This window comes from Blennius ocellaris (assembly GCF_963422515.1).
Source record: "Blennius ocellaris genome assembly, chromosome: 20".
NCBI lineage: Eukaryota > Metazoa > Chordata > Actinopteri > Blenniiformes > Blenniidae > Blennius > Blennius ocellaris.
This window is the reverse complement of record NC_137669.1, coordinates 14362742-14504368: the sequence shown is the minus strand read 5'-3', so window position 1 is coordinate 14504368 and position 141627 is coordinate 14362742. Positions and strand designations below refer to the sequence as shown.

At 45.9% G+C, this 141627-nt stretch overlaps 9 protein-coding genes across 15 annotated transcripts in view; 1 reads left to right on the top strand and 8 right to left on the bottom strand.

Annotated features, from left to right (window-relative positions):
* The window catches only part of yrk (Yes-related kinase), an 18665-nt gene extending 12056 nt beyond the window's left edge, over positions 1 to 6609 (bottom strand). The window contains exon 1 of the mRNA XM_080516227.1: positions 6509 to 6609. The gene's annotated coding sequence lies outside the window, so the exon portion shown is untranslated. The remainder of the gene's footprint in view (positions 1 to 6508) is intronic.
* Positions 6610 to 8138: 1529 nt separating this feature from the next.
* On the bottom strand, positions 8139 to 17008 carry sesn2 (sestrin 2). Of its 4 annotated transcripts, none has more exons than XM_080516355.1 (12): positions 16137 to 17008; positions 15235 to 15300; positions 15093 to 15143; positions 14290 to 14478; positions 12737 to 12919; positions 11680 to 11898; positions 11430 to 11568; positions 11227 to 11342; positions 11026 to 11109; positions 9181 to 9287; positions 8808 to 8952; positions 8139 to 8532 (listed from the first exon to the last, which is right to left on the bottom strand). In XM_080516355.1, exons 1-12 carry the CDS (start codon positions 16449 to 16451, stop codon positions 8446 to 8448), a joined length of 1701 nt encoding a protein of 566 aa, XP_080372481.1. In that variant the 5' UTR covers positions 16452 to 17008; the 3' UTR covers positions 8139 to 8445. The 4 variants fall into 4 exon arrangements, with proteins under 4 accessions (XP_080372481.1, XP_080372483.1, XP_080372482.1 ...); XM_080516357.1 differs by having other exon boundaries at positions 15769 to 16255; XM_080516356.1 differs by lacking the exon at positions 15093 to 15143.
* A 961-nt stretch (positions 17009 to 17969) lies between these two features.
* matn1 (matrilin 1) lies at positions 17970 to 23447 on the bottom strand. 3 transcript variants are annotated; one of them, XR_013937070.1, is made up of 11 exons: positions 23213 to 23446; positions 21654 to 21838; positions 21396 to 21560; positions 21084 to 21306; positions 20089 to 20211; positions 19813 to 19985; positions 19492 to 19723; positions 19249 to 19401; positions 19079 to 19159; positions 18867 to 18969; positions 17970 to 18563 (listed from the first exon to the last, which is right to left on the bottom strand). XR_013937070.1 is itself a non-coding variant. In XM_080516189.1 (10 exons), the coding sequence occupies exons 1-10, from the start codon at positions 23298 to 23300 to the stop codon at positions 18920 to 18922; spliced, it is 1473 nt and encodes a 490-aa protein (XP_080372315.1). In that variant the 5' UTR covers positions 23301 to 23446; the 3' UTR covers positions 17970 to 18919. The 3 variants fall into 3 exon arrangements, 2 of the variants coding, with proteins under 2 accessions (XP_080372315.1, XP_080372316.1); XM_080516189.1 differs by having other exon boundaries at positions 17970 to 18969; XM_080516190.1 differs by lacking the exon at positions 20089 to 20211 and having other exon boundaries at positions 17970 to 18969; positions 23213 to 23447.
* Positions 23448 to 43244: 19797 nt separating this feature from the next.
* sdc3 (syndecan 3) lies at positions 43245 to 87447 on the bottom strand. The gene is made up of 5 exons (XM_080516138.1): positions 86862 to 87447; positions 53632 to 53725; positions 50341 to 51188; positions 48178 to 48367; positions 43245 to 46352 (listed from the first exon to the last, which is right to left on the bottom strand). Exons 1-5 carry the CDS (start codon positions 86913 to 86915, stop codon positions 46186 to 46188), a joined length of 1353 nt encoding a protein of 450 aa, XP_080372264.1. The 5' UTR covers positions 86916 to 87447; the 3' UTR covers positions 43245 to 46185.
* A 2569-nt stretch (positions 87448 to 90016) lies between these two features.
* Positions 90017 to 116524, bottom strand: pum1 (pumilio RNA-binding family member 1). The gene is made up of 24 exons (XM_080515814.1): positions 116485 to 116524; positions 113967 to 114032; positions 112443 to 112615; positions 107993 to 108115; positions 107455 to 107523; positions 106362 to 106467; positions 104461 to 104654; positions 104160 to 104332; positions 103781 to 104045; positions 103595 to 103688; positions 102707 to 102805; positions 102440 to 102582; positions 101992 to 102130; positions 101682 to 101816; positions 100975 to 101274; positions 100611 to 100853; positions 99265 to 99535; positions 96957 to 97086; positions 96690 to 96824; positions 94629 to 94766; positions 93796 to 93921; positions 93459 to 93580; positions 92701 to 92893; positions 90017 to 91812 (listed from the first exon to the last, which is right to left on the bottom strand). The coding sequence occupies exons 2-24, from the start codon at positions 114010 to 114012 to the stop codon at positions 91681 to 91683; spliced, it is 3549 nt and encodes a 1182-aa protein (XP_080371940.1). The 5' UTR covers positions 114013 to 114032; positions 116485 to 116524; the 3' UTR covers positions 90017 to 91680.
* A 2464-nt stretch (positions 116525 to 118988) lies between these two features.
* nkain1 (sodium/potassium transporting ATPase interacting 1) lies at positions 118989 to 124080 on the bottom strand (the record flags this gene model as incomplete). Of its 2 annotated transcripts, XM_080515470.1 has the most annotated exons (8): positions 124035 to 124080; positions 123401 to 123781; positions 122361 to 122498; positions 122182 to 122262; positions 121672 to 121869; positions 121496 to 121556; positions 120250 to 120331; positions 118989 to 119501 (listed from the first exon to the last, which is right to left on the bottom strand). In XM_080515470.1, the coding sequence occupies exons 2-8, from the start codon at positions 123452 to 123454 to the stop codon at positions 119492 to 119494; spliced, it is 624 nt and encodes a 207-aa protein (XP_080371596.1). In that variant the 5' UTR covers positions 123455 to 123781; positions 124035 to 124080. The 2 variants fall into 2 exon arrangements, with proteins under 2 accessions (XP_080371596.1, XP_080371597.1); XM_080515471.1 differs by lacking the exon at positions 118989 to 119501 and having other exon boundaries at positions 120246 to 120331.
* A 2508-nt stretch (positions 124081 to 126588) lies between these two features.
* snrnp40 (small nuclear ribonucleoprotein 40 (U5)) lies at positions 126589 to 131477 on the bottom strand. Its single transcript, XM_080515582.1, has 10 exons — positions 131274 to 131477; positions 130751 to 130880; positions 130518 to 130611; positions 130090 to 130255; positions 129828 to 129950; positions 128896 to 129016; positions 128718 to 128800; positions 128212 to 128273; positions 127090 to 127193; positions 126589 to 126884 (listed from the first exon to the last, which is right to left on the bottom strand). Exons 1-10 carry the CDS (start codon positions 131382 to 131384, stop codon positions 126835 to 126837), a joined length of 1044 nt encoding a protein of 347 aa, XP_080371708.1. The 5' UTR covers positions 131385 to 131477; the 3' UTR covers positions 126589 to 126834.
* A 62-nt stretch (positions 131478 to 131539) lies between these two features.
* On the top strand, positions 131540 to 136655 carry zcchc17 (zinc finger, CCHC domain containing 17). Its single transcript, XM_080516332.1, has 7 exons — positions 131540 to 131625; positions 132850 to 133028; positions 134051 to 134151; positions 134288 to 134379; positions 134477 to 134577; positions 134701 to 134888; positions 135111 to 136655. Exons 2-7 carry the CDS (start codon positions 132890 to 132892, stop codon positions 135267 to 135269), a joined length of 780 nt encoding a protein of 259 aa, XP_080372458.1. The 5' UTR covers positions 131540 to 131625; positions 132850 to 132889; the 3' UTR covers positions 135270 to 136655.
* Positions 136656 to 137394: 739 nt separating this feature from the next.
* fabp3 (fatty acid binding protein 3, muscle and heart) lies at positions 137395 to 141330 on the bottom strand. The gene is made up of 4 exons (XM_080516263.1): positions 141111 to 141330; positions 139163 to 139335; positions 137744 to 137845; positions 137395 to 137653 (listed from the first exon to the last, which is right to left on the bottom strand). The coding sequence occupies exons 1-4, from the start codon at positions 141181 to 141183 to the stop codon at positions 137603 to 137605; spliced, it is 399 nt and encodes a 132-aa protein (XP_080372389.1). The 5' UTR covers positions 141184 to 141330; the 3' UTR covers positions 137395 to 137602.
* Between the last annotated feature and the right edge of the window lie 297 nt (positions 141331 to 141627).

Sequence of the window (141627 nt, the reverse complement as noted above, 5' to 3'; positions counted from 1 at the left end):
AATTCTCTTTTAAATGAGCCCATGTATGATACAGTCGTCTCCTAAGAAAAAAAATAAAAAATAAAAATTTCAATGATATTCTCCGGAGTCGTATTTGAAGCAGACGTGCCTCGTATTTGTTGCATTGTGGGGGTGTATGCCAGAGGGACTGCTGCAACAACAACTTTTTAGATGGCTGCAAGATGTTTCTTCGTTTTGGTTGTTTACTAAGTATTTTCTTCAAGATAAAGTTTGGAGATATCCGTGAGTTTTTTTTTTTATTATTATTTATAAATGCTTTGGAAACTATTAGTTGTTGTTGAAGCTTCAAAATAAAATGAAATCTTGTTGGAGTTCTTTTTTTTCCCCATTCAATATAAACTATCGAAGAAGATTGTGTGTGTGTGTGTGTGTGTGTTCTGCTGGGCGTTTGCATGTTTTCTCTGAATGTGTGTGGGTCCAAAACATCCATAACGGGTGAATCGGTGACCCTAAATTACCGTTAATGGATGGATAGATGGATGGATGGATGAACCATCCACTTTCTATACCAGCAGGTTATGGTTGTTCTGTGTGTGTAAAACAAACTCACACAGAACAATGATGTCACTGTAAATAACTTTTCAACCAGATAAATAAAGAAAACACTGTCAATATTTTGTCACTTTGTGCAAATCCTGTTAGTTTTCAGTATTTGAAGATGGCCCAAGCAGATTTTCCTGATTCACACATTTACAAGGGAGGAAAAAAAAAAAAAAAGTAGTTAATCGGCTATATGAAAAAAGATGTTTTAACTTTTTCTCTCTTCGAAGTCACCCTGCAAGAAATCCTACTCTCATCATCAGGTTGGACAGATTCCACAAAGTCTCTCTTTCAACACTACCAATTCTGCCAACTTCAGAATGCTGGTAATTTGACCTCAGGCTCAATGCCTTGCGAGCGTCTCCTGTACCTTGTCGTACTATATTGATACTAACGTGTGCAAACTTGGTCCGAATCAGGCATTGACAATATCCTATAATACAGCAGAACACAGAGGGACGACTTTAATCCATTGACAAGGTGGATAAAGCACATTATAACTACACTGGATGGAAAAACAGCCGCAACGACGGTGGGTTTCAAACTGGCAACCTTTCAACCCAGAGCCACTTCACCTCCTGAGGAATGTGGAGGAAGTCACACAGAGGAAGAACAATATAAGTTATGGCGGCGTGGGACAAAGAAACCCCAAATAAGTCACTTCTACTAAAAAAGAAAAGAAAAAAAAACCAGTGGCGCGCCAACAGTTTACCTGAAAACTACTTAAGACCCCATTTAATCCTAAAAGAATCAAAGCTGTGGGCTGGACAGGACTGTCACACTCTTTCACACACGCACGCACGCACGCACGCACGCACGCACGCACGCACACACACACACACACTATCGGTCCAGCCATCATGAGAGCTGCAGGAAGCCAGCAATGTTAGGGTTTCCTGTCCACCCTTCTGATGGCTCCCCCCTTTTTCCTGGAAACTGAGGATGGCGTTTTCACACACACCAACACCAACACCCACACACACACACACACACACACACACACACACACACACACACACACACACACACACACACACACACACACACACACACACACACACACACACACACACACACCAGCTGCAGTGCCACAAAAAGCTCCACCGCACACATGTGTTCTCCGACAAACAGTTTTTCAGCTTTTGATTTTTTTTTCTTTCTTTCTGATAAAACCACAGAAAGAAGAAGTGACAGAGGGCGACACAAACGAGGCCTCCTCTCTTTCATCCTTATCACTCCACTGCCCTTTTCTCTCTCATCTCGTCTTCTTCTAGAATTGGCAGATGACCACGAACAGGACTGATACAATAACGGATAGAGACACACACACACACACACACACACACACACACACACACACACACACACACACACACACACACACACACACACACACACACACACACACACACACACACACACACACACACACACACACACACACACACACACACACACACACACACACACACACACACACACACAGGAGCATTTACAGGGCAGCCATGCAGCTCATTGTTCTCCGTGTGGTTCCTGTTGACCAGATATTGCTGCTCTCGTCCATCTTCCTCTCGGCACACAGGAGCTGTGATCAGTCATAGGTGTCAACCAACAATTCAGTTGACCTCGTGATATTTTTTTTTTTTTTTTTTTTTACATGAAAACAATTAACACACTCCAACCCTTAAAAAAAATTAAAATCAGCAAGCATGGCGTCACAAGGACACACAGACTGAACTCCTACAATCTGGTGCTGTGATCAAAATGTCACAGAGAAGAAGTTATCTCTAATGAACACCATTGTGTTTCCTCACCCCCCCCCCCCCCCCGCCTGAAGCTGTGGCAATATTTTTTTGTTTGTGTCACAATCTGCCGCAAACATTCGACATGTCGAAGTGTGAGTGTGTAAATGAATGTGTATGTGTGTGGGCGTGCGGTGGTATCAGAGACGAGTGTTAAAAGTTGGGGGTTGCACAGTCAAACGGAGACAATGCATCGCTGCTGGTTTTTAAAAAAAAAATCTAAAAGGCAATAAGTACTCATCACAATAAGCTGAATAGGTTCGGGGCTCCGGCTGCGAGATGAAAGCAAAAAAACAGTTACACATTTCCCTGTGATGTAACTGCTCTTCAACTGCGTCGCGCTCGTCCGCAATGTTTCCCCAAAAGTTCTCATGCCGCCGTGTCAAAACTAAAACTGAACTTCAACTGGCTGCTGAAAGTCACGGCAGGTTTTTTTTGTTTTTTTTTAAGCAGCTGGCAAATACAGACAAGAAATAATTAGACTGCTGTGAAACAGAAGCTGCTTCCTCTGGTGGGGAGAAGTGTAGCGTTGGTTTGTTAACCACGGTTGATAAGTCAGCCTTTCAAAACACCCCCCCCCCCCCTTTTAACGGCACAAACTAATAATGCAAATGTGTTCTTTTTCCAAGATGGCGTGTCGATGGTTGACATTTTTCTATGAGTTGTCAAAACTGTTTGAAGATGTACAGCTTCGTAAATTCACAGCTTTCGCTGAATAGGCGAAGAAATGGGGAAATGTTTTATTTAAGTGTTTTTTTCTGCATCTCATGTTAATGTTTTTTAAATCAAAAAAAAAAAAAAAAGCCCCAATCAAACTATACTTGACATGTCGTGTTGAAAAAGAGAAAATGTGCATTTAAAAATTGAATTCAAGAACAATTGCCGCCCGTTACTGGAGTTTGTGAAGGACACTTTGGCAGTGATTACAGCGCCGCGTCTTCTTGAGGAGAGTGTCTACTTTACCGATTTGAGCGGCTTTGTTCCAGGCCGACCCTCTCGAGCGCCGCCGCCGTGTTCGACGGGACTCGTCACGGAGCCGATGCCGCGTGAGCTTTTCAATTTGATCCCCGAACGAAACCGGGCCAGGCAGAGTCTGGCTTGGCCCGGTACTGACCAGTCGCTCTGAGGCTGAGCGGCAGCCCCATTTCGGCATGATGTTGCCGCCACCGTGTTTTAAACGTCACAACCATATCCGCACTTCCGTGGTTTTTCCACACCAGATGAGCCACTTCCACCCCCCATAAGCTTTGAAGATCCATTGTGCGTACCCATACATTTTTTTGTTTGTTTTTTGTTTTAAATCTCCATTAAAATAAATTCTGAAACTCAATGTGTGGCAGAAGTGAAACGGTGACTCACTGGAGATGAAGAAGGAAAAAAAAATAAATACTATTGTTGCATTACATGAAGCTGAGCGGAAAAGTGAAGATGACGTAACCTCTGATCGACTCCAGGGTCAAATCTGGCCGACTGTGACGTTTCACACACCGATTGCTCGGTTGGTAGAGCGGGTCGCCTCCCAATTGGAAGGTTTCAGGTTCAATTCCCATCTCTGCCTGCCTACATTGCCAAAGTGTCCTTGCTGAAGACAGGGGGGGGGGCGCAAACTTGTTTTCATTGTGATGTGAAAGTGTTAAGTGCTCCCCGCCATGACGCCCTAAAGGAGACTGCAGTTTTTCAAGAGAAGCAACTGCCATTGCTAAATTGTGGCCCAAAGTGGGTTTTTTTTTTTTTTTTGCAAGACTTACAGACCCAGAACTGAACGGCCGGTTGCAGCAAGACGCTGTTGAGAAAGCTCGCCTCTTCTTTCGCTACTGAAAACACATCAGAATGGACGCCGCACTGCGAGTGGTGGGGAGGGCGGGGGACAACATGCTCAAAATTGCCTGACCCGAGAGGCGACGAGGTCAGATTTAATTTTAACTTAAGTGTTGATTCATTCAAAGTTGGGATTTTTTTTGTTATTGTTGTTATTCGAAAAAGTTAATTTAATAAACATTTTCAAAAGTACTACTTAATGTCACTAAAATGACAAGGAAGGGTGGGGGGGGGGGGGTGTCAGGAGCCTTGCTCCGGGACCGCAGTGGTGACCTGGCAGTTGTAGATTCAAACCGACAACCCATTACCGCCCCAAATATATAACATGCGCATTGTAATTCTCACTACTAAGATTATAGTAAATTCGCTATCATGTCCTTTCCAGTGGCAAAAACACTCTATGATGTAGGTTTACTTAAGTAATTGATATGTCGTGAGTCAATTCAGTGTTCTTTAACTGTAAACTGTGAAAATGACCCAACGTGAACCAATTTTTCCAAAGAAAGTCCTTCAGGACAAAAAAAACTCGCCTCCTTGAACAGCTGCGGAACGACCGAACCGCCGCATATTTGTTCCCAACCGAACAATATAAGGAAGCAAATAAATCTGGAGCTCCAAGCCGACCAGCACGCACTCCGTGCATTCCTATAAAATCACAATAACATCACCCCTCCGTCGCCGCCGTCACACCCGCAAACATCCAAATCCAACGGACACACCCTTTTCCTGCTCAAGCGGCCTGCAGATAAGCTGCTCCCAGCGGGGGGGTAGGCGGGGGGGGGGGGGGGGTTCACTGCAAGCAAACGTGCACACACAAACACGCTTGTTTAGACGCGTTTGCGTTTCGGCGCGGCGATACGAAGGCCTCGCGCCGCCTTCCATCTTCACCTTTTTCCTTTAAACTTCTGCTTCGCTCTTTCACTCGGACTCTCTCCTCCATGAGCAGGAAGCTCCACAGGATGCAGAGAGCGAGTGGGGCAGGAATGATAGGACAATGGGAAGCAAAGCTGTCACTGAACCCTCACACACACACACACACTCATAGAGTATGTGTACACGTACACACATACACACACGTAGTGTAAGAGAAAGGAGACGAGGCCAGCGCTGGGAGGGGGCGGTGGAAAAGTAAGGTGTCTTGGTCCTCAGGATGTCCTGTTTCCAACGTGATGTCATCACATCCTCCAGATAGAGAGCGGCCGTTCAGGCGCCAAGCCACAAGATGTCGACGGTTGCATCTCGTCTCTTCAACCAGCTGAAGGTCAAGCCCAGAAAGTGAAACCACCACCCCAGGGCCGCTGGACATCCAAGCCTGCAGGTGACTCACCTGCCTCGGGCCCACGGCGACTTCTCGGGAAAAGCTTCGCAGCGCATTTGTAACAACACCACCACCACCACCGCCACCACCACCAGCGACTAAAACAACAGATCTACGCCCCCTTCCTTCCTGCTTTGCCCCAAGGCCAGAGGCAGGAACTGACCTCGTAAAAGAAACAGGAAGTGATGAAGTTCAGCCTTGGACGAAACCTCACAAGCCAACAAGTCGACTAAGAAAAGAGTTTCAGCATCGAACAAATACATGCGTTGAGTTTTAATGGTGGACGGCGGCGTGGCGGAGCGGGCCTGCTTTAAAACCGCCCACGGTTTTAAAGCAGGTGAACACCTGCATCGATCAGAAACGACCTCCGATAGGTGGGCACGTTGAGGAAGCAGGCGGCGGGGCCTTTTCCTCCCGCCGGTTTCCTGTACGCCATTTGGCAAATAAATCACAGCCTTCTACTGAGTGAATATCTGGAAAAACTTCTAGACACAAATGTAATAGACATGATTGCGGGACACAAAATAAAATCCTTTCATTATGTAAATATTGACGTGTGCTCTGATCAGATCAGTCTTGTGACTGATCTTCAGGAAATAAGGATCTCCACTTCCTTTGGAAATTCCACTCTTTCAAAACTGCAATATTGACCCTTTTGGTTTCCAAATATTACTTTCTGTGGTGTCTGTTCTGCACACAGTGCGAGGATGGGCGCGTTTCTCACGCGCGACTTCCTTTTATTCAACAGACGCTTCAAAGTTACTCAACTTAAAGAGAAGTATCTATTAAGCCCATCAAGTATCGATATGATCGAGTTGAGGCGCTTTTCAGGGTTTCCTTCAATAACTTTGTTAGAATTCAACTTTCAAAATGTGTTCGAAATACACGTTTCTAAAGAAAATAACTTTTAACGCTTTTATCCTCAGTTTGCGCACTTTATGGTATTTTTATTTTTGGAAAACAGGTCTCTTTTTCTTTTCCTAAAGTAAGAGCGCGTGCGGACACGTACCTGACACAGAAGCGCGCTCTCTGTCCCGGTGCTTCTCCTGGACTCCTGGTTCGAGCCCTCGGGGGGACGGAGAGGAGAGGAGCGGCAGCGCTGTCCGGACGCTCGCGGGGGACTCACTCGCTCACGGAGGTTGGACAAGGGAAAGAAAAAAAAAAAAAAAAGCAGAAAAAAAAAGCACCTCTCCGCTGCTGCGCCGGGCGAGTCACCGCTTCACGCGCACAGCCGTGAAGTCCAACCCAGAAGAGGGCGCGTGCACGTCACGTCATCGCCAAGGGGAAAGAGACAACTTTTCTTTTTTTTCATCTTCGAGATGAAATGGTGGGAAATCCGGGCTTATCTTTTATCCTGCGATAGAAAATAAATACATAAAGCCACACTACCACTATGGTGAAGTCGATTCTTCATGATTGGACATTTAAATCTCTCGTAAAGTGCGCAAAAGGCGCACCGAAAGTGGGGGAATGTTTTAACGCAGTGAGACGAGACTGGACGGGAGGATTGAGAAGCAGAGCATCGATGCAGTCTGCGACACTCAGGCTGAATGAGAAGTGCAATGGAGCAGGGAAATGCAACAAGAGGAGCTTTAGACGTCCAGCATGGGCTGAGACTTCTTTCTTTTCTTTTAAGATTGGTTTTATTCCATCTTTCATTATTTAACACATTTCCTTAAGACTTTATCCGTCATCTTGTGCATTTCATGTCATTTCTTCCCAACTAATCACAATCGATTAAATAGTTTTCAAACATTGAGATACATGCTGCGTTGATGTTCAGCCTCTTTGTGGTTAATAAAAAAAAAATTGCTTCCTCCCATCACCGCACTGCACATCACTAATGAATGCATTTACCGGTATTGGGGGGGGGGGGGGGGGGGTGTCTTTCCAAACAGACGCTTTTGGGAAGTCGTCTTTAGGGTTATTTTCGTAAATGATACATTACATATTAAAAACAGTGCTACTCAACTGTGTGCAGACCATTTCCAAACAGAAAATCAATGGAACTATGCAGCTACAGGATGGAAATGGGAAATGTGTCATTCTGGTCGGTTTAATGCTTTTAATTAAATTAAGTCAATCACAATGGGATTGAAATATTGCCAATGTTTTTTGATAAGTGTCCCTTTTCACTCAAGCATGCATTTCAAATCTGGATTTTAGTCGTTTTGACAATCCCTTCAATAAGTTGTCGGTCTCATCTGTAAAGCGCAGACTTGTATGAAAGGAGCTATGAAAATGAAGGTTGATGGACTGATATGAGGAGTAACAGCAGGAGTCAGAGCACACTGCTCTCCTTCTCTGAAGGGCCGAGGAGAGTCTTGTTCACATCTCAAAGTCTCTGTCGCCATCTGGTGGTCAACTCGTGTAATTCAATTCTCCAGGCACAGACGCACAGCCGTTTGAGCTTAATAGCAAAGTAACCTTTTATTGTTTTAAAAAAAATACACATTTCGTCATGTTTGATCTCAGCCTCCGTGTGCCGCCGACACTGGACCACGGAGGCCTGAGCTGTAGTGGTACATGACCGGTATTCGTCAATGAGCAACAAAAACAATCAGCAATAGTCATGATGATGATAATGATTCAGCTACATCGGATCTCAGTCAGTAGCTGGCGTGTGAATATGTCTGAGATGCTGGATGATGTGCAAGATAATCAGAACAACACTCGAGGCGCAAGTGAAGGCAAAAAAAAAAAATGATACACTTCAGTGCAAAAGAGGTACATTTAAATATACAATATCCCAGTCATGAAGCAGCATCAAAACATTAACACTGAAAGATATGAGCTGCATATACAAACATTCACTGTTGTGTGTGCGTGTGTGTGTGTGTGTGTGTGTGTGTGTGTGTGTGTGTGTGTGTGTGTGTGTGATATTGGACTGTGGTGTATTACAGCTGGCTCAGCATTTGCAAAAAACAAAGAGGCGATACAAGCGCGTCATCTCATGTAATGTGTGATGGCTCGCAGGGTGTAAAGAAGGGCAGCCTGTAGCCGGGCTTCCATCACTATTATGTTTGCATGAACCTGCGAGAGGGGGAGGGGGAGAGAAAAGAAGAAGAAGAAAAAAAAAAGTCTGTTATTACCTTCAGGTCACTGGGTGACACACTTTCAAGTTCTGTCTATAACACTTCCTTCTGTGATGACATTTTAAAAGGAAGCGAGAGAAAAAGGACACGGCGAAATGCCAAGCGCGTCGCACGTCGCGGAGGAAGGCACCGGAGAGGGACGGCGTGTTGAAATGTCAAATGATTTGTGGCTGGAGAGGCCGGGGCGGGGCGCCCATTTGAACCCTTTCATACCTTTTCAGAGTGCCTGAAGTGTCTCCAGAAGGTGTGGTAGATGCGAGCCGTGGTCTGCTCGGGGTGACAGGCCATGGTTTTAACGAAGACCTTGAGAGAGCGCTCCAGCAGCACGTTCACGCTGCCGTAGTCGTAATCATCATAGCTGTCGAGGCAGAGCGGAGAGATGCGTTTATAGCAACACGGGGCAGTTTTTGATGTTTTTTTTTTTTTAAGCATTTTAAAAAAAAAAACATCAAAAAGATTGCTTTCATCTCTATTTCAGAGTGTTTTCTGTAATCTGCTGCTGACAGATGTGAATGACCACAAACGTTTTGTAATATTTCACACACGCATGCAGCAGGTTATGGGTGTGTAACCGTCGAGTACTGACCGGATGCCGTAGAGGCAGTGGATGTAGTTCCACAGAGCTTTTCTCAGCGTGAGAGTGTCCACACCTTCGTGCATGGCCATCCGGTGGTACGTCAAGTTGCTCACGACCTGCAATGACCATTTACATCAAGTTCTTTTTTTTTTTTTTTACCCCCCCTCCATCGACACACGGCAACAGCAACAGCAACAGACGCCAAAGAAGAAATTCATCTTGTTTTGAGGACTTCAAAACCTGTTTGTTGTCTCCATTAGAAGCACAGCGGTGCCTTTGTTGTGCTGTGTAGGTTACAGACGACTATTCATCTTGTACGACAGTCCTCGTGACCTCCAAACACAAAACCAAGCCTGCTTTGTGTCCTCTGTGGCACGATGAATGTTTATGAGGCGAGCAATTCAAACAGACGCACATTTGTTCCCTTACACGCCTTCATTAGAATAATTTTTTAAAGAGAGACCAATAAAAAAAAAAGCCGTGGCAGAAAGAAGAGAGAAAAACTGTTGTTCTACTTTGAACATTGAGCCGCCGCCTATTTGTTTACCGCAGCCCCATCACCTGTATGAGAAATGCGGGTCGACTACATTCCTCTTGAAACTAATTCAGGATTCACACATGACAGGTCTGAATTGATGGAGAACAAACAAACAAACTAACTGGTGTGATTGGTATTTGCGGCCTCGTGAGGATCCTGCAATCTGAACCTTGGCGTGCAGACATGAACTCAGAGTGCATGAGATCATTCTGAGAATACATCAGAAACATTAAAGTGTCTTTGAGTAGCTTAAAAAAAAAAACAACATAAAAACTGTAATCTAATATTAAGAACATTAAAGGTCCATCAGAAGTGGATGGCAGCAAAGTGCTACTGCAAAGGAGGAATGTTTATTAACCAAATAGGTTAATGTAGCAACAGACCAGTTAAATGAATTAAAGTCTTTTAATGTGAGTCTCAGAAATATAAAAAAAAATATATTGACAATCCGTAAAAACAGAAACATTGAATATGATTATTTCCCTGCCATGTGCTCCATTGTGAAAAGAAATCCTACAGATGGACAAATGGAGAAAAAGGTCTATTGTAGCCTTTGAACTAAAGAGATGAAAAAAAAAAAAAAAAGAGAGAGAGAGGGAGAGATGATGGACTATTTGGCCTGGTATCACTGCACACTTCCTCTGATGTGGCAGCATTAGTGAAAATGGCGCGGGGCAGCTGGCGGGGCCTGGGCCGGTCAGAGCAGACCGGAGATAATGCATCCTGATTAGATATTTGCTCGTCTGCTGGAGCCGCAGAGACCGTCGCTCCCGCAAAGAAAGGTCACGATGCACCTGGCTGCCGAGTCGGTGGCGTTGTTCTCCTTCGAAAGGCGAAAGCTGAAAACCAGCTGGAGCCGTTAGAACGTCGCTTTTCAGGGACGGCCCTCGACGACCCTCGTCTTTCAAAAAACACGACCCGGAGCAATTTTATTTATTTTTTTTTTTTACTTGAAGTATCAGATATGTTTTCTATGTTCAACTGTGTTTATTTACATTTTAAACATCTCGTCATTTTAAGACCTTTTGAGTTAGTTTTTTTCTTTCTTGTGCGTCGGCTGCAGTCTTTCCTACGCGAGAAGCTCTGAGCTTTTCGCAGCAGAACACCAGGAGAGCACTTGGTGTGAACGCTGTGAGGGGAAGTTCAGCTCCAGTGTAAACACAGCCACAGTTTCGGCTGTTCCAGTGAGTATCACTCGCTCAGACTCACTGAAGCGGACGGGCTTGTTACTCACACGAGCCGCTTTTTTTTTTTTTTTCTTTCTTTCTTTTTTTTTTCAAAGCAACGTTCTGGTAACGGAGGAGACGTGGGAGTACCTGGAACTTCTCATCCAGGAGTTGGCCCATGTCTGGCAGCAGCCTGTTGACCAGAGAGAAGCCGTGGTCCTCCCATGAGTAGTCCTGAGAGCAAACGACAAAAAGTGACATCGCTGCATTACGAGTCTGGGCGAATGAAAGAAATGGATAAATAATTGGCAGCGCATGTTGTAATCCAAAACACAAGAGGCTTCACACTACCTGTGCTCTCATGGTGGGCGGGGCCTGCTCTCCCCTGGGGGCGAAGTCTTCGTATCTGAACTCCGGTTCCTCCACGAGGCAGAGCACCAGGTCGGGCGGAGCGCCGCGCACCACCGCTGAGCGAACGCCACCGAGGAGAGAACGCAGAGTCAACACCAGCCGAGGCGGGGGGGGGGGTTTAAACGAGTGGGCGACTCTCCTACCCGTGGGGATGCTCTCGCTCCTCTCCCGCTCAAAGCGAGTAACCATTTCCTCCTGCGTGCACTCTTCCTCCTCCTGCTGCTGCTGCAGCTCCACCATCCTCTTCATCAGCACCTCCACCTCCATCGCTCCGTCAGCCAGCTGCAGGGGAGAAAGTCTGCATTACAGAGCGCTCCGCTGTGAAACCGGGGGCGAGCAGCTGCTGCTGCTGAACCGGTAATGACAAAGCGGCGTTTCCGACGACGAGCTCACCTCCTGCCGGCCGTCCTCGCGAGCGGGGCTGTGCGGGCTGGCGGGGACGTGGCCGGGCGAGGGCGGCTGGAAGGTGTGGCCCCCGACGTGGTCGGGCTCCGGGTTCAAACCGCAGCCCCACACGAAGGAGCACAGCGAGTGGGCGTGCGCCATCAGGACCACGGCGTGTATGAGCTCGGCGAGCGACCAGCGAGGCTCCGCTCCGGGACACACCAGCTCCTGCAGGGCGGCAAGCAAATACGTAAAACACTTGAGCTTGTTGGTCTCCTTTAATAGATTACCGACTTTTATCCACGACCTTTTAATATTTGGATTTTTAACGTCAAGTTCACATTTATTGCCATATGCAATTCCGTACAGTGGCAACAGAACATGATGCAACTAAATTTGACCCTAAACAGGATAATTAAAAGTAAAAAAAAAACTCCTTATGCTCTTTTAATTTGTCATTTTCATATTAGATCTTGAAATTGAACTGGACAAACTGCTGTTGCTGGGGAGTGTCAAGAAACAAAGAGTGTCCTGGCGTTCTCCTCGGCTAACATCTCCAAAGGTTTATTCCTGACCTGCAGCAACAAATCCTAATGAGTCGATTAAAGCCTAATGACTTAAAGAACTTCTCACACAAACATGTGCAAACCCGGGCACATGCGCCAACGGTATTTTTAAATAAAGACCAGCGTGCGAATTCGAAAAACAATGTGGTCGTTACAAAGGGATGTTCAGGTTGTTGTCTCCAATAGCATCTCTAATTGTTAAAAACAAAAATACTGGGTTTTCTTACTTTCATGATCCAACATGAGGTTCATTCATGATCTCGTGTAATACATTTCAAACTACGTCAACCAGAAATGGTGTAAAAATTATGTCAGGATCATCGATTTGCCGGTTAAACCACTAAAAGTCTACTACGCAGGGAGCAGCGACTGAGTCAGCAAGTGATTATTATTATTTTTTTTTTTGGATGCAAGTCAGAAATTTTAATTAGTTCGCCGTGATGCGACATGACACGAGACGAGCGAAAGGTGGTCGGGAGCGAGTGGGTGTGGAGTCTGACCTGGATGTGCTCCTGGGTGATCAGCCAGGGTCTGTGCGCCAGCAGCTTGTTGAGCGTTTGCAGGCTGCGGAGTTTGGTGGGCGCGCGCTCCAGGCCGCTCAGCCAGCTCTCCTCGCCGCCGGCCTCCAGGAAGCCGGCGCTGTGCTGCTGCACCAGGTAGGAGCAGTGGTGTCGGGCTGCAGCCTGCCAAAAAAAAGGCACCGGAGAGAAAAGTCGGTGGTGAGCGCGCCTCCTATTCACACGCAAAGCTTTAAAAAATCTCCGATCTGCGAGTGGTGGATAAATTACTGCCTCACCTCATAAATATCAAGCGCACAGAGGTTAAGACGGCATAAGATGAACTGGCGCGGGCCCGTTCTGATGAAAGCATATTTAAAGTGACAGGGGACCGCTAATGCGATGAGAGCCATTAAATGTTTATGTGCCAAGCCACTAATAGACTTTTGGCAGATCTGGAAGAGGTTTGCTATGATACAGTGGACAACTATTTCCATGTTTTTTTTCTCTCCTTTAAATCAACAAAATAGATTTTTTTCAAATTATGTAAATGTCACAAAAGACCGAGTATTAGCAGAATTACCTTAGTACCATGTTTCACTTGGTCTTTTCAGTTATTGGGCAGGTTTAGCAAGAGACAATGCAATCCATTCAATTTATAAAAAGATTAAAATATCAGAGTACAATGCTATATTATACTAAAAAAACAATAGCAGCCTTTAGTTTTAGGGGGAATGTATATCTTAAAGCATCATGCTTGCCATTCAAAAGGTACGGATCAGAATAAATGTAATAAAAAGCAAAGCATGCTCACATCTGGCAGAAGATTATTGGGTAAAATGCCTTTTCACAAAGCTTGCACACAGTAAGTAACAACTTTCACATTTATTTGATTGATAACTAAAATGAAGAGCTGTGAAATATTTTGGTAGATGAGCAGTGTCACATTAATAAAACCTTCCACGCAGTCAAACGCTTCCATAGACCAGGACTGTAAAAAAGCTCAAAACTGCAGTGGAAATCTAAACTATACAGCAATAACAAATGTAAAAGTACAATACTGGCTTATTGAAAGACCCGCTTATTAATAAATGTGTCAACATGAAACAAGAGAAATAACAGCAGAACGGTCATCAGCTGTTGTTGTATGCCATTTGAAAATAAACTAAAAGAGTCAAATTAAGCAGAAGTGTCAAAGGCTACAGCACTTTGAGCCAGGCAGTAAAGGACCAAAGCAACCGCCGTCTCATTTGTTCATACTAAAGGATTACCGAACATTAATTTTATTCATTTGTACTCATCCAGTCCAATAATGATGGACTGTCTGTGTATGGATCAACAGAAAACAGAGACGAAAGCAATAAACCTTCCAGTGCAATACATCAATCATTGTAATAGTATCAAGTGTCAGCTCCACATTAGGTATTGTTATTCATTTAATTTATTAACTCGGCTCATAGGAACGAAAAAAAACAAAACAATTAACTTGTACAAAACAGGGACGCGAGACGCCTCCGGTGCTTTGTGTCAACAGTGAACACGCGGATATTTCCTACCATGACAGCAATGTAATGTCTCCAGTGACGAGGCAGGGGCCCGTCCAGCTCCAGCAAAGCATGCTGGGTCCTCAGGAAGCAGCTGAGGTAGGCGGGATGCAGTGCCATCACCATGGTGATATGATCCACCCGGCCCAGGGAGAGAAAAGACTCGATGAGGATGTCCTGATTCGGCCCGTCTTTCAACACCTCGAGTGGAAGAAGAAGCACAGAAATACAAGTTAATGTTTGATTCGGGTCCGTCATCAAAACTACATTTGTTTAAGAAAACACTTTGTCTTTAAAGTTGTTAGTAAGGAGCCACATGCAGCTGGAGATTCCCACAGCTGAGAAAACACTTAACTTTCTCCTGTGGAAAATTTAGCACGGGTCAAATATAAAACAAGCATCAATCATCGGGTCTGGCCACATCATTCTGGTATTGCAGCTCCTGAATGCTGAAGCAATATGACGCAGTGTTACAGCAGACTCGCTGCTCGTAAGTGTGGCCATGTAAGGTCTGAGGAATGTTCAATGAGCGGTCGAAAAAAAGGCAGATTTCAACGTGTCGAGAAATATAAATAAGATGGACGAGACTGACTGAAAGAAAACATGCAAAACGTCCATTCGAGCTGTGAGTTATGTTTGCATTTTTTTTTTATACGCTTCTTCCAATTGCATTTCTAGGAACCTGTTTCATAAGCAAGAGGTGACATAATCATGCATCCAAAGATGCATCTGTCTATATGAAAAAGGACCTGCAACAAATCATGCAATAGCTATGATTAGAAAGGACCGCTGCATATCAACCTATGACACTGTACCTCTAATGTGGGGGGACTTTTGATGGAAAGGGGTGAAACATGTTGCACCTCCTTTTGAAGGAAAAAGAGAAAAAACACCCTCTTTCCAGTTAATAATTTGTTGATTTATACAAACACATCAATTAATACTGGACTTGTTTACCTCTTTAGCGGGGATAAAGGCACTGGGGCCAGTGGCCAAGGCCCGGGGTACTTCAACTCCTTGTTCCTAGAGGGAAGGAAGAAGGAGATTAAAAACATGGAAAGGAAATCAATCAACAATTAACTACTGTGAGATCATTAGTCTTATATCTATACATTTAATGCTGACAAATAAGACGATAAAATTAGCAGGGATGAGATGAACAAGGTGGACAATAATAAGCAGCCAAAGTCTCTAAATTTAAAAAAAACAACAACCGAGAAGGTTGTAAATGAATGGGGCAATCTTTAACTAAACGATAGTGTGAACGATTAGGAAAGTTATGACAGCCACGTTATCGCGATATATTCCCAGATAAAATAAATAATCTGCAGGCAGCCCGAATCCCCTTGAACTTTCCTAGACCTACTTTGACTACAAGCAGTTGAGTGTAACCGGAGAGATCAGTTTCATAACTCGCAGCTCACGAAATGACAAAAGCGCTGTTGTTTGTTTGTTTGTCTTCCTTTAAGCCGATCGATACGTGAAACTCACCGACATCGGAGGAGCCGCAAGCCGCAGCATGTATTACCTGAGAAATTAAATAAAATAGGAGCGAAGCACCGGGGTGCAGCTTTATGTGAGCCCGTTGCGTGGGGGTGGGGGGTGTCTGCTGTGTGATCAGGGCTCCGGGAGGGGGCGTGTCCGGGCCGGCCTGCCTGCCTGTTTGTGCACACAGCCGCTCAGTCTTGCATCACCTTCAGTTACAGTCTGACGAAATCTCCAGCAGCGAGGGGGCAATAACAACAATAAACACCCGCTGATAACCAGCCACAATCAGCCGGGAGGCTCGTAATAATCCCAACACTGCAAATAAACGGCTGCGAGTGAATAAACATTTAAACGTCAAGTCCCGTCCTCACCTGTGCGGTCAGGAGCAGCTTGGCAGCCCTCTCCCGGACCTCCAGCAGCGGACACGACCTGGACAGTCGCAGCAGGTGGAGCAGAGTCTGTCTGCTCATCCGGGCCGGACCGGGTCGGTCCGGGTTCAAGCAAGCCTCGACCCCGAGGCTGAGCTCCTCCAGAGCGGCGGTCCGCTCCTCCTCGTCCCTGCTGCACAGCCGGGAGAAGTTCTTCGCCGTCGCGCCGGCGTCGGACTCACACTCGGACTCGTGCCGACCCGAGCGTCCAGAACCGGAGCCCTGTCCCGGGACGACCGGTGCGGGATTACTGGCCATGCCTGCAGCCGCCGGTGTTACGTGTCGTTTGGTTGCTGAGCTAGCTGAAGTGGTGACCTGACGCTAACCGCTAGCCTGACGCAAACATCGGAGGGGGGGGGGGGGGGTTTCTCGCAGCTAAAAAAAAAAAAAACTCTTCAGGCGTCTCTTAATGCCCAATCATCCGTCCCAATAATCATTAACACCCACGGACCACCTTCCACCACTAGCAGGCACTGCGCCGTCTCATGGCCCGGCCACCGGCACTGGAGAGACCGCCTGTCGCCGGGTGGCTCTGTCGGCTAGTTTAGCCGCTGCTAGCAGATGCTGCAAAAGTGTTTTTTCCGCGGCGGCTCTCCCCGGCAACCGCTGACAGGAGGTGGGTGAGGAGCGGACTGAACGCAGCGGTCACGGAGCAGCCTGATATGAACTTAAAATCAACCAACGGGAACCAACGAGAAGAGTTTATGCAGATTTCAGTCGCTGCTCCGCTTCACGTCGCTTCCTGCCTCCCGTGACGTCACAGTTACGCGCAGCAAATTTCCACTGATTGAGCTCGGGGCAGTCTCGTCGCATCATTTTATACACTTTCAGTTCATCTTTGAATATTGCCACTTTAACCAGTGTCCTTGCTTTGCTTAATGTTATCATCCGGTGGAAACAAACATTAAAACAAGAGAGCTCGAGGAAATGTCAGCGTCAGCTTTCTTTGGGTTTTTTTTTGCTTGTTTGTTTGTTTTGCACGAGGAATTCATACGTTGTGATCTGGTCTGCATGGAAGTCGTTGGCATAGAAAAACCGTGTGTTTACCTTACACTTTAACACACAGTTTACATCTTCACAAAATACAGACATTAAACGTGTATTGTGTTGTAACATATAAAGGAACACTCGTGTGCAATTTCCATAAAACAGCAAAAGTATTGAAATAAGAACTGAGTTTAAAAAACAATCTCTCAAGAGACATTGGTGAACTATATCTCACATGGATTTCCAGCAGCAATGGCAGCGTTTTATAGATTTTCTGAATGAATGTATGTTTCTAAATTGTTTAAGTAATTTCAGGTCAAGCACATCTTGTGAGTCAATGCAGATCAGATCACGTTACTTTTTCTTTTTTTTAAAGTAAAGTCAATGCATTTTGACATGGCAGGAACATATAGCACACCTGCAGTTTGGGGAAACACTAAAATGTTTGAGAATAATTTACAAATGATCAATTATCTGAGTTATGATTGCTATATTTGCTGATGTGGAGTCACTCTGGCTCCAGGTCACCACTTTAGAAGCTACAGTAAACAGGAATCCCTCCACCACTCGGTCCATACATTGCAGGGTTATAATTAGTTTCTTAAAAAAAGCTAATAATTGTGTACACTAGTGGCTTAAACCACATAATGCTCCTAAGTGGAACTAATTAACTCCTGCATTTTAAGATAGACTGTGCAGTTATGATCAAACCTGTGATAAAAAAAAAAAACCTGTGGATTTAAAAGGACTGTGTTAAACTTAGCTCAAACCAAAAACAATCCATCAACATATGTTAGTACAAATAGTGCCAGGTTTAATTTTGTACCTGAAATCATCAGTACATATATAATAACTTTTTACATAGTATTTTCATTTGTAAGAGAATAGTCAAACCAACTAGCCCCTTTGGTCCTCGGAGTCCATGTTTGGGAGCTTTGATAATAGGACCATATTGCTCCAATATATCAAAATAAAGGAAACTGGATGTCTCTCTGATTCTTTGCTTGTGTGTACATTCGTGCACTTAATCTTCATATATTATATAAGAGTTTCACATTCTTATGTTTACTTCCTGAAACACCTTTATTTAGGAAAATAAAACACATCAACGGTGAATTCTTCTTATCAGACATACATCTTATATTAATTTACCTGCACATATGCAGATCATATATAATGATTGATAACTTTTTGTGAGCGTAGGAGAAGAAGGTCACAGTTGGCAAGAGAAAGAAGATGACAGTGACACAGAAACAGACAAACAAGTGAATGTGATGTGCTGCTCCATCTGTCACGACGAGACACGGACCCTCTGGAGTTTCAGAAACTTCAGTATTGCCATAGCAACAAAGAAAACCCCTTCAATGTACCGTCACCGTTTCCCTATGAGGGAAGACTTTTATTAACACACAGGCTGGCTTTGGAGGATGACCTTTGGAGCACATACACAGATGTACACAAACACACACACACACACACGCACACACAGACACACACAAAGGCATGGTCCTCATGGCGACCTGCACTTCGTGTCTCAGAGGAGGTTCGGCCGAGAGAGGAGGAGGAGACAGCAGGTGGTTTGGGAGTGCTCAGGGTGCAAGCAGAGGTCCGGGTTCACACACACACAGGGGGCACCTCTTCAATATCTTACCAGGAGTAAACAAAAGTGTGTGTGGGGTCGTTTACGTGTGTTGGTGGGTGGGTGCGAAGATGTTCAGTGGAGGGTGGGATGCGACACCTCAGACGATTTTGTTCTCCAGCAAGGCAATCCTCTTCGACATGCTCTCTAGTAAGCTTTTGTTAAGGACAGAAACGCTCTAAACATAAAATAAGACAAACAACAAGAAACCCCTCCCTGTACTGTATTGCGAAATGGCTTCAGCCACCGTAAAGGATATATTTTTTCGTTAGCGCCTGTAGGGCATCTTCTACTTTCTTTTGGAACTTTACAAGGGAGTCACATTCGCAGGGGTCCTCCTCTGTGGGATCAGAGAGCACAAGTTAAAAAAAAAAAAAACAACAATAATGCTGGTTTCCATGATATGCATCTTAACCAGAAATCTCTGACCTTGGCAGATGTTAATCTGCAGTTTCTTGGCGATCTGGGTCATAGCCTTGAAGTCAGCGGTGTAGAAGTAATGCTCTCCAGTCGGCTCAGAGGCAATCTCCTTCAGTTCATCCTCAACTGCGTTTCCCACTCCGACGGCATACATCTTGAAGCCTTGAATGGACCGGTGTCATGTGACTGGAATAAACAATTGGCTCTCGCCGCACTCATGATAGCATGATGTCACCTTTTCTCTTGCCTTACCATTTTCCTTGGCCTTCTTGGCTGCATCCCCGATGTAGTCCTGACTGCGTCCGTCAGTGAACACGATACCCACCTTCGTGACTCCAGGCCTGGCGCCCTGAGCAACGCTGAAGCTGTTGTCCGAGAGGTAACGGAGTGCCTGTCCTGTCATGGTTCCCCTCTCCATGTAGGCCATCTTTTTCACAGCATCTTTCAGGTCTTTCTTGTTGTTGTAGCGGCCCAGGGGAAACTCCTGCAGAGACAAAAGCATAAGCACATGAAGGCAGGGAAAAAAAAAAAAAAAGTAATGTATTCTACTGTTGCCATGAATAAGAATCATACTTGTTTGACTGAGCTGGAGTACTGAACCAGTCCGACATGAGCCTTGATGTCAGACACATCCAGTTTGTCAATGATCTGATTTATCCACTTCTTAACCAGCTCAAAGTTCTCAGGGCGCACGCTCTTGGAGCCATCGATCAGGAACACCACATCCGTCGCAGAGTTGCTGCAGGCTGATCGCATCACACACAGAGACACGCAGCCGTTGAACCGTGGGAATGTGGCGGCACTGTAACCGTGCTGCTTGGACGAATACCTTCAGACACACACACTCACCACTGCAACTGCGACCATCATCCATGAGGGTAAAGCCATCTTTGCAGGCACACTTGTATGATCCTGGGGAGCTGATGCATACCTGCGCACAGTCGTGATCCCCAGTGGCACACAGGTCCGACACTGTGTGTGTGCGTGTATGCCGAGCACACACACGTACACACAGTGCACGCAGAGGGTGGATGGAGTTAGGAGGAGAAATGAAACTATGTCAGTTTGAAAAAAGATTTGCATTGATTTCTTTAATGATCCACTGTGATCTTGCATTTTGAAGCGTGTGTGGATGAAGCATGAACCCCAGTGGATCCTTAAAATGAACGAGCGGAAAAGGTTGGAGTGGCCTCAATTCAACAATATCTGATTAGTTCTTGGTTAGCCTTCTCGTTCGGAGGCTCGTCCAAGAACAATCCAACACTGTGACCATGCAGCTTTGCCCTCCGATGAAACGTCTGCAGTGAGATTAATAATAATAATAATGCAGTGAGACTGGCTGCTGCAAAGCAGGACAGCAGTCGCAACTGCCGCAGACTGAGACTGCAAACGCTGAAGGGCATTTCTAATTAGGGGTTTAATGATTGTCACTAATGGATCGGTAATTACAGACAGATCAGTCTCGCCCTTCGGTTATGTGAGAGCTGAGTGAGGAATAGGAGCAACTCTCGTTCCAAGATGTTGTTTCAACCCCAATATCCTCATGCACAGGAAATTGTATACAAAGTCTGGGCGACTGAACGGATGCACAGATTGAGGATGAGGACAAAAGGGAGGGAACAGTGTATTGGAATGAAAGGTATGACAGTCCTGACACCTTACCCTCAGTATAGGGTTGCCAGCAGATAGCACTCTCCAAAGGGATGAAGGCCACCATGACCTTTTGTTTTTTTTATTTGTTTTTTTTCAAACACCCCATAATAATCCCATATCCTCCTGCTGCCTAAAGCAGAGGCGATATTCCGAAGCTGTCCCGCCGACCCCCACCTCCTGTCCCCTCTTACCACAGAAGGCCTCCTGGAACTTCTTGGTGAGCTTCTCGATCACGCTGTAGCTCTCCACGTAGTCCACGTGGTCGTCCAGTGGGTCACTGGCCATCTGCTTCAGAGTGCTCATGTCCACGCGTCCAACGCCGATGGCAAAGATCTCAATGCCGGCATCTCGTGCACGCTGAGCCACATCTTTCACGCTGTCCTGGGGACGCCCGTCTGTCACGATAATGGCGACCTGCGACGGCGGGCAGTACAATAGAGAGTGATAATGAGGATTATGGGAAGAGAGGAACCGCGTGTGTGGACAGTAAATGTGCACCGGACCTTGCTGATGTCGGGAGATTTGACACGAGCGCCCTCGGCATCACTGAAGGCGACGTTCAGGGCGAACTGGATGGCCAGGCCGGTCATTGTTCCGGTGGACAGGGGCTCGATCTTTGTCACAGCCTTCACCAACCCAGCTTTGGTGCGATGAGTCTTCAGAGAAACCTGCACAGGAAAGCGCAGTTGGGCAAGAATTTGTGTTAGAAGTCGTTTTTGAAAATATCTCAAAGCCCTGGCAGTTTGAAGTGGCGCGCGTACCTCGTTTTTGACGCGGCTGGCGTAGTTAACGACTCCCACCCGGGTGGCATTGGGTCCGACGTCCAGCCCCTCGATGACTTTTGCGAGGAAGACCTTTACTTGCTCAAACTCTGAGGGGCGAACGCTGCGGCTGCTGTCGACGATGAACACGAGGTCTGTGGGACGGGTTTTGCACAAACCTGCAGCTGCACATGAAGAAAAAAGTTAGCCCAGAACATTTTCTTAAATAGTTCATAAACACTTAATCCTCTTTTCCTGAAGCGTCGAATGGAGTTGAACACTGACTGAGAATATTAATGGGAGGAGCGTGAAGGGACAGTGGAGGTACTGAGAGGAGAGAGGGAGGGCAGAGGTGAAGTGATGGAGGCTGGGGAGATGTATATGAGAGGAAGTGGGCGGGAGCAGAAAAACAGGATGCAAAGAGGCAACAGGGGAGGAGAGGGGGAGAGAGGCGGAGGCTGAGATGCAGAGCGGCTCAGCCAGAAAAACATAGGTGGAGGACAAAAAGGATCCGATAACCTGCTTTAAAAATATTTAAATAACGCCCAGCATAAATATATTGATGAAGTGTCATTAGATCACCAACGGGGCAATTACATTGCACTCAGGTCGACCATGAGATCAGAATTTCTTTCAAGATATGAAAAGGGCAGACTATTAGATATTGTAAGATTAAAATGATACTGAATTTTTGGATGATTTTACACTATAAACAATGAGCTGAAAATCTGTAGAAGCGATTCTGCGAGAAGATGATTTAAAAAAAAAAAAATCTGATATAATTTTTGCAACATTGATCATTCAAGCGATACACAGAAATCTTACGAGCTTCAACATTTCTGGTTGACTAACCAAAGCAATAACACTTTGTGGGCCTGATCATAAAACTGATCTCCCTTCTCCCCCTTCACCTCTCTCCCTCCATCCAGTTTTGTTTTAATCTTACTTCTAAATCTCCCAAACATCTTCAACCAACAACCTGACGACACACACACACACACACACGCACCTATCATACATACATATACACACACACGCCACATGCAACTGTCCTGAAAGTAGCTTTTTAAGCTTTGTACATTCATTAAACCAGAAGGACGATTGGCAGTGACGATGATGACGGCTTACACATTTTCAAAGACCAGAGTTCAGAAAACCATACAAATTAAATATAAACTCATACTCTCTTGTTAAACAAATTATCTAAAGTTAATCTGTTCCAGTATCACAGCAACTATATGAGCATTTATGCATTTTTGGTTGGTTATTTTTGTTCTCATAATGGGAGTTCACCAACATGAGCAAAAAAGAAAGAAAAAAAAAATTCCTACTTAAGAAATCATAACTAATGTTTAGGACTTTGCTGACTAAGCAAATGGACCTTCAGAAAACTGCTGCTCTGAGATGAAACGTGACATTATATATTTTTTTTACCAATACGCCGTCTAAGCGTTAAGAGGATCCGTATGAGATGCACCACGCCATCAGCGTTCGTCAAAAATCAGCGTTCGTCAAAAAAAAAAAAAAAAAAAACGGAGGTTAAAGGTCATCATCCTCACCCATTGCTGCGGCCGTGCGGACGTCTATCGTGGCTTGAGCTCCAAGGAAGCCAAGCAGGAGGAGAAAAAACGTCGAGGTAAGCGTCATGGTGGCAGCGGGACGGGGGGGGGGGATCTGAGCGCGGCCACAGACGGTCCGAGACTGAGAGGCAGAAGGGAAAGCAGAGCAGGGCGAAGGGAGTTCCAGGCGATGGGGACGGCCACAAAGTGAGACCGGGTGACTTTGAGCTGCAGGTTATCAATGCAGGAGCTCCACACACTCAGCCCACAGACAGCCCCTCACCCCTCCACCCCCCCCCTCCCACCCCCTGATGTAGTGCATGTGTGTGTCTGTGGGAAAGAGAGGGAAATACCTGCTCTGGGAGGACCTAAAATTGTGGGCAGGGAAAGACAAACACACCTTGATATGGCTGGGATGGACAGGTAGGTGTGTGTGTGTGCGTGTGCACTCGAGTCCCCCCCCGCGGGAGTACAGTACGAGTGTGTGTCTGGCTGGGGGTACAGGAGCGGCTGGGGTTTTTTGGTGCGGCGTGCGCCCAGGTTGGATTTGGCCGCCGCTCAAATAAACACCAACATGAATTCCTCTTTTCTCCCCGTGTTCCCTCGTATAGCAAACACACATTTATGGTGCGGAAGTGAAGGAGAGCCGCCGTACACAGCCCACAGTGTTCCTGCCACTCCACACGTTGGGTTGTGTGCGTGTGTGTGTGTGTGTGTGTGTGTGTGTGTGTGTGTGTGTGTGTGTGTGTGTGTGTGTGTGTGTGTGTGTGTGTGTGTGTGTGTGTGTGTGTGTGTGTGTGTGTCAGCATTTTGGTATAAATTGAAGTATACAAGCCACTTCCTGGCTGTTCAAGTTCAGCTCAGTCCAACTGAATCATGTGTAACATTTCATATTTTTCTTTCGGTGTCTTGGACATTCTCTTTCTTACAATGATCATTTCTTAGGCCGCCACTCATTTTCAGAGCAATTTTGACCAAAAGAACTGAAGTCATAAATTGGAGGTTAGGATGTCAGAGCACAAATATAATTACATTTCCTCTTTTCATTCCTTTCCCCCGTGCGCTTCCTCATTACTCTCCACTGTCAGGTCGGGCCCCGGGGCCCCACTGGAATAAACACAGTAGGAAAACACACTTTCATCAATAAGCTCACATAGACGTCTTTAATCTCCCCATATAGTCCACATACACACCAAACAGAGACCCCTCTTTTTCCTTCAACAGCCCGCTCCACCCAACCTGCTCAACTCCACATTCCTCCGTAAACCCCCCCCCCAGCACCACCACCTACACACACACACACACACACACACACACACTGAACAAGCCGCAATTGAGGGGGTATGTCTGTGAGGGGGAGAGGGGGAGCTGCTGCTCAGGCTGTTACAGTAACTCCAGAGACAGATTTATTACTGAAAAGGCGGCAAAACCAACTGAACACATGTGTGTGTGTGTGTGTGTGTGCATGTGTGTGTGTGTGTGGTGGCAGTGATGGAGGATGAAAAGAGAGGAGATGTTATTCCTGGGTATCATGTCATGTTAGGGGACAGTCTGTTTGGCTCACAGGAGAAGACGCAATAGACTCACAATGCAGATATTTACACATAGTATGGAGAGCGCGCGCGCGCACACACACACACACACACACACACACACACACACACACACACACACACACACACACACACACACACACACACACACACACACACACACACACACACACACACACACACACACTCAGGTTATGTAACTTTGTCTGCTTGGCACACCGGACAAACAAACCTAAGCAGGAGGAACTTTACCTCCATCCATCCAACCAATATGTAGGATTTCACAACACATGCGGTCCCTCTCATATGGCCCGGTCTTCACGTATGACTGGAATCAAATGGAAATGAAAAAAAAAAAAATGGTGTGTGCATGGGTATGAAGAGAATATGTCCTCTTCTCAGGGGTCTAAAGTCGAGCACATTTCAGTCGCCTCTCTCTGAGGACACATGTATCTGATTCTATGAAGAGTCTCGTCATCAAACTGGAGCTACAGCCTGAGACCGATTCAAGATGTATTCTTCCATACGACTTCCGCAACACATAGCTGTATGCTGCTTTAAGTGAAACACAATGCCTGTCAGATCTTTGTGGTGTTTTTTTTTTTAAAGAGCTAGGAACCCACCAACAGCCTATGAAGTGTGTGAAAGAGTGAAATCAGGGGCAGGAATTCCACCCATTATGCACATCAATCATGATAAACTGCAGGACATCTAAAGCCTGTCTCACCTGCATTCAAACTTCAATCACACAGAATCTGGTTTCATGTGTGCCAGAGTGATCTGGCTGCACTCAGACTTCCACAGATGAATAAATTGTGCACAAATGTAAATGTGACTGCGTGTCATTGTCTTTTTCTCGATACTGGATCTGTGATAGGACTAGAAACCAGACCAGGGTGAAACTGGATTTTCCACATAGTCGGCTGGCATCCAGATCGTACCAGTAGGGTTAAAAAGAAAAATGATTAAAAGGTTTAAAAAAAAAAAAAAACAGACTAACCTGTATTTTGTCGATTTTGAACAATAAATCCATGATTCAAATCTACTTTGGAAAACGTATAGCAACACCTTTAAATAGACTTTTACTGGCCACATTGAAGTTATTAATTGTTGATGACATTGGAACAATTTTTGGTTTTTGTCGCCTTAAGATTTAGTTTTAGCTGGAGAAAAACTATTGGAGGCAAGTTGAAGATAAAAAAAACAAAACAACCTTGGCTGCAAGAAAAGCGCATTTTCCAAAAACACTACAAAGTGTAAATACATAATATTCAGTCATAAGTGAGCTAATCTGCAGATTTTGATCCAGTAATTATCACCATGATCATATAATAAGTCTTTTCTTTAATTATCTACCAATTTAATCCACAGGGGAGCAAATTTACTTCGCTCATAATCTGCCTAGTCATTTTGTTTTTACCTTTTTTTTCCTCACTCGTACATTTATTGGCTAAACAGAAACCTGGTGTGAAGATATGGCATATTTGGTTTTGAACTGAAATGGGAAATGTTCCTGTAAATCCCTTCTCTCTGCCAATGGTCAGACCATTAAGAAGCCCGGTTTAGAAAATATTCACAATAGTACTGCCAGACCCATTCAGTAAAACTGTAACACAAACACATTCCCTGGCCTCACTGCACCCCCATTAAGACATTTTAAACCAATAGTGCCGGTATGAGTGTAAATATTCACAATCAACAGAGTGGGATATTTTATCTGTGTTAAATCTGGACCTTCCACTGTTTGTCTTCGTTTTTATACATGTGAATATGAAGCTTTATTTGTTCTACCCAGTAACCCGTTTCCCTGAGTCACTGACGGTCCCTCTTCCAAGAAACTCAACAAAGGGTGTTAGTCACGTCTTTCATAAACAAACTGACGATCAACAACTGGAGCGTCTTGTACATCGGTTTCGGTTTTTGTTCTGCCACCAAAGATCAGTCTCAAGCTGTTATATCAAGAACCCTTATCTACTAACGTCAACAAACCTTCCCCACTAACAAATAAACTTTATCCACCAATATCAATAAAACCTCATTACTCAACTTGCGCATGCAGAGTTGAGGTGTTCTGTTGCTTTTCCCCCCGGCGCTCCGTGTGTGTGTGCGTGCATACTGTCGGGAGCGTTTGGAAAGACTGCGAGGATTTCATGTTTGACCACATCCATAAATATTGAAACAAGTTGCCTTTCTTCAAATCTCAGAATACTGAGTCAATATTGACGCGGCGAGATCAGGGTGGGGAGAAGCATCCCATACCTGTGCTCCTTCTCTCTCCCTCACACACGCACACGCACACACACACACACACACACACACACACACACACACACACACACACACACACACACACACACACACACACACACACTTAAAGCCAGACACACACTTTCTTCGCCGATGCTGTACTCAGAGCTCTCTCTGTTCACACTCACTAGTCCTGGAAAAATTAATTGCAAAGTTAAACCTACATGAAGCTCCCTTCAGTAACACGTGAGAGAGAGAGAGAGAGAGAAGAGAAGAGAAGAGAGACATGAATACTGAAGGACTCTCAAAAGATGCAATAACAATTAATAGCATGTTTATTATAATAAAAGAAAATAGTCCATCATAGTCCCCACCTATGAAAACTAAAATGGACAAAAAGACTCTGAATAGCACTCTCTTCATTTCTGAAATGTGTGACGAAGTGTGTGCGCCTTTGTCCAAGAGTTTGGGACATTTCTGCACTGCAAATGAAGTTTTTTATGCAAGTGTGTGTGTTTATGCAGCTCCTCTCCTGCCAACACCAACAGCCCAGTAGCCAGTAAGCAGGAAGAGAGAGGTTCATTAAAAATCCAAATACAGCACTTACATAACCGACAGTTCTGTTCGTCCCAGAGCCCCTCTGTGCCACAAACACACTCCTCCTTCATCCCCATCTTCTCCTCCCTCCCACGCCTGCTGGCAGAGCCCACCCATCATCCTCTTCTCCTCCTCCCTTAGCAACGGCTCGTCTCGGCTCTCCTCCCTTGTTCCCAAACCAACACGACGCCTCCCTCCTCCTCCTCCTCCTCCACCCCTCCTTTATCTGCTCCCTTGGCTCCTGCCACCTCCTCCACATGCTCATCAAATAGTTCCCTCACTTACTCCCACATCATCCGAGCTTCACTTCAAACTTTACATTTCATTCAGCAGGACGACGAACCAGGAATACTAACACGACTTAAAACGGGGGAACTTTTGTGTCACTTGCACTACTGAGAGCAAAAAAGAAACGACACACGACTCCCAAATGTGTTTTTTTTTTGGGGGGGGCGGGGTGTTTCAGGAAAATGCCTTCAGCTCTTTCAGAGGCGGTGTTTCATACAGGGATTTGCTTTTCACAAAGCTCTTGTCACTGACTGACATGCATATTAAGGATAAACACAGCGAGAGGACAGTGCAGTAAGTACGTGAACACAGCAGATGGCAACACAGATTAAGGATTTGGGCTGTATCACTGACTGTCTGGGATCCCCGCCACCCCGACCGTCCTTATTCTCCTCCATCCGATTAGCCTGTCACATAACCCTCCTGCTGGAGGAGAGGAATATAAAAAAAAAACTCAAAACGTCAACTTTAACAGTAGAGATCCCAGCAAGCAGCTGTCTTGACACGCAAGCGCTGTGGAGTTCACACTGTGACTCAGCAAAAAGCTGTTCAATCAAAAAGTAAATATTTCTTCCCGAATCTGAGGCAACTGGAACCATTTGACCAGAGATTGTCTTCCAAGTTCAATATGAGGCGTCTTGTCATTTTTCCCAACATTAAGTAAGAAATGGAATCTAGTGAAAGGCTACAGATTGAAGTCCATCAACTAAAAGCAAACATCAGGGACAGTTCAACACGTTCATGAACAACTTCTTCGTTGACGTTTGGATTTTCTGCATCATCCGAAAACAATTGGCCGACATTCACCAGCGCTCCATGTATGGTGAATGTTGTCAATGCCCGTTTACAGCTAGAACAAACATGCATTGTGTGGCTTTTAACGATTTCAGGGTGGGTTTTTTTTTGTTTTTGTAGTCTGTATCTTACATTTCTCTCTCTCTCGTAGTCTCAAAAATATTTTTTTTTTAACAAGAGCAAGACATTTGATTCATATAAATCTGTCAGTATTTGTCCCCTCGGTGAAATCAACACCAAGTTCAGTTTCAATACATGTATGCTTGTTTACTTTTTTTTTTTTTAAACAGTTTTTCCAGGTATGTTTGGGTTTGTACTTGTAATGTTGTAAAGAAGGATCACTTTAAAAATGGTCACGTCTCCACTGGTCCAAAGGTTATTTATGTATTTAAAGATCATCGCTTCTTGGTACGTCACCATCATTTGTTTTGGGAAAGTATGTCAACACTTCTCCAGTGTTGTGTTGAAGGCCACAACAAAACAGACCACATGAAGTAAAAAGTAGTTTTAGTTTTGTTTATTTGAGTTTCTCTTAAGCTGTCCTTTTCTCTCTGTTTTCTTTTCATTTACAAACTCGGTGCTGCCAAAGTGTCTTGTTTTTTTTTTTTTGAGAAGAGGGCTGAACAAAAACATGCACAATCTGTGAGCAGGCATCCAGTGAGGAGAACAGTTAGAAAACGTTCCGCTGGTGCACAACAAAAACGCCTCACGAAAACAATACGCAGAAACAAACAAATACTTTTGAGAAGCTTCATCTTGTGACTCAAGCTAAATCCAGAAATATATTATTAGCGGCAAGATTAACAATCATTGCAGCTCAACCAAATATGGCAGCATAAATATTCACGGTGTGAAAAATCTTGTGTCATCATTAGAAAATATAGAAACTTTCACCACTTATATATTCAGACATTCAGTTTAAACAATCTCACACGCATACTCAAAAATGTATTTCAGAGAAATCGCAGTGGAAGTGACTGTGAAGCTCTTGAGGGCTGTCACAGTCTATTTTGACACAAGGGGGCGCTGCAGAGCTTTCCAGACACGCAGCGCTGACCTGAGGAGGGAGCTGAGACGAAGCCAGGCCCGGAGTGCTCTCTGCTCTCAGGCTGGAGGGCCGCAGAGACGACACCAGGGGGAGGACGGTGACCGTGGCGGTGGTGGTGGTCAAGGTGGTGTTGGTGTGCGTCTGGTCACATGACCAGTGCTGGAAGTTTGAGAGTGAAGACCCCTGGTTCCCCCGTGAGAAGAACGACTGGTACGCGGACAGGCTGGTGGCGGAGGGCATCTGCTGGTCCAGAGAACAGTCCATGCTGGTGCTGGTGGTTGAATGACACGGGCCGTGCTGGTGTACCGCGGGCTGATTGTACATGTTGCTCGAGGGGTAAGGCCGGTATGTTGTGATCCCACCTGGGTGCAAGTACATTTAGACCCACATATAGCAGATTAGAATTTCTGTTATATTCTTGCGTTTCACATCATGATTGCCATTTACAACTCTACAGCAGCTTCTTCCAATATCCTTTTCCAAACTGCATCTACACAACAACCCCCACAAGAAACACTGGATGTTTGATTTTAGTGGAGAATTAAATTACTGTCAGATTGAGGAGCAACTCTAAATGGATTCAGCAGCGTGTTCTTATAAACTGCAAAGCTTTTAAATGTTGCAAATCTTTGATTCACGCACCTGACTGACCTTTTCACTTAGCGAGAAGAAGCAAAGGCTCATCGGTCGAATAGCAACCAGTGAAATGTTTCATACAACACCTTTAAAATCCCCGTCTCCAGAAATTGGTGCGTTTCTCAATCATCAAATGTCACATTATTTCAGCAACTCACCGTGGGGGCCGCTCGACTGCAGCACCATTTGCCCACTGCTCTGCGGCTGGAAATAAGTGTGACCGCTGGAGGAGTAGGACATCACCCCAGTCGAGCTTCCTCCGGGGCCAAAGGTCAAGTAGGAGTTGGAGTTGGGGTCGGGGGCGTTGGGCGAGAGGTAGGGAGAGGGAGTGAGGTAGGACACTCGAGGCAGGGATGCTTGCGGTTGATGCTGCGGCTGGCTGGGGGGGTAGGAGGTCTGGAGCTGGAAGGGGAAGTTGCTGCTCTGCTGGTCGGACGGCAGGTAGTCCAGCTTGTCCACAAAGTCCAACAGTGCGCTGAGGACGACACAAACAAAGTTTTTAACAGAAATACACTCGGGCATATATTTCATTGGCAACCTAGATCTATATCTAAGGTTACACACGTTGGTAATGAGGAATATTTCAGGCAAGTTTCTGAAACTCCTGCTGGATCCATGCAGTGAATGTCAGTAATGTTTTCTGCTATAATACAAAGTATTCAAAACAAACCACATTGAGTCTCAGATTCACTTAATTTCCCCCCCTCTTAATTTCCAGGTGATGCAAACTGCAAACATTCCTAATGTTCCAAATCTCCTCCCGCCCTCCAGTGCAGGATGAAGCCCATCTGATGGTAAAATTGGTTTGAGTGTTATGAGTATAGGTAACACCTCTCAAACACTATGTTACAGCAGGTGCTTCGCCTTGTGCAAACACTCCACTCCGTGCACAGGAGCCACAGATGGAGAGATGAGAACAGAAAATACTGAGAGAAAACAATTTAGCGGCACTAAAATCCAAGGTTAGGTTGTTTGGTGAACCTAACCTATGAAATTTAACACTGTAGTAGCAGCAATGTTTCACTAATTAGTTTTTAAAACACAGATTTTCTTGAAGAAGCATGTAAGAGGAAATAAAACGAGGTAGTTGATGTTAACTGTGCTTCATCGACTACCACACTTCTGTAGCCTTCATTAGTGCTCGCGTTGGTTTAGGAGACACTCAACTATTCATACCAAAAATATACGCTGGGATGAAGTTCCTCTATTAAAGCAAAATTGCAATTTAGTTCAGAGCTCTTTAAAAATCTACCAACAATGGGAACATGAACTGTACTGATGTGTTTGTTTTTGTGTCGTCTCCCATTAGCAGAGTTGTTTTAGTGTTGTGACATGCAACTGTGAAAAAATAACCACAACCCCGTGCATAGTAATTACTGAGATTTCTTGCAGAATGTATTCTGAGAGACTTGTAGGCACCATCTGAAACTGCCTCCCTCCGAGCACTGGCTCTGTGTGAGCGATCATTATATCAGTATTTCACAGGATCTCTCCCTGCCTGCTCTCTGTCCTCCTGTCAGCTCTCGTACTCGTCTATGTTGGAATCATCCTGGTATTCGCGAATCACTTGGCTGTGAGCAGCGCTGACCTGGTGTCGGTCTGCAGAGGCTGCATGTCATGCTGGGCTAAGGAGGGGCCGCCCTCCAGAGGCTCCAGGAACGGGGGCGTGGCGGCGGCCGGGCTGTGGGGTGTAAAAATAGGGAGGCTGGCTCGCCGCAACGGGGGAGGGCTGTGCATGGGGCGGGGGCGATACTCCGATAAACCCCCCTGAGATGAAGGCTGGTGCCGGCCTGTATCTTTCCCTCTGAAGTGACCTTGGAGATGAAACAAACAGATTAGGAAGTGGGATTAGAGGGGTTCCGTCGTCAAGTTTCTCGTTGTTGAGAACGAACAATCTTTCGAGACGGAATGCAGCAGTATAGTAATGCATTCTGCCACAAAGTGCCAGCCATGCAGACGTAATGACACAAACTGTTACGAGAAAAGAAACACGCTTGAACTTTACTTAGACATTTCCACAGGTTTAACACAGGAGCACTTAAGTTTTCTTATTCAACATAATAGAATACTTATTTATATGCTTGTCTGTTCCAGGCATTGCTGCAGGATGAGTCTGCTGTTAAATAATACTCATAAGGTACAGTAACGTTGAAATAGACAATTCTAATTAAATTAGGAGTGAGATTTCTTTGAAAGAATCTCAAATTCAAAATAGCTTCCATGTTCTTTCTGAAAAGTTTCAGGTTCTGACCTCAAAAACACACCATAAACCTGAAAATGCTGCAGTATGCAAGTCTCGCCACTCGGTGTTTTTAATATATAGATGCAGTATATATACACAATATGGCACACAGAGAACAGTATCTTTCTTCTCAGTATTCCATCCATTTCGTATCCGTATATAAAGAAATATCTCTGCATGTACGCAGGACGATGGTGTGGTAAATGAAGATTTAGTTGGAGTAACGCTATAATAATCAAAAGACCGAGCAGCAGTCTGGAAATATTGTTCTTGATTTACTGACAAATGTGCAGTTAAAGGAAAGTTGTTCCTATTTATAGAGTGGTACCTTCATAAAAAAAAAAAGAACAACAAAAGAACGCTGCACTCTGGAAGCCGCTTTCAAAACTTTTTGTTTTCAGTGACTCCAAACAGCATTATCATGTAAACCAACAGCTAAAACACAACTTAAAAGGGCCTTAACAGCCTTAACCCTTTCAAGGCAATGATGTCAAACACCCAGCTTCAAATGCTTACAGCACGCTGCACAGTGAAAACTGCCACTTCTGACTTCATAAAAGCATTAGGATTCAGTTAACAGTAGAATGTGAGAGCAAAAACATGTGACTGTATATGTTTCTATGCATGTATATTTCAACACCTGGGCTGCCGGCGTTGGCCAAAGTATTGCTGAAGCAGGGAGGCGTCTGAGTGGAAATCGTGGAGATGGAAGGCTGCAGAGGGGCCAGCTGAGGAAACTTGGACGTATTGAGACCATGAAAAAGAGTCACTCTCCTGGGGGGGAAAACACAAAACAAACAACAACAAAAAAAAACTATTGAGAATCAATCCCACAACAAAGTACATTTTCAAAAGAAGCAGAGGGACAATGCTGTAGTACTTGTTAGGTGCCAGGTGATGTGGGCTGCTGCTGCATTCAGCTCGATTCTGTTTGGGGTCAACGTTTGGTGGAACAGAGTGAGCTTTTCTCCATTTTGCCCTGCGGTTCTGAAACCAGACCTGAGAATACAGAAACGTATAGAGGAAATTTATTTATTTATTTTTTTAAACACAAAGAAATGGATAATAGTGGCGATAAAGAGGAAGATGTTAACGGGGAAACAGGAGAAGTCAGGGATGACCGACGACGTTAACTGACAAGGTGGGAAGATCACTTTCACAGTCTGCTGAGAGTTTCTTTCCCGGTCTGAGCTGTCGCTAACCCAACATGGTGTGACATTTCTTAAAGAGCAAAACGAGGAGACGACAGGCGAACCATGATTCTCTGAGGTGTGACACCGACTGAAGCGGCGATGACTTTCCTCCTCTCTGCGTCGGGGTAGTGATCCTCCTGGAACAGCGCCTCCAAATGCTCAATCTGATCTGCACTCGGGACACACACACACACACACACACACACACACACACACACACACACACACACACACACACACACACACACACACACACACACACACACACACACACACACACACACACACACACACACACACACACACACACACACACACACACAGAAAGATTAAGGTCAAACATCTCCATCGCAGTCAAACGTGAACAGGCCTGTTAAGACTGCCACTTCCCACACACCCGTTCTGTAGAGCGTCCGTGATTTCTTCTTGGGAGCCGGCGGCAGGAGGCCGGGGTCCACGGTCTCCAACCCGGACAGCAGGTTGAAGCCCAGCGGCTGGCTGCGGCCCCGGGTGCTGTAGCGAATGGAGCGTCGGGTGGAGTAAACCTGCGTTATCTCCATCTATTGTCAAAAACATTAAATGTGTGACTTTAGTCATTAAACAGCTTGAGCGTTATCAAACGGTTCTTTAAGAACAGGTGTGCCGGGGCACATCCTTGATGAAATCAGGGATTAAGGATGTGCACAATAGTGATTTTGAAAACACCACTGAGGTGAACTGGTGCACAGAAAGCACTGCGACAATGGTTTCCATAAAAGAGAGACGATATTTATAAGACTTGAGTGGCTGAGTAATTAATTTCTAGTTTAGTCTATGAACCTGCCATATGTGACACTGCAGTGTCTATACTCCAGGGCTGCAGCCAGCAGGTGATCATTTTTCTCATTTTCTGCTAATTGCTTGGTCTATTAAATGTCACAGTGTATAGAAAACGGCCGTGGCAATTATCCAGGGCCTAGGGTAACGTCCTCAAATTGTTCACTCTGTCAGACAGGTGGTCGAAACCTAAAGGACATCAAATTATCGCTAATCTAAGACAAAGAGAGCAGCGGGTAATTTACACTTGAAAAAGATGCAGCCTTCTTATTTTTGTTTGGAAAAAATAAGTCACCTGATCAACTATCTAGTCTTGCTGAAAGAGGCCGTAATATAGGACAGCTTTTGTCTACTTAAACTTACATTATTGTAAGTTGTATTGTATTGTATTGTAAGTTGTATTGTATTTCCTAGATTGTACTGTAGTACAATCTAGGAAATGGTGAAGAGAAAAATCAAGTGTCTACAAAGTTACACAGAACTGCTTTTGGTTATAGTTTTCAGTGTTTCCCACCGACTGTTATTGAAGAGTGTGTTAGTATTGTGACTCAGCTTCTGTTGGTGTGTCTGTTTGCTTGACCAAGGGCATGCAGCACAGCAGATGGAGAGTATCGTGCCAATATTATATATACACACACACAGTTTTGCAGGAACTGGCAATTAATGCAGTTCTCCCACTCTCGTACACGAGGTCGAGCAAATGCATACAGCTCTGGCTCTCCGCGAAGACTAAACTCCCAGATCGTTGCTTTCTGACAGACAATTACAGCTGAAAGCAGCTCAGTGTGCGATTGGAACCTCTTCACATTTCCTTCCAGTCGCCAGTAAGCAACAAGATTTGCACTAAATATCGAGTTGTGGTTAAGTCACCTCCCATCGTCAGTTCAGAACGACTTGTAATGATGCTACCCGCAATTAGGAAAATATACTTGGCATCTGGTTAATTTTTCGGCTCTTCCCTACAGCGAACATTTGTTATATTATCTTTTATTACGATAATGATCTAATATAACAATCTGTTTTTTTCAAGGGACAACCATCATTGCATATTAAAACCTTTTAGTCTCCCAAACCTGATCGTTTTAGCTCAACTGCACTCAGTTGCCAGCAGCCGGCACAGCATGAAAACACAAAATGCACCATTGAAAGAAACCAATATTTGATTAATGTCATTGGTTACTAAGTTGACGCTAACTTACCTTCATGTACAACTCTAGTTGGTAGATAAATAACTTTTCCTTGGTTCTGTGCCTTTTTCAGATGTCTATCGTGTTGATTATATATATATATATATATATATATATACATACTTAAAGTCATGGAAGAAGAGTGGGACAACTGTCTTAAGGATCAGCTCATCAGTTGATTAGATGTGTGATTTTAACTGATTTCAAGTGCTGGACAGGCAAAACTATTATGTCTTGAATCTATTTCAAAGTCCATTCTCTCTCTGAATTCTTTAAAAACCCTTTTTGAATTTGACTTGCTGTGTTTTCGTTGAGTGTAATTTCACCAGTGTACACGTGTTTGTTGAAAAAAAGCCACGGATGCAGTGGATCCGCCCACCAGTGGCCACAACACTCGTTTTCGTTGTGTAAATGGGGCCTCGATCATCTACTGACATCACACGTCTCACTGAGCTGAATATTAAATATTTTCACAGCTGCATCATTAAAAGTGCAGCAGGTTGTAGGTGCGCATCATCCTATTTGCAATAAACTTTAATTATAGACAGCGGAGGAGTTGTTATTGGACACCTGTGGACGCTCACTGGAAGTGTGCTTGAGACGGGTGTGAGCTCCTCTCACCTCGAGTGGCCGGGGGTCCTCCGGGGGGACGGCGTGAGGCGGGAGGGGACTGTGGGGCCGTTTGGTCCCGTGTGACTGAAGAGGAGGGGGGAGAGTGGGCTGCATGGGGACCGAGGTCTGGGAGGAGTACAGCAGGGGGATAGGAACCGAGGGGCAGTACAGCCCGGCGCCGCCCAGGTTCACGTAGACCGGGTCGGTCAGCTCGCAGGTGCTCATCAGGCCGATGGACTGCTCCACCAGGGCCGAGCTCTCCTCCGAGCTCGTCACCTGCGCCTCCTTCATCGAGGGCCTCCCCGCCCCCTCCTCACTCCTCTCCCCAACGGGCTCGACTCCTCTCCTGCTCTTCACCGGCTGCTTCTTGCCTCGCTTCTTTTTACTCTTCGTCTTCTGCTGCTGCTCTTTCAGTTGCAAAGTTTTTACTTTGCGCTCCAGCTTACCAGAGCCTGTTTTCTTAGTTTTCCCAGCCCGGTTGTTCTCCATCTGCACCTCCTGTGCCTCCTCCGCTTCCAGCCCACTCTCGGGACTCACCTGCTCCTCCTCCTCCTCCTCCTCTCCCTCTGTCACCATCACTTCTTTCTCTGACACAACAACTTTCTGTTCTTTATCCTCCTCCCCCTCCTTTTTTACTTGCACAGTCTTTATTCCTGCATCTTCATCCACCCGCTCAAACACCTTCTCCTCCTCCTCTTCTGTCGCTCTCTCCTTCCTCCTCCACCTCCCGTTCTTCCTCCTGCCCATCTTCCCCCGATAGTTCACCGTCTCCAGAACTCCCAGCTCCTCACACAGAAGGCTTGGACAGTCTGCAGGAGGGTGAAGTGAGAGGTCGTGTACATGAGCTCCAGCTGAAATCACTCATCTGTAGTTTTTCTCCACAAAGAGCTCAACTCAAACTTCAGATTTACTTTATCTCAATTTTTCATTTTATGGTTCTCTAGACACGGATCAATTCATAATGACTCCCTGCTCATCAATGACATCACACACATTTATCTCTTCAAAAGGAATACACATTTTCTCAAAGCTGCTGAGAGAAAAGTCGGCTTCGCAAAGACGGGTTGCTTCCTGAAGGACTGCGACATATTAAGCGTCCTTGTCTGCTCAACAAGTTAAAAGTTGAGTTCATTTCATTTTCGAAACTAATATTTCAATTTTAGCTGTACTGTAAATGGAAACGTTCACAATGGTATCATCAAATTAACAATCATATTTACCTGTTGTATCATAAGTTTGCCTCTTCAAATAATAAATCTATTTTAAAAACAAATGCTACCAGTCAAAGGTTTTAAAACATCCCAATTTCTTTCAGTTATTCATTGCAATTCAATTATTGTAATTATTTATTGGCCACTGAGCCTAGAGTGTCACGGAGCATCAGCAGCAGGTTGTAAGTGGGTTCCAGTGTTGTTCTGAGGAAAATACATTCACGTCTGGCAGAAATGCTGGGTTCCAATGATTGTGGCGAGGTCAAGGTGAACCCTATGCATCGGAGCGGTGGAGTAGTCAATACAAAACTGCTCTACCCTTTAAAATTGTACAGCGACAAGCTCATACTATCTGAATAACATCATTAATCCAGTCATTGTGCCTCTGCATAAACAACACAGGACTAATTCTATCTCCATGGACCACGACGCTCCAGCTCATGGAGGTGGAGCCTTTAGGCAGCGGCTGCTGGAGACTGAGGGAGTGACCTGCACGCTCTCTAGACCTGGATCCCATAGAAAACCTCTGTTATCAGTCTTGAAGAGGCTTGTAACTCTGTAACCCAGAACCTCAGTGACCTGAGGGCCCTTCAAGAAGAGTGGTAGTCATGCCTCAGCAGACAAAATGTCGACTTGTCAACAGTTTGAGACGTTGTCAAGCCGATATTTGATACTCGAGGCCAAGTGACGATTTATTGGGACATTGACATGTTTGTTGTGGTATAACCCTCCACTGTTGTTTGCTTTTTATTTCGATAAATTGTTTGAGATGAGGAATTCACCATTGCATGCTTCTACTTAAATGCCCTACTTTCATGACATAATATCACCTTTTTACCTTTTCCATAAAATGCTATCTGGATGTTCATAGGCACAATCGAGATATCAATGGACTTCGTGTACGACCATAACTTGTGTTCAATCAATGCCCTGCAATATCAAAATGAAAAAAAATGTAATTGAAGATCATGAACTAAATTCATTAATACACTTGTAGTTATTATACATCTTTAGGTTACAAGGAAGTATTGAGATGCACAAATCAACGTAGCTTGTAAATGCATGTAGATAATATAGGATACAGAAAAAGTATATTAAATTAAGAAAAATCAGTCACTTATCCCGCACAGTGGTAACTGGAAGATAAGCAAGACTTTATAGAAGCTTCTGTCTGTTTGAAGTCCTTCTGCTTTGATTCAATACAGGATATTTAACTGTCACGTGACTCTGACGGGTTCTGCCACTGGAGGCCGGAGATATCGATCACGGCAGAGCCGGATGAAGCGTCTCCACGCTGTCACAGGACTTCATTTCCCTCACGTTCCGTGCGTCACGCGCTGACCCGCAGGTGGACCGAGACCTGATAATCGCCGTCCTCGCGAGCAGCCGCAGCCTGCAGTGACTTAATTAGTGTCCCAGCTGTGCGGCGCCTCACCTGACCGTTAATTAACTCCGCGCGGCGGCTGAAACGCTGCCACCCCGGGTCCCCGGCTCCGAGCGCCGCCGGGTCGCCGGTGTTAATATGGGGAAGGTTTTTTCTTTCTTTCTTTTTTTTATTTTTTTAAAAAAGGGAAAAAAAGGAGTCCCTGCGGGAGCCGCGCAGCCCGGGGAGCGGCTCTCACCGCAAAGTGGAAAAAGTCTTTGAAAGTTTGCACATTGATAAAAAAAAGCAGTGGAGGCAGGCGTGCCCGCCATGCTTCGTGGGTGAAAACGCCACAAACGAGCCAATAAACCAATAAAACAATTAAACGCTGGCCCGCGGGAGTCCTTTCCTTACCCAAATATCCAGCTAAGGCACTGTCGTCTTGGTCCATGGCGGCTCGCGCCACCGTCCAGGCCAATAAACGGCTGATAATGACCAATTAAGGTCGGTGGGTCACGCAGCGAAAGGCCGCCGTTCTCAGGTTAACGAGGTTGATTGATTGATGACTGATCATCACCGAGAGAGTGCAGCCTTGTGACTGGATTCATCACGTGCAAAGGTGAACCCACGCAGCCAATCAGGGCTCAGAATATTCCAGGAGCACGCGCCAAACACCCCATAACCATGTGACAGTCATCGTTAATGTACATGATATTAATTAAATTGGTTCCATTCAGGAACTATGACAGGAAATATTAAAACGTTATTCATTGACTCATTTATGTCATTTGTGATCTTTGTGTTGTGATTTGTTGAAATCATAAATTACTGGAAAAAACGTTTTCTACACCTATTCACCGTGTAGTTTTATCCCTACTGGTACAATATACACAAAACTATCTAATTAACCATAATGGACATCTAAAGTTTGCATACTGTGTACACCCCCAGCTTGGATTGATTGAAATCTTATAATCCGCAATACATCTATTGTTTTAACTGAGACAATACCTATGTTATGTCCTCTATGTCCTCTACATTTGTAATAAGTTAGATTTGTATTCTTCAGATTCCAGGTTCATTTTAATAGAGATCACATATGTACATTGTCTTCACAAGACCATTACTTGTTTTTTTTTTATTAATCTGAAGATCCCAGCTCAAATGATTTAAACATTACATTTATTTATTTCTAAATCTAATTTATATAGTTTTAAATACATCTTGTATTCAGGTTGCATCCATATTCCTTTGAGATTTTAATCATAACTTGATAAAACCGTTTAAATGTGTGTTTTTAAAAACCCAAAAAGCAACAATGCAATGTATTTTGTTTATATTGCATGGTGTGGAATTATGCCAGGAATGATATGTGTATTATTATCTCTCAGAACCTGTCTATTCTAGCCAATTATTTTTTGGGGGTGGTTTGTTTTTTTTTTTTTTGGTAATATGAGATATGGTATCTAAATAAGAATCCATGTAGCATAAGCACACTTCTGTGAATCATATCATGACATTGCAAGTTATTAAGACACTGGGTGATGTAGAAGGTCAAAAGATGAAAGGATAAAAAGCAGACGCCCCTATTTAATTCTCGGTTTCATTAAGTTTTATTTAATTCTATTTGTCATTCAAAATACTAATTAATTCTCGACAGGTGGTCCTTTATCCAAGGCCACAATGTGCTGCAACTTTTTTTATTGACAGAACTGATAAAAAAAAATACCTGAAAGTGTCTGAACTGAGCTTGAAATCATTTTACCTTTGTTGCAGTTGTACCTCTCTTTCCCACCAGATGGGGTACTGGCTGGACCTGGACCTCAACATCCCGCTCTGGTCTCTCCCTCCTCCCTCCTCCCTCCTCCCTCCTCCGTGACAGAGGAGGATCATATACCAACATCCCCTCAGTCGCATGTGGAGGCATATTTCCACTTCAGCAGCCCCCACTAGCCAAGGCCGAGGCTCTGTCCAGCTGCGGGCCCCGCGACTCCTCCACATCAGGTGACCTTGGTCTCATCTGGTGTGACGCTAAGAATGCAAAGTGAGGAGCGTAAATGATTTTTCGTCCCTGTGTGCACACAGATCCCCAGACTGAGTTTAATTATCTCAGCACACAGTACATTTTAATGTGATAACTTGAGAATAATAACATCTCCGTCTGCATCTCCCTCGGGGTCCCACAGAGTTAACTGAGTGTAAATGGAGTGTTAAGAGGCTGCGGTGATCTATACATCTACGACGTCTCCGTCACAACCTGGCTTCGTGCAGTGTTCAGTGGGTCACAAACGGTATGTAGGCCGAGCTAATGCTGGAGTGTGATCACACACACACACACACACAGACTTTGTGTCTCCACAGAAATACTTTTGAACGTATGCAACCAAAATATATTTATCCACCGTTTCCAAGTGCTTCGCTGCCGAGTCGTGAGAGGACACGCTGCCTCAACGTTTGAGCGATTCAGCACGGAGAGGGAGCTGAGTCAGAGTGAAGTCTAAAGGAGCAGTTTTACCCACAACTTTACAAGGAACCTATTTTCCCCTCACTAACCACATCTGACCATACAAAATACTTTTGGCTTTGTGTTTCCTTGTTTTAAGTTATCAAAACACAATGAGGACAAATACACTTACGCTGGCATAATGGACGAACAGCAAAAAAAAAAAATAATAACATTTCAATGATTAAACAGTAGCGTTTGTTTCCAGCAACAACATCCTGGAGGATATTCCTCAGGCCACAATGACATCGGTTTTCAGTGGAGTGATTCCGCCACGAGAAATCGTAATGGTCTGTTTACCGAGAGAGCAACAGGACACATGTGTCTTCAGAGAAAGATGTTACTGTTTCTGAATGTGGGTTGTAATCATTATGAGCACCACCAACTGTGCTGAGGTGGAGGCAGAAATGCCAGACAGAAAACAGCTCCACTATGTGAAAAACACCTCTGCGTTTTTTTTGCACTTTCGCAAACAGTAATTACCAGTAAATGGCTTTTACTTACATATTCAACCCCCCGAGCAGTCTCGTTGCATTATCACATGTTCGTCGTTCATCCATTCACACATTAAATGGTGAACGCTGCAATGCGGGGAGAGCTCACACGCCACAGCGAGCAACTCAAACAATACTGCTCTTGTTGGAACATATTTCCGCGCAGTTTGGATCGTATTCTTCTTAGGAGAAATTTCACAAACTGCTACTTTAATGCGTGGTGGAGATAGTACTATGAATGAAGTCAAAGCTTTTGAACTTTACTCCAAGCATGAATATTAAAATGTATCCTCTGAGGCCCGTTTGATGTTTCATCTGAGCGAACATTCTGATCTGCACTCCCACACCTCCTGACTTTCCACATATTTATTGTGAGCGTCTTATAAGCCAAACATTGAAAAAAGAAAACAGATTTAATCTAATATGCAATTTCTGCCATTGCAAACACTGATTTAATCATCATCTGCACTCGGGAGGACGGTGGCTTGTTTGAGAGAGAAACACACACTGGAGGCCTTTCAAGTCACTATTACAGTGGAACCTGTCGGCATTTTAATATCGCCAATTCAAACTTGGATTGTCTGAGAGGAAACTCAAAAGCCACCAGGATAACAGACAAAGTCTTCACTGAAAGAGTCAAACCAACCGAGTCAACATTGCTGCTGTGAAATGCTTTTTTAATGATCTATTATGACGTTTCTTCAAGTGAAGACAGATTTGCCAAATTGTGTGTGGGTACACAAAGAGTGTTTGGAGAAAAAAAAAAAAGAAGCCATTATTACATTAACAAGCGAAACTGGATCAGCTTCACCTCTTGATGCTTCTGGTTTCACAGGTTTGTTGCATTTTAATAGGTTCATTTTGATCAATAGTGAAGAAGATTAAAATACAAATGTGAACTGGTAGAGTTGGGTACTTTTTAATCAGAATAAATCCAGACTACCAGGTAAGATCTAGGAGTAGAACTACACTGAGTAAACCATATACTGTATTAAAGGAGCAGGTCAAAAGCCTCAAAAGCAACATTTGACCTCAGTTTACAGAAAAATGTTACCGATTGCTGAAGGGATCGGTGCAAAGGAGTGTTGAGAAGGCATAAACTTCAAGAGGCGAGAGAACACTCAGGGAGTAGACTTGATACCAAGAGCCAAAAGGAAAATGACAGCCATGTTGATTTATTGAATTTCATTAAAACAAAAGCAAAAAAGAAAGTAAGAAAAAGAAACGAGGCGGCAGGTATACCCAATGAGGTTTTTTTTTTTTTTTTTATTTGGAACAGAGTGGCAGATTAGTGACAGGGCGGTGGCGTGGAGGATCCGCCTCCTCTCGCACACTCAGCCAATGACAGAAACTCAGCCTTAAAAAAATGCAAATGTATAAAAACAGGAATGGGAACAGCAAACAGAGAAGTGTAGCCTCCACTGGGCTTCACACACATACACTCACACACACACACACGCACACACACACACAGGCACATTCAGACTACTCGCACACATACAAATTTACCCTCGTTCTCTCACAAACACACGTCTTTATTTGGCTACGCAGGCTTTGATGGGTACAAACGCACGTTTTACACTTCGACAGTCACTTTAGAAAAGACAGTACGTGTCAAGATCATTCCTGCCTGTGAGAAAGTGGCTGCGACGGCCGTCCATCTGTCCGGCGGCAGAGAGACAGACAGGTAGACGAGTCGGACGGACGGACGGGACGGGACGGGACAGTGAGAAGACACAGTCACTGTGTGATAGCCAACTGTGAGGGACAATCTGCCCCACATTCAGCAGAGAACGGATAGAACGCACGCACACGCACACACACACACGTTCGACAGGCTAGTCAGTGTACACAAGAGTCTGCTGTGAAATACCAAGGTGAAGCACTCATGCATACACACACACAGGTGGCAGGGTTGGATGAGGTGCACACACACATACATACATACACACACACAGAGGTACTCTCGCACTGGTGAACTCGGGCAGGTTACTTTGCACACAGGAGTGGAAGAGGTGTGTTACCCGTCTGTGGAAGAGCGTGGGAACTGCTGGAGAGGGTAAACACACACTCGACCACAGTACATTCCAGCTTAAACTCACCTCTCCGTTTCTCTCAAACACACACACACACACACACACACGGACGAAGAGAACGCACACGGGCATCCACGCACATCCAGACGAGTATTTTTTTTTTTTTTTGACTCCCATGCATTTTTTTTTGTTCTACAGTACTGAGTATAATTGAAGCTACTAGCCCAGTCGCACTGGTGTGGTTATTGTTACAATCTCTTAGATAGAAGCACAGCCCTCCTGTCTCCTCACATTCCCCCTCCTTGTCCCGAAAAAAAAAAAAAAAGGCCCACCCTCCCCACAGCAGGTCAAAGTTGGCCGAATAAAAGCTAATTCCTCTCGTGACCGAAGCTGTAACGACAAATGTGTTGATTGTGCCTGAATTAGCACACGTGGGCGCAACTTCCTGCATAGGACATACTCTTAGTTTTTCATCAAAAGCCCCTCACCCTTCCCCCGGAACCCCCTCCCAGCCCCAAACAGAGAGCAGATGGGTGGAAGAAAAAGAAAGTGAGGCATGCAAAGGACGTGTGAGAGTGAAGAGGGGGGGGGGGGGGGGGGGGGGGGGGGGTGTTTGAATGACATGACTGGAAATGTAGTTGTGCTTTTACACAAACAGACCAAACATTAAACCAACCTGTAACTCACTGATAACTAATCAATAACATATTGAAACCACCTGATCTCGCTCAAATCACAAGTGATGACCATCACGATGACGACGATGAGGACAAGGGTGATGAAGACGATGGGGGATTGATATGTTGAACTGATTTACAGTGTATCTAACGTCTGTGTGGCGTGTTGAAATGCGAGGTTTATGTCCGCAGAGGTGCGTGTGTGTGTGTGTGAGAATGTAAGAGTGTGTATGCGTGCAATGTGACACGAGCACAGCTCATCTAAAGTGATGACGGATGTGATGAATAAAAACTCTTCATGATCATGCAGATGGTTAGTGACACCAGAAAGGATACGCTGATATTTACATATAAACTTTTTTTTTTTTTTCTTTTTTAAACCGCTAAATACACGTCCTCCTGTTTAAGTATTATTATCATCATGGCATTATTATTATTATCATCATTATTGTTCACCATCCAGCCCAGAACGAGGATATATTATTGATTATTATTACTATCCATAACTAGTCTTTGTACAGCTTAGAGGAGCAGAGGGGCCGTCTGCTCGGTGCAAACCGGGGTGTGACCGGCCCGGGACTCCACTGGAACACGCTGAGGGTCGAGCCCCGTTTTCTGGTTGGCCGAGCACAGAGAGGGAGGTCAGAGCCACCTTCGATCAGACAACAAGCGCGTGTGTGTGTGTGTGTGTGTGTGTGTGTTAGAGGTGAGCGTGCATGTTGATGTGGCCGTATGTATGCATGTATGTGCATTTGCATGTCTTTAAATGCACCAGAGGGACGGAAGGCACAAAAGAGACCTTTCCTCTCACCTTTGACCCTGGCCTCTGTGCGGCCAACCAGACGCCCTGCCAGTGTGTGTTGGATTTTTTTTTCTTTTTTTTTGTTTTGTTATTTTTCTGAGGGTGAGGGGCAGAGTCGAGCTCTCTGCCGCCCTCTTATTATGCGTGTCCCCCAGCTCACCCCTCTCCTCTCCCTCTCACTTTTAAGCCTCTTCATTCGCTCTGCAAAAACAGAAGAGAACCTCTTTTTTTTGTGTGTGTGTGCTGAAAAACACGGTAAAAGCTTGTGTTTTGTTTTGTTTGTTTGTTTGTTTTTCTTACAAAATAATCATATCATTACATACAGAACAAGAGAATCTGTAGAATATTAATAACAACATTTACTTTAAAAACATCTTGTGTGTATGTGTTATTTTTTAGAATATATTTAGTTTGTTTTTTTTTCTCTTTTTTTTGTCCTCTTTTTCTTTCATTTTCATTGAAAAGAAAGTCCCAAGTCCGCTGAGAGAAAGGCGCTCTCAAGTGTTTTGGAGACGAGAGGAGAGAGGAATGACGAGAGACGAGCAGATGAGGAGGGGCCGACGAAGAGGAAGAGGAGGGGGGGAGGCGGGGCTTTAAGAGTATCTTTCTCTCTTCTGTCGCTTGCTCTTCCTCTCTCCCATGGCGTGCAGCGTGTCTCTCCGGCGAACAGGTGTTATGCGTAAAACTCCTCCTGCTTGTCTGGCTTCTGGTAGGTGACCGTGGCCTGTTTGGGTTCCTCCAGCGTGTAGCTGCCCTCATCCTTCTTCTTCATCCGGTACACCAGCAGCATCACCAGGAAGGCGGCAAACAGGGCGCCGACCACGCCTCCCACAATCACAGCTGCGGCGAGACAGAAAACACAACATTCAGAATTTGACATTTGTAATAAAAGAGACATAAAAAAAAAAAAAAAAAAGCAACCCACATAAATACTAAAAATACCACAAAAAGCATTTGTCAAGTCCTGCAGCAGACTACAACGCTACACGAGTCTCGATTAAAAAAAAAAAACAACCACATCTGGTCTGGAAGCAGACAAATTCCACTCCGGCGTCACTACCACCTTGCTTCAGACTGATGAGTCTGCATCCGCCAACATATATTTTGCGCTGCCAACAGATCCGCGCAAAATTGCAGCCCTGCAGGTCTGGAGTATCAATCCGCGGGAATTCCAATTCTGGTTTTTTTTCCCTCCACACTCTCTTCGTTCACATTGCTAATGAAACCTCGCAGAGTGCAGTTATGAAAATAGTTCTAAAAAAAAAAAAAAAAAAAAAAGGACTCCCTTGTTGAAGTAATTGGCGCGGATGCCGAAGCAGAAAACAAATGGGTGTTTTTCCAAAACGCTGTGGTTTCCACTCACTGTGAAGGGCGTGTGCACCGTTTATCACTTTGTTTATCCTGTTGCTGCTGGAGTTATTTCAAATACAGCAAACATATTCAAGTCTTCAATTTGTTGATTAAAACTTGTGCAAATTTACGACAAGTGTTTTTTTTTTTTTTTTTGTACCTTCACCATCTCTGATTTTATAGTGAAAGACAGCTGTGACACTGCATTTGAAAATTGTTTGACAAAAAATCCTACCAGGACATGAGCCACCGCTCGTCTCCGAGTCCATTATGTTCACCCGATATAAAACCTTCATTAACGCCACTGACTAAAAGCGCAGATTTCAGTCACGCGTGCAGTGTGGATCCAAGGACGGTGCCACCGGTTGACGTGTCGGCGCGCCGCTTTGATCCGCGCTTACGTGTTTCGACAACTCCTGGATGGATCGCGGAGAATTCTGCCGCTGACATTAATGTTGCCCTCAGGACGAATCGTTAACAGCCTCACTGATCTCATTACTTTTCATCATCATCAAGTCAGGAATTATAATTTGCCCAGAACTTTGGCATGCACGCAAGTGTATATTTTGCCGTTGTGAAGGGACGAACCATACAGCTTTTTTTTTTTTTGATGAAGAACAACGTGAAGGAACCAGAAGTGCGATCAAAGGCCACAGTAAATAGAGAGTTTGGGGGGGGGGTGAATGGCTGGTTTCAATCTGCTACTCTAGTCGGTGGGAAATAAGGAAAGTGTCTGGGTCTGTTCAGCACTACGGAGGAGGTCTAGTCTAAAATCGGTTGCATCCTGCTCTTTACCGATGACCAGGAAATCGGCGAAAACCACCGCCAGCAGTCCACCAATCAGAACAGCTGAGGGAGAGACAGAGAGCCAGTCAGGTTAGGAGAAGTTGGCTGCCCCCCTAACTTCTCTACAGCAGCTCTTTGGGATCAGAGAAGGGGGTTTGGGGTGGGGGGGGGACACTTGAAAAGAAATTGGATTTACCCAGAGGGGAAATGATGGGGGGGGGGTAGAAAGGAGACGGAGTGGGGGTTGGATGACCCAAGAGGAGGATTGCTTGTTCTCAGCGGGTCAAAAGGGGCTAAAGCAGCACATTCACTGATGGTGACGACTCTGCTCTACGTGACACGCAAGGTGATGCCAGGTTTTTTTTCTCCGCAGCTCGCCGAACGCAGGGAGACAATGCAGGAGGCAACGGGGAGGGCGTTTTTTTTTTTTTTTTTTAACTAAAATCACAAGCGACAGGTGAGACAAGCGCTGAGCTAAAAGGGCAAGCGCCACATTAACACGGAATTAGGTTTTCGCAGAGTCTCTTACCTATCAAGACCTCTTTTCTCTCCAAGATGTTCTTCTGTGGCAGCTGAGCCGCCGAGCTCCCGCCGTCCACCGTGTTGCCAACCAGGTCGGGATCCACTGGCATGACGCCCCGGCCGACACCGTTGCGTCGGTCGTCACGAATCTCGAAATCCCCGCTTGGCCCCGCAGCACCCACCTCGTTGTTATTCTCCTGAGAACGAAGGGGGAGAGAGAGAAAGAGAGAGAGAGTGGGACTAATGACAGATAATTTACATTCGATGTAATCACATTTGTTCCAGCGAGTCGCCGCGCTGAAACTCCTCCAAACCCACACGGAGAACTTTTCCATGGCACATGCTCGCATTTCGAACAATGAGCCTCTGTGTGTTCTGTTTGGAGGAAAAAGTCCCGCGATTGTCCAAAATGTATACACACTTCATAAAAACCCCGGCGGCCCGCGTTCAAAGCGGAGAACCAGGCGAATCTAAACACATCCGAGCCTTAATGCAGAACCGCTGCAAACAACCAGGAGCACACCAATCAGAGAAATGGCTCAGGCCTGTAAATAATTAAAGTGTTGGTGGCAGTCAGAGGAGAAGCTCAACCTCAGTGGTTTATTGGTGCCGAACGGAACGAGCCCATTAGAGGAGGGCCATTAAAATAGTATGTGGCTATTTGGTCAGAGTTTGTTACTTAACCTGCTTCTTATTACATCTGGTAAAAAAAACAAACTAAACAAAACATACAAGTGATCATATTTATGAAACGTTTGACTAGAAGAAGAGTGTTTGTATTCTGCACTACAGACTTCCATCTAATAATACACCTAAATGAACAATAGCCAAAACACTTCATGTCAACTGGGGAATTGTGAAAAATTACGAGTCTGGGGCTCTTTTTTTTTTTTTTTTTTGAAGTCTTTCCAAACATCTGCCTGGTGAAAATGAGTCAGGTAATCACTTTCTATAATAGGCACTCTGCATATAATGAGAATAGATGCGCTTTTCTCTTCAAGTTCCTTATTTTTTCACACTGAAAAATGAGTGTTGACAATATTGCAAAAAAAACCTGATTATTCTGTGTTTTAAACTAAACGAGGTGACATATTATATTCAGTTAATGCGATTGGGATTCATTAAAAAAAAAAAAAAACACAGACCTCTTGTTCTAATCAGAAGCTTCCCAATTGAAATATCATCGAGTTCATATAATGCTGCTATAAATACGTGTGTGTTCATAGAGTTAAGTTTTACCCTCCACTTATTTCTTTGGAACACGACTTCTTCCAAAATTTAAAAGCTGAAGAACCATCCCCCTTAATGTTTCCAGCCACTGCACCGCCTCTGAAGCTCCTCTGGTTTTTCTCCCACAGTCAAAAAAAACACACGTTTGAGACTAATTGGTGTTTCCAGAATGGGTGTCGGTCTGAATATGAGTGTGTGGTTTGTCTGTCTCTGTGTGTTTGTACGGTTGATGGACTCGAGAGCCTTCACTTTAGTCAGCTGGAAGAGCAGATCCAGAAGATGGGACGGATTCATGGACATTAATAGGCTCAAAATGCTGTTGCCGAAAAAACAAGTGACGAAATCAACATTTCAATAGTGTGATCGCGGCATCGCAATTCTCTGAAGGGGCGGGTTGGTGCATCGCATGTGTTTTCATTTACCAGTGACAACCGTCCTTAGGAATCGATTTATTCCCATGAACAACATCTGCTACGAACGACGATGCCCAGCTGTTTCGGAAAATAATGAAGCATTGTTTGATTTTAAAATAAAGCCATAAATGTATTTGTGGCTGATAAAACCGTCCCATAAACCTGCTAATTAAGGCTCCCCGTTCAAGGATTGATGCGTTCACAGGGAATAACTCAGAACAGAAAGACTCTAAGAGGATTTTAACAGTACGACCCTTGGAGTCGTTACACGTTGTTGACTTTTGCGCACTGGATTTGCAAACAATGAGAAGAAATGGAACAACCACTCTCACGTTAAAACCAAAAGCCATTGGAAACATGGCTATTTTCCTCAATTAATTACACTTTTCAACATTAAATCTCAGGATTAACTCTTCCTCTCTACTTGCGTTAATCAGTGCAACACATAAGAGTCGGTTCATTTCTTCAGTTTGTTTCCTGCCGTTGGGAGAAAAAAACTGAGATATGTCATATTCTAGGATCCTGACCTGTGTCGTCGCGGGCGTCTGTGGGCGGGTCGTCCGCTCCGTCGCCGCCCGAGTGGTCGTCGTCATGGGAACGCGGGGTCTGAAGGGGAACCTGGTCCTGACGGTCGTGGGCGCCGATGTGGTTGCGACAGGCGCGGCCGTCGTGGGCTCGGGAGTGGCCTCCGTCGTGGTGGTGGCGGCGGCGTCGTCTTCCTCTGTGGTGGTGTCCACGTCGAAGCCGGGGTAATAGGAGGAGGGCTCGGGCGACAGGTAGACATCCTCTTCTTCTTCTGTGGTGCTCAGGTCGTCTGAACCTGCGGAGGGAACCGCACTCTCTGTGGGGCTGCTTGCCGGGTTGGAGGTGACGGGTACGGACGCGGGCGACCGCGGCGCGGCGGTGGTCTGGGCGGCGGCGGCCCGGATGCGCTCCAGCTCCCTCTCCCGCTCCAGCTCCCGCTCCCGCTGTCTCTCTCGCTCCTTCTCCCGCTCCCTCTCGCGCTCCCGCTCCCTCTCGCGCTCCCTCTCCCGCTCGCGCTCCTTCTCCATCTCTCGGACCCGCTCCCTCTCCCTCTCTCGCTCCCTCTCTCTCTCCAACTGCTTCTCCTTCTCTCTCTCCAGCTCCCGTTGCTTCTCTCTCTCCAGCTCCAGTTCCCGTTCTTTTTCCCTCTCCAGCTCCCAGAATGCGCCGCTCTCTCCATCTGCCTCAGTGGGCAGCGGCGTGGCCGTGGCGTCCTCCGGGCCGGGGCTGGGCTCGGCCGCAGGTGAGGCGGAGGGGGCGGGACCAGTGGCCTGGGTGGTGGAGAGGAGGAGGGGCTCCTCTGTGGTGAAGGAGACGCCCGCCGACGTCGGCCTCAAACTGACCTCAGGAACTGAGGGGGAGGAGATGAATGTATAATTAGAATTAACCCAAACAAGAAGAAGCACTTTCAGAAACACGTTTCACTGAACAGCATCAAACACCATCCAGCCGGTGAAATAACAAGGAGCTTCTCACTCTGCCGTTTATTCTCTGGTTGAAGAGACACAGTGAATTACTGTGAAGACCATAGCGAGTACATGTACACACGGCATAATACGTTTTTTGTAAATCAAAAAAAACATTTTTTATTTTCTTTTATAGGACAATCCGAGAGGACGTGTGAGAGCAGACAGCTGAGGACAGACCGACTAGACAACCAGCACTTTATGTCTCCCCTAAATGGTTTAATTTAAAAGGCTCCGTCTTGCTTTGGCCTTCAGTCTACACTTTACTGGATCCTTTTCCTCAGACCAACCCAGAAATTGCCAAAGTTGACTACAGAGTGGATGAACTAAATGTTAGCCGTGTATTTATGTCTGGAAAAGGAAAACTGAGCTTCTGGAATAAAATTAAAAAAAACATGTGTGGCTTGTTTTCAGAGTCCGTCACAGAAAAATTAAAGGGGGCTTGCAGCGGTTTAGTATCAACTGTAATTTAAGTTGTCCGAAAAAGTGATGCATTAAAGGGTCAAGATGATCCTTTCATGTGACTCATGCTCTAAAAGTATTGGATTCCCAAGCTGCACCTGGACAGCTTCTTCTTGCAAAACCATAACACTCAAATTCAGAGATTTTCCTAATTCCAGGTTTTTATGTGGAGTTTGGATGTTTTCCCTGAGATTTTCTCTGGATTCTCCGAGGCAAAGTCCCAAAACAGGCATTTGGAGAATAATTGGTGACTTTAAATTGACAATATGAGTGAATGCGACTGTGCAAGAATGTCTCTGCCCAGGATATATCCTGCTTTCATACAGTCAGCTGGGATCACCTGCAGCATCCTGCAACCCTGAGTCTGATGTACGGGGAATATCTGAGGAATAGTTGACACTTCACCAAGATTTATGTGCACGTACTTCGCCTTTAAGAGGAGTTTTCTCTCTAAACTCACTTCAGTAAACCCTGCATCGCTATTATCGCCATTACAGATCACCTCAAAAGTTGTGAGTTTAATGATGAGTTATCACAGCAATCAAAGAGACAATTAAATAGCTATTTTCTGCTCATTTAGTCGTCTTGATAACAAAAACTGAGGAACGCACAAATGAGTAGAACTTCAATCGGTTGCGAGTTCAGCTGCATTAAAACCTGGAGAGCGAAACGCAAAAGCATAAAAGCTCAGCGAAGAACTAAAGGCGGAATAGCCGCGCTGTCCGTCTGTCTGCCGAACCCATGTTGGCTGTGGTGTTTCTTTGTTTTGTCGTGGGTGAATAAGAAGCTTTAATACGTCTTTATTTGGCACAAGCATGGAGTTTCAACATATGTATTGAGAGGAGAGGAGAGGAGAGGAGAGGAAAGGAGAGGAGAGATTTATTTTCTTTTTGAATCCTGTAATGGTATTATGCCACCTTTCATTCTGTTAGAGCACTGGCGCTCCCCGGGTTGAAAGAGAAACAAATTGAATTTGCAGGCACAAAGACATGGAGGCCGACAGAGGAGCTGGAGAGGATATTGAAATATAGACTCCAACAATGCAACTTCTGTTAAACATATCAGACGCCAAAAATGCCACATTTTGAGGCTGCAGCATCATAAAAACCTGCATCTGTCTGTTAAAAATTCTCCTCTTATTTTTTTTTCCTTTAGACGCAGGCGACTGCACATAACCGTTTGAGATAAAGTAATTTGCCGGGCGGCTGTCTCAACCACAGGGGGTGCCTCTGCTACACTCTCCTGCTCTGAATTGTAATTTATTTTGAGCGAGCTCGTCCACTTGCGCAGTGCCTGAACTGAGGGCAGACCTCAATGAGTCACGCTTAACAAGAAGAGCCGCGCTCAAGCTTCAACAGCCAGATTACACACACAAAAAAAAAAATCAGCCCCCGAATTACGCCGATGTGATTTACGTTAAGCAGGTAATTCCTGCACACGCAGGCAGCCGGCTCCCGCCAACACAGACATGCTCTCGCAGGAAGGTGTACACGGCTGCTGGCGTGCGTGTGATCGTCTAATCTCTGTGGACGGTAATCTCATTAGAGTAAATAAGATCTGGGGGAATTGAGCCCGAGTTAGGGCTTGTTTGCAAGGGTGTGTCTGAGGTGTTTTCAATAAATCTACAGCCAAACGAGACGGTCCGGGCCAAATGTGGCGTTTCGCATTGCGCGAATGACTGCGCTGGGGCCTTAATGCGTAGCGAGCGTGGTGAATAGAGCGACCATAACTCCAGGCCAGAGACAGTGGGGGGTGGGGTCTACAGGGTCAGCAGATTGAAACCCAGCAGCTGTCGTGTTTGAAAGAAGCAGGCCGTGAGCCTGTAACCTCCAACACAATGAAACACACACACATACACACACTTACAGCCAGAGCCGGAGCCCGAGTAGAGGTCCTCATCGTCGTAGAACTCGTCTCTCGTCGAGCCTTCGTCATCGGGGGACGGCGACCACGTCTGTCCCTGTTGGAAACACAAGAGAAAGTGGGGGGGGGGGGGGGGGGGTGCAGATGATGGAGATTATTGTCATTTTCATTTAAAAGGGAAACCACTTTGGCAGATTACAACGCACGGAGGGGAGGAGGAGGAGGCGTTGCGGGCTGCATTATGCGGGACAGAACAACATCTGTCCGTCCGTGGCTCCGCGGAGGAGCGCCGCTAACGGGACGGTCCAAAGCTGGGATTTTGGCAGGAGGACATCAAAGCCTTTCAGGGGAGATGGCGGTTTCATTTAGTCTCTGCTTATGTGTCGGCAGCAGAGTGATGCGCCGACTGCAAAGCAGCGGAGCATCGCAAAGCAATTAACTTCTGAACTCCAGGCTTGTTGAATTTGCTCCATTATGGATTAATAGTATAATTTCATACAACAACTTTACTCAAAGAACAGACCGCTCAGTCAACGAAATGTCAGCAAAGTGTCCATTTTATGTTCGACAGGGCGAACATTTTACTCTCCTGCTGCTTTGTTTGCGTCAACCAACTTCTCTGAAGATGGTTTTTAAAACACTTTGAATCTCAAGAGACGCGGAATCACAAAGCTGAATGAGGCAAAGACACGGGGAACATTAGATGTATTTCCTCACTCAACGGATAATCAGTTACTTAATCAGCCGGCTAATTCAATAAGGTAGGAGTCTCCAGTCGTGCTGGACGGGGCTGCACAAAGTGCCGGGCCCACCGACACGTTCAGAATAAGGTTTCAAACGTTGCAGCTCGTGTTGCAGAAACAGCCAGTGAGAGGGTTCAGAATGGGCTGCAGGATGGAGGACAATGTGTGAAAAAAATAAATAAATTTATCAACAGAAATCACTGCCGTTCTCAATTTGTCCACAAGGGGTTTTCACTGAGGAGTTGGTAGTATTGAGACTTGAGCTCATAGCTGGAGAGATCCGTGCAGTGAAATAAGAAACTGTTGAAGAAAAGCAATGACTTTGTGCTTCTCGATCGAAAATCTTAAGTTGATCATGATAGAAATGGTTAAAAGTTCAATTAGATCACTTTCAATGTGGACTTGCATTTTCACAAAAAACCAAGTGATGCGGTTCTTCTGACTAGTCCAGTTAAGATCCAATTATTCTACATGTGGGCCCTGAATTTAAAACAAGATTGTCCTCCGCACCCTCACCTAACTGGAACTGGCAGCACAAGGTTGTGTTTTGGTTTGACTTGTTTTGATGAGCATCAGATCGGTTCAGCCTGCTGACACACAAACAGCAAAAAGCTCCAAAGCCTCACATTGGAGGACCCATGAGTAAATGTTTTGTTTGATAAATAGCCTGATTTAATTACCAGAATCGTCTGCAAAACACTTGTCAGTATTTTGAACTCCCCGTGTGGCTCTGAGAATATCATCATCTCCGCTGAATAACTGCTGCGGTACACAGAGGTTTTATTTTATTTTTTTTATTTTTTTTCTTCTTTTTAACAGCAGCACCCCTGAAGCGTTTCTGTCTGTAATGCGGCTGAAACTGTCTCTCATGGATCATTTCCCAGCATCTTCACTCCTCATCGTTCCACCTTAATCCAGCCCTATTTCATGTCCCGCTCACAAGGGGCGAGGGGGGGGGGTGTCAGGCAGGAGAGATTAGTCTGGGATCATTCAGAGGTTGAAACCCTGAAGTGAGTGACCTCAGCCTTCGGTCACTTTCAGGCTGATCTCTACTCTCTCTCTCTCTCTCTCTCTCTCTCTCTCTCTCTCTCTCTCTCTCTCTCTTTTCATTCATCTTTCTCTTGACCTCAATCCCACATCGCTGTGATGTTTAAACGCACACTTTAGCACTCAGAGGCTTTTCCCATCATACACAGTCAACCAATACTGCTATCGGATGCGTGCACTTACCAGACACCACGAGGCCTGCAGTGCATAGGTAAACACTGCACACTTCACTCGTTTCAACTGTATCGTCAGACTTCACTGGGTCATTTTTTTACCTTCTTGTCAGTGGTGGATTCAAAGTATTCCCTCAACGACTGTGCAGAGCGGTTGATTTGTGTATCAAGTTGGAACACATTTAAATAATGATTACGAAATACTGTTAAAATCATCTTAAATAGGCTATAATGTGTTCAGATTGTCTCGTTTGTTTCAAATGGGCTGCTGAACACACTGTCAAAACAACGCCGACACTTTATCCCTTTATAAAGTTGAAATGCTCAACTTGTGGGCAAACATTTGCTCATTTACACATCAAGCAGACATGAGGCCACATTAGCATTAGGCGTAGTGTTTCTGGCCGTGATGAGGTCCAATATTGACTCTTCCTCGCTTTGTTTTTGGTCTCTATCGACTGGTAATGGAGTAATCAGGCGCTTCCACTGCCAAATGCTCCTCTATGTTTAAAACTGAGTCTCGAGCTTGGTTCATGTGTCTTGAGTTTTGAACACTAGGACAATTTATTCAGTGTTTGGAGGGGTTCCCCCCCCCCCCCCCCCCCTCCCCTCTTACCACTGTATCCTAGTGAAGCTGAAGGGTGAACTGAAAGCCAACAATAAAATTGCTTTGATGTGCCGAGAGAAATGTGAGGTGTCACTTTGTAATTTTTTGGTGTGGAGTTCTTTTACTCCTCAGTCTGCTTTTTCCCCCATAGAAATATTAAATAATCCTAATAATTGTCTTTTACTTGTATTGCACAGCAGTGGAGATTTGCATTTTTATTCTCTCTCTCTTCTGTGCTGCGTTAATCAGCGGTCCAGATCTCTCTCGGTACACAGTGTTACTGTACAATGTTCCTGTGCCAAAGCAGGGCTGAGCCTTGCTCCAGGTATTGGAAATCAGTCAGTCCACTGCTGAAAATCTAAGCAAAACAAACTTATCTCCTCCTTATCTCCTCAGCAATCTTAAGCCTTTCCCGAGGCCCTGCAGAGCTTTTTTTTTTTTGCTAGACTGCGTATTGCTAATTGTATACATGCACACACTCATATACACATACACACACACACACACAAAAGGGGCAGAAGCTCCTCCCCGGCTCCAGACGGAGGAAACCCGATGCCTTTAAAAGCCAATAAAAGCATAATGGAATCTAGAAACCCGAGCATCTCAGTCCATCACATCGCAGCATGAGGTGGAGCTGAAACGCTATATGTACCTCCTGAAAATGAAATTGACTTGAACTTGTTTAGAGTCCGGACACACCGAGGAGGTTGGCTGCAGAAAGTGGAGGGCTGAGTGAGTGTGAGTGTGAGTGTGTGTGTGTGTGTGTGTGTGTGTGTGTGTGTGTGTGTGTGTGTGTGTGTGTGTGTGTGTGTGTGTGTGTGTGTGTGTGTGTGTGTGTGTGTGTGTGCGCGCGCATTGTTGGCAATTCAAGTGCATGCTAGTGTGTGTCAGTAACTGATGTTTCAAGCGCATGTGTACACAAGAAAAAGATTGAATGAAGAAAAAAATGTGTAAAGTCAAGTTGATGTTAAACCCTTAAAGTGGTAAAAGAATATTGGAAAAAAAATGTTTCACTCCACGTATGGTCTGTGTGTGTGTGTGTTGTATTCCAAGGATCAGTTTTACAATGAATGCTGTTGCTATGGGCAACCTTTGCCTTTCATAGAAATTCCCGTCTCCCAGTGAGAAGCTACAAGGCACACACACATACCAGGACCGCGCCGCACACACTCTCGCACACTTTAACAACATAAGCAAAGGTGTTATGCAACGTCAAATAAACAACCTAAAAAACAACATCAAAACAGTCTGTTCCTCCATCTCCCTCCTCCTCCTCCGATCTGCTCCTCCCTCGCCGCCTCCCCCCCCTCTGGATCCACAAACTCGGTGCCAGTGTATCCCTGCTCTCGCCCCATTTTCCTTTAATCTTAAACTGCATTTCTTATCTCGAGGCGAGCCCCAGAAATTCGGCGTGACTCCTAAAAACACACACACACTTAAATCAACACACCCCGCCCCCAAGGCGGCACCACGGCCCACCGCAGAGGCCTCTTCGCAGCTCCCCAGCCCACACAATGGCCTATAGGAATCGCCATCGCTGCTCGTCCACCCCCCCCCCCACCCCACCCCCGTTTGTCTCAACCTCATCTATCTTTAACTGTGCGTCGTCCATCTTTGTCCCAGCATCGAGCAACACGATCCCCCCTCCCTGTGCCTCAGCATATTTAATTTACGAGCCGAATATTATACGCGTGAAATCATGGTATGGCGGGCGGCCGTGCGTCACTGTGTGTAATTACAGCGTGTGCGTCCGAAGAGGTGTAATCACAGGTTTGAGTTTGCGGCGCATGTGTACACTGCAGACACGAATGCAACCCTCAGACTCATCTGTGTGGGTGTGAGTGTGCGTGCGTTTTTTTGTGATTTGGGGGCAGTTGGATCGGGCCAGCTCTGCATTTCGCCTGCATTTTTGGGAGCTATAAACAGCTGTGCTCGCGGCCCACACCACATAGCGAACTGAACCACAACGAGATGCAACGTGCTCCCCCCCCCCACCTCTACCCCAACCACATGCATAACCTCGGGCTAAAATCATCTGTATGTTGCCCTCAATTTCCCTCCAACCGCTGCATTTTGTTGCCAATGGTTATAAAAGGAAACTGTAAGATGACAGCCATATACGGAGTGAACGCAATCCTGGTTTTTGGCAACGTGTGACAGCAGTGCCATTGTGAGACATGCGGTGCCAGTTGGGAGTCACTCTAAAACAATCTGTGAGCTTGCAGTATATAATTATGGATAATTCTGGAAAAACGAAACGGAAGCCACCCGTTCTGGGAAAGGGTTAATATCACGTTTGCACAGAGCCGACGTAGGTATGTTCTCCGCGGAGGTGTTGCAATATTTGCAGTGACTCAGGTAGAAACTTGATCCGACGCCGACATCAGGCAAGTCGCGCTATAAATCCAAACCCCCCCCCCCCCACTGTCGGCGTCTCTGTTTGCATGTGCACGGCTCGTTTTACAACCACACAGCCCGCTTTTTATACCTGAGCAGACAAGTGCTGCAATTTCACAGATATTAATATTCCACACAAGCTAATCTGTTACATATTTTAATTTGGGCTTTAATGCTGGGGCAAAGGGGAAAAAAAAAAAGAAGCAAGATTATAAATGTGTGAGTTTCTGATATCATAATAGCAGTAATACTGCAGAACCCTGATAAAGAGAGGGAGCCTGTTTGAAGGTTATATGACAATTACAAGTAGTAGCAATGTGTGTGTGTGTGTGTGTGTGTGTGTGTGTGTGTGTGTGTGTGTGTGTGTGTGTGTGTGTGTGTGTGTGTGTGTGTGTGTGTGTGTGTGTGTGTGTGTGTTATATTTCGGGTAATGCCAAGAGGCAGGAAGTGGAATGACACTGGCAAATAGAGGTGGGTCTATCCACTGAAACACACAAATACACCCACAGACACACGAATATCCACATGCTCCTGAAAGAGGAGACGGCAGATGATTTATTTTAATTTTCTTTGGGTTGTTTTTCTGCAGGATCCAGTGCAGCTCAGTTTGGAGATCCCCTTCAGGGTAGCAGTGCAGATAGAAAGCCTCATTGTGATCGACTTCAAATGCATTCCTCAGTAACCCGAGAGGCTGCCACACAATGCCTGGCACACACACACACACACAAACACACACAAAAAACACACACACACGTGCACATGCACACGCAAAGCCCTGATGCACGCAGTGCTTCTCCGCTTTGGAGAAATAATAGTTAATTGTGCTTTTTAAAATGTGAGATTTTATCGGAGGGAACGTTCTCGACTGCTGCGCCGTCTCCAAGCTCTCAAACTGTGAAGAATCATTTGAATACTCCCTCTGCTTTCTGGCACCATCTGTGAGTCCCTCTTCTCCGTCCGTCCTTCCTTTCACTGCACTGAAGGAGAAGAGAGGGGGCAGAAACTCGTTGCCATGTCACGTTTTGATGCTACGCCGTCTGTTTAGGAACGAGCCGAATTAAAAAAATCCCAATCGAGACGAGGAAATTCAAAAAGAAATTCCATCTTAAAAATTCATCTTAAGATGTTTTTTTTGCGGCAGTTTCCGGAGCGCCGTAATGTGGCTGCACTTCCTAGAAATAGGATGGGTCAATATGGAAAAAAGGAATTTATAAAGTTTTATTAGCTAGTTAGATTTTTTTTTTACTTTGAAGTCTAAACCTCCACATGTCAAAAAACCAACCAGTACTAAGAGTTTCCTTCTCTGATCCCACCAGGACTTAACTAATAGATCCTGGTTATAAAAGGTTTTCTGTTTTTCATTATGGGCTGCTTTTCATTTTGTAACAAACCCTTATTGAGTCTAAATGTGTTCTTAACCATCTCCTGCTCACAAAGCAAAAAGAAGCTCCGTTTTCAATGTGACCTTAATACTTTTTGGTAAAAAGCAAAGCAAGATAATTATACATTATATAATTATCTTGCTTTGCAGGGTTAGGGTTAGGGTTAACTCAAAGGCCTTTTCCAACATTAATCTGGACAGATGTGCACATTTTTAATGATGCTCTTAGTAAAAAAAAAGAACATTTAAAGTCGTCCTTTCAACATCACAACGTTTGACTACTGAGAACTGGGCCTGAACGAAAAGACGTTTCACTTCCTCGATAATGGGATAAACAAGATAAGCCCACGAAGCGTCTTGAGTTGTTACAGATGTTCATCGCTGCGCTGGTAACCATTTCCTCTTCGACCTCCTTATGGCGCCGACCGCTACTCCAGGTAATCACATGCTCCGTTCACCAGCTGATCATTTACGCTGATGACATGTCACGAACACTCGGCGGTCCGGATAAACATTTGGCTCTGCGTCCTCCGCGGCTCCATCACTCCCCGCCTCCAGCCAATCCTCCCCCTCGCACTCCCTCCCGCCATATTGCCAATTAAAGACGTATGCGAATCGTGAACGTTTCTCCGGGGGACTTCGTGTTCATTAAAGCGAATCTATTCCGGGCCCCGTTTACATGCAGTCTCGAGTCGAGCTCGCTCATATTTGTTTCAGGGCGTCACGTGCAAGTGGGGGGGGGGCGACGTTACCGCGAGTCATTGTCGCGATGAATGTTTTAAACCTGGACATGGGTGTCCCCGCTGAAGTGCTCCATGTCAGAGCAGCTTTCCAGTGGGATGGGGGGGGATCATCATCATCCGACAGTAATTTGAAGCGTAAAGCAGAGTAAAGTGGCTGCTGTCGGCTGCATTTGAAAGTCTCTTCTTGTTAAATTCAGCGTCGTTGGAGAAACGCGGTCCGGAGAGCAGCTGCTGATTCACGGCCGTCTCTCAGTGTCTGCTCCTCCGCCGAGTGTCTGACCCGCACCGATAACAGTTCGAGCCGACAGGAGAAAGCCGACTCTTTACCTGGAAATTGGCAGACTCTTTGCCCTCCAACTATTTGCTCGCTTACGGGAAAGAAAAAAAAACAAAAACCTGCAGCCTGTTTACCGTTTGTGTTGTTCCACGCCCTTCTTCGCTTTCCGGAGTGGATCCCCGACCCTGTCAGCACTGACCTCTACTATCCCTCCATCTCTCTCCCCCTTTCTGCCTCATTTCACTCCCCCCACCCCCCCGCTCCGCTGGCGGCCGGGCAGCCGGCCAAAGTGGACGCCACGGCGCGCTCGTGCTCAGACACGAGCCAGATACAGGCCGAGCAGCGTGTGTGTGTGTGTGTGTGAGAGAGTAGGTTACCAGGTGATGGCCTGGTTAAGACACCTGCCACCTTCAGCTGAGATTAGCACAGAAAGCCTGCACACGGTCACACTGCATGACATCTTACAACACACACACACACACACACACACACACAAAAAGGCGGTCGAGTGTCGAGACAGTATCTTATCGCGGTGACGTCAGCTGTGCTCCTGTGAACCTCAAAGCAGCTCACACCTGCACACTACAGCCGGGTTGGGGGGAGTTGAAGAAATCCTACCTCAGTGATTTAAACCCTTAAAAATCTCCCTCGCCGAGGAAAGGCCCAACGACAGTGACCATTCTTCTCCAAATACATGACTCTGCTCAACCTCCACCAAGAGTAGAACCACAGCAAGCAGGTGAGACTGACGAGCGTCTCAACCCTGTCCTGGAGCGTGTGAACATCAGCAGTTGAGGATAAAACAGCCGACGACACCTTGTGTCGCCTTAATGAAGCATTTATGTCCGACCGGAGTGACATTTACCAGCAACTGTAAATAAATACATCAACACCGCAGTCGCATTTTCACATCGCGTTGCAGAAGCGCGTGGCGTTTTGGGAAGTTTGCCGCACGAGGCGACTAAAGGACCGCCCTTTAACAAACATAGACACGCGGTGAACAAGCGTGACATTTGTACCCCCTCAGACACCGTTGCGACGGTTTGCATCTTTCCGGGTTTGTTTTGTCAGCCTTTATCGATTCAGACAGCAGGGATCTCCCAGCGAGAAGCAGGAGCAGAACAACGCCACAGCCAGCTGGATGCCGAGCGCTCGCATCCGTCGCAAACGCGGAGATCCCTCTCATCATTACCTTCCCTCCCCCGTGGCAGCCAACGCGGCGCGGAAACATCGCAGGGGAGGGCGACGTGGAAAAACGACATAATTGAAATGAGCGGCAGACAAACCTCAAATGGAGAAAAAAAAAAAAAAACCTCGAACACGATGGAGATACGGAGCTGATTAACCGAGGGGAATGTTATTGTCTCCTCACTGGTTCAAGGCGGATACGCCGTCACTCAGGCTTCATGTGCATCATGCCATCATTGCACTTTGTTACATTTCGCTATACAAGTACGTAGGCAAAACCGTTTTCCATGCCAGCTCAGTGTTTTCCGGCTGTCCACCCATCGCCTCTCGTTAATATATCTCCCAATGTGGAATTAGTTCATGTTTGGCACAAGCGTTCTCAAAGGGAATCATTGAAACACACGCGTCAAATTTTGGGCATTTAAAGACGATTGTTGGCTCATATTTGTGGATTTTTTTTCCGGAATACAACACAAGCCTGTTGAGGTATCGTCTTATAAATAGAATAGAGACGGCAGTTTGAACGCTTCCCGCTGAAACACCAGTGAGGTTTAAAAATCACAAAACAATGGAAAACATATCCTACAAGAACTTTGCGATAACGTAGAAGCTTTTGACCGCAAAGTACCCATCCTTCTATCTTCTCAAGTTTCTTCCACTTTCGGAGCCGATCCCGTCTCACGTTAACCCGACAAAGACTGATGCAGAATGTAAAATAGACTCGCGTAAAACTTATTTTAAGTCAAAGAGGCAGTTGCGAGTTCAGTTGGTGGAGAACAAATTCACTGTGTTATTAGATTTCACTTTGTATCACCTCAGAGAAATACAAGAACCGGAGTAGAGTTGAGCGAGGACAGCAGCTTATCAAAATTACACAGTCGACTTTTTATTAGAATTTATATTCCTATTGAGCACAACTGAGTTTGACTGAAGACTCAGCCCGTCCTAACCACTGCTATTTCTGTATTATTTCGAGAACCCCTTGGTGAAAATCAATCGCCCGCCCTTGCAATGAGGTGAAAGCTTAGAGGCAGGGCTTTGTGTAAACTGTATAAATTAACACTCATCCTTGAACAGGAATATCTGTAGTCAGTCCTGCATCACTCATGTTTACACTGAAGCTTTCTAGGATAGTTACCCTGTTACGTCTGCCCATCCGCCTCCAACTCCCCCAAATCACCGTTTTGAATCTTCAGCTTACCTGAAGCTGGCACCGCACCGAAATCAACAGTTTCATAACAATCTGGATGTCTAAACTTTTGCGTTTTACCTTGAGTTTATGAGGCGTTTACTTTCAGGATCCCCCCCCCCCTCCAATCGAGGCCTTCACTGCCCACCCGGGCCAGCAAACGATTACATTCTCTCTAATGTTGCAGTTTAAACTCACGCGAAGCTGCGAAAACATAATTAAGGCAGGATTTTAAATAACACGTTTGCACCTTCCGACGAGCAGAATACACCATTTCTCTCACAGCGTGAGCCGTCATCTTTTCTACGGCAGTGGCGCTCGCCCAACGAGTCGAGTCTATTCAGGAGCGATCAAAATGATTCCCAAACTCTGCTCCGAACACATTCATTTACTGTCAAACCTTTACTGTCTGTGCCAAAGCCTTCTCAAAATAATAATTAATTTCTTCCCTTGCAGGCGTTTTCTTTTTCTTTTCTTTTTTTGGGGGGGGGGGTCTTTTCTCGGCAGTAAGCCAACTAATACATCCAAATTCACAAGTAGAATTATCATTACAGTAACAGCTGCAGCAGGGGGTCATGAGCAGGCGTCACTTTTTTGTTTTCAAGAAGAAAAACCCGCTGAGCAATTTTACACTTAATAGCTGTTAAAAAGATGGCAAGTGGCCCTAAAATGTTTTGGATACAGTCACATTCACCATGTAGGGACTACTGGGGGGGTGGGTGGGGGATAAAAAAAAAAGTATGCGCCATGTCAGTATTTTGATTTATTTTAGAGGTAAAAACAAAAATAAAGTGTGACATTTATAGCTGCCATCCTCATTTATAACGTGCGATATCCCGAAACTGCAATCCGACGCCAGAAGGCTTCTGTGGACGCGACGCGCTAAAGTAGCACTGAGTGGGAAGGTAGAAACGCTCGTCCCTTGCCAAACACATTTCTGATCTTTCCCTACATGTTTGCCTCAGTTTTTCACACACGCGTGCTCGCTGCGACCGGTAAATATGAACCAACCGAGCAAAAAGTATAAACACGCAGCGTCTGCAGCAGCCAGGAATCAGGAGAAACTCGTCCTCTGCCTTTTTTTTGTTTTTTTTTTCCTTTCTATTTTTAGGAAGAAAAAAAAAAAAGAAGATCGGGTTCCTGATAACACTGCTGCGGCTACTCTGGCCAGATTAATTCCTTCAACAAAACCTGTGGGAGGATGACATTACATCGGCTTGAGTTTGTTATTTTAGCTCGTTTGTGCCCTGGATCCTTCTCACTGCATCACCAAACCACAGCTGAGAAGCTTTCAAGCACTAATATTATCTTTCTAATATTATCTCTTCGCACTGAGTTACAAGGACGAAGACGAGCTAAGTGATGAATGTCCTTATGTGAAGGTGTGCATTTGCTGAATATGGTGTATGGTGCAGTGGAGGGCTTTGGCCAGAGAGCTGTGGGGACAGACCAGGTGCACAGTGTGTGTGTGTGTGTGTGTGTGTGGGGTATGTGAATGTGAATCCCTGCAAAACAATGCAATCTCATTTTCATGCACGCACTTTATGTATTTATCTCATATGTGTCAAAACAATAGGCCCACATCGATTTATGGAGACGCTCAGTGTAATCTGGTGCTCACTCAAATGCTTCCATTGTGAGCTTGATAATTAATCCTCATTAGGTGGAAGGCTGCCTGCCTCTTCGCCGTTATTCAATTGATTACCGGAGTCCTCAAATTGACAACTTGAAGTTCACTTTGAATGAATCGCCTAAAAATAAATAAATATATAGAGAGAGAATAGCGTCTGGTTTCCCCTCGCTCAATGTTCTCAAACAGCCAAAACGTGTGGGCCCATTTCCCACAATGCATTTTGTGTTCAAAGTTTCTCTGTAATTACCGCTACTGTTATTTGTCGATGGCATGCTGTGCCGCGCACAGGCTTCAGTTTGACTGCCTGAACACCAGGGACTCGCAGGAAATGATGCCTGTAAGTAATCCGTTATTGCATAATTCTATCCCATTGATATCGGCTCCGCTGTCGGCTGTTCGCCCTCCCACCGCTGGATCAGAACTGGATCGTGTTACTGCGAGTGCAACGCTTAAAATACGCAACTGAGGACTTTCACAATCACAATAACTCCAGAGGTGAGCTATGTTTCTCTGAGTAACCTTCAGCACGTCTTAGCTGTCGTTGGTAATAAATGAAGATGCAGCAAGAGAAAGAAAAAGGTTGAGAAACTCCAAGTTGACATAACCTCGCTTGTAAGACGTGTTCAAAATGCCCTACCTGAGTTTTTAATTCACACTGCAGGTCCTACTGGTTTATTCAGACCAAGGACGCCTTGAAAACATCAGATATGGATCTTATTTAGGATTCCTGGTTCTCGTGTTGCCACAGAAAACAATAAAGTGAGATTGGGATCAATTTTCCCTGTAGTGTGAATGTAGCCTAATGTCTGGCTTCACTGTGAAAGGATACGCAACTTCCTCTCCTGTTAGGTTTTTGACAGATTTAAACAAAATGGTCTGCTAATGAATCATAAATGTGAATCTAATCCTCATAGTGCAACTACAATTGCATATTTGGGACATTTTCAAGGACAAAAAGGTGTCTTTTTACATAAAAGAGATTCAAATCAAATATGAAATATAGAATATAACAATTTAAGAAAACTGATCATTAATTAAAATTTATTTTTAAACTACCTTGTCTTTAATATTCTATAATGTGACCACTACAATTTCACTATGGTGTTAATGTAATGTACTGCTGTAAATACATACCTTAAAACACAGAAGAGATTTTTATTTTTATTTTAAACAATGTTTTGACAGCTGACCCGGGCTGAAGCGGTCCTGATCTGACCCCTTGACCCTCGGACTCGCAGTGCATTTGACCTGCAACGTCTCCATTTCTGCAACAAAGCACGCAGTTGACACCGACTCGCCGGAGGTCATGTGACTGTATGGTGACACATCAGCTGGCCTGAAACCATGTAATGGACTGGAGCTGTGAGACTGTCTCACACACACGCATACAGTAATATACAGACTCGCCGGGGGGGGGGGGGGGGGGGGGGATGATGGGAGGAGGGGTGACGCGCACAAAGACAGGAAAGCAAAGCGATGTATATCTGTATGTAGGCCCCAGCTGTTACACTAATCTGACAATCCAGCAGGATTAAAGACCACATCTCAAGGCTACCACACACACACACACACACACACACAGACAGACACACACATGCAGGAGGCCTCTCTCTGCGTGGAATCCTCCTCTATTATAAATGACCTTATGAAACATGCATTTCTAAATAAGAGTGTGAGTGAGCGTGTGCCGCCGTCATGCCGCCAGAAATGCCTTCAGATTCCGACACAACTGCAGGTCCCACACACCACAATGCACTGCAGTGTGTTTGTTTGCGTTTATGAGCGTGTGTGTGTGTCCGTGGCGTTCAGGGAGTGCCGGCGAGCGAGCGTATTGATGTTTGGTTGGAGGAATAGCACAATGAGAAGCAAAGAGCTGCTGCTGGTTGGCTGATGGGTCGACGACTGTTATTTTGAGGGACTTGCCGCCTCGAAGCGACGCTGGATGTGGATTTATAAGTGTGTGTGTGTGTGTGTACGTGTGTATGTGCGCATGTGGTTTTGTGTGTCCCTGTCCATGAGTGTGATTACAGCCCTGCTCAATGGGCCCATTTCTGCCGGGCCAGTGGGAGGGCGTGGCGCCTGTGGCTGGAACTTTTCTCATGTTTCTAGGGAACTTTTCAAAGGGGCTCAGAAATGTGGCTGCGTGTGAGAGAGAGAGAGAGAGAGAGAGAGAGAGAGAGAGAGAGAGAGAGAGAGAGAGAGCACCCTGTGGACCATGATGCCTTTGTGCAGCAGAGAGAGAGAGAGAGTGAGGGGGCACTCAGAGTACACATAGAAACGGTAATCAATGGTCTCTTCTCAGGCTAAAATCGAAAACCTCAAGACGCACACATACACACGCGCGCACGCACGCATAAGCGTGCACAGGGGGGATGATGAGAATCACATTCCTGCCGATATACAGTGATGAGAATCACAAGGCAGCATCTGAGTGTGTGTTCATATAATTACAGCTTGTGTAATCAGGCTAATGACTGTCATGCGACTATGCAAACCCCGAGGAGGGAACGTCAAGGAGAACTAGAAAAATCGATGTACAAGAGTCTGAGTCTCGCCGAGGAAAGGCCCAAACGGGGAATACTTGAGGAAAGGAAAAACAGCGTTGCGGAGCGATGAGTTTGGACGGAGTCGGAAGGCGGCGGGCGGGAGAACAAAGAGAGACGAGTGTTTTTTTGTCTTTGATGCAAGGGGGGAGAAAAATCCAATCAGCCCCGGTGTAATTCAATGTGGAAATGGGAAAAGATGCACCTTTTGCGAGCTGTACCTGTCGTTTTCCCAAACACACACACACACACACACACACACACACACACACACAGAGAGAGAGAGAGATGAGGTAAACAAGCTGAGGCTCGGAGGGCACCCTGGCAGGCGGACCTTGTTCCTCTCCTGGTTCGCCCCCACTGGCTCAACTGCCCCGGTCAGCCCAGAGCCAACCCCCCCCCCCGGACCGAGTGACTGTCGGCGCAGCCACATCGATTCATCCTGTATCATAACAGCACCCGATATCGAATGCTAACTATTGTACGATCAGGCGATTGGTGTGGACTCCAGATAAGGAAGCGAGCCGCATTATGGTCCCATGCCTGCGACCTGATCAGATACCGATCACGAGATGGTGATTAACTCGGACTAATCGATGTCAGGAGACCTCAACGAATCACGAGCCAGCGCGAGGGCGAGGGCGAGGGAGGCCAATGCGGACATCTTGCTGGGTTGAATGAACGGCTCTTGTAACGTCTCACCAGAAGTAACTTAATACTTCGCATTTACTGCATGTGATTTAATTTTTACAGATCATAAATGATCAGTTCATCCCACCATATCTGGAACTACAGACAAGGTCAAAAACAAAGGTTAAAATCTCTCAACACGTGGCACATTTCAGGTTTAATATAATGAACTCCACACAAGGTTTGCTTTTAGAAAATGCCAACTGGTTTGGATTGAAATCAAGCTCCTCAGATGTAAGAATTTTAGTGTCTTTTGAGACAATGCCAGATTTTATTTTGCATTTTCGGAAGTTTTTCCATCAGCACACAGTCCCGTGATAAGAAACATAATTCCTAAAGAAACTCGTCCCATTAATTTCTACCTTCCGGCTCTAAAATGAATGAGTCACTGCAGATATTGTCTCGCCATTTCTGCAACTTTTATTATTATTATTCCACCCCAAGATGTTTTATTTCAAATAGAATTTCACAGCATATTGACTTAAATAAAGGATACCAGACAAGACCAACAAAACAAAACAAAAACCACTACACAATCAATCTCTCCTCCCACTTTGGAAAAGCAGCAAACATATCCCACACATTGTTGATGTATAGATTTAAAAGGGTAAAAAAAATGAGGGGGAGTCACTGCCGCAAAGTATCGGAAGCAACATTAGCGCATGTATGCCGCAGGTAGCCGTGAACAAGTGGATAATGAGGGTGAGCAGGTTAAAGATGCCGCGCAGCATTTCGTGTGATTGTGGTCGGAGCGGCGGCGGCGCCCAGCCGCCTCCATTAAAACTCAAGAACAAACATTGTCACAAGTTCATTTGTAATTTAAAAGAGAGCTTCTTCTCTCCGCAGACAATATTACTCACCGACTGATTAATTAGGAGGTGGATTTAAGTAACTAATGGTTTGAGAATGATGGTCCAACACATAGATTAGCTCCAAAGTGTTCACTATAACATTTGGCGATCGTTAATTGCTGGGTAATGCGGGCTCCCGCTTAATTAAATTGGGATTGTGGCGCCTGTGGTGAAGTGGTCAGCATCCGTGTTAACCGGTGCCGGACGGGGAAATATATGGGTTATGATACCATCTTGCTCCCCCTTCTCTCTTCTGTCTCAGTGTAATCCTGTCCAGGTTGTTCTCTCCATTCAATCCGTCTCAGCTGCTATAAGCTCTTTACAGGCCTGGCTTAACCACCAGTCTCTCTCTCTCTCTCTCTCTCGCTCTCTCACTGCTGCCGGGACACCAATCCAGCCCATCCATCTTCCTTTCATTTTCTCGTTTTTCTACCTCGTCAGCTCCTCTGCCCTTTTATCATTTCACTCCACCTAAAGCCAATCCCTCCCTATTCTTCTGCTATTCTCTGATGGGCACGGCGGTTCCTTTTTACCACCTTAAATATTAACAAATTTGACTCCCTCATCTAGTCACCCCCCCCCGCCCCCATTTTCTCTCTCTCTCTCTCTCTCTCTCTCTCTCTCTCTCTCTCTCTCTCTCTCTCTCTCTCTCTCTCTCTCTCTCTCTCTCTCTCTCCACACATCTGCTGCATATCCTTCTCCTCTCCAATCTGCCTCTTTTCTTCTCCCGCAGCACCCCCGTCCTTTCATATCACTTTTGTCTGTGATTGCCTCTGACCTCATTCCCCTTTCATTTTCCTCAAACCTCCTCTGCCTCCACCTCCACCCAGTATCTAATCACCTCCGTCGCCACACCTTGCCACTTTGTTCAATTTTTGAGGGAGTGTTCGGCCACCAAACTCTTTTTTTTTTTTCGGTGGGTGTTATTAGAAGTTTAGGAAACCATTTCTCTTCAGCAGAGCTCAGCCAAACGTTTCACGTCACAATTAGGGCTGGATATTAAACCTCCCGAGCTTAAAAAGCACACAAACTGTGACACCCCCCAAAAAAAGTCCCCTCAAAGGACAAAAAGTTGGTATAAATTAGCCAAGTTTTCTTTAACTTTACTTTTTAACCATCCTATGACTGAAACTGTATTATTTACACACATTACACTGCATTACTAACTGTGTGTGTACTGAGCCCTGCGTCTCCGCTTTCCGCTTGTTTTTAAAGGTTCTTGATATCATCCATTTTCCAACAGTTCTGGTTGTGAATAGTTAAAGCCTCTAACTGCACCAGAATCTTTTTTCTTTTTTACGAGGAGCCCCTGGGTAACATGAACCAGCAGTGAACTGCAGGGCTTTCTGGGTTTTTCATTCATATGTATTCACATAGAGAGGTGGCAGAAGGACCCACTTTTCATTTAAGCAGCGCTAAAAATAATTTATTGAAAGTAGACATACAAAGTTAAAAATTTCACTTCAAATACAGGTTAAAAAAAAAAAAAAAAAAGAAGACTTTTAAGACTCGGTGGTTTAAAACATCCGCTCTCCTTTGACCCAACCACTTCAAACACTTCTAATAAATGAGACGTCGGGGTGGTGCTGCTGCTCAGGTTTGGCCTTCGTCTGCGTTATCGATTTCACGATCAGCCGTTTGGCTATGAAGTCGCCGCTTTACAAACATTCAGTCGGCGATCTGTCCTCCTCTCTCCTCCGTCCATCCAGTTGAGCCCTTTGTGACATTTTTACTTCGTTTATGCACAAAATACGCCGACACACACCCAAAATGGATCGTCTTTTCTTTTGAGTTATCGCAAATTAGGGTGTTATTAGTTTTAGTGTTGTTGGCATGCAGCTTTAAAAAAAAAAAAAGGATAGTCCAGACTATAATTACAGTTCAACCTTTCAGAAACCAGGGAATGTTTTTGCCACTAACAGCTGTTTTTATTAGCGTCAAACAACACAAACGCCAAAAACATCAAAACGGTCAGAAAATATTTGAAATCTCCGCTTCACTGTACAAATTGATCAGCAAGTTCATCAAGACAACATCTTGGGTGTTTACTGAAATGATAGTTACTTTAAATTGCATCCATTCCACTCACAGGCTCACACTGGGGGGGGGGCTCATTTCTGTCAGGGTGTAGGGTGAGGTCCCCTTTAAGAGTGGGCGGGCCAAGGTCTGGGCTGTCAGCACCTCACCTGTGGCCACTTCTGGTAATCACCCTGCCCTATACATGTCCTGTCTGTGTGTTTGTTCAGTGTTGGTTTGTTTGTTAGCGATGTCCCGTCCGTCCGGTCCAGTACTAGTCTTCGATGTCTCGTCTGTCCTGTCCAGTCGTTGGAGTCAAGTCTGCTGTGCTCCTCACGTCAAGGAGCAACCTGTGAATCATCGGTCTGTGCTGTCATTATAATAAAAGACTTGATTGAACCCAGCCTGCCTCCAGAGTCCTGCACTTGGGTCCTGTCCATGATCCGTGACAGAACAAACCAACCATCATGGACCCAGCGGACTCTGGTCACCAGCTGCTAGGAGCAGTTGGCCAGCAGGGAAGCCGGCTCACTCAACACGACGAGCAGTTGGCTGGTTTAACGGCGGGTCTCCACGACCTTTCTCATCGACACACGTCAGTGGAGAGTCAACTGAACCAACTCACCGGTCACCTCCAGCAGCTCATCACTCGCCTCTCGGTCCCAGAGGTTCGGGCTGCCGCTGCCGCCGCAGTGCCGCCAGCTGCCGCCGCTGCCGCCGTCGTGGTGCCGCCAGCTACTGCTGCCCCCGCCGTGATGCTGCCGTCACCGCTCTCAAGCCCAGTGCGCTTCTCGGGGGACTCCGGGGATTCGCGACCCTTCCTGGTCCAGTGTGGTCTCCACTTCGAGATGCAGCCGGGGGCGTTCCCAACAGAGAGGTCGAGGGTCGCGTACATCATCTCCCACCTGTCCGGCAGAGCGGAGGCTTGGGCCACCGCTGAGTGGAACCGCCAATCCCGGCTGTGTGACTCGGTGGACGAGTTCGCAGCCGCGCTGTCGAAGATCTTCGATCGGTGTCCCGGCGGACCGGAGGCGGCTCGAGCGCTGGCAGCGCTGCGTCAAGAAAGGAGGCCGGTAATCGACTACGCAATTGAGTTTCGCACCCTCTCCGCAGACTGCGCTTGGAACGATGCGTCACTGCGGGACACCTTCCTCTACGGGCTGGCCAGCCCGGTTCGCGACCAGCTCTTCCTGAGGGATCTCCCCGACGACTTGGACTCCCTCATTGCCCTGGCGGTCAAGATGGAGAATCGTCTGACGGTCCGTGATCGCCTGAGGCAGACTGATCAGCTGGGAGGAGAATCCAGGAGCGCGCGGGAGGAGCACGCCCCTCTCCGTCCCGCTCCCCAGCAGGAGCGAGTCCCGAGTGTTGCACAACCTCCGGAGGAGCCGATGCAGGTTGGCCTCACCTGCATCTCCACGCAGGAGCGGCATCGGCGCCTGACCAGCGGCCTGTGTCTGTACTGTGGTCAGCACGGGCACAGAGCTGCAGCGTGTCCTCTTAAAGGGACAGGCGCACCTGGGTTAAGGAGGGCCCCGGTGAGTCTTAAGAACTCCTCTACTGCGCCTTTAAGAAGACTCACGCCGGCTCAACTGAGGTATGCCGACAACACGTTGGACATTGAGGTTTTCATTGACTCTGGTGCAGATGAGAACTTTATGGACCTTAAGTGGGCTGAGAGACATAATATCCCCACTGAACTGTTATCATTGCCCTTGAAGGCTCTTGCGTTGGATGGACGTAAAATATTTTCTATTGATAAAAAGACTCTTTCTGTTCAGTTATTGTTTGGTCCCTCCCATGTTGAGGAGATTTCTTTTCATTTAGGGTTAAGTCCGTCCTACCCAGTTATCCTGGGCCTCCCTTGGTTATGTTTGCACAAACCCCATATTGACTGGGACTCGGGGGTTATTTTGAGTTGGGGAGGGGATTGTTCTGAGCATTGTCAGTCAGTGTCTGGGGTTAAGGTGGCAGCTGTGGAGGTGCCTGTGTATCCGGACCTCGAGCGAGTTCCCAGCTGCTACCACGATCTAAAGGAGGTGTTCAACAAAGGGAAGGCAACATCTCTGCCACCGCATCGTCCTTATGACTGTGCCATTGAGTTATTGCCGGGTACCACTCCTCCCAAGGGTCGCATTTACTCTCTCTCACAACCCGAGAATCAGGCCATGAAAGATTACATTGAGTCTGGCTTAGAGGCTGGGATAATCAGACCCTCGTCCTCTCCTGCAGGGGCGGGATTTTTCTTTGTGGCAAAGAAGGACAAAACTCTTCGGCCGTGCATTGACTACAGGGGCCTCAATGAGATAACCATTAAAAACCGCTACCCACTACCCCTCATGACTTCGGCCTTTGAACGCCTGCAGGGCGCCAAGGTCTTCACTAAGCTGGACTTGCGCAATGCTTACCACCTGGTCCGGATTAGGCAAGGGGACGAGTGGAAAACGGCATTTAACACACCTTCTGGCCATTACGAGTATTTGGTGATGCCATTCGGTTTATGCAATGCCCCTGCAGTGTTCCAGAATCTCGTCAATGATGTGCTGAGAGACGCATTGAATAAGTTTCTGTTTGTTTACCTCGATGACATTTTGATTTTTTCTTCAGATCTTGCCAGTCATGTCAAGCATGTTCGTTTTGTTTTGGAGCGTCTTCTCAGCAATAATTTGTTTGTCAAAGCCGAGAAATGTGTTTTTCATGCTCCCACAGTTTCGTTTCTTGGGCACGTCATCTCAGAGGGGAGGGTGGAGATGGACAGGGAGAAGGTCAGGGCGGTAGCGGATTGGCCGACCCCGGGTAGCCGCAAACAATTATTACGATTTTTGGGGTTTGCTAACTTCTACCGGCGGTTTATCAGGGGATTCAGCTCCGTCGCGGCGCCGCTACATGCCTTAACTTCCCCCAAGGTCCCGTTTTCTTGGGGTCCCTCAGCTGAGCAGGCGTTTTCGGAGCTCAGGGCCCGGTTCACCTCGTCTCCCGTGCTTAGTGTGGCGGATCCAGGGCGGCAGTTTGTGGTGGAGGTGGACGCGTCAGATGTCGGTGTCGGGGCAGTGCTCTCTCAGCGCAGCAGTAAGGATGGGAAGCTGCACCCTTGTGCCTTTTTCTCCAGGCGGCTGACCCCGGCTGAGGAGAACTATGACATTGGCAATCGGGAGCTCCTGGCCATCAAGGCTGCGTTGGAGGAGTGGAGACACTATCTGGAGGGTGCAGAGCACCCGTTTGTGGTATGGACCGACCATAGAAACCTCGAGTACATCAAATCTGCCAAACGGTTAAATTCTCGGCAGGCTCGCTGGGCTCTGTTCTTCACCCGGTTTGACTTTGTGGTATCGTATCGCCCTGGGTCCAAGAACGTGAAGCCTGACGCCCTTTCCCGGGTCTTTGAACCGGATCCTGCTCCTCGTTCCCCCACGCCGATTTTACCTCCGACCTGTGTGGTGGGGGCGGTGACGTGGGAGATTGAGGAGCAGGTTCGGCGGGCTCTGGAGGGGGTGACGGTGCCGCCAGGTTGTCCTCCCAACCGCCTGTTTGTGTGTCCCCCGGTACGATCTAGTGTTATTCAATGGGCCCACACTAACCTTCTGTCTTGCCACCCAGGAACTGAGCGCACCATGTTTGTGGTGAGACAGCGTTTCTGGTGGCCAGAGATGAACAGGGAAGTCCGGGAGTATGTCCGGGCTTGCCCTGTCTGTGCCCGTAACAAGACCTCGCGGTCTCGCCCCTCTGGTCTGTTGCAGCCGCTCCCAGTACCCACCCGACCATGGGCAGACCTATCCATTGACTTTGTCACTGGCCTCCCGGACGCTGAAGGGTTTACCACCATCCTCACCGTAGTGGACCGGTTCTCCAAGATGGCCCACTTCGTGCCCTTAGCGAAACTCCCATCAGCCAAGGAGCTGGCAGAGGTCATGCTGAGACACGTGTTCCGTCTTCATGGGTTCCCGCGGGACATTGTCTCGGACAGGGGTCCTCAGTTTGTGTCTCGGTTTTGGAGGGAGTTTTGCAGGCTGTTGGGTACTACGGTGAGCCTTTCGTCCGGTTACCACCCAGAATCTAACGGCCAAACAGAGAGGGTGAACCAGGAGCTGGAGTCCATCCTTCGTTGTCTGGTCTCTGACAGCCCGGCTGCTTGGTACAGGCAGTTAGTCTGGGTGGAATACGCCCACAATTCCCTGCCCTGTTCGTCCACTGGTCTGTCTCCCTTTGAGTGCGTGTATGGGTACCAACCCCCCCTGTTCCCAGCCCTGGAATCAGAGGTTAGTGTCCCGTCAGCTCTGGCAATGGTGCGGCGATGCAAGCGCGCTTGGCTTCAGGCCAGAACCAAGCTCTTGCAATGCTCTGCTGAGCGCAAGCGGCTTGCAGACCGGCGCCGGGTTCCCGCACCAACTTATGATGTTGGTCAGCGTGTGTGGCTCTCCACCCGGGACCTGCCACTCCGCTCAGACGCAAAGAAGCTGGCGTCAAGGTTTATTGGACCTTATCCAATAATTAAGCTGGTTGGTCCCTCTGCAGTCCGTCTTCGTTTGCCCCGCTCGCTTCGTGTCCACCCCACCTTTCATGTGTCAAAGGTTAAACCGGCCCGGGAGAGCCCCCTAGTTCCCTCCTCAAGAGCCCCTCCTCCTCCCCGTATGGTAGAGGGTGAGGAGGTTTTCACGGTCAGGCGGCTCCTGGCAGCTCGCCGGCGTGGGCGGGGGTTCCAATACCTGGTTGACTGGGAGGGGTATGGCCCTGAGGAACGTGCCTGGGTACCTGCTAGGGACATCTTGGACCCAGGCATGATCAGGGATTTCCACAGGCAGCATCCTGAGATGCCTGGGCCGTCTGGAGCCGGTCGTGGAGGGGGGGGTACTGTCAGGGTGTAGGGTGAGGTCCCCTTTAAGAGTGGGCGGGCCAAGGTCTGGGCTGTCAGCACCTCACCTGTGGCCACTTCTGGTAATCACCCTGCCCTATACATGTCCTGTCTGTGTGTTTGTTCAGTGTTGGTTTGTTTGTTAGCGATGTCCCGTCCGTCCGGTCCAGTACTAGTCTTCGATGTCTCGTCTGTCCTGTCCAGTCGTTGGAGTCAAGTCTGCTGTGCTCCTCACGTCAAGGAGCAACCTGTGAATCATCGGTCTGTGCTGTCATTATAATAAAAGACTTGATTGAACCCAGCCTGCCTCCAGAGTCCTGCACTTGGGTCCTGTCCATGATCCGTGACAATTTCAAAAATGTCACTAAATGCATTAACGTCAAAAAGGAGTCACGTCTCTCCGCTCTGAGTGCTTCCTCCGCCTCCTGCTGTGTACAATGTTCCAGTGTTGTGTGACCTGTCAGTCTCCCTCGTGTATCTGCTTCAGTCGTATCATGGCCTGTCATACCTCCACCACCCGCAGCCCGACAACGAAAACAATTATCACGTCTCGCGCGGCTAAATAAACAATGCGCTCGCGCGCACGCGCTCTCTCGCGGCGTCAGTCAGCCTTTCAGACCTGGAGCCTCTGCCGGCTAAGATTAGGGCTAATCCACAACTGTTGGAATGAAAGATTAAGAATGAATCACCTGCTGCTGCAAGTGTGTGTGTGTGTGTGGGGAGGCATTTAAAGACAGGCCCTATGGGAAAGAAACCTGCTGCAACCACCAAGCAATATTAATATTATATTAATATCCCTAACCGCCTTTGCACATGCACACACACACACACACACACACACACACAAACACACACACACACAGATTTACATTCCTTCACACACGCAGCTCATTAGCTTCAGTGGCTCGTTCAAACTGCAAATGCCTTTGAAAGAGCCCTTTAAAGATCCGGGGTTCAAAGGTTTACTTCAGAGGATCCGTTTGTGTACACACACACACACACACACACACACACACACACACACACACACACACACACACACACACACACACACACACACACACACACACACACACACACACACACACACTTTAGTGTTTAATTGGATCGATGTTCTTCCCTCATGGCTTGCCGATAAGTGAGGGGACGTCGGCAACATGAGGGAAGCCTTTTGTTACGAACTTCCTGTTTATCCCACCAGGCTGAACGAACGAGGGCGAGGGGCTGAGGGGGCGTAGCGGCGGATGGATGGATGGATGGATGGAGAGAGGGGGGGAAAAACGTTGCAGCAATGAGCTCCTGACCTCGTTCACTCCTCTGTCGGGACGCCGGGCTAAATAATTTAAACGCACACACACACACACACACACACACACACACACACACACACACACAGTCACATGCCTTTTGCACAGTCTCTCTCTCTTGTTCGCACAGGCGGCCTCTCCGTGCTCCTCTTTGCCTCACATGAAAACACACCTTCATAAAAATCACCCCCCACCACCACCACTCAGGAAGCTCCATGTAAAGCTTGAAGGCCGGATCTATAAATACTTACTTCCCGTGTCCATGCTTTAACCCTACGACGACTTGAGCGCACAAACAAGTTCACAGGTTGCGTTCATACAAACGCCTCAATATGCACACGAGGGATAAGGCCGCAATTCATGCACGGGACGCGAATATCTGCAGATTCAATCTGACAAATGGGTTATAAAAAGAGAGGATAATGTGACAAAAGTAGAAACTGTGACTGCCGACTAATTAAAAGGAGATAAAACACGGCAGTGACGGACCGGGGTGACATCCACCGGAATTGCTGTGCATCTTTTGATGTCCGTGTTTTTTTGATGTGGCTTTTCTTGTTCACGTGCCGAAACGAGGCTCCTCCCCGGCGAACGTTCACACCCTTCAAGGACACGTGAGCCGAAGTGGAGGCGTTTCACAAACTACTTTAAAGTCGAGCCAGAAGCCACGCGAATTTCGTCGCATATAATATCTCTGGCGTTTAGATTCCATCAGACGTCCCCCCCCCCCCCCTCCCCAATCTTACTGGATCTTTATCTCTTCCTGTACGGCCTTAAAGGCGCTCCCCCGGGACGATGCACTCTCCATCTTCCTCCGCGTCTTCATTCGTGTGCACTCTCCACCACCGCTCAGCGCTACGAGGCCGCGAATGGCTATAGTGGCCATTTTCCAAAAGAGCGGCTCCCGGAGGAGCGACGATAACATTTCCAGTAAGAAAGCAAGTTTCAGCTGAGGAAACAGGAGATCCAGTGTCGTCACAGAGTGAATGAAGTGAACTACAGCCTGGCTCCCAAGGTTTCTTTCTCTTTCTCTTTATTGCAGTAGAAATCCACACGGTTGTTGTTTTATGGTCAAGTCGATAGGTTATTAAATCACACGTTACCGGAGTCCAGAGTGACTTTTTGTCAAACCATCACAAAAAAGATATTCGATTTATAAGAATAGAACCAATCAGAAAAAGAGGGTTGCGTTTTTGAGAGTGGATCGAGATGGGGCGTCACATACGTTTGCCATTATTTCGAAATAAATGACTTGAGCGATTAATGAACCGTCAAAACTGCCGCTAATCATTTTATTTCACGAAGGAGTGCTCGACTCAGACTAATGGGTATTTTCATAATTATCTAAACATAGAATTTTTCTAAACTAATCAACTTTTTTTTTTTTTTTTTAATATCCAACCATCCGTTAGACATTGAAAGATCTGAGAGATTCGGTTTAACATTACGGAAAATGAAGAACAATCGCTTCAATTAAACACAAACAATGGCAGCCAGAGTGAAACTATTAACAGTTCATATCAAATAAACACTGGGCTGATAAAAAAAATTAAAATTACAATCCAGTTGAAAGTCGCGTTTGTAATTTTACTTTACATGTTTTTCGCTTTACAAAAGACTAAATGTGGAGTTTTTCTGTTCACTGGAGACGTGAGGTCACAGTCACAAGTGGCTGTGTGATGGCGAAAGAGGCAGACAGATGGAGAGGGAGATGGTGGGAGTCGAGCACAGGGGGAGGGGGTGTGTAGGGGGGGAGGTGGATCACAGAGATGATACCCGGGGTCCAGTTGGGAGTGTGGAAGCCCGACGCTTATCGCGACCTCTGCCCGCTCTTATCAGGAGCGTGGACCCGCCCATCCGGGCCCTTCTGTTAATTAGCCCACATTTACTCACACACAAGCTAAAGTGGCGCAGCACAAATAAAGACACAGATAGATGTGAATAATACGAGCGCACATTTGATCATGCCATCTCTGCGTATAGTTAATATGCTGCCGAAGGGCATCGGTGATTCATACTCTGTCACTCACTCACACACACACACACACACACACACACACATATATAGTCGCAAAGGTTTGTTGGTAGGAAGGAGGCGCCCTGTTTCTGGGGGTTTTATTTATAGCGAAAGCTGTAATACACAGGGATCCCAGAATGCTTTGTGGTTTTGGGAGACGGCACTGCGTTTATGCTCTCTAATTTAGAGTCCTGTAATAGAACACACACACACACACACACACACATGCACACACACAGTAAAGGTGAAGCACAGCTGCCACTTCTCTCCATCTTGCTTGTTTGAATTCATTGTGGTGGAACAGACGGGACAGAAAGAACAGGAAGAGGATGGAACAGAGACGGAGGGCGTGAAATAGAGAGACAAAAAGGTGGAAGGTGACGAGTGGAAGAAGGGATCCGCTAAATAAATATTTGTGAAGCTGTGAATGAGACCGGCAACGACAAAAAGAACAAGCCAGAAGGAAAGAGAGCAAAAAAAAAAAAAAAAAAAAAAAAGAAGAAGAAGAAGGCGGGGAAGAGAGGGAACGAAGAGGAGAGCGGGGCGATAAAGCTGTGACAGCGGCAGCCATGGTGGTTGTCATGGCGACGGCCGAGGAGAGCAGGTAGAGCAGTGTCTCCTGGGAATGAGCAGTGCACGCCTCCCTCCCCCACCCCCCGGCTCCCTCCCTTTTCCTCTCCCTCTCCTGACATCCCTCCATCCCGGCTCCGTCCCCATCAGTCAGTCCTCATTTTCTACCCCCTGCCCTCTTCACGTCCCAGTATCGCCCATCTCCTCCCGTCCTTTCCTTTGTCCCTTCTGCCCCCCTTCGGTTTTCCCCGACGCCGGTCCTTTATCATCCTCTTCCGATCACGCAGCACTCCCTCCTTCCTCACCATCTCGTCTTCCACTCCCTTCTATCCAACATCCCCATCTTACCATCACCTTAACTCTTTTTCCATCCCTCCCTCCCTCCCTCTCTCCATTTCATGCCCTTCCCCTCGCTGGCTCTTCCTCATTATCTCATGGTCTGTACACCTCCCCTTTTTTTTCCATTCCTCCCCTCCTCCTCCCATCTCTATATTAATCTACCCCCCCCCCCCCCCTCACACACACACACACACACACACACACACACACACACACACACACACACACACACACACACACACACACAACTCCAGAGAATATGTATGTCTGCGTAGTCCTGCCCAATTACTGCAGGGGAGTCTGCATGTGTTTATCTACACGAGCTGTTTCTTCTTTTGACCTACCTAAAACACCTCCAGCGCTCTCCGTCTCCCTCTGACTCACTGAATCTACAAAACGGCTGCACACCACCACAACGCACCAGCACCGTGTGTGTGTGTGTGTGTGGTAATCACGATGTTGGCGTGCATCACTGCATATGCGAGCAAGCGTGTCTCAACTTGTGAGTGTGCGAGTGTGTTACTGGTCATGTAGAGAGAAGCCAAAGTTTCCAGGTGGATGAATTCAGCCAATAAATGCCTTCTTTTCATTACATGGAATAACTCCAACACATTAGACTGGGAGAGTTTCGCTGCGCAATCTCTTTCCAGAGTGGGGGGAGTGGGGTGTTTTAGCTGTGCGGAGTCATTATTGTTCAAACTATTGTGTTCTCTGGAAGCTCGACTCGTTGTGGATGTCGTTTAGCATGACGTTTGGGCGCCACAATACCAAGATGGCCGTAAACCTAATAAGAGCCAGACTGATTGAAAAATAGCACAGCAGGTCTACAATAATGAAAGGATTAACATACTGGACTTCAGGGCATGGGAGCAGACACTCCGCATAATAACCAGCTCAGAACGCTGTGCGGTTCACACTGAAGTGAACAGAACCCAGACAAATCTGGACAATGAGTGCAAAAGTTGATTTTTTTTTTGCATATATGGCGTTTGCAGAAGCCTAATATGTAGTTTACATTCTAATTATAGACATTGCTGTAGGATTACAACTTTTAAAAGATTTTGGGTTTGAGTTTTAACGCTCCTTAACGGTGGGCTCTTCAGTATTCATCTTTCTTGAGCAGAATCGCTTCAGTCGTCTATATTTAATTAATTCACTTATCAATGAAGATACACAAACTGATATTGACCGAACTAAGTGAAATAACACTTTGGACTAATGCAAGTCAGTTAAAGGAAAATTGTCGAAAAATGGCAAAGGAATAGATAAACTAGTCTGTGTGGAGTCTGCATGTTCTCCCTGCCCATACGTGGGTTTTACAAACTGCAACCCTCACGCTGTTGGAAATTGGTCGCTTGTGGCCTTAAGTTGGATGAAGTCATTTTCAAATTAAGGGGCTTTTTGAGAGACTTGCATCCTGTATAGGCACAGCAAGTCAGACATATGCTCCGGGGCTCCATTATTGTCTTTGCTGGAAGATGAGCTGCAGCTTTTTCAACCATCTGTAGAGCAGCTACATTGGCCGAGTTAAGAGTACAATAAATTACAATAATCTATTCACGGAGGCACAAAATCCTGCCTTCAATTCCTCAGCACTTTCGGCTCATCTGAGTCATCTTCGGATTTTCATCTTCAGCTCTCAGAAGTTAAGTGGTGACTAACAATGAGTAAACTCTGGACCGTTCCTGCCCCGCGTTTGGCACCTCTGCTTTTATCTGGTTGCTGATCAGACGGCCGGGGCGCCGCTACAGCCCAACAGAAGCTCCTCAAAGCAGATGAAAAATGTCCATTTTGGAAGTGGCATTACTGTTACCGTGAAAATACACTGGCGACAAATCCCATCACAGAACGCCGGATGACATACTGTAAAGTTTACATTAGCAAAAATAGCTTTTCTCCTTTTTTGGTCGGAGACGCCAGAGTGAGGAAAATTACACCACTATGAATTGTAAATTCGGAGACTGGGTCAAATATGACATCTAAACTACTAGTGTGCCATTTCGCAGATGCTGAAGGTCCTAAAGACAAATGAAGGGTCCCCTGAGCTCGCCAAGTGACTATGAGAATCCGGTCTCTGTTTAACGCTCATTAAATTGAAGAAGGCTTTGTGTACAGGGTCTATTTAGTAAAACTTCTACCTGAAATAAAATTCCTAGCTGCCAGCTCAGAGGAGGATGTATTAAACAAGGCGTATTTGTGGCTTGCAGGTTTGCTCGGTGCCCACATTCTCTTATCACTTCAATGGCAAATGGGAAATTCCCTCTCATTGCGAGTTGAATTTAAACATTAAAAACTCCCTCCGCGAGAAAGAAAAAAAACTAATTCCGGTCAAATACGGCACACATCTGCCAGGCCCGGCCCATCCTGTGATAAGAAACCGCTTTCAGATACGGGTGAGCAGTGTGTGTGTGCACGCCAAACACACACACACACACACAAATACAGCCGAAAGGGGGGGCGAGGCGGTGGGAGCAGACATTTTCCCACTGAAAGCTATCATTATTCCCTCACTGGGCCCAAGTTGACCTCCAGACGATGGCCCACTTGAATGCAACTCCGGATATGAACCATGATCCTTTTCATTTCCTCTCGCCACGAGAAGATAACCCGCCGCCGCCGCCGCCCCGAGCGTCACCCATGCGTTCACATACACCTGAAACCCCTGTGCCACCCCCCCCCTCACCCCCGCACCCCCCGTTTGCTACCTGCCAGCCCTCATGCCTGCCTGTGTGGGGACTTTGTCCTCCAGGAGGGTGAGAAGGACCCACTTCCTGTGTCAAATTGCCTCTCGCATTCCACACTCTCCCTCAAGCCGCCTCGCTCCGGCTATTTTTTCCCCTCTTTCTTGATCCTTCTCTCCTTCTTGCCCTCTCTATGGGGGGCTTTGTCTGCCATCGGACGCACAAAACACTGATTCATTCCACGAGTTAAACACGATCCTCGAGAACACAACGCTATTCCGCCGCAGACACCCACTTTTCAAGGAGCGAGAGAGAGAGAGAGAGAGAGAGAGAGAGAGAAGGCTGGCGTGAACAAGTTTTTGGCAGTGAATATTCACTATTTTTGAGCCCACACAGACAGATGGACAGTCAGAGCTCTCATGAAGGCAAAGATACTTGCACACACACACACACACACACACACACACGGGCGATCCGTGGGACAGAGCAGATGTCCATGGGAAAAAATTCAGTCTCCCATGTATGATATAGTCATCCGGAAATGACGTCATGGCTCCGATAACAGGAAATATCCAAGAAGACGTAAGACTGGGGATCACTCTGAAGACGCGTGAAGTCAGCTGGTTTCAAGCCGGGAGGCGTCTGAGGAAAGATCCTGTCAGCAGTCACACGCAACTGTGGTTCCTGTTTGTGTGTGTGTGTGTGTGTGTGTGTGTGTGTAAGTGTGTGTCCAGGTTGCATGAGGTGAGCCTTTGTAATTGGGCTGTTGAGGTTTGACTGTGCGTCGCCAACGTGTGCCAAACCCATACGCTCAACAACCGTGGCTATTGAAGCATGTGTGTGTCTGTCTGCCTATGTGTGTCACACCTGTCTCCATCTGTACACTTAAAGACAGATTAGGTCAGTTTGAGCTCGAGGATCTTTGGCAAAGATCGCAACAGACTGACCCAGTGGTAATCTGTGTGTGTGTGTGTGTGTGTTTGGTGTTGAAAACCTCCGGGCCAAAACCGGTGCAGCATCACAGAGGAACCAGCCAGTCGTCACGTCCTCCAACACGTTGACAAAACAAATATTGGTGTCCAAGCAAAGTGATTGCAGCAGAGCCGGGTGGAGCAAGTCCAGGCACTCACCAGCCTCGGGGCCACAGACATCAAGGGGCCCCTTAAAACATTTCAGCTTGCAGACTGTCAAAATGGGCTTCTTGTAAAAACGTTGCTGAAGATTTGGCAACGCGAAGATACAATATCAGATGTATTTATGTGCAATTGAAAATGCAACCGCAATCACGGAGCGATTAACAACTTTTCCCTTCGGAGCCAAATGCCACAGGTACAAGTTCAAACGTCCAATTAAAAATAAAGATCGTTTGATCATACGAATGCGCCGTCGTCTGCAAAAGAACATGAAATGATGCTGTATACAGCGATGGGGATGGAAACACGCGGCTTCACAAACAATCATAAAGAAATATGGGTCTACATGTTGCCTCAAGTCTCGATAGTTATGAAGATCTGTGCTTTCTTTGTTTTCCTGCATTTCAATAATCAGTTGCTCACGAACAACTTCACGGAAATTGTAATGGCCGTGCGAGCAAAGTACAAAGATCCCACTAATCGTGTGTCACAACCAAGAAATATACTGTTCAATAAATCTGATAACGTTAATTTCTACCACTAAAATACAACATGAAATCTGAATTAATTTGTTGCCTAATTATTTTACCACAGATGCTCTGGTTGGTTGATCGTTTTGTTTTTGTTTTTTTTTTCCAACCATCTGCAGTATAAATTATCAGACAAACACTTTTTCTTCCACTTTCTGTAAGTACATTGGAAATAAATACATATTTCACCCCTGGAGCACATGCTCAAATATAATGAAATAAAAAAAAAAAAACGCAGGACATAATTCTCCAGCTCCAAAGCAAACTTTGGATTCAACTTCAGATTGCAGTCATACGGGATCACATCACCCTCGAGCTCCGAGTTTGGAGCGACGTCGCAGTTACAGTTCAAATCAATGACTGCAAGAGGCCCAGTGAAACAAACCCCCAGAACCTAAACACGTCCACCACAGAGTGGATTGAAATGACTAAACTGAGGCTTCTGGAGCAGCTCAGTCGAGACGAATCATCAAAGCTGAATGTGAATCGGAAACATTTTTTTGGTGGTGGTGGTGGGGGGGGGGGGGGGGGATTTGGAAACAAGAAAAACCTCGGTCGGAGTTGGAGTCAGTGGGCAGACGTCTCTAATGGGAGGTCAATTAACTCCTGGAAGAAAAAAAAGCTCAGTCCTACACTTCCAAACAGTGGATATTTAATTTGAATGAATGAACGGTGGTGGTAGTTAGCACACTGGCGTCACAGCGAGGTTACGAGGCTCGACTGTGAGCCAGGCCTGTCTGCATGTACGCCCTATAGGGGGCACGCAATGTCTGAGGGGGTATTTGCGGGGTAATATAATCAACTGGGACCCGTTCCAGAACCCTGTGACCCTCAGTGGGGGAAAAAAAAGAAAAAAAATCTATTTTGAAAATGGATGGATGAGATCTTTCCCCTTCATTTTGGTGTTGAAATGTATCCTGTTAATCAATAGGTGCTGCATATAAAAGGGCTTACATTGTGCAAACAGGTTGCTACTTCCATAAGGCAGACATTTTTTTTTAAGTGATTTGCATCCTGTGGGGGGGGGGGGGGGGGGGTCACAAGTGGATGAACCAATGAATGGAAGAGGGGAGGAAGCCATAAATACACAGTGGAGCATAACAAAGATCTCAACAACAACAAAAAAAAACAAAAACGGCTCCAGTGTGCAGCACACTGGGGGCAATCTGCTGGGGTTTTGATATTCATAAAGTAGATCTGCATTTTCATTATTTTTGGTGCCCGCTTCCTTTTCTCTCAATGATTCAGCTTCTTCCTCCTCCACCTCCTGCTGCTGCTGCTGCTGCTGCTTATAGGATAAATCTGGAGTCATCGGTAACGGAAGGTGTGGGCGTGCGATGGGGGGGCGCATGAATCTCGGCGTGGATCCGGAGAGAGAGAGAGAGATATGGGGGGGGGGTTCGCGCATTCCTAATCAGCGTTCCTCCTCGCGATTCCCGATGACATCATTCAACCCGAGCCTCCGTTCGCGCACCGCATCGCCGTTAACTTCCCCGTTACCCCACCCACTTTTAGCCACAAGCAAGCAAGCGCGCACACACACACACACCAAATGTATAACGAGAGGATGCCCCCGGCTCGGATGCCGGCACCCATCCCCACAGTGAGCTCGCCCAAATCTGGCAATTAAAAGGAGCGTGCGCGTGTCACATGTTGGCCATCTGACACCCCCCCCCCCCAAATCACCCCCCCTTAGTCACACACGCACACACGCGCGCGCACGCAAGCACCCGGTAATAAAGTCGTTAAAGCCGCAGTATGGTCCCCCGCCCCCCCCCCCCCTTAAATTAACGGCAGGATGTGAGCCGGTGACACAGACACCACATAACGAGCCGCCGCACGAAAACCCCTCATCAAGCTCAATTAGAGATAACCCGCTAATTACCGACACACACACACACACACACACACACACACACACACACACACACACACACACACACACACACACACACACACACACACACACACACACACACTTCCTGACTCAAGGGGACACAGGCCACAGTAAATCCCGACACTGAGACACAAAGGCTGGTGTGTGTGTGTGTGTGTGTGTGTGTGTGTGTGTGTGTGTGTGCGCGCGTGTGTGTGTGTGTAAAAGCGGGGGGTGGGGTGCACGGGAGTCTCGGACGGCCAATGAGGGCTGATATGTAGGTCGAGTGCAGGATTTCCTCCCGTGCGCACACAGTCACTGTCTCGTTATTAAAGGCGCGCGCGCGCGCACACACACACACACATGCACCGGGAATAAATAAATAAATAAAATAAAATAAATAAATAAATAGCACAGACTTTGGTTAACAAAGGATCGGAGGTCCCGGCTTACCGTGGCGGTGTGAGCGAGCAGCGCCGTGAGCGCGAGCAGCCAAGGCAGCTTCATGGTCGGGGTGCTCGGGCTCTGCCTCCCGGGGCCGCCGCTGCCTTCACGGGGTTCGGGAAGGTGGATGGTGAGGGGAGGACAAAAAGCTGCTCCCGGTCCTGCTGCTTGCTGCTGCTGCGTGTGTGTGAGTGTGTCTCGGTTTGCGCCTGTGTGTGTGTGTATATGTGTGTGTGCGCTCTCGGTCTCGGTCCAACTTCAGTGCGCGCAGCCCGTCCGCGCGACCATCCGTCCTTCGACAGTCAAAGCGTCTTTTTTTCTTTTTTTTTTAATCCAAAGCTTCACGCGCTGCTGCTGCTGCTGCTGCTGCTGCTGCTCCAGGTCACCCGTGAAGCTCCGGCGTCTCCTCCAGGCCTCCGCTCCTTCTCCTCCGTGTGGCTCGGAGTTTTTGTGCTCGAGACCTGATAATTTACTACCGGGAGACGACAGACCTCTCTCTCGCTCTCTCTCTCTCCCTCTCAGTATCTCTCTCTCTCTCTCTCTCAGGATCTCTCTCTCTCTCCTCCCCCTCTCCGTTGAGGGCAGGATGTTCCGTATGGCGACGCTGCCTGGCCTGGGAGTTTGGCAGGAGGAGGGTGTGTGTGTGTGTGTGTGTGTGTGTGTGTGTGTGTTCAACAGAGAGATAGGGGAGAGAATAGGGGGGATCGGCGAGTCAGGGCGAGGATGCCCCCTGCAGATCGGTTAGACACCCGCAGCCCGACACACACACACACACACACACACACACACACACACACACACACACACACACACACACACACACACACACACTGTTGATGCGCTCAGGTTGGATTCATGTTGGCTCATGTGACACCTTGAAGGAGCAGCTGCGCTCCGCCGCTCTGATTGGCTGCGTCAACAACTTTATAAATCCACAACACAAAATTCATATTAACAAGATTCACATGATTCATATTAAAAAATAATAATAATAAAATGCTGTTTTGTTGCCAATAAGTTCATTCTATTAAACAGAAGATGTTTTCCATTTAACATTTACATCCTCCAATGTTCCTCTAAGAACCTACATCTTTTTGTAGATACAATAAATAAAGTGGCTGCTCTGGACAAGGCATAGTGTTTTACAGTTTTGCCAGAGATTTTTTGGTTTGTTTTTTTGTATGTTTGAGAAAACAGTGCCTCCAGGCTACTTGTGATTGAACACAGTTCAAGTCGTTTGACCTAATTGTGCGTCACTTCTGGTAACATCCACCAAAGAACCTCCGGTTTCATCCAGTTCAACTTTGCTTCGGGGCCTCGAGACTTTAATGTCAACTGTCTACATGAGACACGTCCTGAACAGGCTGCTGATCGACTAACCAACTGAATACCTAGAAATCTCCCACACAGCAGGTTTTCACAGTGTCAAAGCTTTGTACATTGTCAGTAGGTCACCCTTGGGGGGGGGGGGGGCTGCCATGTGGGGTACTTGACCTTGGTTCTGATCCACCAACAACTTTAGGAATCCTGTGATCCGACAGCACTGGAACACTGTTAATTATCACCTGTCGCTGCGTTTGCTTTGTGGGTAAAGACGCAGGAAAGCCCAGGTTTTGCCTAAAACAACACATGAAAGTCAGCCGACATTACGCAAAAAAAAAACAACCCTCCTCATACGTTTGTTTGAATCCAGCTGGTGTTTCCTGTTTAAGGTTCCTGCTTTTGTATTGCAGGTGAGAGAGGATCTGTCTGCCAGGCTTTTGGCTTCACTGTAACGTATCGACAAATGAGAGATTCAGGGGTGCTGAAGACGGATGAATGTGCTTGTAACCCCCCCCCCCCCCCCCCCGGTTTCAATTTATAATGGGACTTCTGCAGAGGAAAGATAGGACTACATCAATTCTGACGGATCCAAGACAGATAAATAAGAAAACAAATGATCCTGTATCCACCCCGAGACCTTCTGCTATTCATCGCTTGTGTGACTCATTGCAAAGCGCTGGTGTCAAACAAGTGAAGTACACAAGTATAAGTGGACAAGGGGGGGGGCTTTTCTTTTATCCAGCAGGAAATTGAGCCTTGTATAAAGCTGTAACCCTCGGGCCTTTGTCTGCGTCCCACAAGACACTTTTTTTTTCACATGGTCTGAAAACGCTCACAAGGTAAGGCAGCCAATTTTCCTTTTCGTGGGGGTTTTTCTTCACGCTCTTGTTTTGTGATTTCAACAAAGCCGAGGCTTTACCACCAGCGGCATCACCTTGTTTTTCCCAAAGTAACAGCGTGCCATTTCCGTTGGGGCTTTGCACGCCCTACACAAAGGCCGGGCAGGTAAGAACAGGTTTTATTTATCTTGGAGGCACTTTGAATAAAACTGAAAGAGCAGGAGAGGGAGGGAGGGAGGGAGGATGTGTTGACAGACACCTGCAGTGTCGTCTGCTAATCTCTCTTCACAGACCTCGGGCTCATTAGTCGTATCTTAATTATTAAAAGTGCATTAGCCTCCTCAACGGGCAGAGTCAGGAATTTACTTGAACATCAGTCACCGATCAGTTTTCCTCTGCAGTTATGATCTGAGGGGCTTTTCGCCGCCGCTCAGCCAATCGTGATCGTATAATTATGTCGAATAATCATTCCAGGGGACTGAAAATAATGGCCGGGCTGTAAGTGGTACACATTAGCTGGGATTTGTTTTTTTTTCCTTTGCTGGGTTCCGTCATTACGGCTCAGCGCCGCTTGGTTGTCAAGTCCTGCAACGGTGCCACATTCGGGCGCCAGCCTCATTAATCAGCCACACTTCTGGGGAAAGCGGAGCATCAGGAGAATCAGGAACATCAGGAACATCGGGAGAATTAGGAGCATCAGGAACATTGGGAGCATCAGGAACATCGGGAGCACTAGGAACGTCGGGAGCATTGGGAGAATTAGGAGCATCAGGAACATTGGGAGCATCAGGAACGTCGGGAGCATTAGGAACATCGGGAGCAGGCGGCCCGGTCGCCTCTCTGACTGTCGGCTCATCACCATAGACACTTTTCATTCAGACGACTGGAACAGATGCCATGGCACAGATCCCCCCCCCCCCCACCCAAAAAACAAAAACAAAAAACAAAAAAACCCTCAGTTTGTCCAACATTTCAAATGAAGCACACTCGAGACGGTTCAATTTTCAAAGTTTTTTTGTTTGTTTTTTGTTCAGTTTGGTTTTCAAAATAAAGATCACACAATTGTTTAGAGACAATCTACAACAGGAGTTACAAAAAATAGTTGCCCAGGCAATAAGCATACACAGGTTCTGTTAACTATACACATATGGTTACAGGTGTGCTCGTAGTAAATATACACAAGGCTGCTCCAAATGTACACCGCGCCGTTGGCGGGCTGCCTCTCTCACCCAAAAGGACATGGACAGTATGATACAGCACTTACAGCACTAGAGAAATGCCAAAAAAAACACAAGAAACTCCTCTGTACAATCCACAGGTTTACCCCGCGAAACGGCCACGGGTCGTCAGGGGCTTTAAAATGAGTCGGGAGTCGTTTCCCCCAGCCGGGCCGGCTCCCTCACTGGCTTGACGCGTTTGGCGGGGTAAAGCTTTCCTATAAAAAAGATTCTTTTTTTTTGTTTGTTTAAAAAAAAAAAGAGATAATAAAGAAAAAAAAAAGAAAGTCAAACGTAAAATAAAAACCTTTAACATAAACCAGGAGACACCACTAAGTCTAACAGAACGTGTCCAATCGGGAGTCAGTGGGAGTTCGACGTCTTAAGTTAAGCAGTGACGAGATAAAGATAAAACCAAGCGTGGCGAATCTTTGTACAAGTACTACGCTGTATAGAAAGGGCTTTTCAAAACAAAAAAATTTGATATTACAATTTACAATATACAACAACTCATATGTCACAACCAAGGAGGTGAGAATATACACTGAAATGCACAGGTTTGTTTTTTTTTGTGTGTGTTGGTTTTTTTTTGTTTTTTAAATGAGTTTTTTTTTCTTTTTTTTTCCTTCTCATACCAAAAAAGGGTGGTAAAGCACTTTTACATTACAAGGGTTTACAAATGTACAATTATACAGTCAGAAGTATGTGGTCACTACTAGGATACATTATAGATACAGATTCAACATCAAAAACCAGAAAAACTACAAAGTTTTATATATATATTTATATATATATGCAAAGGTCTACACCAAGTATACACGTTATATTTATAGAAGCAAGACCAGAAAACGAATCTCCCATGCTAAATGATCTGTCTGCTGGTTAGCTGATGGCGTGTGTGTGTGCGTGTGTGTGTGCGTGTGTGTATTCGTCTATGATTCTGTGACGTCAGACAAATTAAATACTCGTTCCATCTCTTAGTGGTGAAGAGCCAAGATGGGAGGATGAGGAGGAGGGGACACTAGGATTGTGTGCGCAGCAGTAGCAAAAAGTGTAATGATTTCTTTCTTCTTCTTCTTTTTTTTTTTGGAGTTCATCAGAAACATTGGAAAGAGGAGCTGGTAGGGAAACAAAACAAAAGAAAAAGAAGGGAGTCCTCCTTCCCTCCGTCCTGTTCAGCAGGCCTGGACTCGGTGGGGGGAGGGGTAAAGCAAAAAAAAAGAAAAAAAAGAAAAAAAAGAAAAAAAAATCAACAACTAAGGCTGCCTGTAGCAACAGGCTCCTCCCGAAGGGTTGTCATGGAAACAGTGGTACGAGGGGGGGGGAGAGTGGGCATGATGCTCTCTGAAGGAGGGGGCGAGGAGGGTGGGGCTGCCGGACAGGACAGCATGAGGAAGGTGCACTGAGAGGTCGGGGGAGGAGGAGGAGGAAGAAGCGGGGGGGGGCAGTTTACATGATGCCATTAGGCGGGCCGCAGAGAGGACCCAGGTCCACGCCGTTCTTCATGTAGTACTTCTCCAGCTTGGCCAGGATGTGTTTTCCATACGTGTACTTCCTCAGGGTGGAAATGTGAGGCCGGATCTGTGTGTGGAGGAGGGAGGGGGGGGTAAACATAAGACAGTTTATTTTCCCTAAAGGATACAGTCACGGCTCCTCAACATCAACAACCCCCCCTTTATGTTAAGGTCTGCTGGATAATCTTTTTTTTATTTTTTTTGGAGGGGGGAGGGCAGCATCAAAACTAATGCACCGTTGCCTGGAAACTGCTGACACCAGTGACCAGAGTGAGATTAACTCATGTGCAGCCAAATGAGCAGGCAGGTCAGCAGAGAGGGTCTTCATACCCCCGCTGACCACTTCAGGTTGTTTTCGGTTTTAGAACCACAAAGCTAAGACAACTACAAATAAAGTCTTTGGGAAAATCCAATGATTAATGATCATGTTTTGCTTTTTTTCTTCTTCCAAAATTGGGAGTATTGTTTCAAAAATGTAATTAAAGCAAAGATAAGCAATACCAATTGAAATAAGTCCAGGAAACATTCACTCGCCATGTTTAAAGTGTTTTGACTGGCCGGCACCAGAGTTTCCATCAGGAGTAGTAAAGTCTATTTTTCTGCAAATCATCTTCAAAGATCTGAAACATGTGGGCTGTCTGCCTGCCTGCCTTCCTCCCACTCCCCCCACCCCCACCTCCCCGCTCCTCTACTGCTCCAACCATCTTCACGTCCTCCAACACATTCTCACAGCTCTATTTCCAACATACTTCACTCAAAGTGGATTCTCCAGCTGCATTCCTCCAAACTGCTCAACTTCCCCCGAATGTTTTTTGTGTTTTATTACAAGTTTTATTATTTAAACTCCAGTCTGAGATCAATGATTCCCAGCACCACAAGCTGTCATGAAATGTGGTTAAAATATGGAAAATGAGCCATTAATTGTAAAAGTAGGCAGCCTCGCCGTTCCACCAACCTTATGCATTACGATCTTGCGCTGCGTGGGCTCGGCCACGTCGATCATCTTCTGCACCACGTAGTTGGCGTACTGGTCCTTCATCATGGTGTATAAGGCACTATGGGGGCCTTCGGTCAGGCTGCACACTTCGTCTATCAGCACGGCTCGCTCCGCCCGCGACGCGTGGGTCACACACTTCTCCACCACGTTACTGAGGGAAGACGGGGGTGGGGGACGCGTGAGCCCGGGAGGGTTTGGTTGCGGCAGCAAACGAGAAGGTGAGGAAATTTACATTTCGTCATATTCAGAAGGAAAAGACAATTAAATATGAAGCGTTTATAAAAAAACAAAAAACAGACGTGCTTCAATTAGCATGCGAGGCGCCTGTGGAAGTAAACCCTCGTATTGATGTGAGGAAATGTAGGCAGGAAGAAGCTTCCAATCTGTTCACATCATCCTCGCCATATTGAGAACCCTGTGCCGTGAGCGTCGGGGTTTGCATGATACAGTTGTGGGGGTTATTGCGGCGAGGAGAGCGTGTCCACGGAGTCCGTGGCAAAACGCCAGCGGTGGACGACTTAACAACCCGCGTGCCATGTGGTGTGACGATGGCACGTGAGACAAAAAGAAGGGAAATGGAAAGCCAGCTCCGGGGCTGGCTGCAGTTGTGGAGAAATGGAGTAAAAAAAATGTTTGTCAAAGACAGGAGAAAGAAAGAAGGAGAAAAAAAGATACTGTGACGCCTGAAAAGTGTCGTCGTTTGTACTGGAACTTACCTGGCAAACTTGTGCTGGCTGAGTCCCAGAACGTTGCCTCTGATCTCAGCCACGATTTTACTCTTATCTTCAGCTCGGCCGTGTTCCAGAACGTGCTGGATCACATAGTTGCCATACTGGTCCTGAATAAAACAAATCACAGAGAAACATTAGCGACAGCGTTGAGGGGTGGACAGCTGGCGCCTGACGTCACATCAAACACAGCCGGCTTCAGAAAACCTGGAGCCGTGGAGAGGAGCTGACTTCCAGCCAACTCGAGGCGTCGCCGGGGAAAATGGAAATGACCGTAAACGGAGCCGGCGGACGCTTATTTCCCCCCCCCACATTTGCGCATTACCTGCACGAGCTGCTCTGTGTGTTGATGGAGCTCCTCTAGAATAGGCAGCGTCTGCTCAGGAAGGCAGTGTTCGAGAATGCGCTGGATGACTCTGCAGCCGTAGGGATGGGTGGAGAGGGCGAAGACCTGTGGGGGACACACACAATCACACGTCGTGGAGTGGCTCCGCGGGCACAGATGCACACCTGGCCGAGCTCAGGGAGGACGCCTCGGCTCGAGTTGTCGTTCGGAAAGTACCTTGAGTAACGGTACCGCGCTATCAGAGGCATACTTTCACACACCCAGCCCTCCCCTCAAGGCGAGGGGAAAGCAAATTCCTGACGCGCTTTTGAGCTACGCAAACAAATCGGCAATGCCAGGTGGTAAAAAAACTTGCCGTTACACAACATGCAAATGGATGGATGGAGAGAGAGCGAGAGAGCGAGAGAGCAAGAGAAATCTAAAAATCAGTGCGGTTTAGTGTCAGAATCCTGATTGAAGTCCTCAGAGTGAAACCTTTAATGTGGACTAAACAGCAGGCGCAAGCTGGAACCCACCAAATCTTTGTTTTAACACTTTATGCTAATGTAACATTCAGCTTGTGGACAGATGATGGCTGTTGTCACGGGGTTGAAGTATCTGTTGTCAAGGAAACGTACCATGTCCGTGGAAAAGGACTCAGTAAATGTGTCTATGTACTTTGGCGGTGACAATATGCTTGCTGCCTTAAGGCGGCAGAGGTGAGAGAGCGAGAGAGAGAGAGAGAGAGAGAGTATGGATGTCAGTCCAGTCCCGGCAGGCTTCAGTGATTGAAGGTGGAGATATTTGGTGATCGGGGCGCAGAGGAGACCCACCTGTCCCTTGAAGGCGTCGATGATGAAGTGCAGCGCGTGCGGCTGGACACACTCGATGCACTTCTGCACCACGTGGTTGCCGTTCTGGTCCTTCACACACTTGAGCACGTGGCCGTCCAGCTCCCGCACCATCTCACTCTGCAGGGCAGGACGTGGAGAGGGACTTGTAATTGTTTGCGAGGAATCAAATATTGCCTCGAGGCATTTCGCCAACTCCCCCTCCATTTTTCACAGGAGCTTACAGCCCGGCAAATAACACGGGGCTTTTAGCAGATGCCCTGGAGAAATCTGCTGGCGTCTATTAGGGGGGGGAGATGGATAACTTTGGGAGCTCGCGCACAAACCTCACAGCTTCTCCAAAGCACTGCATTTAAGGCGACAATAATTTCCTGCTAATATTCATCAAGGTGTTTCGCGATTAGTGAGGTTCAACCGAGGCGCCATCAGGCCCCATTCGTCGCCGATGATTGAGTGTGCAAAGAAAAGCTGCTGATCCACGAGGCAGCTTCAACTCCAAACCCACCAAGCAGATAAAAAAAACTGCCTCTTCAGCAGGAAGAGTGCACCTTTTCATCGATGCAGCATTTTGCTGTACAGTTATCTATAAAGGGCTACAGGTGTAATACATCATAAATAGTCAAGGCTTTCGCTTTATCATTGTTTCAAGGAATAAACTATCGTTTTCTGATCAGGGAAAAAAAAGAAAAAAAATCTATATATGGGGAGCCTGCAGGTTAGTGAGGGATTCAGGTTCCTGAGCAAGGCCGTCGACCACTAACTACCTCGCAGGTGCCGTCACAGCCCAACAGTATGTAGCCAGCTATTGTAGAGGTACTTCCTGCGTAGCTCTAATGTCGGCCCTAAAGCCCAGATGAGTAAGTGAGGCCTGCGTTGGGAAGGGCATTCGCTGTAAAAACCTGCCAAAACACGCCGATCCGGTGCGGCGATACAAAGACGAGATGAGGCAGAAGAGCTCCGAATGGTTAATAAATCTGAAGGCGCGTTCACACGTTTGACATTTAATAGAATAAGTCCTAGAACGATCGCTGTTCTAGAACGATCTCTGTACGCTTGCTAATGTACTCTGACGCGGTTCCATTACCAGACTGGGCACAGCACAGACCAAAGGAAGACTTTCAGTACCTTCTCACATTATAACCATTTTCAGGATTATAAGGATGTTTGCCAGTAAACAACCAAAATAATTCCAACGAGCATCATGTCGAATCTCACGCAGTATGAAGCACTATTGCAGAATATATGAATATATGTCAGAGCCAAAGTCCAGCCGTGCAATATTAAAAACCATCCACCAAAATGATGAGAAAAGACGCAGATCAATGTTATACAGCATTTGGGAATCATATAATATTTGATTAGAGTTTTTTTTTTTTTTAACCTTCAGAGCTGTGTACATTTGAGCTGCGGCCCTTTTAAGCAAAACGCTTTCAGTGTTTTCTGCAGTGACATCAATCAACCATGTCGGAGTAAAACTGTTTGATATTTTTATAGAATTACCAACTTCTTGATTTTTAACATTTCACATTTTACCCGTGGCCAATACATCATCGTGAAGTTGAACAAATCCAGAGGAGATATTTCACTGCTGTCCAATACAGTTATATCTGAGACAAAAGACAAGATAACTTTTTTTTTTTGCTAAGCTGCTTTGCCGACATCTCACTGCAACTGTGTATCAAGACTTTGTAAAAAAGAACAGCAGCGGTTAACTTGCATTTCACACTATTACAGATAAGCCGGGTAATTAATCCGTGGAGCCCCTTAGTGCCTGACCATGGAGGGTTGTCCATACAGATCAAGTGCAAACGGTTACACCGCTAATGAGGAACACAAACTCATTTACAAATACACCCTGCGCACGGAGAAAAGATATGATTTAAAAATTGTTACCCAAAAAAGAAAAATGTTCTGCTTGTCCTTTTTCAGTAACCAATAAATCACCGCAGGGATAAGACGGAATGAAGTGAACGAAGGTCATTTCACTGCAATCTGGATCTCTTGTTCACAGACTCTCGCAGTCAGACAGGTACGTGTACTTACAATGACCTGTTGGTCTGAGGGGATGAACTCCAGAGCTTTCTGGATGACCCTGCAGCCGTACATCTGCAGGGCCAGAGACAGAACGTGGCCTCGGATCCTCTCTGCAAGAGCGAGCTTCTGGTCCAGGCTGCCAAACTGAAACGTACAAAAAAAAATACAAGCCTATAATACAAAACCAGGATCAACTGTTTGGAACATGACGCGGCTCCTATAAATTCGGTGTCGGTGTCGAAGCTACGCAGTTCATGACCGGGGTGGCAGACATACCTCAAAGAACTTCTGGATGACATAGTTTCCAAAGACATCCACCATGAGCTGGTAGGCCGCCTGGAGGATCTCGCTGAAGACAAGCTGACGCTCGGCGGAACTTGCCCGCTCCAACTTCAACTGGATGAACCTTTAAATGGAGAGAGAGAGAGAGAGAGGACCCGCGGCTTTTGAAGACGTTACACAAACATCCTTTGTACTTTGCTTTTTGCAAAATATTCACTTTCATTTGGTTCTGCAACGTGTAAGAAGTCACATGAGAAAATATATACAGGCTGCTAAAAATCCACTCGGTACATAAAGAAGGTTTACAAAGTCTGGATGAAATTAAAGCCAAGGAAAAACACATCAGAGAGCGACATAACCAATAAAGTGAGAGAGAGAGAGAGAGATGCACAGAGATGGAGAGGAAAAAAAGTGCTCCTATATCTTCTACCCAGGGGAACAGTCAGACGGAAGGAGATGAAATTCAGAGTGGAGAAAGCACAAAGACGGGAGTTTGAAGTTTTCCAGGCTGTGCGAGAGGTGAAGCACAGATTAAAAAAAAATCATAAAGGCCGTGATGTTGAGGAGAGGAGAGAAAGTGTGTGGAATGCACAGGCTGGCCCCGGTCGTGCGTTACGAGATCATTTCAGTGGAAAAGTCCACTTTGTGAGGCTCGGCCGGTTCAGCCCCGGCAGAGCCGGAGCCCAGGAGCAGAGGGTGGCCTCGAAGAAACGTCTCTGGATTGTAGCACGGAACAAGGCAGAGATGGTAACAGATCAATGACAACATTGCTCCTCTTATCTGGAGGAATGCGAGATATAAAGGCCACGGCATCAAGATAAGGTGGCCTAAAGTGTTTCAGGGGAATGAGTCACGTCTAAAACACTCCTTGAATTTACACCCTCGCACTATGAAACATGTCCGACAGTGAAGGACGATGATGGATAAGAACATCCCGAGGCCTCGGACCTCAACACATTAACAAACCCAGCCCGTTCACATTATTTGACGAACATGAAAAGCAACATGAACTGTGATCTGGGTTGTGCTTCAGTACCGCCTCAGGGCCCCTTTAATTGTTTTTTGACTATCACAAATTTAATCAGTTATGGAAGGAAGGCTTGCCAATGAATACCAACGACAGATCTAATCATACCTGCATTTTAGATGCGACAGGACCAAAAGCTCACATGCTGCAGCTCATAGCCACAAACCAAAAGACCAGAGCTTTGGATAAAACCTTTTTTTTTTTTGCCTCTCTCCGTTATCAAGTCCTTAACACATCGAGACACAGATGGGTGATGCAAACTAATGACACAAGCAGAGATTAGGAGCCGTTAAAACTGATTATTTATCCCGCAGAACGCAAATCTGCACAATTTATAATCTTCCAGTTACTTTTAAAAGTTGAACATTTGCAAAGATTATTCCTGTTAATGTTTCAGAAACAACAAGAAAACATTTTAACAGCTTTTGCTGGCAAAACAAAGTGAATGATAATAAAATATCTAAAAATAAAGAATGCAAATCAGATCGGGGATCGGGGGGGATCTCTGTACCACACATCATGTGTGGAAGGTGTGTGTGAAGGGGAGGAGGTGTTGAGGTTTTAAACACTATATCACCGCCTAGAGGACAGCATAGAAAACTATTGATTTGTTGAAAACATGTCACATATAAATCTAGTTGAAAGACACCACTGTGAGCTCAAAGAAACTGAACTATAAAGACGGCAACAATCAGCCAATCGTAACCAGTGATGAATATATTGATTCAGTTAAAACACCTCATGGATGAATCTACCATCAGTTCAATTGTTATTGTGTCAATGACTATTTCATTGTGACCTACCGAAGAAAGTCCCAGGACATTGTGACAAATGCTACAAAGGACATGTTATTGCGCCTGTCGTGCAGGAAGCAATACCACAATGTTGTCACTGCAGTGTATTGTACTGTCAAATATCGCCTCTGGGACTGACGGACATATTTGTGATGGTCACTGGTTCAGTGTGAGACGCCCGAGACGGACCTAAGGCTGCGTCTCATTTCTCCCCCTTAGCCCTTCATCTTACCCCTACCCCCCTGAAATGTGCGTTCACGAGAGTCTGAGGGGTGTCCAATTTCCTTACTGTGCAGAGGCGGAGGGGTGAGGGGAAGGGCTATTCACCCGTCGAAACAAACCGTTTACAGATGCACACTTTAAACACACTTTCCCTCGTTTTGGAGGTGGAGGGCTAAGGGGTAGGCGTAGGGGTAAAAATTTAATTGGGATTGGCCCTAAATGTTACCGCCGGTTTCATAAACCAATAAATCGGTGGTACCTGCTGCCGTGCTGGTCCTGGCTGAACTCCATGATGTGGCCGGCGATGTCCCGAAGCTGCAGGTTGGGGTAGCGGTTGTTCCTGAAGTCCTCCAGCAGGCGGCTCCGGCCCGATGGCATCACGTCCGACATGCCGTAGCGTAGCCGTGACGACGGGAACAGCTGGCTGCTGGGCGAGAAGAGGGAGGAGCCCGAGCTGGCGGCGCTGCGGTACTTGGCTTCTGCTCCCGGAGCCGCAGAAATGAAACGCCCACTGCCGTTGGTCAGGCCTCCTGTGTGGTCGGACAGAAAAGGATTGTTACGAAGACGAACACACAGTTTCAGTTTGTTTAAAACTGCGTGACGAAACAGAACCTCTGCACATAAAATCACCATGCATGGTTGGGATGGATTAAATCACATATATTAATGATCTTAGACCTCTCTATGTTATTCCAATAAAAATGATGGTTCCTTGCAGAGGTTAAGATGGGTTTTCTTAATTAATGACACTGCAGCACGGAAAGTTTCAGAGCGTATCATAAAAATTACATTTCAGCTTTGCAAGCACAAACACAGCACTGGATTGCAGCAATGACTTAAAACGCAAAGCTGGTACTAACTGAAATTTCAAAAAAAAAAATCCTATTAAAAAGATTTCATAATCTTATCAAATAAATATGAGGTAAAAGTTTGATACGGTTTTAAAAAAACACAAGCTTTTAAGTAGTCTAACAAATTTTGCACAGCGCCCATCTATGTTGAAGGACAACTCATGAAGTGTGAACGAGTGAAGTCATTGTCTCGCCTTTTAATACCGTTGGAAAAAAATGTAAAACAAGTATGAATTCTGTGATTATACACAGAGCAGACAAGGATCTCGGCACTCAGTTTCCTCCGTTGAACAGATGCCAGACACTGCAGTTCATATTTGCACAGCACGACACGTACAAATGCTTAAAACCTGCCAAAGCCAAGGTAATCCATCACAGGCCTCATCTTGGCTGTCAGTATATTTGATTGCCACTTCATGAAGACGTTAGACGATTGTTTGCATTACACTTGGGTTTGTCAGTTGTCAATCATGCAAAACAGAAGAAAAACACAGAGGGTGTGTTTCCAAGGTGTGGAAACATGCTGCTTCACAAACTGGACTGGACACATTGTGTTTGCAAATTGAAAATGTGAGCGTGAAAAGACGTTGGGTTGTGGAACTGGTACCGCAGATCATTCTTAAAGTTTTCGACAACTAAAGCTGAGCCTTTCCAGCAAGTCGCTATGATCACGACCTCTCCAGAGAGCGAATTATTTGGACTTCACCCTTAGTCAGAAGTAATCATTGTACCCAAAACAAAGAAAGCTGCTTACCAAGATTGAGGTTGGATGAAGAGCTGTGATTGGACAGGGAGGGTGGGGGCGTGAGGGAGTGGGAGGGTCCCTGGTTGGGTAGGGGCATGCCCACTGGACCGGGGGACGGACTGAAGCCCAAGGTGCCGTTGTAGAAGCCTCCGTGTCCGATCGGGGTGAGGCTAGAAGGTGTGCGCTTGTACAGCTCGCTGTTGCCTGTTAGAGAGTCCCGCCTGGAGCCGCTGCCACCGCTCGAGTTGGCCACTAGGGGGAGGCAAAGAAACACCGTGGCATTTGAGAACTGGGGCGTTCCTTTTGTTTGTTGAGGAACTGAAAGTTTATTGCCTTTTAAGACAAGCAAAGACTGAACGGGCTGTCGTCCTACCGGCAGTGCCAAAGCCTCCGAGCGTGGCCCCGAGAGTGGCCCCGAGAGAGGATGAGGTGGGCTGGCTGAAGCCCAGAGAGGCAGACCCCGGCCCCGGCTGGCCGGAGCCTTGTGAGAAGAGAGAGGAGCTCTGGGAAGAGGAGCTGAGGGACGAGGATCCATAGAAGGAGCTGCCTCCCAGCGCACCACCAGGTCCCCCCTGCTGCTGAGGCTGCTGGGATGTCATGGCGCGGAACGGACCGTTGGCCCCACCGCCGAGACCACCGTTTGCACCACCAGCAGAGGCTGCTGCTGCAGCAACTGATGTGAATAGAGGTGCACAAGGGGGAGGACAATTGATCAAACATTAATTCAGAATAAAGGCTCTCTTGCAGTAACACTGAGGTGTCCTTTCAAAACTATCCCTGTAAATCATCAACAGTCGCACTAAAAAGCTTCACTGTGTGAATGACAATTCATTGTTTTATTTCTCTTCACAAACAATAGCTTACAGTAGAGGTTGATGGGAGTACCTCAAACAAATCTAACCCTCCCTCTCGACTGTACACTCCACTAATCTCATAATTACATGCTACTCTTGAACAGGATATTCGCAGCATGTTGTTAAAGGCCACAATTTGGAATCTCTTGTTTTGTTCACACGAGTCGTCTTGTGAACAGACACCATAAGGATTCAGACCATGTGCTTTGAAATACAAATGTGTTACCTGCTTGTGCTGCAGAGGGGGATATGATGACCGATGCAGGGGCCATGAGGCGGACAGGGCCACTTCTAGCTCCAGTGTTGACCACCAGGGCCCCCGTCTGGTCATAGTAGGCTGCAGGCGCCAGGACTGGGTACCCTGAGGAAAGAGGGAGGTAAATTCAGTTTCCGGAAATCGGTCCAAGTATGTCGGTTCTGTCCTGCGGACGGCGGTAAATAAAATTTAAACAGCACTGCTGCAACAGCAGATGTAACCGGGTTCATTGGGATCGTTTCCAAAGTAATAAAACCGAGTAGCAGAGCGCTGCACTCACCGGGGACTCCTGCTGCTAACCCCTGCCCGAAGGCGAGGGCCGAGTTCACTGCGGCTGCTGCAACCAGCTGGTCATTCTGCTGACCCTGCTGGCCTTGGCTAGGGGTCAAAGGTCGCTGGTTTCCTCCAGCTCGCATCACCTTTTACCAAAATAAAAAAACAAAGTAATAAAAATTCTAAATAGATTGTTTTTCAACAAGCGGTACTCGAGCTGTATATAATCGCGTGAATCATCTACAGCTTTTGCGGCTAATGTTTAGAAGATTGCCGACACAAAAAGACACCACTGTGACATCTAATAACTTGTGAGTATGAGAACACAGTGCATACATCGGCATAAAAAAAATGAAACTTAATAATGAGCAGCAGCAGGATGAAGCACTTGCTCCAGGCCTTTCTCATCTATAAAAGCTACAATTATTAGCTCTGTGGTTGAACAGCCGACTGACCTGCTGTTGGTTTTGCTGGCCCTGGCTTGCAGCCTGCTGATTGGCCGAGTTGTTGGCTGCAGCAGCCTGCTGCTGGAAGAGGTTCGCTGGATAAACCCCCCAGGGGGTCACACCATAGTATTGAGGAGGCATCACTGCTGGACCTGCACATTACCGAGACACACAAAGGAGTCAAGGCATAGGAGAACTGAGTCCAAGCTCATGGATGTGATCAGCTGGGGAAGAACAAACATTTAAAAGTGACTGTGTTAAATGAGTTTATCTCACCAAGCGTTGCTGCTGCTGCAAGTCCCGCTGCATAAGGGTCGGTCCCCGGGGGGGCCGCACTGATGATGTAAGGATTGGGCACAAACGCCGGGGCCAGACCTACAAAAAACACACGGAGGGGGGAAAAAGGTGACGAGAGATCCAACTGTTTTACATTATGCAACAAATATAATGATGGAGCCTCCAAGAGTTAAGAAACAAAAGTGTAATAAAAAGATATATTTAAGACAATTTGGGTACTCTGCTTTTGAGAAAACCAAAATAAGAACTCAATTAATTGGTACCCGTTTGAGTTTAACGGCACGAATTGGTTTACGGTACGTTTTGCTCCAAAATGATAAAAAAAAAAAAAAAATTGCAATAACATCCTGTCTGTATTATTATATATTGAATCTCTTCAAATAAGATCATGGTAGGACTTTTGGGACCGTGTTAGAAAGGGGTTATGACCAAGACAGAGCGCTTATGTTGTGCCATCTATCCACACTGTAAATCATATATTTATAGTCATTTCTTTAACAGGTACAAGGGAGACAGACGTTCATGGTAAATTAACAACATTCACAGAGCAGGAGGAGGAGAGAGACACGACACTGGTTTGATGAAGCGGAGAGGAAATGTTTCAGAAAACCTTCTGGAAAGACATTCAGCTATATGCATGAAAGCAAAAGAATCAAGTCAAAGTAGAACGTCTCTCTCCTTTGTCAGACCGGTGACACTAACACTGCTACTACGTTCTTACTGAAGCCAAATTGTATGGAACGACAGACAACCACAATGGAGTGATTAAAAAAAACCAAATACAGTGACGGCAGAGAAACGTATCAATCCGAGAATAAACGTGTTGAATTTCAGTCTCTGTACAAACACAAACATGCAGACTCTTACCAATGTGAGGCTGCTGTGCAGCCGCCAGTGCGTACTGCTGCTGCTGGGCCGCCGTTAACTGTTGCACTGCGAGGGCGTTGTTTCTCTGAAACAGCTGGGAACACCACAACGACAGGCGAGTCACTTAACGCCACTGGAGTCTGCTTGGAGTCGAGCGAAGGCGTGCGACCGACTGCAGCTTCTTACCTGCTGCTGGTTAGTGTAATCGAATAAGCCCACAGTGGGCGCAGAGTCCATGGGCATCTGAGAGTTGTAGTCAAACTGAAGCGGCTCCATCACCGACTCCATGGGGTCCATGGTGACACCACCTTGGTCCACGCTGGAGAAGTCCTCAGGAGGTTTGGGGCCTCCTCCGCCTCCCAGGGGTGCCAGGCCCTCTGCCCCGACACCCCCGACACCTCCCAGCAGGTCGCCCTCGGGGCCCGGCACCGGCATGTTGCCCGGGGGACGACTGCAGGAGAGAGAGAGAGAGAGAGAGAGAGCGAGAGAGAGGTTGAAAGGTGCCTACGGAGTAGCAGGAGTATCTCTATGACGAGGTGCAGAGCGGGGGTCCTCTCAGTCGTACCCGAATTCTTTGACATCGACGTCGAGGCCATTCTGGACCGGCAGCCCATTTGGGTTGATGACGTCATTGATGACGTCAGATTCACTTTCTACTAACTCTTTTAGTTTCTCGCCCTCAAACGTCGTCTTTGGCTTCTCCCTCTTCTCCTCTTCCACCTCTCCATCGCGCTGCCCCTGTGTGGCGGAGAGAAGAGAAGAAATGGAGGTTACAGTTAGAAAACAAAAAAATAATCACCACCACCACCTCCCATTAGGACATTAGGACATGGGGCGGGACGTTAAGACGATGCATGGAAACGTACGTATGGTCCTTTCCGGAGGCAGGAGTCCAGTTTGTCCGCTGGCGAGGAGGACAGGACATACTCCACCATGCTGACCCCCAACCCTCCACTTTCAGACCGCGGTGACATCACCGAGCCCACTCCGACCTCTCCGCCGCCATGGAAGCCCTGCCCTGGCCGACGGGACACCATGATTGGCTGAGAAACCGAGTGATCTGTCAGAAGAGGGAAAGGGACTAATTAATTCCTCCTCCAGGTCAGTGGTATACGGCAGAAAGGTATATTTGTTCCACAAACTGCTCAGGTGTGAATTGGACAGCTACAGACACGTGATGATGTCGGGGCTGTTTTTTATAATTTTTTAAACCTCTCAGGAGCTTATTGCTTATTTACACTTTAACACGCCAAACAAGTACCAGAATCAACGTAAACACTGGCTACTGGATGTCTTAACTTTCTCCAACTGCACGACTCTCACTTCTTCCATTCTCTTCAAGCCGCCCGTGTCTCTGATTGACTCTCGCTCTATCTCGGTGATCTGCAACTCCCCTGACTCACCCAACCCTAACCAGAGGACCAAACTGAGGCAAACCTGGGAGGAGGACACAGGAGTGTCAATATCAGACATCAGATGGGCCCAAATTCATAAGCCAATTCACAAATCCTCAATACGTGTTGGGCAATGCAAGGTTCTGTTGAGAAGGCACTGCACTAAAATCTAGCCAGGCACCAGAGACAGTTGCAATCGGTGTCAACAGTCACCTGCCAACCACAGTTTTGTTTTTGTCCAAATCTCACAGGCGTCTGGCTGCAAATTTGTTTTGACAGCCTTGCTACGGTGCTTGAGATGGATCTTGGCCCTGAACTGCACCGTTTGGATCCACGACAATTACAACACCTCGTCTTTCTGTGACGAAGCGCCGAGTAATCGCCTTTTCAACGCTGCTGGCCAGACGGCTTGTCTTGTTTTAATGGAAACACGCTCTGCCGCCTTCACACAACAGCTTAATGAGGCCCTAACGCATATTGAAATAGAAAAGATTTGAGTTTTCACTCACAAATCCGAGTTGTTTCAATGAAACATGAAAACCCGTCAGAGTACTTATCCAACACGACCATTCACCCACTAACTACCCTCACACAGACAAACCTTCTCTATGTTTCCTTCAGTTGTTTTCTTTTATTTATAATTTTCTCTAATTTAACTATTTGTTTTTACCGGGATAAGTTAGCTTTGCCTTGTTATACAAGACAACAGACGATCATGGACTATTGTTCGGGATGTAGAAGCCAATTTGACTTAAGTTCATTCATTATTGATGCTGTTTATTTTCTGTCGTCCAAAACATTACGTGGAATTAACCTTTTACCTTTTGACCTATCCGTTTAAATCACAGTGTGTTAATTTGTTGTAAAAAAGAAAAAAGAAAACTACTAGAAAGATTAAAAAAAAAATAAAAACATCTTTCATCACAAAGTTCTCAGACTATTTGGTGTAACATGTTTTAGATTTTTCTGTAATTGAGCAGTAGAAATGTGACTTGGAGTTATAAAGTTATATGAAATGATGTCTTAAAGGCTACTTTGCTCTCCAAATGAACTTTTACATAGTCTCCTTTATCGCAGCATTGAACTGCTGCAAGAGTGACGTCACCTTGCTTCTATAATAAAGCAACATTTCCTTTGTCATCATGTCTACAGAAATAACTTCGCTGTGTTGATCTGACGGAGCTGAAACCTCCAGTATAATCATCATCATCTGGGAGAACATAAGAGCCGCTTTGACGTCAGTGTTTGATTGTGGCAAAAATCTAAATATATAGTTTCTAACTCCGGACGACGATTGGGTTTGGCGCTTTGTTCTTTCTCGACTGCCCTGCATTCACAGGAGCCCCGACAGCGTTTCACAGACTGGTTTGTACCTGAGGCCCCCCACGCGCTGTCCCTCCACTGGTCCAGGAAGATCCCTTTTGGTCCGTCCTTCCCGGAGTCATCCGTCTCCCAGAACTTCTTCCCAGTGAGCAGCTGCTGCAGAAACAACCAAGACAGAAGAAACGGGTGTAAAAGAAAAAGAAAAAAAAAAAGGGTCAAGTTGCCACTCTGCAAATGGGAAATACATTTGTATAACTGGGCCTTTTCTACCTAAATTCAGACGTTCAGTCATGTTTAAAGTACTTTGACCGCACACACTCTACCCAAATAAGTCATTTCAAACTGAAGGATGAACCAAAGATAAAAAGCATCACGAGTCTTTTCTTAGACTCATTGGATAGTTCCCCTATAATAAGTGTCATGGCTGGTTTTACCTAAAATCTGCTGATTGATGATTTTCTGGCAATATATTCCTTTATCTCCACGGCTCAAAAACACCCTTTTCCCTCCAAACCTTTAGTTGATTTCTATCTTTTGCCAACATGGGACTAAAATCTCGGACGATAGAGGAAAACTACTCAAATCAGTTGATTTTAATAGTTCGATCAATCCATTACTGGAATCAACAAATTCAAAATGTATGACATTTATTGGCTGTACTGGATCATATTAAATCTGGTAAAAGTGTTTCCAATGAAGTGACAAGTGTGAATATAAAGTCTTTACATCAGGAGTATGAATGAGGGGGAAAAAAAATCTAACCTAAAAGAAACCCCAGGCTGGAATGGAGTCTCTGTTTTCATAGAAACAATCAACAAGTCTATTCATCCTGAACTAAAAAAGCATTTCCGTTTAGGTTCATCTGGTCTTTAAGAGATTATTTCCATGCAAACCATTTCCTGCTATTCAAGTTCGACCGTCTCATCCACCAAGTGGCTTTTTAACCAAATGTTATTATAACGTGTCGGCATTCTGCCTCTGACCCTGTTAAAACTCATTTCAAACTAAAAAGAAAAACCCACAATTTAACCGATAGCACGCAGCTACCATCAGTCATAAGACTGTCATCAGGTGATCAACTCAGAAAAGTCCCTTTGGTCTTGATTTTCCAAAAACCACTTAACCTGGACCGTCATTTCTTACCTCTCCCATGGCGCGCCCCTCCAGGGCCAGGGCCTGGAAGTCATGGTTCAGCTCGTCCATGGAGCGAACCTGCACACACAGAGAGCCAGCCACATATCAACCAAGAGACCAACTTTATTCACTTGAGTTCATTAGCAATCAACGCTGGAGAAGCAGAAACTAAAAATCTAAGACCAGTTAAAAGGTGAAATTTATTGTCATCAAATAAAGCTGCACTACTTTCATTTGGGCCATTAAAGGAGAAAGTTGGACGGGAAGAACTTAACAGCATTGTGCTCGGTTTACATTCCTCAATAAACTGTTATAACCAAATATGGCTTCAGTCAAGCTGAGAAAACGGCTGAGTAAGGACAAACGGCATCAGCGTGTTACACACACACACACACACACACACACACACACACACACACACACACACACACACACACACACACACACACACACACACACACACACACACACACACACACACACACACACACACACACACACACACACACACACACACACACACACACACACACTTGTGCTCGCTCACCTGGCTGTCATGGATGTTGTCTCCGGTGGGCCAGCGGTGTTTGCCGGGCTGTTCACCATGTTGCCGCTGGAAGAAATAATCTACCATGGCGTCGTCCTGGGAACGTCCAGCGCCTGCCACACCCTTGGAGAGACACACACACGCGAGTTACCTACTGGTAGCAGTACACAAGTAAAAGCAGAAAATCTAGTGTAATCTTGATGTACTCTTCAAAGAATAAGTAGTAAACATGAACTGGAAACAGCTGGTTGGAGTCCTCTGCTCTACACGCAAAGCGTGCAGGAGGACACGTCTCCCAGATGTCGGTCAAACTAAATTGTTACTTATCAGAAAGCTTTAAACTGTTTCTTTTCTTCTCCTCCCCCAGGATTAGTCATGAAAATGGCAAAATTATCCTTTGTTATGTGACGACATAATCTCACAAATCATTGTTTGGCTGTTTCCCTGTATAAAGTCTAATGTGGGAAACACTTCAAAGTGACAACAATGAAAAATAATGAAAACTTCCATTAGTTTTATGACATGTTTTATTCAGTGTGAACTGGCCACCGCCAACTTTGCAGGCAAGACCAGGAGCAGGACTGTAACCGTTTCATTCATTGGCATTTGTTTGTTTGTGCAAAATAAAATGCACGTGGCCTGTGTAAGAGCAGCAGTCAGAATAATTAAAAAGGACCTTTCAACACGCACATAACTCAGTAGTTAAACGTCTATAATATCACAAATTAAACACTGTGGCGTTCACAGCAGCACAATGATATTCAGCGTGAGTAGGATTGTTTAAATAATAATAAAAAAACTTCTGAGGGCGGATTTAATTGCCCGGGGTCTGAAAGTTTTGAACGTCTGGTGGGAGAGAGGGATCAAACGGTTCACATGGTCTGATGGGTCAAAAAGAAAAAGAAATTGGTTTACGACGAAATACAAGAGAGACCTGGAATGGCTTCTCAAAAAATAAATTGCTGGATAATTTCTTATTCCGACTTATTTCCACATAATATCCGAGTCAGCAGCCACAGCATTTATTCATGTCAGTTTTTGTCTCTTATTTTGTTCAAACATTATTTTGTCTTGTCGGAAACGTTTTTCCAATCGGACACATTCCAGTGCTTCTATTTGCACACCCTTCTGTGGAGGGTTTGAATTCACAATCTTAACTTTGAACATAACCATCAATTTGGCCCGAAAACTGGACGATAAATCAAAAAATGAAGTCGAATCTCGGTGTGAAATGTTGCAGTTTGCTCATCACAAAGGCAACGATTTCAAATCCGCCACCCCCTCCCTGCTCCACGATGTAAATATTGGCACGGCGTTCATCTTGCAGCCACAAAGCATTTCAATTTCATTTATTTATCAAATGTATTTATCTCATCTTCTCAAGTATGAGTTTTGCATTAGCGAAAACTGAACCATAAAATTAAGAAAAGAAACTTCCAATTTGCGTGGAGAAATAGGCCCATGACAATGTATTGGGTAAGTTTAAGGTAACTTTAAGAAAAATATAACAGAAGTCTAATCACAATTGATCAGAAACAGTGTGATCAGACACATCCCAGATGTCAACACTGCTAATAATGGGACAACAAACAAGCTTTTATGTGAAGGGACCAACATTTAGAGCAACTGTAAACTCACTTATACATTTTAAGCTGCTTCATTGAAAGTGAGTTTCATTTCCTGTTGGAAAAACTGTTTTTATTTTAACTCCGGTTCACTGCATCCTGTTCTATCAGTTTTTGGCAGGCACAGATCATTGCCTGTTCAGTTTTTACAATCCATGTAATAAAAGCTATTTTAACTGGCAAAAAGGTGGAAAGACTGAAAAATGTATTATAGATAAATACCATAGACACAAGAGACCTTGCCAAAAACTACATTTAATTTCAACACGTATGAATTCTTTCGGTTTCTCATTACTTAGTACATTGTTAGCTGTTTGAAGACAGGCTTCAGTAACGTGTCCAGTTTTTGGTTTGTTGATAATCATACATCAGTTTGACAAAGAGAACTCCTGTCTTTTCATACCTCGACATCAGAAGGAGCCGTTGGAAGGTTCAGTTTGAAAATGAAAAGGTTGGTCACGATAATTAACCCTTGAGCCGTGTGTGACACATCCTAATAAAAGTCAAGTCTGTAAAATGGCCTGCAGGACTGGCAGAACAGAAATAAAGTGAACAATACCACTTAAAAGAGGCGTCTAGTAGGGTGCCTGAGCACACTTCACCATAATGCTCTCACGGCTCGGAAGGTTGTTTTTCTACTGTTCAATCGTTGTACTTCAGTGAATACGACACGTAATGAAGTCTGCATGGAGGATTTTGTAGCTCCTTGAAGAGATCTGCAATTTACATGACGAGTAAATGTGGCTGCTCATTTTTTTACAGGAGGATTAACAACTTGCAACGCTGCCTCGACTAGTTTTTACAGCCGATACTCTCACGGCCTGGGATTCAAACCCGGGGCCTGTACTACGACCCGTGATAAAACATATCCAGGATATCTCTCCCATACCACGCCGGGATCCAGATTAGCAGAAACACGACGCCGGTTATCAACTCGCTAGTTCAAACCTGTGTTTTCCCTTCAGGATCAGTGTGCGTTCGCGTGAAAGGGGCGGAGTTTGCAGCGTTTGACCAATCACACACTGAGAAACCCAGCAGGCCTACAGATTACTAAAGGAGCAATTGTTCTCGGAGAATATTAACAAATAAAACACATCCACCAGGGTAAAAGCTGCTGACGCGTCCAAAGTCAGAACATTCCTCACTTGTTAATGCGTGACTTCATGAGATTATACGTGATCAATTCATCGGGCAATATAAACAGACAGCGCAGCTCTCTGATCACTCAATTTCACTTTATTACGGCAGAACCGTGTCGGCCAGAATTTCCTCGGTAGTGTTCTTCTTTTAGTTTGTATTTTCCATCCAGTTGTTTTGAGGCTGGCTGACCCCCCCCCCCCCCCCCCCCCCCCCATTCATCACAGCAGTGGCATGAGTAGTTATGTGTTTCATTAATTCATGTTTCTGCAATTCTGTCAGGCGCAACCAGTGTTAATAACCTCATTATTACAGATCAACCCTCGTGGAGATAAACAGACTTGGAACAAATCAAGAACAAGAACAAAAACATCCTTTAAAGCCTCAGTGACATGGATTTATTTTTATTTGTCAAAAGGCTCTACAATACTCTCCTCGACTCTTGGCACAGGAACAATGAACTGATCACAATCGTTTACGTTCAAAGTGATCTTACTGGGAACTCTAAACTGCTCGGGAGCAGGTTAGAGTTCTAGAGCAAGTCACCGGGTTGACTTAACCCGGTAAGAAGTGAACGAGCGTTGTAGTACGGAAAAAACCCAGGGTTAATCCTTGAAGTTATCTTGATAAGAGAAAATCCAGTGTCGTAGTACAGGCCCTTGGAATACCTACAATCTACGCTCAATGACATTTGTGACTAAGAAAAGAACAAATATACAGTACAGGGGAAAAAACCCTAATATGTTTCATCTGATAACTTTTCACAATACGTTTGCTCTTAAGTTCCTTCAGTTTGATTATAGATATAGATTTAAAGAAGTTTGACCATTTTGTGTCACTGTGTTGAGTATTGTTATGACTGCTTTTACTGCTTTTAGTCGAAATGGGTCGAACAGAAACATATGAAAGATGATATTCAGTGTATTTGATACAAAACTGACATTAAAAACAAAAGATTTGAAAGAATCAGACAAGAGGTGGAGGGATGGCCACCGAGAAAGACGCCGATTGGATGTATTGTCGGTAGTGAAGCAGATAACACCGACAGCAGAGCGGCATCACACGCTCTTCACTGAAGACAGACGTTTGAAGTTATAGGATGAAAGAACAGAAACAGCCGGTAGACGTGTCCTTCAAACGGTTCCCCTCTACTTTTATTCTTCCAGTACATTTCCATCAGCGTTACTTTATAGTGAGGGGAAGAAGAAAAAAAAAAACCTTTTGTAAGTCGAGTTTGTATCTCCACTTCCATCGTTTGTCCACAAATATCTCGCCCACAACTTTGAGAGAAGAAGTGAGCTCTTGTGACAGTTTTAACAGTGTCACAGTGTTGCTGCGGCGTTCTCAGTACATCGTATTGTTTTCAGTGTTCCTGCAGCTCTGGTAACGTACCAGAGAAGTAAACTACCATTTCCTGCCGGTGTAGCTTCACAGTTGAGCGTTCAAACTGATCAACCAGCGCCATGCTTTTACTAGCGAGAGGAACTATAAAGCATCTATCACAGAGTACGTTGAGCTTTATTAACAACCTGAGCAGGCGGCTGCACTTTTTTTTTTATCCATGAACCTTGTACGACCGTTAAAGTTTACTGCACATCTCACTGCAACTAACCCCGTTCCAGTGTTGAAGGGAAATTTGCTCATGTTCTGACGGAAAGTCGTCGGAGGTGTCCAGACGCTGGGCTTACCTGCTGGCTCGGGGGCGTGGCCTGAGGGGTCTGCCCAGTTGGAGGGGCATGTCCTCCGCTGCTCAGCACCACGGGCATGCTGGGAGATGTACTTCTATGGTGGGGGCTGAATGAATCCTGCCAGAGCACTGCTTTCCTCTTCAACACACACACACTGCTCATTCCACCACAGCCTGTCCACAGGAGGAGAGAGAGAGAGAGAGAGAGAGAGAGAGAGACACACACACACACACACACACACACACACCTGTCACATGCAAATCGCGGTTCAAGGCATTGTGCAAAAGACTCTTATCACACAGGATGGCGTCCTCATGGAGCCTAAGCACAAGGGTCAGAGTTTATTTACAGCAGCTTAACATTACAGACATAATTTTGTGTTTGGAATGCACCAATTAGAACATTTTTTTTTTTAAATTTAATATTTGAAGATTCAATTAAATGCTGAAGTTCAAAAGAACATCTGGTCCGTGTGCCTTGGTGAGAAAGGAGAACAAAATACAAGAGGGAGTGCCACAATCAAAAGCCTGATCTTTCTTTTTTTTTGTTCCTTAAAATCTAAAATAATCTTTTGTAAAAGTGGGTTAGTGTGGGAAGGCTGTTGTATAGACTTTGCAGCTAAAAGAAACTGCGGCTAATGAACCTATGGCTGTCAGGCGTGTCCATACTTGGCTGTAACAACCTAAAATCTTGTTAGAGGGGTGCAACATGCCGGAGTAATGAAGTCAATACTCCACAATGATGCTTTTTCTGTCATTAAGGCAGAACTGTGGTTTGTACTGTCGTTCTGCTCAAGTTCACGGTAATTAAATCACATCAGAGACAAACTATCCATACTGTGCTACATTATCAATGAAAGACTGCAATTTGGTTATCAAATAATGCGTGTCCTCTTAACGGTTACACGTTGGTTGAGGCGAGGCCTGCGTCACTGCTGCTGTTCACGTAATCTCTCACTTCCTGAATCTCACAATAATGACAAAAATCCCTAATTATTCTGTGGAAATGAAGCCAACGCTCATTCAAAGTTTGTCTAAAATAGGAGCGGCAGCCCACGTTTCACAACGCACTGGAGATGCTGAAAAGGAATCTCAACAACTCACACGTGCCAATGGACGTTGAGGTGCCAGTTTATTTGGCAGAGTAGAGGTAATGCCGTCTATTACCATGGCAATAAAAACCAGCTTCATGATGGCGAAACGCCTATTAATGTTCCAGTTTTGGGAAAATGTTAGGAAAAAAAAACATCTTTAGTTCAATTTTATATTTGACATCAACACATCCCAACAACTTTGCTAGCCATGAAAGCTGAACGATCACGTGTCTACGGTGGTTTGTAACCGTAATCTGGGTCTCCTGCTAACGGCTAATAGAGCGCTAAAGTTAATCTCACTGAAGGTCTAACAGTGTTTGGTCAAAGGGACAACTCTGCCAATAAAGCTACTTGATAGAGAAAAAAAAAAAAATCTGAACCAGAGAGCTGGGATCAACACATAGAAACCAGAGAAGCAGCAGGTGATTTACCTGCCAACTCGTCTCTCTCTGCAGCAGCATGACATACTGTAAACATTACAGCACTTCTGTCTTTGGCTGAAACAACACAAACCAGTATGAATGCCAATCAAAGTGACCATAAAGATGAATTTTTTCTTTTCTTTTTCTTCCCCCAAACAGGCACCCAGTGAAACATTGAGAAGTGGCCCCGTCCCTGAACTGTATTTGAAAAAACACAGCTCAGACGTCTGGCGGGTCACTGATGAGTTACCTTCATCTGCTTCAAGGTGTCTCGTCTGCAGGGCCGTGCACGTTATGAAACCACATACAAGCTCGACTGCAGACAACTGCAACCAGTCATATGTTAACAGCTGACATGTTACACCACTACCAGTGAACACATTCAGCTGTCACACTATTAAATGCACGTTACAAGCCACATTTAATAACAATAAAAATGTTTTTTTTTAAATCCCATAAGCTGAGGAGAACTTGGGTGCAGCCATATGTGATGAAGAGTTTAGTTTCGTGGCATTTGATCTAAAGGACAGTAACGGGCAAGAATAGGAAACAGGTTTTAGTACAAACAACCCTCACAAAGTAGCTCTAATCTGTCTCCATTGCACTGCAGAGTGAATAAACACAAGGATTCAGTGTGACCACATTTAAATGAATCAATTATTCAATGTCAAAAAATAGTTATTTTGCATAAAAATAACATAAAAACACATTTCATAAACGAGCATAGACTCTGATGGTTATATCATGTAATCCCATAAAGGCTCCATGAGGTTGATGTCAAGACTCTGTGTGTGGGGTGGTTGTGGGGGGGCACATATTACTTCCAGGTCTCCTGAATCGTCTTTAAACCATAAGTGAGCAAGTAATTACATCGGCCGTATGAGAGAATAAATCTGGAACCACTCGGATGTTTCCATGTTGATATTGCACAATAACATGCTTCGCCTTTGCCTTTAAAACTCAATTTAATTCACCCATTTAAACAAAAACGCCTCGCGGAAACCCCCAGAAGGAGGCAGCCAGAAGTTGCAAAGACGGAACAACAACATTTCAAACTCCTGCTTCAATTTACATCCACGTTAGGCACAAGTAACAAGCTTTGCAAATCACAAATCGCCGTGAAATGTTAACGAACGCGACGCTCTGGTTTTGGGAAAAGAGGAAAAGGTCCGATGTGACTTCACCTGGGCGTAAAGACCGGATTCGCAGTTTGGTGGGATTGGGGCAACACGGCGAACAACAGTATGAAGGCTGTAATTTGTATTTTACAACCTTCTCCTTGTCCAACAAGGCACTGAATCTCTTGTTTAAAACGAGCAGCTTCGCATTAGTGTCCCTACAGGCTGGGAGGAAATTACAAGCAGTTCCTTTTCACCGAGCCACACACAGTAATTACCTGCGAGAGACACAGTGACACCGTGGATGTTTCAAAACACATGCAGCTTTCTGCTGGAAGCACCGTGCAACACACACCCCTTCCACAAAGGCAATCAAAAAATAAATAAAATAAAAATAAAACTGCGATCCCAAAAGACACAAACAAACCAGGCTGCCAAGTGATCCTCCACACATGCAGCCTGTGTCTTTTGTTTTCCTGCTCCACCGTCCAGCAACAAGGAAACGTTCGCTCTCCATTCTCGCCGCTGCGAACGGGCCACAGAAACACCCGGAAATCCAGCGCAGCCCGGCCATTAACCCCCCCCGGGGAGAGAGAGAGAGAGAGAGAGAGAGGCGGCTCCACACGGCTCGGTGTGCGGCAGGTTCACGTCGGGTCTGACCGGGTTAATGATCCAGTTTACCGGGGTAGGGTGGGTGGAGGGGGTATCGATCCACCGCAAACCGGGCATCAGACGAGGGGTGTGACAATGCGAGCAGCAGATAACGCCTGGTCGTCTCCACGGCCCCCCTCTGCCCGCAGACGTGACACATCAAAACGAAAACACGAGACGTGGGTTGTGCTCCGGCGGGCTGCTTTGTGACATTTACCGGAGGAAGAGGAGCGGGGGGGGGGGGAAGGGGGGGTCCCAGCCGTGCATCCGCGTCGCCTCGCGCCTGACCGGGAACTGCCACCGAAGGGTTCACTGCCCCGTGTCTCCCAACAATAACACGGCCTCCGACACAAGCTCAGCCCGGGCGAACCGGCGGCCGAACGCGGAATCGGTGTATTGTTTTTAACGGCTGCGACAGTGTGCTAATATTGTTACCGTGCTGCTAATATACCCACCCGCCCCCGTCCCCTCCCCCCCTCTCTGGGGGGGGTGGGGGTCTCCACCTGTCTGCCGCGCCTGCAGCCGCACAGGTCCCGGTGACGCGGATGCTAACAAAGGCCCGAGAGCTGTCTGGAGCGGAAGACCGACACAACGGGAGGAAGGAGGCGAGCGACAGAAAGGGAGGCGAGCCGCGACAAGCCCCGCCAAATACTCCCGTTCTCTCCGTCCCCCCGGGCCGCCATGGCCACAATACCGGCACCGACGCGTCGCTAAATGACGCTCGCCTTCACCGCGACCGGCAACGGGGCGCTACTCACCGGCGGAGAGGGTGGATGGTCGCGGATTTCGGCCCCAGTTTCTCTCTGACACCCCAGGCTTTCACTCCGACAACATGGCGGCTCGACGGAGGAGCAGGCGAGAGCGCTGCATGCCGGGAAGGGATGAGAGAGAGCGTACGGTTCATTGCGCCAACCGGGAGGGGAGGAGGAGGGGGGGAGTGGGGGGGGGGGGTGCACACCGGAGCGGGAGGGGATGGAGGGCCACACCGGACCGGTGCCTTTGTTATGGGAGCGCGATGTGTTTGTTTTGTATTTTTTTTATTATTAGTTTTTTACCTAATGTCTGACAAGTGCAGGGAAATACAAAAGCAAACTCGCTCACCCTCGTTTTCTGTTAATAGAATAAAATAATTGATCACAAAATAAATCCAGAAACTATTACGGGCGCTCACATGATCATAATTATGAATCATTTTATTATTGTTCAGTACTTCTTGAAGGTCTCCCGTAAAACCGTGTACTGGGGGGTTTCCATGGTAACGGGGTGCGCCACACGGTCAGTACGGCTGCAGGTCCTCCGGGATGCAGGCGGACGGTGCGAGGAAGAAACGGGGGTGGTGACTGTTCCACAAAAATAAAAAAAAATTTTAAAAAAATGCAAATACCCCAGTGGAACTTTTGGAAATGTGCCAGCAGAGGCTGCAGACTGTATGACGTAATGCGGGTACAGTAGATAATGGCTTAAAATAAAAACCTGTGGTAATCATAAGGTCAATTTTAAAGATTGCCTGCTATATTTGCATCTTCTTGATTTGGGCGACCATAAGTAAGTATTTACATAAAGCCACACATCAATTTTTTTTCTCCATTTTAGACAGACATAAAAGTTGAAATGACAGCTTTTGTACACCTCAAACTTTTTTAAAGTAAAAAAAAAAATGCATTTGCACTGTAGACTACAGTACCTCCATTTGGTGTATTTCTTTTTACCTGTTTTTAATTTCCACTGGAACTAAACAAATAAAATTTGAAAGATTATGTCCATGACTAAGTAACATTTTTCAAATGACTTGTGTTGAAAAGCAAACTACTCAGGGGAACATGGCGAATTGAATTTTTTTTTGTTTTGTTTTAACATTTAACAATCAAACCAAACTGTAGAACGTCAGCTCACCAGAGTGCGTCATTTAACCCTCGATACTAATCTGGTCAAAACAAATCTCGGTCCCATAATCCCAGTATTAAAATCATGTAATCAACGAATGAAAGCACTCAATTTATTAAACATTTCTCTCAGCTGGCCAAACGTGCATTTCAAGCCACGACGACAGAATCAGTGTTAATGTAGAAAGTGTATTTTTATTATTTCAAACTTCACCTTACACGCAATAAGGCCTTTACTTCACACCTATCTCGCTCCTTTCCTCTCCCATGTCTCCAACTGTGTCTACAAAAAAAACTACATCAAGCATGTCACTGTGTTTTATACATCTTCCTCCAAAGTCTCCTCAATGCTCTGGCGGGCATCGTCGTAAAGAGCTGAGGGGGTCTATGTGGTTAATGAGATGACGACGGTGGGAATATTAGCTGCAGGTGGACTCAAGGCAGCGTGAGGATGAGCAAAAAGAGAGAACGAGGGAAACAGGCATCAAGAAACACTTTGAGGTGTAGCCCTCTCCCACAGTCCCGCCCGCCAACCCTTAATGAAACAACCCCCCCCCCCCCCTTTTTTTTCTAAATGGAACCAACAAAACAATCATTGGCTGGTTATTTACATGCACAGTATCCCCACTGCTCCCCCCCCAATAGACATACTAATACCTGATCCCAAAGCCATCTACATCTCCAGATTTACCAGTGTCACATGCACAAGGCATTATATTTTCCTGAAGACATAAAAAAAACAAAACCCTGGCAGGGGGTGTTTGACCTCTACAATGACCTGATGATGAGCTAATTTTTTTTTTGTATTACGATTCCATCTGCAATGTCCATCACTGAAGTCGGGCACTGTAGTACGTTTTGAATTAGTTCCTGATTACTAGCCTGCTACTGTAAACAGTCACAAGAACACCATAAAAACAGGCTGAAAATAGTCCCAATAAATCTATGTATGTCATCTATGTGAATTTTGCTCAAAACTACAGAAACTTATGTGACTCTCACAGAAAGTGGGAAATGTGAAGATGGTTGACAGTTTTGGTCTTTTCACCAGATTCCTTGTTTTGTTTTTTTTTTGTCTGCAATAAAAAGGGGGGAATATTGCCAGCCTCATCGTTTATAGGAGTTCACCTTTTCCACTCCACCAGCTCGGTTTTATTACCCCGGCAGGCCTGGGCTGTAACGCAAGTGAGCATGAATGTCGACAAGATTGGTTTTTAAGAGTGCTGGCGGGCAAAAGGGAGACGGCTTTGGGAACGGGAATCATAAGACTGCTCTAGTTTGACATCACCACATTCTAAAACGACAACAGGTACGAGCTGTGCCTCTTTTTATTATGTGACCCCCCCCACCCCCAACCCCCCCACCCATAATAACCCCTGACACCATGCACACACACTCACACACAAGTCCAACCCCACCCAAAAAGAAATTGACATGGGGACCAACCAAGTGGTGAGTGTCAGGAGTCCAGGGTGCAACCACAAAGCACCCTGTCAAGTTTTACACACACACACACACACACACTAGTAGGAGTGTTGAGAGCTGGCAGTTTACTAAACTTCAGCGAGGGGACGGATGTATCCCAGCTCTTGCTGTTCGCCGTTCTTCCCTCCTCCCCCTGCTTCTCGCGTTCTCCTTCCTCACCGCCGACCCGCTGTTTCTTCCCTGAGCTCTGTACATTCTTATTCAGGGTTGTGGTTGTCGCTCTCATGTCACAGTCACACACGCACACACGCACGCCTCTCCTCCTGGGTGGGTTTTTTTTTTTTTAAGTCCTCAGGTAAACTGCGACACAGAGAGTGAGTGGAATCAGTGCGACTGCCGCCGTCCATCCACAGAGACGCCATCGGGGGTTTGGCCTGAAGAGGGCGTCACCAACAGTCTAACCAGCCCTGGGATGCAGAGAGGAGAGGGTGGAGTGAGAAATCAAAGTCACTGGATGTTGATATAACAGCAGGAAAGACACACCATGTATTAAATGAACAGGATCAAGTTCACTCATCAACACGAGTAACTATTTTGTGTACGGGACAATAAACAGGCAAAGTATTCATAATGGTACAGTGTTAAAACGGAGTAGTCTTTATGATGCCCTTTGGATCCCAGAGTGTCGATATAGTTTTAATATGTGCACACCTTGAACACATTTTATGACATAAAAGTAATCAAATCACAAATAGTTTTCAATCTTAATTCTCGTCATCCTTTTTGGATTTCTAAAACTTCCCTAACTTTGGCTCACTATTGGGGTTACATATTGAATATTGAAGTTTACACAGCGATCAGTTCAACATTAAAGATTTAGAAAAGTTAAAGAAGCACTGTTTCACTTACCAAACATATCTATACTGTATATAGTTAAATCTATGTGTTATTGCCGCCTCTGCTTTTGTGGTTCTGGAGAGAGGCTACGGTCTTCTAGCAGTTAAAATAGTGAGTTTGGTGTCACAAGCTGGGGACTAAAACGACAGCGCATGTAAAACCTTCCTGAATTTGACCATTGTTGTTTCATGTGTGTCTTGTGACTCTGCCAACTTTTCAAATTTGATCGTATTAATTCGCTGGCGAATCCCTCAAAGACGAGCATTCAACATAAAAGAGAAAAAAAAAAGCTGAAAACCCTTTCTATTTGTAACTTACGTGTAAAGAGGCTGCAGCTGCAGATGAGAGGACTTCTGAGGAGGCTGGTAGCCGTAAGAGTCGAAGCCACCAATAAAATCAACTTCGTGAGGAGAGAAAGAGAAGAGATGACGTTATTCCACTTTTTTTTTTTTTTTTTTTTGACTTCGTGTCGCATTTCAAGACATGTTTCTATTTCAGGAACGAAGCAGCGGATTGTATCATGTAATGCGTTCGGTATCCCTCAATAACACCGAAAACCCGATGACATCAGAGACGAAAAGACACAAGACCAACACATCCAACTGATACTTCATCTTTCTTTACCGCTACCGTGTCACCGATACACCGACTTAATCGCCTGAAATCGGACGAACAAAGCTGCGTGACATCAGCTAGCGAAGAAACAGTCTGTGATTGTTTACAAAAGTGGAGATATAAATCTTTCTATGAGGATCATTTCTCTGCGGAGACAACATCTGACACCTGAGCACGTTGTTGCACTTCAATGTTTTTTTTTTGACGTAAGACAAGACGAACATCCCAGTTTGATTTAAATTACAACATCTTGACAAAAAGCTACACTTGTGCAGACTCATGTGCTCAAATGAATGCAAACTTCATGAATTTAAACATCTGCTTTCAACCTGATGCCACATGGAAACACCAGTGAACATTCTTTTTAATATACCAAAAAATTGTATCTTTCCACAAATAGCATTGATAACGAATACCATTTTCACCCCTTCGTGGCCACTCAGTTCAGACGTGTCTGTAAATAGCGAGCTATTACAGTATTACAGACACCACGTGTCATTCCGAGTCTGGAAATCAGGTCTACGAGGGCATACTTTCAGCGCACCATTTAATTTCTTCCATTGAGTGAGAGACTAAAAACACTCACGGGAGGCTCATCACCGGCACACTCGTTCAGACACACAGATGGCGCACAGAGGCCGACAGACAAAGCGCTCGCCAGGAGACAGACGGACACGCTCGCGGTGGGAATATCCCGGCGCACACGTCTCTAATACTCCCCGCAGATGGAGCGCCCAGATCACTGAGAGGGGGGGAATCCTCTGTCTGCACCGATACCACTGAGCAGGACTCGCCAAGGAAAAGAAACAATGAGATTGCATCATTGACACCCGAAAGCCCTAAAACGCTAAAAGCCACCCGTTGACGGCGCAAACAAGTAAACCTAATCAGCTGAGCGAGGCGCGGGAAGACGATCGACAAGCTTTCAGGAAAAGTGAAAAGCACTCACAGCTGTCCTCGTCGTCCTGGAAGACTTTGCTGACGTAGCAGGCGTAGACGAAGCCAAAGAGCTGTCAGGGAGGAGACGGTCAGTCAGTAAGATGACAACGTTTGAAGGGCCCGAGTCACTACTGGCGTGTTTGCACAAAAAACAAAAGCCCCCCCCCCGATACGTTGGATACGTACAGCCAAGAGGATCTGGATGGCTGAACTCAACACCTCGATGTACTGGTAGTCCAGAAGACACCCAGACACAGTGATGACGTGGTGGTCGTCTGGGGCCATGGGAGAGTCTAACACCGGTGTGACCAGACAACCGGGACCATGCTCCATCCACCACGAGCGGTGGAGGGATGTGTTGAATGTCATGAGAAAGTCTCTGTCCTGAAAACACAAACACACACACACACACACACAGTAAATTGTTTAGTCGTGCCACAAATTTGAGAGACTGAAACCACCGAATTCTTGGTCAATTTCAAAGAGAAGGAGAATCAGAATTATCGTATAAACTGATGATGGAAACTATGTGAATTAACTAGTATTATTAGCCTGTGTGACTCAAAGAAGAAGTCGCTTCGAGTTCAGATAAATAATACAGGTCAAGAACAACTGACTCAAATCTGTGTCGAAACACCTGGAAAAACTATTCCAACCACATGTCTGGGATTGTGTCGTAGAAGCACTCCAACTTACCTGAGACAGGTTTCCGACCTCCAGGTAGAAACAAATTATGAATGAATTCCATCCTACCCAAAGGACCAGCCATACTGCATACTGCCACACACAGGAAGGGGTCAAGCGTTAACACCAGGAAGACATGTGGCATGTGTAGAACTGTCGGTAACGGCCAAAAGAAGATGGATATTACTCACAAAGATGAGGTATCTGAAGCGAAACTGCACAGTTCCGAACATGCCCAGGATGACGGCCATGATGTGCAGGAAATTAGCCAAAATAGGCGCCCATTGGTAGCCCAGAAAATCAAACACCTGCCTCTGGAGGGCTGCCACCTACAGACACGAGGAAATGGATGCTGGGTTAATCGTATGTACAACTTGCATACGCACTTTACGACACAAATAAACATATTCCTCTTAAGAATATGCAAATAGGACAACACACAAGTAACAAAGATTCACACACACACACAGTGACAGGGACACACACACACAGACACACACACAGGTCTGCCGCAGTTGTTTCCATGGTAACTGCCGGGAGCACCAGCCAGTCCAGCGACTGTAAAAGGGGAGCACCCCCCCAAAAAAAAAAGCTCCGGCAAAACTAATGAGAATCTCTGGGCCAAATCCCCTCTGCTGCACGACAACTCGCCTGCCCAGCAAACAATGGCCCCCGACAAGCGGCTCTCTCACACTGCCGCCGACCGTCCCTGCAGCAACGCTCGGCGCAGGAATAGATGCTCCTGACTCTTATTACACCCTCGGTACGTTTTAGAGGGTCGGACCAACTTTAGCCGGAGAATGGAGGCCAGATGGTGAACAGGGCCTCCTTGTCCTGCTTGTGCTTAACATTCACATGGTTTTTGAGCTGCATGGGGGCGACCGAGAATCTCCTCGCAAGCATGCAAGCCCACCCTGACACCAAGGCCCCCCCCCCCCCCCCCCCCCCCTTGCCCTGCTCCTTTTCGCTTCAAAGTCATGCATGGCCCTGGCCTATAATGTGGTATGTCACCCCCCACCCACCCCCACCCCTCACCCCCCCAGCAGCTGCAGCTTGGGGCTGTTTTACACTGACTGTATACAAAGAGGCTGGACAGGAAGGGGGGGAAAATGTCTGATTAACAATGTGGTTGTCTGTGGCACAGTGCTGCTGGTCTAATTATATCTCCATGATGAGTGAGCATAGACACACACACACACACACACACAAACATGCACATACACACACTTACTAGCTGCAGTGAGCAGATCACCAGCAGCGTGCATCTCCCCTCGCACTTCCCCATCTTGGAGGGCTCCGGACGCGGCTTGGAGCCGCGGAGGCTCCGGGGGAAGGACGGGTCCCCGGTCAGATCCAGACTGGCTGCCCGTCTCAGATCACACCATTCCCGGCTGAGAAGACCTCCCCAAAGGCCTCCTCCTCCTCTTCCTCCTCCTCCTCCTCCTCCTCCAAAGCAACGCCACTCACAGCCGGTGACCCATCGTCGCCTCCGGGTAAGTCGGTAAATACCGGACGAGACTCCGGGCTGGTGTTTCGGAGAAGGATCAGGGGGGGCTGGCGGGGTTGGTCCACTTCACACCGGCCTGCCGCCGTCCGACCACCTCGGCCACACCTTCCGAAGAGGGGACACACACACAAAGACACAAAGAGAGACGGAAAGCTGTCATAATCTGTCCCGGGCCACGGCCTGAAATGAGCATCATATGATACTGGATCACACGGGGGGGTGGTGGCGGCGGGGAGGAGGAGGAGGAAGAGGAGGAGGAGGAGGAAGAGGAGGGGGAGGAGGAGGAGGAGGGGGACTACGGCTAACGGCTCGCTTCACGCGACCCACCGCGGACACAAAGCAGCCCGCTGCGACTCACGGTTTTTTTTTCTCTCTCTCTCTCCCAAGGAGCGGAAGAGTCCTCCTCGAACCCCCACCCACCCCCGCCCCCGCCCCCTCCGCGAGGCCCCGTTTGTACGGGATCCGATCCGATCCGCCCGGGTGGAGGAGTCGCGCTCAGGCGGAGATCCGCTCGCCGGTACCGGAGTCTGGGGCTCCGCTGTTGCTCCGTCTCGCGGCCGTCTTTTGTCAACAATCGGAGCCGGGGCGAGAGCAGGAGGAGCCGGGGGAGGAGGGGAGAGAGAGAGCGAGAGAGAGGGAGAGAGAGAGAGAGAGAGAGGAGGGGATGGGGGCTCGAGCGACCCCTCGAGGAGGAGCTGCTGCTGCTCCGATCCTGCAGAACGACGGAGCGACGGAGGAGCACAAAGGAGAGAAAACAGACCAAAGTGTGTTAAACACCACCTCCATCCAGAGGAGGAGGAGGAGGAGGAAGGTGGCCTGAAGTCCTCTCTTGTCCCTGCGGTTATTCAGAGCGGAAAAAACAAAACAAAAAAAAAACAACACAATTAACAGGCTGGTTTATGAGCTGCTTCCCACCGGCAGTCCGTTCCAGTGAGCCGGTTATCACTGATGGAAGCAGAGATAATAATGATATTGCAGGACCAATCCTCCAACTAAAAAAAAAAAAAAAAGTCTCGTTATTTAACAACGACTCTCCATCTCAGGCATGCATGCACACATTTTCTGATTTCCACAACAGTAAAAGCAGCCAGCAGCCCTGTGCCACACTGCAAACATTTGGTATCGATCCGATACCAAGTAAATACAGGACCAGAGTTATCGATACCAATCCGATATCGATACTTTTTGATGTTCGAGGTTAATGCGAAATCCGGATGAGTTTTCAGGACTTTTAACAGAAAATACTTTTTTCTCATAATAATAAAAAAAAAAGTTCACTGCGGGTGTTTTGATGACCACTTTTATCAGTAATGAGTAATCTCATGCCTTACTATTTCCAAACCAGTAATCAGATTAAATCTGTTTATCCAAGTCACTGTGCGTTACTATTGTAGTTTCCCACAGGATGAGTTTCTTGTCCGCAAAAGCCGCTTTATTACTAAACATATTTTTTTTCAATCAATGAATCAATGAAAGACTTAAGTATCAACATTTAATACCAAAGACAATTTAGTGGTAACCACCATTTATCTGCAATGATTCTTTGCCAAACTGCTGCGTTCAGGTTTTGAGAATGATTAAACTATTGTCATTTAATTCTAAAACTTTGTTTTTCCAAAACAAAAACATTTGATGGAAAATAGAAAATGACCTCCAAAGAGGGACATTTAGCACAATCTTAAGCACGTTAGAATCTAAAAGCATGTCTCACTGTAACAGGGGAAAGAATTTCAAGTAAAATGACAAAATAGTGATAAATTCCGAGTAAACTCGCTTTGTATAGTCAAAATAAAAAAGTTTCCAGTTTATATCTCTTATTTTAAAACACAGAAAGTTGATAGGAATAATATGCCTTGCAGTACACATTTGATCTGACTTTAATAACCAGGAATTTATTAAAGAATGCCTATTTTTTTGTGATATTTTATTATGAGTTTTTTTCAGTACAACCACACAGACAAACATGAGGACAAGATGACCAAATGGACTAATAGTCAATAGCATTATGTTGTGACGTGTTCAGAGCAGCTTCACAACCCCAACTCAATGTAAGGATGACATGTAAAATGTAAATAAAAACACAAGATGGAAAAAAGACTTTCTGTTTAGATAGATTCTTCTTCTTTTTTTTTTAATAAACCGTTTGTTTACTGGTGTCATACAAGGCATTCCTATGCATTTGATTACTATAAAAATAAACATGCTGGTTCATTTGAAGACAACACCAATTTATTAACTTCATTAGTTTTCTGTCTTTGCTTTTCCAACGCCTTCTATTGTCTTATGGAAAGTGCTTTAATTAGAGTTGACATGTTATTATCATAAGTGTAGTGACCTGAAATCAAAGCCCCACTTATGCAGCTCATTGTACAACTAGGCTACAGAGAAGGAAAAAAAAAAAAAAAAAACATTTGCCGGTAATGCAGTGCTAATTATTCTGACCCAATTCAAAATCCGCCTGCATCAGACTAATGTTTAGCTGAACTTATTAAAAAAATAAATAAATAAACAAAACACAGTCAGAATGGGCCGCCGTACATCTGAGGCCCTGACCTTCATTGCCGCTTGATACAGATAAACATAAACCATGAAGCTCACATTTTTAATTTTGTCCGTTGAGAGGATTGTGCAAGGTTTGTGTTTTTGTATTTGAACGGCAGTTGCTTTTTTTAAGCAATTCAGACGAATCAGAAGTCATTAATTGGCCCAGATTGATCATAGCACACTAATACGCAACGACATTTGGTAAATAAGCGCAATACGAGTAAATATATTTAGTTTTTTTTTAATGATGTGAAATGTTGTGGAAAACTATACCCATGGAACGGTTCCTCTTCTACCCCGTCTGTTTGGCTGGTGGGTTAGTAGATGCCATAGAAACAACTTGACTAACAGGTTTTACAGAACAAAGACGTTTATTAAAAAGGATTACATCTGAATAATAAAAAAAAACAAACTAGTCATTGTGGAGGTTGCTGTGAAATTCAAACACAGATCCTGAGGTTGTGTCTTGACAAGTGGAAGGGACATGAAAATTATAGTCTTTCCCGCCATCATAGACCACCCATCAACATCCAAGACCAAAACACACACACACTCTCTCTCTCTCGCTCCCTCATGCACACAGTCACACACGCTATCACGTCTCCACAGGCATCCTACTGAATCTCCCCCATGTATAGACGTTTATCGCTGGCGCCAGACAGCACTGTGAAAACAAAGAAATACAGTGTTAAACTGGATTTATACACAAATAATGAACTCGGCCGCTAACGGCCATCAATTTCCTGACGCATTGGAAAACCACCAAGTACAACAGCTCCGCTTCACAGTCACCACTCATTGTGTCCTCAAGAGTCCAAATAACATTTTCTTAATCCGTCACATGCCTTCAACAATCAGGAGCGACTCACCGATGGGCTCCTCCGGGTGGAAGGCCACTTCGTTGACGGAGCCTGCGTGGCCCGGCAGCTTGTACAGGATCCGGCGAGATGTGGTGTCCCAGATGTACACAAATCTACACAGACGGAAACAACAACAGCACTGACATGTCGAGTAATGTTCCGTGATGAGTGAAACCATTTCTGGGTGTTTTTTTCCTCCATTTTTTTTAATGTACTAATTTCCCCCTCTCGTCTAACAAAACTGAAGTCGTGTTTAAAAAACGGCTTCCATCTTTCAACTCCTGACGGGTTGTGCCGAATTCTGAATAATGCATGACGACAACCAGGGGGTGGCGGTGAGCGTGACGGACTGTGGGAGGAGCGGCGGGGAACTGGAGCATGAGGGAGAAGAGAAACCCACGGCGAGGCAGACGACCTGTGCTGCTGTACGGAGGAAACATTTCAGAATAGAGAGTACGAAGGTCGTGCCGTCCATTACACCTAATTTTTAGGAAGCAAACGACACAAAACCTGGAAAATTGGATGCATTTCTTTACATTTTTGAAAGGACCAAAAGAAAAGCTGCAAAATTTACGTTATACTGCATTAAATTATTCATAAAACATTACAATGACTCAAATATCCTATTAAACTACAGACAAGCTATTGCATTAGTGGCTTACATTAACTTAGGTCAAAATTAAAGTTTTATTGGCCATTATTGGTTGCTTTAAGGTTTTACTGAGCAAATGTTTTGATGAAAACATGAACTTTATGAACAGCTTATGGAATCAAACAGCGTTTCCGTTCAGATATGACATGTAAACGTTTGGGTTGTCTTACAGCCTGACTGATACGGTATTGACTGTCGAGGGTTCAGCAGTTGCTACTGAGAGCGTCGGTGGATATTAATGGATGAGACCAAGATTGATTACTGGCATTAGTGAGGCCAGACTTTCACGAAAACTGAAACAACAAATTCACACGAGTCTGATGCAAATCCTTGAGCATTGAAAGGCCACTGTGATCCCTCCAGTGGACAATAGTGTGTGTGTGTGTGTGTGTGTGTGTGTGTGTGTGTGTGTGTGTGTGTGTGTGTGTGTGTGTGTGTGTGTGTGTGTGTGTGTGTGTGTGTGTGTGTGTGTGTCTCACCTGTCTGCCGAGCCTGCAGCTATCTTGCTGCCGTCAGTGGACCAGGAGCACCTCAGCAAATTCTGAAAATAAAAAAAAAAAAAGTTTTACAAACTGTATGTGCAACAAGGTACAAGTACTTTATACGCGTCTTTGTTATAACATGAAGGAGGACGTTATTTAATGACGATAGGTCGCCATTCCATTAGGACTGCTACTGAAACCTAACAGATACTAAAACTGCTTGCAGAAATGAATGCCGGTTCTGATCAAATACACTTCGGCAGCACAATTTTGTTGCTTATGGGGCAGAAAAAAATACTAGTTATAATAGTTTGGCTGATGGTTGTTCATAAAGTCTATGTTGTTTCAAAGAAACTTGACAGCTTGAAACTATCGAGTGATTTTTCGCTGAAAAGAAGTTGGTTTCTTTACTGATTGATAGAACTACTCTGCTTTGAGCAATTGTTTTTTTTTCTTTTTCCTAAACATATTTTGCAAGTCGAGTGCAGAGGTTTTCATGTTACCTTCTCAAAGTTGTGAACGTTGCCCTGGAAAATCTTCACACACCTCTCCTTGGGCGCAAACGGTCGAACGTCCCAAATACGCACTGAGACACAAAGAAGAGAGGGAGGGGGTGGGGGTCAGAAGAAGCAGAGGAAAACACATCGCCACGAGGCGAACGCCAGCCAATTCTTATTCCACCTGTGTTGTCCATGGAGTTTGAGAGGAGGTACGATCCCTCCGAGCTCAGGCTGAGCCCAGTCACAGAGTCGCCGTGGCCGTGCATGTTGTAGATCAGCTTATTCTGCCTCAAGTCCCACACCTGTGCAACACAAACAACAGCTTTAGTTTTTTTTGTTTTTGTTAAACACACACACACTGAGACCGATCTAAAAGGAGCACATGCTTCACTTCAGCCAATACGTTAATGTGTGACGTCCAACTGTAACCGGGGGCCGGAAAGGACGGCCGCCACGACTTTGTGTGGAGATTAGGAGGAGAAATCCAGATGTTGCTCGAGCACACGGAAAGCAATACGGCTCCAAAACCAGAAGGGTGTCTATGGCAGAGTTTGCATACGCAAGTAGCCATAAAAGCAAAACAGCATTTTATAACGACGCCAGAAGGGATGCTTCGCTTCACTTGGGTACGCATAGAAACGAGTTCCAAAACTCACTGAAAAACACATTTTACAACATATGGGACTCTCGCTCTCATTTCTCAAGCCGACAACTGGAGCATAATGAGTGTAGAAGGAATGGCCCAGGTTCCTTTATACGCTGGGTGGAGAACGTAAACGCAGTCACCCCTTGGACGCTCACAAAGATTAGCTAATGAAAGTTACTCAATCATTTGTCAGTACTTTAACCAGCTATTGTGTGGATATTGGCTTTGCTTTTTTTCATTAAAAGCAATAGATTACTGGTTGGCGCCCCTTTTGTATTTCTAAGATTTGCAGGTTAAATGTGATTTAGACTGGTTATATTCATTTGATTCTTTTGTCACTCGAGCTTGACGATGTTCCCCCCCCCCCCCCATAGTTTTTACTTTTAGGTCTTCACAGACTTCCATTTTTTTTTAATGGTCTGTTTTGAATTACTCTGAAAAGGTGACATAAAATTGGAGGTCGGTACCTTGATGTCGTTGTCGATGCCTCCAGACAGGATCTGATCACTGGTGTCGTTGAACGTCACGGCCAGAACCTGATAGGTGTTCTGGAAGGTGTGGATGGCGCCTTTTTTGCGGACGTCCCACAGCTGACATGCAGGAAAAATACACACGAGACAGAAAAACCTTAGCAGAAGCAAAATCGCAGCATGATCGCAATAATCTAGAATTAGTTTTTTTCTTTTTTCTTTATTGTGTAAAATGAAAACAACTGGCTGGAAATCCCACCTTGACCGTGCCGTCGTCGCTGCCGGTGCAGACGAGCTGGGGGCCTCTGCGGGCCGGGTAGCAGGTATTCACGAAGGAGGTGTGGCCCTTCAGGCGCTTCACCCTCTCGCCGGTCTCACTGTCCCACACTCCGACAGTCTTGTCTGTGCTCGCCGAGAACAACACACTGGAGGGAGGAGGAAGTAAGATGTCATAATATCAGCTGAAAGACAGGGAACGTGCAATCCCCTATTTCTGAAATTATCCGCCTCAACAATTTTGAATTTTGGTCGCAATATGTTGAAATCAACATGGTTTAAAACAACGTCTTTACCAGAGTAACCTCTAGTAAAGTGCTCTTTAAACTTACAGGCTATTTGCCAATTCAGAACTTCCCATCGGTTCCTTGTGTGACCTGGAGCCTTCGCCGCTCTGGGCCCTGTGCTCACCTGCCATCAGTGTTGTAGTGCAGCTCCATCACGGCTCCACTGTGGCCCTTCAGAGTGGCGAAATTGTCACAGTCTCCATACACGTTCCACATCACTGCAGCGAGGAAACACAGAGCCCTACAAAGTTATTTACTGCCACCCGGAAGTACAAATATTTGTCATCACACAACGTCTCGACGGCAGATTTGTGGCCGGGCTGCGGCGCCCTTTGCTGTAAGTGAGCTATAACTTACATATGAGCCTGTCAAATCCCGAGGAAGCCAGCGTGGCGCCGTTGGGGTGGAACTTGCAGCAGTACACTTCACCCTCATGGCCAGACATCAGCATGATGGGAGCCTGCAGGCTGGAGCTCCGTGGTGGACCCTGCAGGACACGTCACAGGTGCATCCAAATAAAAAACAAACAGACTCAAGAGACAGTTTCTATGTCAGAACCATGACCACCATGCACAGTGGAGCAACCTAATGCATGCTGCACATTTTTTTTTATTTTGATATTGCATTATTTATATATATGTTACACTTGTATATTGTATAATAATAATAATAATAATACAGGCTATTATATTATTCTGCTGAGTGAAGCCGGTAGAACATGCAGACTACAGATGGAAAGCGTCACTGTGCTACTACACTTGGTACAATCCTATTTATAAGGGCACAGAGAGTACATAAAGTAAACAGCAGTGTTTTTTTGTTTTTTTTATATCTATGATGAAATACAGTTTCTCTCCAGGTCAGTCTCTACTTTCCGTACCGTGGCCACGAGTTGCTGGGACTGCGCTGCCGCCACCAGTTCCGTCCGCGGCCGCTTCACGGCGGCGGGAACCACCGCCATGTCCGCCGCCCGCTTCTTCGGTTCAATCATCCCGGGATAGCGTACAAATAAAAATGTAAATACTTGTAACCTTGACGCTAAAGTACACTAAAACCAACGGAGCCCTTTCATAGGAAACGTCGAGCGGAGTAACACGGACAAAGAGGCAGCCGAAGTACTTCCGTTAACTACGAGGCCCGTGATTGGCTGACGTTTGTATCAGCCGCGCTGATTGGCTGCTTCCGGAGTGACTTGACCCGGAAGAAGAAAGTGAACTCTGCTGCGTCGAGAGGTAAAACAATTCATGTTTTCTTCCACGTTAATGCTTTAAAATCCTTTACTTGGCTTATAGATTGCAATATTTTTACCAGCGTGGATTACTCGTACTAATTTTCTGATATTCACTGGTTTGATTAATAGATGGCAGCTTTCTAACCAATATTAGCCTGAATGCTGCGTCTCTGCAATCAGAAAGTGGGGCCACTTTTCTGCAGGATTTTAATCACAAAAAACATTTCTGCCCTGATTTCTTCTCCTCTGAATGTTGTGCATCAATAATATCGCCACCTAGTTAGCTTCAAATACGCCACATATCAGCAGCATTGGGTAGATTAAGAAGTTTTATATTACAGCTCAAACATTTGGAAAATAAATATGGTTTAACTTCACCGCAGAGGTTTCTACGCACTTACATTAAAAAAACTAAACTAAATCACAAAGGATGATTGTTTTGAGCCTTTTGATCCGTCAACTATAAATAGAGCTGCTGTAACATGTTTACATCTGATTAAAAAAAAAAATATATATATATATAACATGCAACATCAAACAAACAAGATTATGAAAAGTATTGATGTGTCATAAATTATAAATGGAAGGTATTAACAATCCAATTGTGTCGCAAAATTTAGTTTGTGAAATAAATCCTGATAAATCCTCTGAATAAAAAAAAAAAGTACCACTCCCATAAAGGTTTTATAAGATTGTAGTTTTATTGGAAATATGCAGTATCGATTCAATAACTGTCCAAAATATTTTTTTTACAATACCTCAGACCCTCAGTTGGATAAAGTGTTACAGAAAATAGATGGTTGAATACATCCGTTTCCCTATGAAAACAAATGTGACAAGTCAGTTTAGAAATGTTGGTTCCTACCTTTGTGGCATTATTATCAGAGCTGAATTGATCTTATCAGTTCATCCATTCATATCAATAAAGGCTTGATTAGTGTTTTTTTTTTTTTGTTTTCAATACAAATGTTTTAATGCCTTTTCAGTGTTTTTCAAGCAGTATGTAGAAAATCATTTATTATACTTGTTCATGTCATTTATGCTGTTAAAATGCTCTTTAAAAAAAAAAGACCTGAATAGATGCTGAAGCTGTGTACATTTGGAATGTTTTGTTATTTTGTGATGGTTGAATAACAAAACAAATCCTTACATCTTAACACCCATAGATTCTGTTTCCCAATGTTCCAATTAATTGTCGATTTATGTCTCATCATCATTTTTGCAGATTGACTCATTGATACCAGCGATCACTTGTTGTTGATGCGATGTCTGACCGAGACGGGCCGGCCTCGGAGCCAGCTGGACTGGACGGCCTGCCGCCACTCTACAGCATTTTCAAAGGAGAGGTGGTCTCTGTGCAAACCTACGGAGCCTTTGTCCGACTGCCCGGATACAAGAAGCAAGGTTAGAACAAAGTGGGGGGGGGGTACCTGTAAAAAAAATTTTAATGATTGAATTCAGAATCCCACAGCCAAACACCTAAATGAATCCAATTAATCTCAATTAGAGAGGGAAAAGTTGCCAGTGAAGGTACAAAGAAGGGGTAGTGTGAAACCCTACTCTAACAGAAATAATGTGTATGCAGAGCATTTAGGAATCAATATCCTTTATTTAACCATTTAAAAACCAATTGTGCTTAAAGACTTTTTTTTTTTTTCTTTCCCACGAGTGGCCAGGCCTGTGCAGCAATAAAAACAAACTTCCTAAACCTGACGATCAGATAGTGTCTGTGTAATGAAACGGCAACAAACCAAAACTACACAGAAAGACTTTAACATTCACGCTTGACCATTTTAGGATTTCCTTGTTTTGGGACTACAGAGGTACATGTTAATTTATTCTTTCATTAATAAATGGACTTCAGTGCCCTTTGCCCTCATGATACAAACTGTTTGAAGGGTGATACACGTGAGAAATTAGAGCAAAACGTACTTTATGTGATTTCATAATAAGTTTTTGTAGATATTTGTTTCCAGTGGAAAACACTGTTAGATAAAAATGTAGGAACGGGACACAGCTGGCAAGACGTGGGACAGACAGATGTCATAGGAGTTTCTTATATCTTTAGTCACATCAGGGTTGATGATGAATGATGCACGTTGTCTTTAATATTCAACATTTTCACCAGCGGAGGGCGAACCCCGCAAACTTTACCAGAGTAAATTGAGAACCGCTTTCCTATAATAAATAATCCAGATTGGAATATTTCAATTTATTTAAGGGAGACCGATTTGAAAGTGGGAGTAAATGAAAGCACAGTTTTTCATTCACGTAAACAACCGAAGCAGAGATTCTTCTTCTTAAAAAGATTTTTCTTTTAAGCAAAAAAAAAAGAGAAACTTGACTCCCCAGCACAAGCAAAACAAAGACGTGTGATGATGGTTTTTTTTTTTTATCAATATGTTCTGTCCAATCCCATAATCCAGGTCTGGTACATGTGAGTGAGATGTCAGCGACTCGGGTTGAGAGTGCGTCGGAGATAGTGGACATGGGGGAGCAGGTGTGGATTAAAGTTATTGGCAGAGAGGTACTATAGCACACACACACACACACACACACACACACACACACACACACACACACACACACACACACACACACACACACACACACACACACACACAGCCAGAGTGGGATGATTACATCAGCCTCCTGCTCCTCAGATTCAGGGTGACAAGGTGAAGCTGTCCTTCTCAATGAAAGCTGTCAATCAGGGCACAGGCCGAGACATGGACCCAAACAACGTCATGGCGGAGTAAGCATCCTATGATTGATTGGGGGGGGGGGTGTATATGTACCTGTGGAGGTGTGTATTATTATTATCACCTGTGTATTTGTGTGTGTGTCTGCAGGCAGGATGCGAGGCGCCGCAAGCAGTTCAGAGACCACACCGGCAACCGGATCACGCTGGAGGCCGTGCTCAACACAACGTGCAAAAAGTGTGGCTGCAAGGGTACGACGGCAAACGGGGCTTATAGCGTCTCGAGAAAATTTATAGAATCTATTGTTTGATTGGCTGGAAATTTCTTGGAATTTATGCGGCGGCTTTTGAAAAGTAGACGATTGTTATTCGCAGGGCACTTTGCAAAGGACTGTTTCTCTGCTCCGGGCTTGCAATACGCCCTTTTGCCTGAAGAGGAGGACGAAGAGCCGCCGCAGCAGCAGCCGCCGCAGCAGCAGCAGCAGCAGCAGCAGCAGCAGCAGCAGCAGCAGACCTCCACCGCAACGCCACAGCAAGACTCAGACAAAAAGAAGAAAAAGAAGGTAAAGACGTGACCGACTTGACAGCTCCTACGGCCATTACTATGATACCGTTTGATCATTTCATGCAGCAACTCTAGTCACTGTAGGACTGGTAGAACTGGACATGACTTCACAAGAACTCTCCAAAGTGAAAAATGATGCACCGCTGACATGACCTGAGGTCACCATTGAGGCATTGAAACTGCTCTCGGGCTACTTTTTTTTTTAATTCTTGACTCACAGGAAAAGAAAATGAAGAAGAAGAAGAAGCGTGAGAGGAAGGGGTCGGAGAGCGACAGCAGCAGCAGCAACGAATGCAAATCCAAGAAGCGGCGCCACGACCACAGTCGCGACAGAGAGGACAAGAAGAAGAAAAAGCACAAAAAGCACAAACACAGCTGAGGACGCGCCGGCTCACAGTCGCACACACTGAAGCTATCAGACGGGCGCCGGGGAGGAAGTGGTTAGCAACAGAGTGGCAAACTTCCAGCTGTGTAACTTTTGGAAAAATAAAAAAAAAAATAAAAAAAAAGTCTTCACCAATTGCTTATTATAGAAACCCTCATCCATTTAATTTCAGGAACCTTTGGCTTAATCAGCCACTAGGTTCATTGGAGGCACTTCCTGTCGAGCTCTGAAACTCATGTTCCGACCCTCCACTTGTCCTGCAGTGACCTCCAGCTCCCCCGGTGGAGACGCACCACATGTAACCCCAGAGGTGTAACCAATATGGCAGCAAGTGAAGTGTCCCTTCCTTTTCAAACCCGCATATTGTCTGATGCTCTCCAGTGTCTCTGGGAAGCCCATTAAAGCACACAAGGAGGTGGAATCCATATATATATATATATATATATATATATATATATATATATACACACACACACAGGAAGTAGTACAGATGCAAACAGGAAGTGTAATGCAGCACAAGTGAGTGCAACAGGAACCTCAGAATGTGGCCATGTCCTGAGCTCGTCCGCCACTCACTTGAGTGTTCTGTGTGTAAATTCCCACTGTGTGTAATCAGCCCTTTTCCTGCATGCTGAGTGGTAGCTCCATTAAAGCTGGCTTTTTTTTCTCGTTTTATTTGTGAAGGTAACGAAACGCCTCCTGACCTCTTTGTTCAAGGACCTTGACCCGAGAATGACGCCGTTTACAGAGACACACAAACACAACACACACCCTCTGACATGCTCCGGTCAGCTCTGCTCCACCCCCAGGTCACTTTAGTTTAATGTTTTTACGCAGATTCTTAAAAGTCTTCCTTTCAGGTCAAAGCAGCACTTCTGGTCAACTTCTGCATATATGCTCTTTGCATGACTCAATACTGAGGAACCACCGCTCCACATAATTTGAAACATTCTAAAAAAAAAAAAAGATTGTGGACAGCTTTGTCTGATAGTTGTCATTTACACTATGTGCAAAATACCGTGAAGTTTTTAAAATCCTGCCGCGGGGCTTCGCTTTAAGCTAAACTTGAACTAAGGTACATGATTTATTGCAGGCTTCAACCTGTATGTTTTCACAAGCTCAACCCCACATCATGGGGTTTGTTATTACTGCTTCACGAGCAATAAGGCAACTGACTTTTACAGCTTTATCACCGAGCTCTTGGCTCGATTCTGTTATTCTTATGTAGTAAATGCCTTTCCTCCAGGTGCGCTAGTTTCCTCCCATACACCAAAGTCATGCATGTGAGGTTAATCGATGACTTTATTTGTCTCTCGGTGTGTGCGCGACTGTCTGGCTCTACGTTTGCCCTGTATCGACCCTGGACTAGATAAAGCAGTATTAAAAATGAATGCAAGGATGTTATGTTATGTCTTCTACTTTTCCATGAACACGTGAATGATTCATATTTAGAACGCACACGCACGCACCTAATTCACAAGCAGGAGGCATTAATCACACGCCGAGTACAAGCTTCAACAAAACTTTGGGTCAGCCCAGCCAGGGTAAAGGTAAAACACTTAGACACACACAGAGCAGCAGCAGGAGCTGTTGAGGAGCTATAATTAACCTGCGTCAGTCCCTGTAAAGCCACTCGTGATGGAAACTGCAGTCACACTCTCAGGGGTCGGACTTAGACGAGCACTATGGCGTTGTACTCTTGAACCGTGCCAGAAGTGGTGAGATCAAAAGAGACTTTCCGTTTAACTGTTAAAAAAAAAATTACACATAACATGATTTTCCGCAATAGCATGAAGCATGAAGTTCAGAATAAATGGCAAAAATGTGAAGGATATTTGTTTTGGGGTTTTTTTCGCCATGTTTGAGTGTGGTTAAGAAAAACGTACCGCTATCGCACACACGTAAAAGAAAAGCACATCGCCAGCCAATTTCATTGTTCAACAAGTTTGTCCAGAAGTGTGGACACTTGTTTTTAATTTTAATCTTTTTCCTATCTTAACAGGCAAATGTTTGCCTTCTCAGTCTTTTGAAGAATTATCATTTGCATCATGCAACAACAAGATTTAAAAAAAAAAGAAAAAGAAAAAAGCAAACCTGTAGTTTTATAGAGAAAAACACGACAAATCATCGGAATTTATTTGGTGTTTCTTACAGTAGAAGGAAGGGAGAGGAGAAACGGAGTCAGCAGTAATATACAGTGGGAAGGACGTCGGGAGAAGTTTTTTGAAACACGTTTGCTTGGTCTGGGGTTTTAGTGGCGTTATGGAGTCTGGGTGCAGGACTTTAGGTGACGTAAGGAGATGCTGCTGGGGAAAAGGAGGCTCTTTTTAAGCCTTTTCGTAGTTACGTGTGCAGACGACGTCTCCGAGCTTTAGCGTCTGCGAAGGGAAAGAAACGACAGTCGTTACACAATCTGAACGCTCGTGGAGAGATTAAACGTATGCAGTGTTGCAGACGGCGCCACTCACCAGCGTGAGAGCGTTCCCGCTGACCTCTCTGGTCAGGCTGGTCTCTTTGCCGTCCCACTTCTGTACGTGCACCATCTTACCATCCACAATGGACACGAGGGACTGCAGGGGAGGGAAGTACAACGATAAGAGTGTAATACACCTTTTGACGCACGCACGCACGCACAACGACTTTCATTCAAAGCAACAAAAGCACAGCGTGCACTATTTCAAAAGTATCCCCCTCCGTCAGATAATGTATCCTCTCCTCTTCAAATGACCTGCGCTGTGATGCATGCATATCAAGTTTCATTAAAGTAGATCAAATCAAAGATAAACCGAGCTTTAAAAGCAAACTTTTATCTGAACTGTGACCTCCGCTCCTGCCGGGAGCAGTTAGAACATGTTGGGCAACACATGCTGCAACCGACAAGAGTCAATAAAAGATGTACTTTAGGGACAGGCCTCAAAATTGTGCTTTTTTAGCAGCAAAAGTTTGGTTTTTTTGGTCACATATAACGACAACGCCTCTGCGTTTTGTGTTTAAAGTCATTGCATTAGGTCACTGTCTTGTCAGCCCGACGTGGAGGACGGCCTCGGGGGGTTGCCGGAGATTACAGAGGGGCCGCCGCTTTGTCTGCAGTGAGACTGTCGAGATCAGACTTGCACCGGCCCAAGAAAACAATATTAACCGACGCTCTCGACTCGAGAGCAGACCAGGGATTTTGAAGGATCCCGCTACTGCTTGGCTCCGCCGTAACGTCCTAAGCCTTTCTCAGAAGCAATTTGCGAAGGAGGGGACGTGTAGATTTAATAAGCAAAGCAATAATGGGGGCTCCTGGCAACGGCGAGCTCACAGCAAACTGGCAAAACTTAGAGCTGCACTGAGAACAGAGGAGACGCGAACGTGACTCACCTCCTCCAACCAAAGAGGTGTGACCTCGTTTTTTTTTTTTCAGGGTTTGGCTTTATCACTTTAAAATCTATTTGTTTTATTTCTCTTCACACATACAATGCCCAAACCGGCTACACGCGTTTCAAAGCCTGTAATTAAAAAACGCCATATCACACCGCTTGCTCTTTGGTTTTTTTTTACGAGGAAGTATCCTTTTGAAATTAACCTTATTGAAATATTTCAGTTGCAACTTTTTTTTCTTCTTTCTGGTTTCATACGTGGCCTTCTGAGCAGACGTCATGTCAGCCTGCCCTTGACACCCATGTCACCTCAAATGTTATACTTTGTCTCCTAGTTAGACTTCTTCCATCGATATTTCTCTGCCCACTAGATGCCACCATATCTCATGCTGCAGTTCGGCCTGGATCTCTGGGACTGATAATGACAAACTCTCCATCGACTGTCGTTCATGAGAAAGGCTTGTTCCATTATAGTTCTGCTCATCGGAGCTTCACCCTCGACATCGGTGCACCGTGACCTCTCACCTTGACCTTCCTGTCGTCGGCGGTGGTCTCGTCAAACTCCTCCCCCAGCTTGAAGGAAAGCTCCGTGTTCTTCATGGAGCTCTGGGTCTTCACCGTCACCTTGTCGCCGTCCACCTCGATGATGGTGGTGGGCTTGGTCACCGAGGCCACCTTGCGCGTCGCATAGCCGACGCCTGTGCGACACAAAGGACACGTTGGTGATGCGGCGATGATGAGCTGGTATACAAACAACTCTTCCCTGTTGCAGGTGTTTAAAGGAATTAATGCCGTTACTCCATTTAAAATGAAGGCGTTATTACACCTGAATATGAACGTCTAAAAATCAAATGAGAAAAAAACCAAATATTGTCCTCCCATGAACACTATTGTGATTAATTCTGTAGAGTTGGACATAACTACTGCCGTTTCTCTGGGAACACTGAAGAAGTTTGAATGGTGCATGAATGTGGGTGGTGGTCGGAGGGGCCGTTGGGGTGAAATGGCAGCCACACCTCCATCCGGTTTCCCCAGGGCAGCTGTGGCTAGAACGTAGCTTGCCACCTCCACCGGTGTGACTGGTGTGAATGTATGCGCTTTGAGTCGCCTCGAGAAAAAGAAAAAAAAAAAAAAACGCAATATAAATCCAAACCATTATTATTATTAGTAGTAAGTCAAAAATCTAATAGTTGTTTAAAGAAGTGGTTTGTGATGATTCATGATTCTGCTCTGGAATCTGGTGATACACTTCACGAGAATGAATTTGCCCTCTGGGTCTCCACTGTTTATCTACTACCAGATCTACAGTCGGTTCTTCAAACACCGCAGGACCTCATTGCCCCCGACGGCCTGTCTGAACGTGCGCGAGGGGGGCAAACGGTTACTTGCTTTATATTCAAGGGTGTGCGTCTACGTGGGATTATCGATTGGGCAATGGTGACTCACATACTTTGAGTAAAAAAAAAAGCCTGTTTGCTTGCGAGGTCGTCAATCCAGTTCATCTCGGCAGAGTGACACGACCAGCGCGGCGAAAAAGCCACTGTGTGTGCGTGTGCGGCTGGGCCAGTGATCAAAAAGATCAGGGGTCAGAGGTCAAAGTGTCTCCAGTTACTACGGTGGCCGACAGTTTGATGGTCACAGGGTATATAAATCTCTCTCTCTCTCTTACACACACACACACACACACATACAGTGAAATTCCTTCGTGTCATCCTTCGCACCTGCCCCCATCATGCACCCGCCAAATGTGTGTGAAACATCGTGATGCCGACTCGTCGTGAACTTTCCCGTCCCATGAGCTCGTCCATCTTAATATTCAACTCCTCCCATGGCTTCCAACAATGAGCAGCTTTCACCAGAGGTCACACACACACTGCATTGCACTGTGTGTGTGTGTGTGTGTGTGTGAGTGCCAGTTGTTTGTCATTCACATTTTCCCACACTTGGGGCTGATTTTTCTTTTCTCCACTAAAAGGAGGGCCCCTCCCTCGTTTCCAGTGCTCGGACCATGCGGTCGAACCACTCTTCCTCTTCTCCTCCCCTCCCTCTTCTCAATCCCATCCTCCCCTGCCTTCTTTCTGCTCTCTTCCCCTTTTCCACCCAGCCGCTCGTCACTATCCTAAATATCATTCTCCATCTTGGGTCCTCCCTTCCATCTACCTCTCCACTGCCTCGCTTGCCCCCCCCCCCTTTTTTTTTTTTTTTACTCTTCCCACACCTTGTATCAACAGCAACTCACGCTGTTTAAATAATAAACACACACCTTGAAACCATTCATCATTCGCCGGGCCCCTGCACATGTGCTCACATGCAGCACTGCATCCTCTCCTGTTACACACACACACACACACACACACACACACACACACACACACACACACACACACACACACACACACACACACACACACACACACACACACACACACACACACACACACACACACACAACAAAAAACCCCACTCTACTTACCCAGCTCCTTCATGTACTCATCAAATTGCTCGCTGCTTTTGAGGTTCCATTTGCCAACAAAAGCTTCAGCCATGTCTACGGCGATGTGGAGGAATGAGGGTGACAGAGAGAGAGAGAGAGAGAGAGAGAGAGAGAGCGAGAGAGAGTGGCAATGAGAGGGAGCTTCAGAATGAGGGAAGAGGGCGAGAGGCAGAGTGTGTAGTCAGCAGCACAGGGCCTGCAGGCTGCACTCCTACTGGCTGAATAAATACCGGCTGTTCCTGATGTCATCAGGCTGTGCAGAGTGCGGAGGCGGAGGGAGGGTGAGACGGCGAGAGGGAGGAGACAAAGACACACACTCAAGAGGGGGAGAGCGTGTTTTTGCACATGGCTGGTCGACTTGCAGTTTCAGCGTGACTGCAGTCGTTCTCGGAACGAGCTCACAGCCGCGGGTTTTTAATCGTAGTGATCGTTTCCATGCAGTCGCTGTAAAGCGGACGCGTTTCCTTACATTGACTCTCTACTGACTCAAACTATT

Excerpts from the sequence above, each read along its gene's own strand:
- sesn2 (XM_080516355.1), bottom strand. The coding sequence starts at position 16,451 with ATGGCCAGTAATCCCGCACCGGTCGTCCCGGGACAGGGCTCCGGTTCT. Across the intron at positions 9,288-11,025 it reads TCCTGGATGAGAAGTTCCAG|GTCGTGAGCAACTTGACGTA; the intron begins GTACTCCCACGT and ends TGGTCATTGCAG. Across the intron at positions 8,953-9,180 it reads CACTGCCTCTACGGCATCCG|CTATGATGATTACGACTACG; the intron begins GTCAGTACTCGA and ends CTGCCTCGACAG.
- matn1 (XM_080516189.1), bottom strand. The coding sequence starts at position 23,300 with ATGACGCTTACCTCGACGTTTTTTCTCCTCCTGCTTGGCTTCCTTGGA. Across the intron at positions 21,561-21,653 it reads CCAGCCGCGTCAAAAACGAG|GTTTCTCTGAAGACTCATCG; the intron begins GTACGCGCGCCA and ends TTTCCTGTGCAG. Across the intron at positions 19,986-20,088 it reads TGATGGTCGCAGTTGCAGTG|CCTGCAGCAACTCTGCGACG; the intron begins GTGAGTGTGTGT and ends TGATGCGATCAG.
- sdc3 (XM_080516138.1), bottom strand. The coding sequence starts at position 86,915 with ATGAAGCTGCCTTGGCTGCTCGCGCTCACGGCGCTGCTCGCTCACACC. Across the intron at positions 53,726-86,861 it reads TGCTCGCTCACACCGCCACG|GGACAGACGTGGTCGCCGTC; the intron begins GTAAGCCGGGAC and ends TGTTTCCAACAG. Across the intron at positions 48,368-50,340 it reads AGACGCCCGCGACGACACAG|GAGAATAACAACGAGGTGGG; the intron begins GTCAGGATCCTA and ends CTTCGTTCTCAG.
- pum1 (XM_080515814.1), bottom strand. The coding sequence starts at position 114,012 with ATGTTTACAGTATGTCATGCTGCTGCAGAGAGAGACGAGTTGGCAG. Across the intron at positions 100,854-100,974 it reads CGGAGGCTTTGGCACTGCCG|TGGCCAACTCGAGCGGTGGC; the intron begins GTAGGACGACAG and ends GCCTCCCCCTAG. Across the intron at positions 93,922-94,628 it reads TCGACGCCTTCAAGGGACAG|GTCTTCGCCCTCTCCACCCA; the intron begins GTGGGTCTCCTC and ends TGTCCCCCACAG.
- snrnp40 (XM_080515582.1), bottom strand. The coding sequence starts at position 131,384 with ATGATTGAACCGAAGAAGCGGGCGGCGGACATGGCGGTGGTTCCCGCC. Across the intron at positions 130,256-130,517 it reads CACTACAACACTGATGGCAG|TGTGTTGTTCTCGGCGAGCA; the intron begins GTGAGCACAGGG and ends TCCTCCCTCCAG. Across the intron at positions 129,951-130,089 it reads GCGACGACGGCACGGTCAAG|CTGTGGGACGTCCGCAAAAA; the intron begins GTGGGATTTCCA and ends CCTGCATGTCAG.
- zcchc17 (XM_080516332.1), top strand. The coding sequence starts at position 132,890 with ATGTCTGACCGAGACGGGCCGGCCTCGGAGCCAGCTGGACTGGACGGC. Across the intron at positions 134,152-134,287 it reads TTAAAGTTATTGGCAGAGAG|ATTCAGGGTGACAAGGTGAA; the intron begins GTACTATAGCAC and ends CCTGCTCCTCAG. Across the intron at positions 134,889-135,110 it reads ACAAAAAGAAGAAAAAGAAG|GAAAAGAAAATGAAGAAGAA; the intron begins GTAAAGACGTGA and ends CTTGACTCACAG.
- fabp3 (XM_080516263.1), bottom strand. The coding sequence starts at position 141,183 with ATGGCTGAAGCTTTTGTTGGCAAATGGAACCTCAAAAGCAGCGAGCAA. Across the intron at positions 139,336-141,110 it reads TGAGTACATGAAGGAGCTGG|GCGTCGGCTATGCGACGCGC; the intron begins GTAAGTAGAGTG and ends TGTGTCGCACAG. Across the intron at positions 137,846-139,162 it reads CCGACGACAGGAAGGTCAAG|TCCCTCGTGTCCATTGTGGA; the intron begins GTGAGAGGTCAC and ends CCTCCCCTGCAG.